The sequence below is a fragment of the Phacochoerus africanus genome, chromosome 3 (genome assembly GCF_016906955.1).
Source record: "Phacochoerus africanus isolate WHEZ1 chromosome 3, ROS_Pafr_v1, whole genome shotgun sequence".
In the NCBI taxonomy this organism is placed as follows: domain Eukaryota; kingdom Metazoa; phylum Chordata; class Mammalia; order Artiodactyla; family Suidae; genus Phacochoerus; species Phacochoerus africanus.
The window spans coordinates 27888530-28012172 of NC_062546.1; the positions used below are offsets into that span (position 1 = coordinate 27888530).

The following is a 123643-nucleotide window of genomic DNA, read 5'->3' on the forward strand; positions in this document are numbered from 1 at the left end:
GGGAACTCCCTGGCTTTTTCAGTATCTAGGCCCCTGCGCCTGTCTGTTCATCTGAGAAATGGAGAAAACAGCAGAGCATCTCCCTCGCGTGCTTGCTATGAAGTCCGAATGTGTTCATCTGTGTAAAACGTTTATCACAGCTCCGAGTGCCTAGTAAGCGCTCAATAAATGTTATCTGTTATTATTCTCCAGAGGGTCAGGAAGGCCCTTCTGCTATCCGGCTGAAGTCTCTCCTGCCTCAGGCCTCTTTCTTCTGAGTAGCAGGGACACAGGGATCTGGAGAGGTGGTCCAAGGTTCTGTCAGCACCCTCCACCTCAGGACACAAGGGCCTTAGAGGCCTGGGTTTGGGGGTCAGGCCCCGAGGAAGCCTGGGAGGAGGGGGCTGCTGTCTGGGTGCCCTGCAAGTTCCATTTCCCAGAGGAATGTGGTCCCAGACCAAAGAGTAGGATCTCAGGAAATGGTGTGAGACAGGCCCAGGGCAGCATGGAATGGACCAGGGGCGACCTGCCAGGAGGACCCCTGCCCCTGGCCTTGGAGTTAGGCAAAGGTGGGGTGTCCAGGTCTTACCAGTGGCTCCTGGGCTGTGGATCCCTCGCATTCCAACTTCCCCCTTCCTCAGCACCAAGCTCCAGGCAGCTCTGAAGGACATCTTGGGGGTGGGGGGTGGGGTGCGTGGATGAGTCCTGCCCCACATTGCCCCCGCCCTTCCCCTCAGGACCCAGACAGAGAAACACCTTTTTCACAGGTGTGGTGGTGGTGTCCCAGGATTTCAAGGTCACCTCCTACCTCTGCCCCTTCTAATTTTGTACGCTATACCTATGGAGTCTGATGGGGTCCCTCCTGGGACCTTAATTTACCATCTGAGAAATGGAGGAAGCGTAACTCTTTTAATTTTTAATTTTTTTTTGTCTTTTGTCTTTTTGTTGTTGTTGTTGCTATTTCTTGGGCCGCTCCCTCGGCATATGGAGGTTCCCAGGCTAGGGGTCGAATCGGAGCTGTAGCCACTGGCCTACACCAGAGCCACCGCAACGCGGGATCCGAGCCGCGTCTGCAACCTACACCACAGCTCACGGCAACACCGGATCGTTAACCCACTGAGCAAGGGCAGGGACCGAACCCGCAACCTCATGGTTCCTAGTCGGATTCGTTAACCACTGCGCCACGACGGGAACTCCTTTTTTTTGCTTTTTTAGGACCACACTTGAGGCACATGGAGGTTCCCAGGCTAGGGGTTCAGCAATGCTAGGTCTGAGCTGCGTCTGTGACCTACACCACAGCTCACAGCAATGCCAGATCCTTAACCCACTGTGCAAGGCCAGAGATGGAACGTGCATCCTTATGGTTATTAGTGGGATTTGTTACCACTGAGCCACAATGGGAACTCCATGAGGCCTAACTCTTAAGGCAGGGTCTGGACAGTTTGAGGCTGGGAGCCTGGGTTCTGGTTCCAACGGGTGGCTACGTTGGGAAAGCTCCCTCAGCTGTTTGCCCCCCAGGAAGGGAAGAAGCAAGTCCTAGGCTAGCTCTCTTCTCTGCAAGGCCATCTGCCAAGGTCTGCAGAAGGCTTGCCCCCCCACCCCTTCCCCCATAATTGGCTGCCTACGTGCCTGGAGAGTCTGCTCTGCTGAACCTGCTGGGGGAGGGAGGCAGGCGCACCCAACCCACCCTCTTCAGGGAAATCTCAGGGTCTGGCATCTCAGGGGAGTGAGGAGGGGATTTAAAGGAGGACAAGGACCAACCTGGCTCAGAGGGAGGAAGAAGGGCACTCGTCTAGGGAGAAGAAGGGGGGTCCCACTTCCGGAAAGAGAAAGGGCCCCATCTAGGGAGAGAGAGGGGCACCCAATAATTCAGGACAAAGAGAGGTATATGTGGAAAGTGGAAAGGGGCCCCACCTCTGGAAAGGAAGGGCTCCCCATCCGCGGTAAGTGGGTAAGAGAGCCCCACGTACGAGGAGAGGGAAGACGGCGCCCCACTTGCAAACACAGGAAAATTCCCCAGGAGTCCTCAACTCTGAGCTGCCAGTAGCCACACACATCCACACCTCCCCCCTCCAGCCCCGACCCTCTCCTCTCGCAGCGACCCCACACAGCCAGAGTCCCAGCAGCGTCCCCCAGCCGCCTGGGCTTGGGCGGCCAGGGCGCTCCCACCCACTCACCTCGCAGCTCCGCGGGAGCCAGAGCTCGACCTGGGTCTGCCAAGCAACTAACAGAGAACCGGCTGCAGAGGGACCAGAACGCTGGCGCCCGCCCCTGGGCCCGCCCTGCAGCCTTTCCAGGGGCCGCCCCCGCGTGGGAACGTCCTGCCTTGGAGGGGCCCGGCAGCGCCCAGCCTGCATCCCTGGGGGCTCCCAGCCATGGCCTGGGGAGAAGGACTGCAGTGACTATCTGCCTCAATTTCCCTGCCCACAGGGGTCCTGCCTCGGGAGACACACCCGCCCCCGTCCCCCAGCCCATGCCACCCTTGGGACCAGCTGGCTGGCCCAGCCCTCTGAGTCCAGTATTCCCAGAAACTAGATCTTCCTGCCTCCATTCCTTTGCTCACCGCTGTTTTTTCCACTTGGAATGCTCTCTTAGGGCCTTTGAGGACCCAAGTCTTGCCAACTTTCCAGCCCAGGGCCAGTGCCTCCTGCTTCAGGAAGCCTGCAAACATCAAGAATCTGGGAGCCGGCCTGTGGTGTACCACTGGCGCTCTGCCCCCCCATACCCAAAGAGGGCTGAAAAATGCCTCCCTCTAGGGTTCAAATCTTAGCGGTGTGATCCTCAACATATGGCCAAACCTCCCTGAGTTTCTGTTTTCTGTAAAAGGGAGCTATTGATAATTCCTACTTTACCCGGCTGTTGTAAAGAGTAAATAAGTCAGTGGAAAAGCATCAGGAGCATTTACTCAAGATTTTTAAAAATTAAGACCTATTACAACTGACATTGGTTGAGTGTCTATTGTTTTTATTTTTCTCTTGTGGTCGCCCTGTGTCTGTCCAGAAGTTGTGGCTGTGCCACAGCCGCGGCAATGCCAGATCCTTAGCCCGCTGCACTGGACTGGCGATCAAACCTGCGTCCCTACTGCTGCAGAAACATCAGTGATCCTGTTGCACCACAGTGGGAACTCCTGTCTATTGTTTAACAGGTTAAATGCTTGGGAATTTAGAGAAGAACCAAACCTAACACAGTCTCTGCCCTTACAGGGCTTACAATCCAGTTCCATGCAGAGAAAGTCCTGTGCAAACACCCAGAGGCAGGAAAACACAGATGTGTTCAAAGAACAGAGAGAGACCATCTTGGCCAGAGTCTAATGGGCAAAGGAGAAAGTTGGAGAGGGGCAAGAGCACCAAGCAGGGCCTCGCAAACCATAGTGTGGATCTTGGATTTTATTATTTTATTTTATTTTAGTCTTTTTAGGGCTCGACTCACAGCATATGGAGGTTCCCAGGCCACGGGTCAAATCAGAGCTGCAGCTGCCGGCCTATGCCACAGCCATAGCAACACCAGATCCAAGCCACATCTGCAACCTACACCACAGCTCACAGCAACGCCGGATCCTTAACCCACCGAGCAAGGCCAGGGATCGAACCTGCATCCTCATGAATCTAGTCAGATTTGTTTCTGCTGAGCCACGATGGGAACTCCGGATTTTATTTTAAAGATGGGGGGCCACCGAAGGTAAGTAGAGGAGTGATGTGGCTAAAAGAGCAGAGCACGAGTTCAGTAAATATGGCTTGGGATTGTCAGAATACTGATGGCAGACTGATGACTGAAGGCTGTGGGCCCTTCTGTAATCAGGGGCCAGAGGTTTCTAGGTCTCCAAGCTCTGGTTCCATGAGGTGTGCCGAGCACCCACCCATATATCAGGATTCCTATAGCCCAATGAGGCCATAGAGATCCACTCAAGCCAGTGTCTGGAGGAAAGGGTTTAGTTCTGGGTAGGGGAGGGGAGGAGCAGATAAGCCAAGAAGAGCAGAGCCTCAGGAGGAGGTGCTAGAGACCCTAGAGTGGGCCGTGTGCATGTCCATTCTGGGAGGTGAGAAGACAGTGTGGGAGTCTCCTGGATGTCCAAGAGGACGGCCATGCTTACTCCTGGGAGCTGCTCCTCCCGCTTCCCCACCATCAAGGGAATTCCAGATGTGAGAGAATTCCCCCGTCCTTCTTGGATGCTGTCCAGGGGGTTCTGAAGAGTAGCCCTGTGGACAGAGGACCCTCCTTCAGGCAATCTGGGGAGCGCACACCCTTTGTCAGAACTTTCCAGGGGCCGGTGGCAGTGAATGGCTGATGTACAGGCTCTACTGCTGCCACCCTAGTGACTAAGCAGTGCTATTTCTTTATTTTGCTTTTTTGTTTGTTTATTTGTGGGGCTTTTTTATTTTTTTATTTTTATTTTTTTTGTCTTTTTGCTATTTCTTTGGGCCGCTCCCGTGGCATATGGAGGTTCCCAGGCTAGGGGTCAAATCGGAGCTGTAGCCGCCGGCCCACACCAGAGCCACAGCAACGCAGGATCCGAGCCGCGTCTGCGACCTACACCACAGCTCACGGCAACGCCGGATCGTTAACCCACTGAGCAAGGGCAGGGACCGAACCCGCAACCTCATGGTTCCTAGTCGGATTCGTTAACCACTGCGCCACGATGGGAACTCCCTTATTTTGCTTTTTTAGAGCCACATCTGCGGCATATGGAGGTTCCCAGACTAGGGGTCAAATCGGAGCTGCAGCTGCCGGGCGAGCCGGGCGACACCACAGCCACAGCAATGCCAGATCTGAGCCGAATCTTCGACCTACATAACAGCTCACAGCAATGCCAGATCCTTAACCAACTGAGCAAGGTCAAGGATTGAACCTGAGTCCCCATAGATATTAATCAGGTTTGTAACCTATTGAGCCACAATGGGAATTTCTAGCAGTGTTTTTTTCTGAGCCTCAGTTTCCCCATCCCTCACAGGGCCTCCCAAGGGAAGATATCTGGAGAACTGGCCTGTCTGTTCTGCCCTGCCCCCTCCCATCCCTGCCTCTGTGGGAACTCCAGGCCCCAGATGTGGGGTGATGCTCTGACAAGGAACATCTGTTGAGGAAGCTGACCCCTGGGGTTGGGGATGATGGCAGCCCTCTGGCGGCTCAGGGTTGATATAGGGCAGCATCACTGCCTGGGGAGTGATGTCCAGCCTCTCGAGGTCTGGAACTTGGGAATAGTCAGACCCTTCCCTAAGGCAGGTCATTCAGGGGTCTCAGGGCCGAGGAGTTGGAATCTTCGAGTATATTAGTGGGCACGAGGGGGGTTCGGGATGGGGCATTATACACCACTCACGCAATGTGAACGCAGGCTCCGACTGTAGAAACAGCAGGGGTGGGAGGTGAGAGGGATCTGTTTCTTTCGCAGGCCCTGTGGCTCCAACCCTCCAGTAGAAACCCAAACAGAAAGAGGCAGCTCTCACTCAGTTGATCTGATCCAGGGAACCCCTGAGATTCTGCCCAGACACAAACACCTGCAACAGGATCTCAGCATCCTGCCGGTAAGACTCTTTCCCCACCCCACGCCGTTCAGGTTTCATGCAGGACCCACTTCCGTCCCCTCAGACCAGAGGAGATAACTGAGGAAGACATAGGCCTCATGAAGGACCCGAAGCCGAAAGTAGGTAGCAGTACTGGACAAAGCGTCGTGGACCCCTATCCCCCAGCTCTGGGAAGCCCCTGGAGCCATTTGAACTTGGGGTGGAGGCTTGGGGCAGGAGGGGCGGGGCCAATGAGTGAAGGGGCAGAACCAGAGATAGAGGGTAGTCGGAGTCTGGAACTGGGCGGGGGGAGAGGTAGAAATGGGCGGGGCTTATCCTTAGGGACCGAGACTGCGGGGGAAGAGCAGGGAAAACAAAGCTTTAAGGCTAGTCGGACAGAGGGAGGGGACCGTGAACAGAGAGGGCGTGGTCAGGACCGAGAAGCTCTGGTCTATCCTGCTGAACAGCTGAAATGCGGGCAAAGCCGCAGCTGTAATTCTGAACACCGAGGCCTGCAGCGCCAGCATAAAGGTGCCCAGGCGGCAACGCGGGCTCGGAGAACGTAGCCCAAAGACCCGCAGATCCATCAAGGGTCAGTCTAGAAAGTGCTTCTGCAACTGTGGACAGGTGGGCTGCTTCAAAACTGATGCCAAACCAGGACTGCCACGGGGACGGTCACTAATGACGGGTTTCCCGATCCTAGGAACGACCCGTAGCGTGGTCAGCCAGTGGACGCCCTCAACTAGATTTCACTGAGACAGGGCGGGATCGGTGGCCTGGAAGATGGAAACTTCTTTCCAGCAGGTCTGATATATCTACACCACCGCATCAGGGGCACAAAATGAACGAAGCCAGAGGTGTTCAGCCGGAAGAGGAATTCCCTGCAGAGAGGAATTCCCTCTAGCAGTCACTCATGGCCCCTGAGTCCTACCCACAAGTGGTCCTTATTCTAGGTCTCGCCACCTGCCTCTTACTACATCACCTACGTCCTGTGTCTCCTCCCTCCTTCACCGTCCTCGAGCTGCCAGTCATCCTTCCCCGGCCCCTGCGGACAGTCATTGAGTCCCCTTCCCACTGGGCTCTCCTAGCAGCCTAGCATCCGCCATCTCCAGCCCTACCTTAGTCCGGTTGGTTATAGCTGGCCACGCCCCGCTCTCCTAGCTGAGCCCGCCCACCGGCCCCGCCCCCACCCTGAGGCTCCTCCTCAAACGCTCTGCCCGCGGCCCGCCCCTTGCCCTGTCCCTCACTCCACAAGACACGCTAAACCCTCGCCCTGGCTCCAGCCTCACCCTTTCGGCCATCTGGGGTGCCGTCCCCTCCCTAGCCCTGACCTCAGGTCATCCTGCTCACCCCTGCACGCTCCAGCCGAGCCCCCACCCTGTCACCCAAGTCCAGCCCCCGCAGGCAGAGCTCCCTTCCCCCTAGATCCACCCAAAGTCCTGCCATTCCTCTCCCGCTCGCGCCACGTCCAGCCTCGCCGCAGCTGCCACGCAGACCCGCCCCCTCCGGTCAGCTCAGGTCAGTGAGGGTGAGGGTGACCTCACCACGTGGTCAGTGAGGGTGCCAGCCGGAACCCCCAAGTTGCTGGCGGCTGCGGAGGCAGGGGAGGCGAAGGCGTTCCCCTAGCGGGGCATGTCCGTGTGGCCAGCACGTCCTGACCACAAGAAGGGCACGGAGCGGCCAGACGGGTATCCGAACTCTCCTCAAGCCGAGCTGGGAGAAGGGAGCTGGGGGTGGGGGTTCTTCAGAACTTGCTGCATCAGATCCCCAGGGCCTGAGGCCTAGACTTCATCACCACCACCCCCGACCTGGGCAGAGGTATTCCAACGACATGTAAAGGACTCTCCGGGTTAATATCAGGGGCAGTGAAGATGAGCCCCTGGAAGGTCCATATCTAGGATTCAGCTCCATCCTCTGCTGGTTTCAGATCCTCTAGGAAGTAGCCTCAGTTTCCACATTTCTATAATGTCAATCACACCCAGGCACTGCTGGGGGCCAGGAGGGTGAATGCAGTGGTCAAGCCAGGATTCTATGAGAGGTGCCCACAATAGTGATGTATTCCAGGTCAGGGATTGAATTCACGCTGCAGTTGCAACCTGTGCCAGTGTGGCAACACCAAGTCCTTAACCCACTGGCCACAAGGGAACTTCCAAGACTCATTTATTCCCTTTCGCATGTTTCCATGCGAAGAAGGCTTTACTGGAGCAATACACCTCACTTCTCACTTGCAGACTTAAACTATAGTCTACAAACAAGCTTATCAATAATCATGGCCTTAGCGATATCTCCAGTTCCACATGTTCTTTTCACAATGTGATCTTGACATGCCTGCCATCAAAGGGTGGCAGCCATCTCCCCATTCCTTCAACCAGAGTGCACTTTTGTGACAGCCTTAAACATAGGACATTGTGGAGTTCCCTCGTGGCTCAGCAGATTAAGGGTCCAGCGTTGTCACTGCTGTGGCACAGGACACAGCTGTGGTGTGGGTTCCATCCCTGGCCCTGGGAATGTCTGCATTACACAGGCATGACCAAAACCAAAAACCAAAAACCAAAAAAACCCATAGGACATGGTAAAAGTGATGCTGTGACCTCCAAAGCAAGGGGCAGAAAATGCCAGAATTCTCTTGTGGCACAGGAGGTTAAGGATCTGGTGTTGTCCCTAAAAAAAAAAAAAAAAAAGGCGAGAAAATCTGGTATTGTCACTGTAGTGGCTTGAGGGCTTGAAAATCCAGTTCCATCCCTGGCCCTGGAACTTCCACATGCTGTGGGCATGGACCAAAGGAAAAAAAAAAATCAAAAAATGCCATGGACTTTCTTGGGATACTCTCTCTTAGAACCCAGCCACCATGCTGTGAGGAAGCCAAACTAGCCCATGGGGAGAACATATGGAGAGGTCATATGTAGGTGGTCTGGCTTCAACCCAGCCAAGGTGCCAGCCTCAACTTCTAACCATGTACCTGTCCAAGTGACCCCAGACTCTAGCTATCAAGTCCCCCTCAGCCATCGTCTTCCCAGCAAAGGCCCCAGATGTAATGGGACATCTCTGCGGTGCCCTTTCTAAATTCCTGACCCATAGAATCCATTAACATCTGACAGTTGTTTTACATGCTAAGTTTTCAGGTGGTTTGCTGGGCAGCAATAGCATCTGGAATGGTAACCAAATGTTATTTGGATTCAATATACCTGACTCCTCATTTCACTCAGTTGCTTCAGAACTTGGTCAAGAAAGAGGAAGTTAGGAGTTCCCTGGTGACCTGGCGATTAAGGATCTGGAGTTGTCATTGCTGTGGCTTGGGTCACTGCTGTGGCACAGGTTTGATCCCTGGCCCAGGGAAGTTCTTCATACTGCAGGCACAAAAAAAAAAAAAAGAGAGAGAGAGAAAGAGTGTTAGCCATTGACACCCCGCCATTGTCCCCCCAATTTCAGCTCAGTATTCACTTTCTCAGAGAGGCTTTCCTTGACCCCTGTAGAAAGCACCCCTTCTACCCAGTCCAAAACTACATGCATAGAAACCCACAGGCTCATTTGCCCTGAATGCTTTACACACCAATTGTGTTCACTCAGGTCCCTCTACTTCCAGGCTGGGATAAAGTGGGATCTAACTGTGCAATGGACTGAAGGTCTGTGTCTCCCCAAAATTCATATGCTGAACCTAATCCTCAATGTGATGGTATGTGGAGGTGGTGACTCTGGGAGATGATTAGGTCATGAGGGTGGAGTCCGAATGAATGAGGTTGGGATCCATGTAAAAGAAACCCCAGGGGAGTTCCCACTGTGGCCCTGTGGAAACTAATCCAACTAGTATCCATGAGGATGCTCGTTTGATCCTGGCTTCGCTCATTGGGTGGGTGATCTGGCATTGCCGTGAGCTGTGTGTAGCAGATGCGGCTTGCGGCTTGGGTCCAGCGTTGCTGTGGCTGTGGCACAGGCCAAGGGCTACAGCTCCGATTTGACCCCTAGCCTGGGAACTTCCATATGCTTCAGGTGCAGCCCTAAAAAGCAAAATGCAAAAAAGTAAAAAAGAAAAATAAAGATGCTGTTCCACTCTCCATGATTTCTGATGAGAAATCTGCTGTCATTCAAATGAATATTTGCCCTAAATGTAAAGTGTTTTTGTTTTTGGTTTTTTTTTCTGGATACTTGCAAGATTTTTTTTTCCTTATTGGTGGCCTTTGGCTGTTTGATTATGAGATGTCAAAGCATGGTTATCGTTAAGTTTATCCTCTTTGGCGTCCACTGGTTTTCTTGAATCTGTAATTTTTCTTGAATCTTAAATTTTTTACCTGATTTGGGAAAATTTCAGTCATTACTAAAAAAAAATTCCTGTCTGTATCTTTAAGCAATTCCAATGGCATGCAGGTTAAATCTTTTTATATTTACCCACATGTCCCTAAGTCTTTGTTCAGTTTTAAAAATATTTTTTCTCTCTCTCTTTAGATTGAATCACTTCTATTGATCCATCTTCAGATTTATTGAGTCTTTCTTTGTCACCTCACTTTTGCTACTGAGACCATTCTGTGACTTTTTAAGATCTGAGAGATTGTATTTCTTAAGTTCTAAAATTTTCATTTGGTCATTCAGTTCTTTTTTTTTTTTTTTTTTTCCCTCAGTATAATTCAGTGATTCTCTCTCTTTTGTGTGTGTGTGTGTGTGTGTGTGTGTGTGTGTGTGTGTGTGTCTTTTTGCCTTTTCTAAGGCCGCACTGGCGGCATATGGAGGATTCCAGGCTAGGGGTCTAATTGGAACTGTAGCCGCCAGCCTACACCACAGCCACAGCAACATGGGATCCGAGCCGTGTCTGCGAACTACACCACAGCTCACTGCAATGCTGGATCCTTAACCCACTGAGCAAGGCCAGGAATCAAACCCGTAACCTCATGGCTCCTAGTCGGATTTGTTGACCACTGAGCCACGACGGGAACGCCAAGTGATTATTTTTAAAATCATTTTTGGTTGAGCCTGCAGCATGTGGAAGTTCCAGGGCCAGGGACTGAACATTCTTGTGAGAAATGTAGATAACGTAAGCTCTACCCTCCTGGCAAGTTTTCAGGTATACATACAATACAACACAGTATTAAATACAGGCCCTGTGTTTGTCTTGTATTACTGAGGCTTTGTACCTTTTGACCAACACTGCATGTTTGTTCATTTGGCTTTTTGTTGTTGTTCTCTTGTATAGTTCCTATGTCTCTGCTGAGAACGTCTGTTTTTCCAGTCATTCTAAAGCATCCCTCTCCCCCTCCTGGTTTACTGTTATAATAGCTGCTTTGAAGTCTTTGTCTGAAAATCCAACGTCTGGGTCTTTTCACGGTTGGCATCTATGGACTGTCTCTTGCTTTGGAAAGTGGTTTGGATGTTCCTCACTGAGTAACTTTGTATTGTATCCTGGACATTTTCAGTATTATCTTGTGAGACCCTGGACTCTGTTAAAAGCCTCTGGAGTATTTATGTATTGACTAGTAGCAGGCAAACCTGGTTAGGTTCATACAGCATGTTCTGTGTCACCTTCTGTAGGCAGTAATTCTAATCTGTTTTAGTTTCATAGCTTTGCTATGCTGTTTAAGTCTACCTGGCGCAGGGGTCAGGGTGGGACTTGGGCAGTGGTTTACATGGTGGGTCAATATGCCGAGTCTTGTTCAAGCTTCTTGAGGGGTCTTCCACACAGGCTCAGCTTGGGGTTAAGCCCAGGACTTGAGTTGTTTCATATACAGAATTAGAGGGTTTCCTTTATCCATTTTCTCTTCTCTAGGATTTTGTCTCTGGCTCGGCGAGGGTGGGGAGTGGGGGAAGCATTTTCTGTTTGTTCTTCTGGTCAGAAATGTGAAGTTCTCTCGGAGTTTTTTGTTTGTTTGGTTTTGGCTAGGGGTCTAATCAGAGCTAAAGCTGCCAGCCTACACCACAGCCACAGCAATGCCAGATCCTTAACCCACTGAGCGGGGCCAGGGATCGAACCTGCAACCTGACGGTTCCTAGTCGGATTTGTTTCCGCAGCGCCACGATAGGAACTCCTCTCTCAGAGTTCTAACCTCCGGTACCATGGTAAGATTCCTTACCACTGGGCTTAGCCCCTCAAGTCAAAGCATCAAGAGAAAAGAGAACAATGAGGATTCATCCCCACACTACTTACATTACGGGTCTTTTTTCCAAGTTCTTTTCTCCTGGGGGTGGGTTTTCTCAAGCCTTTTTTCTCAATAGCTTTGAGAACTACAGAGCCGACTGGGGCTGCCCTGCAACAGGGCCAGGTAGGAGCAAAGATTAAGTAAAAATATTAACAAGGAATTTTCTCACACTCTCCAATCCCTAGGGGTCCGTTTTCCTCATTCTCTGACCAGGACGTTGGGCTTTTTGCTGTCCGTGTCAGCTGTGCACTTTCCTTGCTCAGAGTACCTTGGGTCCAAGCAAGGAGATACAGGGGAGAAACTGACCAGGAAACTCACCATTGCTTGCGGGGTGTTCTTCACATTTTGACTTTTCACTCCAACCTGCTAGTATGTACTTTGCAGTATTCTTAAGTGGTTGCTTTTTGTATTTGTCCAGAGTTTTGTTTTGTTCTGGGTTTTTTTTGGTTGTTTTTTTGCTTCCACCTTGGCATGTGGAAGTTCCCCGGCCAAGGATGGAACCCTTGCCACAGCAAAGACCCCAGCTACTGCAGTGACCACGCTGTGTCCTTAACCTGCTGCACCACAGGAGAACTCTTGTCCAGAGTTTTTATTTGTAACCAGTAGGAGGAAGGGGCTTACTCCAGTTTAGCCTTCATTCTCTCACTCTCTCTTTTTACTTTTTTTTTCCCTCTTGAGATAATTTTAGACTTACAGAAGTTGCAAAAATAGTACAGAGTTCCTGTATGTCCTTCCCTTTTGTCAACATCTTACATAACAATACCCCGTATCAGAACTAAGAAATTATATTTGGTTCATTATTATTGACTGTGACTATTAACTATTTATTGCTATTAGCAGAGATCATTTGGAGTTCATCAGTTTACCTATTAATGTCCTTGTTCTGTGCTGGGGTCTGATGTAGAAAGGATCCCACATCACTTTCGGTTGTCATGTTTCCTTTGTCCCCTCCAATCCGTGACAGTTCCTCTGTCCTTCCATCTTTTTCATGATTTCTTTTTTTTTTTTGTCTTTTTGCCTTTTCTAGGGCCGCTCCCACAGCATATGGAGGTTCCCAGGCTAGGGGTCTAATCGGATCTGTAGCCACCAGCCTATGCCAGAGCCACAGCAACGCGGGATTCGAGCCATGTCTGCAACCTACACCACAGCTCACGGCAACGCCGGATCCTTAACCCACTGAGCGAGGCCAGGGATCGAACCCGCAACCACATGGTTCCTAGTCGGATTTGTTAACCACTGCGCCACGACAGGAACTCCTCTTTTTCGTGATTTTGATATGCCAGCTCTTTTGTAGAATGTCCACCTCTTTGGGTTTGTCTGAGGTTTTCTCATGATCAAATTGAGGTTATGGATTTTTAGGGAAAATTCACAAAAGTGATGTATGCCATTCTCAGGGCCCTCTTCCCAGGACTCTGTGAGGTTATTTGTATAACTGGTGATGTCACCTTGATCACTTGTCTAGAGTGGTGTCTGCTGGATTTATATTAAAATTACTATTTTACTCTTTTTTTATTAAAGTATATTTGATTTATAATACTGTGCCGATTTCTGCTGTAAAGCAAAGTGACCCAGTCCTACATATACATACATTCTCTTTCTTATATTATCTTCCATCATGGTCTGTCCCAAGAGATCAAATATAGTTGACTGTCTTATACGTAGGACCTCATTGCTTATCCATTCTAAATGTAATAGTTTGGAGTTGCTGTTGTGGCACAGCGGAAATGCCTCCAACTAGGAACCACGAGGTGGCATGTTCGATCTCTGGCCTTGTTCAGTGGGTTAAGGATCCAGTATTCCCAAGAGCTGTGGTGTAGGTTACAGACGCGGCTCGGATCCCGAGTTGCTGTGGCTGTGGTGTAGGCCAGCAGCTGCAGCTCTGATTAGACCCCTAGCCTGGGAACCTCCATATGCCACAGGCGCGGCCCTAAAAAGCAAAATAAATAAATAAATAAAATACATGTAACAGCTTGCATCTACTAACCCCAAACTCCCAGTCCATCCCACTCCCTCCTCCCTCCCCCTTGGCAACCACAAGTCTGTTCTCTGTGTCGGTGAGTCTGTCTCTCTTTTGTAGATAGGTTCATTTGTGCCATATTTCAGATGCCACATAGAAGTGATATCATACGCTATTTGTCCTTCCGATCATTTTACTCCTTGTAATTATTAAATCTCTAAGGAGGACATTTTAAAACTGTGAAAATAGCCTATGTCCACTTAAAGTTTAACCCACTGAATTTAGCATCTTTCAGGGGGTCGTTACCTTTACAGTCAGAACTTAAAAAATTACAGTCTTAATGATGACCATGATGAATTGGATCCCAGAAGGGCAGTTGCCAGCCGTGTACCTGGAACTCATTTTTCCTCTTGGAACCTCAGCTTTCTTATTTATAAAGCGAGATAATTATGGATCTGACCTCACTGAGTTGAGGAGGTGTTGCAATGAGATATTGGCAGGAAAACACTCGACAGAGAGCTTGACACATAGTAGGTACCTTGGGATGGGGCTGTCATTGTCAGACACCTGAATTGCGGGGGAGAAGGCTGTGTGTGCAGGTTGGGAGATTGCAATGAGGGGCAAGGAGTTGCCCTTCAGGCACAGGGAAGGATGATCTTAGCAAAATCCCTGGAATTGTCTGATCAAGAAGCAATTGAGGGAGTTCCTGTTGTGGCTCAGTGGTTAACGAATCCGACTAGGAACCATGAGGTTGCAGGTTCGATCCCTGGCCTCGCTCAGTGGGTTAAGGATCTGGCGTTGCCGTGAGCTGTGGCGTAGGTCGCAGACACGGCTGGGATCCCACGTTGCTGTGGCTCAGGCGTAGGCCGGCAGCTACAGCTCCGATTAGACCCTTAGCCTGGGAACCTCCATATGCCGCAGAAGTGGCCCTAGAAAAGGCAAAAAGACAAAAAAAAAAGAAGCAATTGAGGAGTGCATATTGTTGCTCAGCAGAAATGAACCTGGCCCTCGTCCTGCTCAGTGGGTTAAAGATCTGGTATGGCCTTGAGCTGTGGTGTAGGTCACAGACTCGGCTCGGATCTGGCATTGTTGCTGTGGCTGTGGCGTAGGTTGGCAGCTGCAGCTCCAATTTCACCCCTAGCCCAGGAACTTCCATATGCTGCTCCTGCAGTCCTTAAAAAAAGAGAAGAAAGAAAAGAAGCAGCTGAAGAGGAGTTCCTACTGTGGTGCAGTAGGTTAAGAATCTGACTACTGCAAAGGCTTGGGTTGCTGTGGAGGCACAGGTTTGAGCTCTCTGCCTGGTGCAAGGGGTTAAAGGATCCATAGGTCACAGCTGTGACTCAGATAATATCCCTGATCTGGGAATATCCATATGGCATGGGTGAAGCCATTTTTAAAAAAATGAACAAGAAGCAGTTGAGGAGTTCCCTGTGGCTCAGTGGGTTAAGGCGGTGGCATTGTCACTGCAGCAGCTCCAGTTGCTGCTGTGTTGCAGGTCTGATCCCTGGCTTGGGAACTTCTGCATGCTGTGGGCAAGGCTAAAACAAACAAACAAACAAACAACAACAGCAAAACAAAAAACAAAAAAAAAAGCAGTTGGGGGGATTTGTTTCTGGGGATCAGGCAGAGAGCCTGGGAGAGTTCCCAAACTGGACCAGCTTTCTGGAGGAGGTGATTTCAGACAAAGGAAGCTTGGAAGACATCAGTGGAAGGAAGTTATGCATAAGCCTGGAGGCTGGAACGCAAAAGAGAGGTCGTGGTGGGTGGGCACTTACTGGAGAAGCCCTGGGCTTTGCTGACCAAAGCAACTCTCAGTACCCCCTTGCAGGGCTAGGAACGGGGCTGCCAGGGGATGTCGGGAGTTTGGGTGCCCCCCTTCTCAAGGCCAAGGTATCTGCAGGATTGTCCCAGAAACCCCACCCAGTAGGGTGAATGGAGCTGGATCCAAGTGTGGGATGCATACATCTGTTCATCCACTCTGTCATTCATTCAACAATTCTTTACTGAGCACCAATGGTATGGCCAGTCTTTGTGCTGGATGCTTGTCATACAGCCAAGAACAAAGCCCATGGAGTGCCCGTCCTGGAGAAAGGAGACACAATAAACAAGGAAACAAATGCAAAATACTGTTTTGGGTTTATATTGTCTGGTAACGACTAACCCAAAACTTTGTGTCTTCGAACAACAGCCATTTGATTCTATCGCAGAGATTTGTTGGGTTGGGAGTTTAGGCAGGGCTTGGTTGCCTGATTCTTCTGCTTCCTATGGCATTAACTGTGGTCATTCAGTGGGACTCAGCTGACCGATGGATAATCTGGGGAGTCCAACACAGCTTCACTGAGACCTGAATGACTGGATGGCTGAGCTCATCGGGAAGTGTCATCAGCAGTGCCAGCCTTGCCAGCAGGCCGGCCTCCACAGTGAGCGCCCCAGGAAAAGCAGGCAGAAGTTGAGTGGCCTTTCAGAGTCTGGCCTCAGAAGTCACGTGGCTCACTTGCTGTAAATTGTTGGGCAAAGCAGTCACAGAAGCCCATCCGGGTTCTCAGGGAAGGGAAATAGCCCCACCTTTCAATGGCAGGAAGAATTGTGGCCATTTAAAAAAAAGTTCCCGTTGTGGCTCGGGGGTTAGGAACACGACTAGTATCCATTAGGATGTGGGTTCGATCCCTGGCCTCGCTCAGTGGGTTAAGGATCCAGTGTTGCTGCAAGCTGCAGACATGGCTTGGATCCAGTGTTGCTGTGGCTGTGATGTAGGCTGGCAGCTGCAGTTCCGATTCGACCCCTGGCCTTCCATATGCTGCAAGTGCGGCCATAAAAAGAAAAAAAAAGAAAGAAAGAAAAAAAAAAGCCACAAGGATCAGTGGTTCTAAGTGCAACAGGTCCAGAGAGGTTAAGTACCTTACCTTAAAGGGCAATTACAGACGTGAATGGTTCTGGGAAGGAAACAAAAAACAGGGTGAGAGGCAGAGAATGGAGGCAGATGGTAAGGTCAAGATTTCAGGCAGCAGGCACAGCTCACGCACAGGCCTCCCAATCAGGAGAGAGTGACTGGAAGGTGACCAAGGTGACAGGAAGGCAGTGAGGAATGGGAATGGGAAGGAGTGGGAGGACGTAGGAAGAAGCCAGGCCTTACTGGGCCTTGTGAGCCGTGCTACAGAATTAGGATTGAATTCTAAGAGCAGCTGGAAAGCACGGGAGATTTCTAAGCAGTCCAGTGATAATGATCTGCCCTCATTTTAGAAAATCCCTCTGGGAATTCCCATCGTGGTGCAGTGGAAACGAATCCAACTAGGAACCAAGATTCGATCCCTGGTCTTGCTCAGCGGGTTAAGGATCCAGCGTCGCTGTGAGCTGTGGTGTAGGTTGCAGAGGCAGCTCGGATCTGGAGTTGCTGTGGCTGTGGCGTAGGCTGGAGGCTACAGCTCCGATTGGACCCCTAACCTGGGAACCTCCATATGCGGCGGGTGTGGCCCTAGAAAAGACAAAAGACAAAAAAAAATTTTTAATTAAATAAAAAAGAAAATATCCCCTCTGGGAGGAGTTTTCTTGTGGCGCAGCCTGTTAAGGATTCGGGATTGTCACTGCAGCAGCTGGGGTCACTGCTGTGGACTGGGTTCAATCCCTGGTGCAGGAACTTCCATATGCTGTGAATGCAGCAAGGCTAGAAGCAGGGAAAACAATGAGGAGGCTCCTGCAATGTCCAGGTGAGATGATGGAAACCAAGGGGATGGGCAGAAATGCTTGGATTTGGGGTACGTTTAGGAGTTAGAATTGTCAGGACTTGGAAATGGAGTGAGTGTATGTGTGAGAGAGAGAGAAAGAGATGGTTTTCAAGAAGCATCCTTGTTTCTACTTTGTCCAGAATTAGTTTTTTTTCTTTTCTTTTTTTTTTTTTTTTTTGCTCTTTAGGGCCACACCCGCAGCATATGGAAGTTCCCAGGCCAGGGGTCACATTGGCGCTACAGCTGCCAGCCACAGCCACAGCAGCACAGGATCTGAGACACATCTGCAACCTACATCACAGCGCACGGCAACGCCGGATCCTTAACCCACTGAGCAAGGCCAGGGATTGAACCCACATCCTCATGGATCCCAGTCAGGTTCATTACCCCTGAGCCATGATGGGAAGTCCTGCCTAGAATTCTAAAACCAGCCCAGAAGACAATTTTAAAGATAAAACAGTCTTGGAGTTCACTGGTGGCTCAGCAGGTAAAGGATCTGGTGTTGGCACCACTAACCCTAACTTCTACATGCTGAGGGTGGGGCCAAAAGAAAAAAAAAAAACAGATAAAATAATCTTGCTAATCCTCAAAATGGGAAGGAAATATGTTCTCATTGTCCACACCCAAAATTGCTTCCTGGGCTGCGACCTCAGCCCCAGAGGCCAAGGCTGGGGACTCTGGGCAAGCCGCTTAATCTCCCTGGGTTTTCTCTTTCTTATCTCTTCAATGAGTGTGTTGGGTTAAGCGGTAAGGGACCTCCGCATACTCTCTCCTCTGTTTAATCAAAACAGACTGCAGTCCAACCTAGGAACACGGAAACGGTGGGCCCTGCGATGCGGCCATCTGCTGCCTTCACACACATCATCACTGGAAGACATGGGCAAGGGCTTTCGGAGCAGCCCTGCTGATAAGCGTGAAAACCATGAAACGACCCAAAGGTCCATCAACCAGGGTTGGGTAAATAAGTCACATCGTAGAACACACAGTAAAATTGAGTGAACTAAGGCTATACACATCCATGTGGAGGACTCTCGTGTTATTTATGTATTTATTTATTTACTTATTTATTTTTTGCTTTTTAGGGCCACATCTACGGCATATGGAAGTTCCCAGGTTAGGGGTCGAATCGGAGCTACAGCTGCTGGCCTACACCACAGCTCACAGCAACACTGGATCCTTAACCCACTGAGCAAGGCCAGGGATTGAACCCGCATCCTCATGGATACTAGTCAGGTTCGTTAACCACTGAGCCACGACAGGAACTCCCTGTAACTTCAAAGTTTTAAAATGATTTCAAGGGAGTTCCCACCATGGCTCAGCAGTAACCAACCCCACTAGTATCCATGAGGATGTAGGTTCGATCCCTGGCCTCGCTCAGTGGGTTAAGGATCCAGTGTGGCTGTGGCTGTGGTGTAGGCCGGCAGCTGCAGCTCCCATTGGACCCTTAGCCTAGGAACTTCCACGTGCCCCAGGTACGGCCCTAAAAAGGAAAAAAAGTCAAGAATTTGCTGAAGATCACCTCCTCTTATGGATGAGGTAATGAAGCTCAAAGAGGAAGAAGGAAGAGGGGGAAAGAGTAACTAAGGCCTTGATCAGAGCAGGGGCTCAGGGTGGAGATTTCTAGATTCGTCGCCTGTTATGTACACCTACACATTCATGTATCAGACCCAGAAGTACTCTTCCCAAAAGCTCACAGTTCTGTCTGCAGTTCCCAGACAGTCCGCTAGAGGACGCGAAGTACCAGCCTTCGTCACACGCCGGGACCAGGCGAAGTTCCGGATTGTCCCAGGAGGGGGCGCCAGTGGTCCGAGGAAGACCGGAGCCGTCAGGGCGCTCAGGCTTGCTGTTGCGCTCAAGCCTGCTGATCCACCCGGCCGTCCCTGCCGCTCAGACATCCAGTCTCAAGCTGAAAAAACAGCCCCGTAGACGAGCTTCTGCTCCCTCTCCAGTAGCCTTGCCTCCAAGCTTGAGTCCTGCTGCACCCTCCCTGAACCTACAGGGGAGAATAGGTTTTGTGGAGCCTAGAGTTTTGCAATCTGGGCACATCTTGCAAATTTTACAAAAGTAGGCCCACAAAACAAACAAACAAACAAACAAACACCCCAGCAACAACAAAACCTCACTGCTAGGGCTCTTTCCAGATTAGAAGACTTGAAGTTTAAGCTTTTTAGGGTAACTTCACCTCTGATTATGCTTTTGTTTGTTTGTTTGTTTGTTTGTCTTTTGTCTTTTTTGTTGTTGTTGTTGTTGTTGTTGTTTTTGTTGCTATTTCTTGGGCCGCTCCCGCGGCATATGGAGGTTCCCAGGCTAGGGGTTGAATCGGAGCTGTAGCCACCGCCCTACGCCAGGGCCACAGCAACACGGGATCCAGCCGTGTCCGCAACCTACACCACAGCTCACGGCAACGCCGGATCGTTAACCCACTGAGCAAGGGCAGGGACTGAACCCGCAACCTCATGGTTCCTAGTCGGATTCGTTAACCACTGCGCCACGACGGGAACTCCGCTTTTGTATATTTATTATCTGTCTTTTTCCACTAAAAGAGGGCAGGGATTTTTATCTCAATTCTTAGCTCCTGCAATCAGCTCCTAACACAAGTAGAAACTTTATAATCAACCCTTGAATGATTCCTAGGTTATGGATGCCAACCCTAGGCAGTGGAAATCCGCATGTAATTTATAGTTGGCCCTCCATGGTTCTGCTTCTGTGGTAGATGCATTGGGTAGTACTGTAGTATTGACTACTGAAAAAACAATCTGCTTTTAAGTGGACCCCACGCAGTTCAAACCCATGTTGTTCAAGGGCCAACTGTATCATATCAGATGAATGAACCAGTTGGGGCTGGTACAGTTTTCCAGGTAGAGCTGACAAGAGCCTGGCCTAGGTGGGGCTTGAGGAGTGAATGGGAGGGGGATGGTGGCTATAATACCCATTTTTTTAAAAAGTGAAGTATAATTGATTTACAATATCATGATCGCTTCAGATATACGGCACAGTGATTCAGTTACACATATAACATGCATTTTAAAGCTGAGGGTGCTGAGGGCCAGGGAAGTGGCAAGTGCCAGTCAGAAATGGCACTGGGCCTAGAACCCGAGTCTGCTATCCCTTGCACAAGGCCCTGATGCAACCCTGCTGGCTCCTGGTGCCTCTCTTGGGGGCAGCTCTGGGGAAAGGATTTTGCAAGAGTCGCGGCAGGAAGCGCCAGCTAGGACGTGCCCCACCTCCCCTGCACCTCCAGGCCTTTTGATTTCCTCTCTTCCCTTCCCTTCCCTTTCCCGGAAGGCGGCAACCGGCCCCTGGCCCAGCCGTGACTCACCTCCTTTCCCTCTGGCAGCCAGGCTGGGCTCCCAGGCCTGCCTGTCACTGGAACTCTTTGTAGTGTGTGACCCTGGGCAGCAGGGAGCCCTCCCTGGCCACAGTCCCTGCAGCTCTACAGGGTAGCTGGTGTGAAGAAAGGTTTTACACCTTCCCCCCAGGCACTTCAAGGACTAGGTGACTCAAATCGGCAGGTGGGCAGGTGTAAGGTTGGTGTCTGCAAGTAAAGTCCCCTTGACCCTTGTGGAGGGAGGAGTGGGCATCCAGAGGTCAGGCCCTAGTGATTCCTCGGCCTCCAAACATGGTTACAGTCTGGAGAGGACATGACTGTGCTACATGTCCTCTTAGAAGCAAATCGCATGGGACCTGGTCCAGGACCTCTTAGAGAGCGACAGAGAGCCTGGGCCATTTCCATCTTTGAAGGCTCTAATTAAATTTTTTTTTAATTAAGAAATGCCAAGAGTTTCTCCTGTGGCGCAACAGAACTGGCAACATCTCTGCAGCACCAGGATGCAGGTTTGATCCCCAGCCCTAGCACAGTGGGTTAAAGGCTCCAGCATTGCTGAAGTACAGGCAATTCAGAACAGATTCTTGGTCAGGAAACTCCATATGCCACAGGGGCAGGGGAAAAAAAAAAAAAAGCCAAACCAAGAGTTACAAAAATTGTGATATGTATCATGTCTTGCATTTTTCCAGTGTACATATTTATTTATTTATTTTTGTCTTTTTTTGGGGGGGGGCCACACCTGCAGCATATGGAGGTTCCCAGGCTAGGGGTCTAATTGGAATTGTAGCTGCTGGCCTACGTCAGAGCCACAGTAACGCCAGATCTGAGCCGTGTCTGCAACCTACACTACAGCTCACGGCAACGCCAACAAGACGGGAGCTCCATCCAGTGTACATATTTAAAACAAAAATATATAAGCAAAAGTATATCATGACCCGGTGTGATTTCTATTAGAAGAAATAAGATGAAACAGGGATTCCCATCTTGGCTCAGCAGAAACGAATCTGACTAGTATCTGAGGATGCGGGTTCAATCCCTGGCCTCGATCAGTGGGTTAAGGATCTGGTGTTGCTGTGAGCTGTGGTGTAGGTCACAGACATGGCTCAGATCCCGCATTGCTGTGGTGTAGGCCAGTGGGTACAGCTCTGATTCGACGCCTATCCTTGGAACCTCCATATACCACAGATGGGAACGTGAAGTCCCTCAGAAGACTAATTTCCAGAAAATTTTAAGCCAGAATACCCAGGTGGCCTTAGGTGGGTCACCTCACCTTTCTGATGCCTCCCCTTTCTCATCTGAAATGTAGGAAGAACAATGGGTTCACACGCCCGATAGATCTCATGAGACAATCCCCTTAGCGAGGGCTCAGAACATTTTACATTTTACACCAAGTGACTACACTTGGCCAGTCACCAGCCCTGTGCATCTCTTCAACCGATCCTTGAGGCTGAGAGGTCCTGGAGCCCATTTTCCAGATGGGAAAACAGAGGCTCAGACAGATGAAGGGAGGAGCCTCAAGGCTGATGCAGAAGCTGTGCTCTATGAGGCTCCCTCCTAAAAATGTTAGCCTACTATTATTGTTGTTGCTGCTCCTGTTATTATTAAAATGAGTGTATCAGAGCACAGCCCTCACCGCTGTGGGGAGGATTAAGTAAATTAATTTTAAGGGTTTAGTATAGTACCTGGCACATAATAAGGGCTCTAGAAGTGTTTGTTAAAGAAAAGAAAAACTGGGAGTTCTGATGCCCTAGCAGGTTGAGGCTCCTGCGTTCTCACCGCTGTGGCTCCGGTTGCTGCTGTTCGGCGTAGGTTCAATCCCTGGCCCAGGAATTCCCACAGACTGCCTGTGTGGCAAAAAAAGAAAAAAAAACAAAACCAAAAAAAAACAAGAGAGAACCTGAAATAAACGCTGCAACTTTCATTTTAAAAAAAGAAAAAAAAAAGAAAAAAGAAAGAAAGAAAAGAAAAACTCCTTCAAGTCTGGGGGCCACAGCCCTGGGCAGGGTCCAATGCCCAAGGAACTTTGTCCCGGTTTTTCTCTGTTGCCTTCCCGCCCCCTCACCCCCAGCTCCGCCGCTCCCTGTCCTGGAGGGTTAAGGAGTTAATGATTTCCCAAGCCGGGCCGAAAGGAGCAGGGTTTTGCGCGCTACACAGACAGACAGACAGACAGACACACACACACCCCCCGAAAAGAGCAGGGTTTTGCGCGCGCGCGCACACACACACACGCACACACACACACACACACATACACCGGCTCTCACACCCCTGGCGGCCCTGGTCCCCCCCCCCCCCCCTCCGCGGGCCGGGCCTCTTATGCAAGCCGCCGGCGCCCGCCCGTTCCCAGGCCCGGCTGCAGCTGCAGGCGGAGGGGCAGGGCGGGGGCGGCGCGCTGTTTGTCTAGCGCGGCCGTGCCAAAGGCTGCGGGCCCCAGACAGCCAGGCGCCTCCGTACACCTGGGGATGCTCAGGTTAAATAGCTCCGCATTCCTCGGGCCCAGCTGATGGAAACGCTCCCAGGCCGCCGCAGAGCCGGCCTCCAGATGGGCTGGGCCCGGGCCAAAGGGGAAAAGAGGGAAACGTGGAAGGCAGAGGGTGCCTGAACGGCGGGGGAGGTGTCCCCCCTCCCCCGGCACAGCCCCTTCCTCTGCTGGAAAAGGGCCCTGCCGTGGGGGGAGGCCGCGCGGGGACACACCCACGTCCCGGTGGGTGGGCTGGCCTGCAGGGTGGGGGGGGGAGGACGCGGGAGGGAGTGGGTGCACACGTGTGTCTCTGAGGACACGGCAAGGACACACAGGCGACAATTAATAATGATAATTTATAGCTATCAACCACTACATGCTAAGTGCTGTACTTCATTTCTTCTCTACAACACAATTCTGTGAAGTTAACGCTATAGCACAGCAGCTGGGTGGCGTGTTGAGAGAGCAGAGGCAAAGGACATACTTTACCTCCAAATACTGGGCTCTTTGATAATGTCTGTAATGTGCTCGGGAAGAGGGGGTGGTACCTGGCTTAATGTTAGTGCTCAGCAGATGATAGTCCTTGTTATTATTATTATTCGGAATTCTGCCTTTAGCCCCATGGGGATCCACGAACTCCTTTACATCAAGGGTTGAGAGTACACTCAGGGTCATGGTGCTAGGTGCTATGTCTTTTATTCTATTTATTGACAAAACACATGAAGAGTCCTCCGAGTTCCCATCGTGGCTCGGTGGTTAACGAATCCGACAAGGAACCATGAGGTTGCGGGTTCGATCCCTGGCCTTGCTCAGTGGGTTAAGGATCCAGCTTTGCCGTGAGCTGTGGGTGTAGGTCGCAGACACAGCTCGGATCCCATGTTGCTGTGACTCTGGCATAGACCTCTAGCCTGGGAACCTCCATATGCTGCGGGAGTGGCCCTAGAAAAGGCAAAAAAGACAAAAAAAAAAAGAAGAGTGCTTACCCTCTCTGGGCCAAGTTCTTTGCCCTTTCTGGGGCTGTTTCTCCCTGTGTCCCCAGAGGGCTAACAATTGCCTGGAAAGTTGGTACTTGAAATTTTGAGGAAGGGTTTGCCTGAATAAAGCTTCTCCCACCCCCACCTCCTCACCCCCAGACCAGCAGAGACCCAGGAATGTCAGCCAATCTACAGAACACATTTAGAAGCCCACTGTGGTTCCGCAGCCCCCAGACACACAAGCCCATTCATCAAGCCAGACCTGTGAAGAGAGGCACACACTGCATTTCAGCAGAACACACAAGCCCAAACAGCTGGAGGTAGGACGCATGTGCTCACATTTGCCCTTTGCACACATCCCCCTGTGGATCCACATCCATACCCCCAGGCCTGCACACCAACAGATGACCCACCCCCACTGGGTAACTACCAGTTCACGCATGTCACACACACAGGCCCAGACACCCATACACACTCCCCCAGGAGTACGAACACATGTCCAGGCAGATAGGTCCTTGCCAATGACACCTTTTTCCTGCTTAGGAGCTGGGGACTGACTCGCCCACACCTCCTCAGGGCCCACACAGGAACCCTGGAGGAGAGGTCTGTGAGCTGCTGGCATAGCCAGTCCAGGGTGAGGGGGCCGAGTCCAGACCCAGAGCAGGTGGCCCAGCAGCTGTGCCCAGGCTGGCCCTGCCAACTTGCTCACCCACTTGGACAGGCCTGGAGCCCCAGGGCAGCCTGCTGGGATCCAGGGTTCAGCCCAAGGGGAAAGTACCTCCTACTGGGGAATGGGGCAAGAAGGGAGTCCTGACCCAGACAAGCCGAGGCTCTGGGCAAGTCCCTTTTCTCTGGGTCTCACTTCCCCCCTCTCAGCCAAGATGCAGGTGGTCCAGTGATCTGGCCCTCCAACATAATACTCTTCAACCCAGAGGGAGCCCCGGCAGGTTTATCTGTATTTTAACAACCTCCCCAGGTGACCCAGATGGTCCAATGACCACTTTGAGAAACCCTACAGGTCTAGAGGATTTAATTTTATGACACTGGGGAGCAGGGAAATAGCCAGGGATGGGGGTGGTGGTGGAAGAGAATAGACTTTAAAGACACCGGAAACACTCATTTCAGGTCGGTAAAAGCACAGTCCAGATGTGGCCTTCCAATCCCCTCCCCCCCAGCAGCAGCTATGAAAAGGGTCAAGGGTCACCCCCCAGCCCAGGCCCATCCCCTCGATCCAAGAAGTCATTGCAGCTTTACCAACATCTAAGGCATTTGTTTAATAATAACAACAACAACCAAAAAAATAAAACAAAACACCCCACAGAACTATTGTAAAACAATATTCTCAGTCGGTGATCATTGTAATATACAATACAAAGCAATTAATTTCCTCAGAAATCTGAGAAGCACCAAACGTGACCATTTTTTAAAATGTCTGCTTTTCAAAAAATAGAAACACATGGGGGGAACTCCCCCAAGTCTCTGGTGGCTGGTGAGTGAGAAGGGAGGGTCAGCCTGCCCTCATCAGTACCCCCAGCCCTGGGCTGGATCTAGCAAGCGCCCAACAGCCGTCGATCTGTCTTGTTCCTCCCCAGCTATGGCGAGGTGCTTGGAAGGACCAGAGAACACTGATTTCTCTCGCCCCCTGGAGGGCTGGGGTCCGCAGGTCCCCAAGGGCGGCGCTTCAGCGACACAAGATGCGATCGTCCGCTGGAACACATGCTGTCTGTGAAATGAAGAAAGAGAAAAGGTGAGACGGGCAGGTTGGAGGGGACAAGATTGCAAGCCCTCCTTCCCCGGGGGACACGAGGTGGCATATCCTTGGGCATCTTTGCACAACTGGGAGCCCGAAGGGATAGGGCGAACATAGGGTCAAGCCTTCCCTCCTTATTTGAGCCTCAGGTTCCCCACCTGTAGAAGAAACATGATCTCGGGCTCCAACTAGGATCTCACCTCTGCCGCCAGGGCGCTGATTTCGCCGTTGAGGGTGCTAAGCGGAGCCCGGGCGGGGAGTCCCCGGCCGCCTGGGGTCCCAACTTGGGATTCCGAGTTCAGCTCCAACTCCAGGTCCCAGATGTAGTCGATGACATGCTGGAGGATCTCCACCCTGCTCACCTTGCGGTTCTGGGGCAGAGTGGGCACCAGCTCCTTGAGGCGAGAATAGCAGCCGTTCATGTCGTAGAGGAGCACGTTCACCTGCTGTTCGTCGAGTAGGGGAGGCAGGCGTGCCCCGGGGCCACCCGCACAGCGCGAGATGGCCACGCTCTGCTCGGAGAGGCAGCGCACCACCTCGCCCGCGCCGCCCGCCGTCTTGCCGGCCTTCAGCGCGCAGCTGGGGCCCGCGGCGGCCGTGGCGCTGCCACTGGCGACCTTCATGATTCTTGCGTCGGGGTGAGAGATAAAGCGAAGCGGACAGAGGAGGCGGACTCCTGGGCTCTATGGCGAGATCGCAGCGGTAAAGAGACTGCCGTGAAAAGTGCGAGGCGAGCCCCGCCGCCCGATTTTTATAAAGTCGCCGCGGCCCATCCCCTGGGGGCGGGCTCAGATGTTCAAAAATAGCCAATGGGAGGTCTGGAGGCGAGGCCTAGCGCGCTTCTAGGTCCCGCCTCCTGCTCTACTAGAGCACCCTCGCCCGCGTGGAGAGGGGACCCGAGTCTCAAGAACAGAGTGGGTGGGAGGGCACGGGGCAGGGTGGCTAGAGGAGGCGAGGGATACCTTGAGCTCCTTAGGAAGAAGTCTAAATCGGTATTACCGATAACCAAAAGATTCCAAGAATCAATTTTCCCAGATACTTTTTCCTCACCTTTCCAGCCCCATTTTACAGATGAGGGAAACTGAGGATCCGATGGAGAAGCAGCTGGCCCTGGGTCGCCCAGAGAGCCCAGTACTAGAGGTTGGGCTACTGGACCCTACTGGAAGATTGCCTCTGAGACCCTGATCTCCTGAATATTTGAGCCGAAATTTAACTCGAGCCCTCCTTTACACTCTGCCCCCCACCCCCTCACCCTGGGTCGGTCTCCCTTTCCCAATTCCCAGAGAACATTGCTGGTTAATGTTCTTGGGACCAGGCGGCCTTACCCAGGCCCCTCGGGATGGGAGCAATTAATTCTGGAAAGTCTTTCTCCAGGATTGGGGGCTGGGCCTCTAGGACCTGAGCAAGACAGAAGGCGTCCAGAGTGGACTGACTTCCCTGATTCTCCCCTGAATTTGCAGCCCCCTGCAAAATTTCCCCAAATCTGCATCATTAAGCGATTTTAATTTTTTTCTCCCTTTTTGATTCCCCCCGCCCCCCCCTCAAGACCTCGGATCAGGGTCTCCCTCCCACGGCGCGCCAGCTGCGGAGCTCGAGTCTCCCCCCTACTCCCCGGGCTGGTCTGTGTCAGCGTCTGAACAAGCGGCTCAGACCGTTAGACGCCAGGCTCGTGACGTCACCCATTCATAAAACCCGGACGGGCTGTCAGGCTGGCGCCGCGCGGGCGGTCGCCATGGAGACGGCAAACCCGGCCCAGGCGCTCCTCCGCTACCCCCCACCCTCACCCCCGCCAGTCACCTGCGGACCTCGGGTGGGAGGCCTGGGAATGCTCTCCTCGCGGGTGCGGTCGCTGGGCAAGGGTCACCTTACCTCCCCGCCCCACACCTGGGGATTCCTCCCCCCGCCCCCCGCCCCCGGCCTCCAGCTCGCGGCGTGGCGGAGGCTTCTTCACCGCCCCCTCCCACCTCTAGTTCTCCGCTCCCGCCTGCGGAAAGAGTTCGGATTCTAACTCCGCTTCTGAGTGAATTTAGTTGAGTCTCTGGCCCTCTCTGAGCCCTAATATCTTCCAGGTATTTCGATAATTATGACAAAGGTGACGATATGTCGCGTTCTTACATGAGCCAGGCGCTGTGTGAAGAGTTTGCTTTCTCTATCTCCTGTAACCCTTCCCACGACTCTAAAGAGAGGAGCTGTTTGATTTCTTTATACAAAGGAAGAAACTGAGGCTCAAAAAGCTTCCCGGAAGCCAGAACCTGTTGTAATGGGTGCATTATTACAGCAAGGGCACTTTATTGTAATGCATTTCCTTCCTGCCTGGCTAAGCAGTCTGCCTCCTGAGCCCTGGCTAGGCCAGAGGCAGGGAAACTGAGACTTAGAAGAATCACCAAGGTCACACAGCATTAGCAGGGCTAAAATTCTGTGCTCATGTAGAAGATGTTATTATGGACCCTCCTCCTCCTGCAGTTAAATTACTAAGTATCAGCAGGTTTCCTTTTCCCATAGAAGTTTGCAGGAGGTGGCAATAAACCAGCCCCCCCTGTCTCCCCTTCTGGAAACCAAGAAAGCTGATCCTGAGATCAGCTTCAAAGAAGAGAGATCACTAATTAATTACCTGAACTCCTCATCCCCTTAACCAGCTCCCCACCCTACCCCCAAACTCCCTAGGCCATGTTTAGCAATATTTTAATGATTTGGAGAGAACATTTTGCCAAGCACAAGAATTGCTAAAGAATTGGATGGATAATGACCAACTAGAGGGAATTAAAATATTACTTCGTTACCTAGTATGTATTAATTGACCAGCAATTCTACCTGCTGTAATCAATTCCAGAGAACCCTACAGACATCCACCGACACAAAAGATGTCTGCTCAGCAAGTTTCACTGAGGTACTTGCAAGGGGAGAAGTTGAAACAACCTGAACGTCAACATGGTATAAACTAGGAATGGAACATCGCTGCCAGAGGCCTGGCTCTGCAGCAGGTGGGAAATGTGGCTCTGAGAGGTATCTAGTTCCTACTGTTACTGGAGAAAACAAGTGTTAGACTGGGGTCAAGATAGAACCCATGTGTATCTGGAAATGAATTTAAAACAAGAGAGGAGTTCTTTTGGTGGCACAGCAGCTTAAAGATTCGGCTTTGTCAATGCTGTGGCTCTGGTTGCAGCTGTGGTACAGGTTCAATCCCTGGCCCTGGAACTTTTTGCATGCCCCTGGCACAGCCAAACAAACAAGCAAAGAAAACACACACACACAATTTCCAAGACAACACTGTATGCTTTCTCTTATATGAAATTCTAAGAGACACAACTAGGAGTTCCCTTTGTGGCTCGGCTCGTTGGATTGTGAACCCCACAAGTATTCATGATGATGCGGGTTCAATCCCTGGCCTCGCTCAATGGGTTAAGGATCCTGCGTGACCATGAGCGTGAGCTGTGGTATAGATCACAGACGTGGCTCAGATCCCACGTGGCAGTGGCTGTGGCTGTGGTGTAGGCTGGCAGCTGTAGCTCTGATTAGACCCCTAGCCTGCCAACTTCCATATGCTGCAGGTATAGCCCTAAAAAGCAAAAAAAAAAAATTTTTTTAATTTTTAAAAAGAGGCACAACTAACCTAGGGGAAGAAATCAGAATAGTGGTTGCCTCCAGGAAATGGAAGGTGAGAGTTGCCAGGGAAGGGGGTGGGGGGGGGCCTTTCTGGAGGGATGGAAACGTTCTGTCATGATGAAGTGTGAATTATATACTTTTGTGGCTTTCATTGTATTTAAATTCCATCTCAGTTAAAAGATATTAAAGGAGTTCCCAATGTGGCACAGGGCATTAAGAATCCAACTCCAGTGCCTCAGGTTGTGGAGGTATGGGTTCAATCCCCGGGTTAAAGGATCTGGTGTTGCTGCAGCTGCTTTGTGGATTCAGTCAGTGGCTGGGGGAACTTCCCTATGCTGCGGGTATGGCCATAAAATAAAAAAACATTAGAAAGAAAAAAAGGAGGATAAACTGCAAATTGTTAATGTCATCACTGTGAAGAGGAGTGAGAAGGGAAGGGGAGCAACATGAAATTGGATGATCTTCAGAGAGGTATTTCATTTCTCTTTATTTATTTACTTTTTTCTTTTTAGGGCCGCACCAGCAGCATATGGAAGTTCCCAGGCTAGGGGTCAAATCGGAGCTGCAGCTGCTGGCCTACACCACAGCCACAGCAGCACAGGATCCAAGCTGTGTCTGTGACCTACACCACAGCCCACTGCAATGCAGAATCTTTAAACCGCTGAGCAAGGCCAGGGATGGAACCCACTTTGGCATGGATATTCGATGGGTTCTTAGCCCGCTGAGCCACAACAGGAACTCCTCATTTCTCTTTTAAACAGTGTTATTGAAGTGTAATTGACACACACAAACTGCATATAATTAAAGTGTCCCTGGGAGTTCCGATCGTGGCACAGCGGAAATGAATCCAACTAGGAACCATGAGATTGCCAGTTCCATCCCTGGCCTCGCTCAGTGGGTTAAGGATCCGGTGTTGCTGTGAGCTGTGGTGTAGGTCGCAGATACAGCTCGGATCCGGCATTGCTGTGGCTGTGGCAAAGGCCTGCAGTTGTAGCTCCAATTAGACCCCTAACCTTGGAACCTCCATATGCCGTGGGTTCAGCCCTAAAAAGCAAATAAATAAATAAATAAATAAATGAAGTGTCCCTGGTGGCTCCGAGGGTTAAGGATCCGGTGCTGTCACTGCTGTGGCTTGAGTCACTGCTGTAGTGTGGATTCGATCAGTGTGGATTCGATCAGTGTGGATTCGATCCCCAGGCCAGGAATTTCTACATGATGTGGGTGAGGTGAAAAAAAATGAAAAATTTATCCAATCTGGTAAGTTTTGACCTACATATGTACTCATGCACCATTACCACATTTAAGAAAATCATATACTTCATCATCCTTAAAAGTTTTCATCTGTCCTTTGGCATCCCTCTCCACCTCCCCTTCCACCCTGTGCCCTGGCACTCCATAGATCAGTTTGTATTTTCTAAATTTGACTCTATTAGAATAGTATCTATAGTCTATAATGTATACAGTATATCCTTTGTTTTTTTTCTTTTTCTGCAACATATGGAGCTGCCCATGCTAGGGATTGAATCAGCTGTAGCCACTGGCCTGTACCACAGCCACAGCAACGCCAGATCTGAGCCACATCTGCAACCTACACCACGGCTCATGGCAATGCCAGATCTTTAACCCACTGAGTGAGGTCAGGGATCAAACCTGCATCCTCATGGATACCAGTCAGATTTGTTTCCGCTGTGCCATGATGGGAACTCCAAGATATGCACTTCTTTTGCTCATTAAAAATTATTTTTGTGAGTTCCCTTCATGGCTCAGCGGTTAACGAACCCGACTAGGATCCATGAAGATTCGGATTGGATCCCCGGCCTCGATCAGTGGGTCGAGGATCCCACATTGCTGTGTCTGTGGTGTAGGCCAGCAGCTGTAGCTCCGAATTGACCTCTGGCCTGGGAACTTTCATATACCACAGGCGCAGCCCTAAAAAGCAAAGAAAAAAAATTTATTTGGAGGAGTTCCCTCATGGCTCGGTGAGTTAAGGATCTAGTGTTGTCACTGCTGTGGCTCCAGTTACAGCTATGGCATGAGTTTGATCTCTGAAATTCTGCATGTCAAGGGTGCAGCCAAAAAAAAATTTTTTTTTAGATAATTACAGACTCACATGCAGTAGTAAGAAATGATGCACCCCTTATATCCTTCACCCAGTTTCCCTAATGGTAGCATCTTGCATAACTACAGCAAAATATTACAGGATTTTACCTGATTTCTAATGAAATTCGGATTTCATCTGATTTCCAGGCACACACGTGTGTGTGTGTGTGTGTGTGTGTGTGTGTGTGTTTAGTTTTATGCAATTTTTTTTCTTTCCTTTCCATTTTTTTTTTTTTTTGGCTAAACCCATGGCATGTAGAAATTCCTGGGCCAGGGATCAAACTCGTGCCACAGCAGCAACCAGAAATGCTGCAGTGACAACACTGGATCCTTAACCCACTGCTCTGCAAGAGAACTAGTTCTTTGCAGTTTTACCACATGTGAAGATTCATGTACCACCAGCCGAGTGAAGACACAGGAGTTCTGTCACAAGGATCTCTAGTGCCACACTTTAATCTTTTGTTCATTTATTTATTTATTTATTTTTGTCATTTGTCTTTTTAGGGCTGCATTTTTTTTTTATGGCTGCACCCATGGCATATGGGGTCCAATCAGAGCTACAGCTGCCAGCCACAGCCACAGCCACAGCCACAGCCACGCCAGATCCAAACCACGTCTGTGACCTACACCGCAGCTCACAGCAATGCCGGATCCTCAACCCACTGAGCGAGGCCAGGGATGGAACCTGCACTTTCATGGTTCCTAGTAGAATTTGTTTCCCCTGCGCCACGACGAGAACTCCTGTCCATTGCTTTTAATTTGGTTGTTGTTCACTTATTATTGAGTTTGAGAGTTCATTCTATATTTTGAATACAAAGAATTTATCAGATATATGATCTATGACTGTTATCTCCAGTTTGTGTCTAGTCTAGTCCTGAGCTCCGAGGCCAGGGATGGGATCTGAGCCATAGTCTTGACCTGAGCCGCAGCTGTAGCAGTGCCAGAACCCACTATGCCAGGCAGGGATCAAACCTGTGTCCCAGCGCTCCCAAGATGCTGCCATTCACATTGTGCCACAGTAGGAGCTCCCTCCTTAATAGTATCTTTTGAAAAGCAGAAGAGTTTTAAATTTGATGAAGTCCAATTTATCAATTTTTAATTTTATGAATCATGGTTTTCTTGTCATATCTAAAAAATCTCTGCCCCACCCAAGAGGAGAAAGCTTTTCTCTTTTATTTTCCAGAAGCTTTATTGTTTTAAGGTCTATCTATGATCCATTACACATGGATATTTCTTGAATATATTTTTAAAGAGAAGTGTATTTGTTTTTGGCCACACCCTCAGCATGTGGAGGTTCCCGGGCCAGGGACTGAACATGTGCCCCAGCAGCAACCGAGGAATTCCTAGACAGAAGTGTATTCATATAATACTCTTTGTAATACAAAGCCAGCTCAAAATGTTTAGTATAACTCCCTCTGGCCCCACAGCTGATTAGGATGAAGCGGAATGTCAGAGACATTTTGCAGGAGTTTCCTTGTGGCTCAGTAGGTTAAGGAACCAGCATTGTCACTGCTGTGGCTCTGGTTACAGCTGTGGTGTGGGTTTGATCCCTGGGCCTGGGAACTTTCACATGGTACAGGACCAGCCAAAAAAAAAAAAAAAAAAGGACCTCCATTAGTTAACTGCAGTTACCATGCATGAGTGTCCACCTCCTCTGGTCCTGTGTGAGCCAGATCAAGACTGTTTATGAAAATTGCCTGATAGGCGCCTTAGCCACACAAAGCAAGGCTGAGTTCTACTTTGGAGGAAATCAGGGAGGCTTCCTAGAGGAGGTGACCTACCCTGTGGGCACTTTTTGTGGGAAAAGCACAAGGGGAAAAGGCCTGAATGAAGACACTTGGGGGCATGTAAGGCTTTGACAATGTGAGGAGAGACAGTTGGCTGTGGAATAGTGGAAAGGGCTGGGGCTTGGGGTCCAACAGCTCAGGATTTAAATCCTTGTTATACTGTGTGACCTAGAGCAAGACCCTTTACCTCTCTGAGCCTCTGCTTCCTCATGGGCAAAATGAGGTAAGAGCTCCTACCTCTTTAGGTTATTTAAAGGAGTCACTGAGATTAGGCTTGCAAAGCTTCTAGTGTGGTGTAGGCACATAGTAGGTCCCCACTAAACAGTAGATAGTAATAGCATCTGTTCATTCCTAGGCCAGGCCCCCGGGGACCCATTCGGTTGTAGTTTTGCTTCTGGGGCAGGGGGAGTTAGCGAGCCCCAAAGATGGTCTTTCACATCCCTCAAAATATTCCCTTCACTGTGTTCCCCTCAAACTTCCCAGATGAAATAACGCCACCCCCCCATAATACATACCCAGCCTAAGCCTGTGGGGAAACGCTGGCTTCATGTCACTCCAGAAAATGTTCAGTCCTCCCAGACACTGGTTTTTATCTCTTGCATTTTTAAGGCCTGACAAGGAGTTTAAATAAAGGCCAAAGACCGCCTGTTTATATTTTTGCCAAATGGGCATTTCTCTGGCCCTCTCCTTGGGAGTGTGAACTGAGAGAGCAGTTGCCTCCTGGTCCTACGACCAGGTCAGCTCAGGCAAACAGTCCCTTCTTTTGGGGGGCCAGGAGGTTTGGAGGACTCATTCCATGGACCCCCATGTTCCCGCGACTTGTCTTTCCGGAAGCCCTTACACACACCTGGCACCAGCTGAGCTTCAGGGCTGCTCCCGGGGGCTGGCAGCAGCTGCGTGATTATAATGCCCCATTTTACAGATGGGGATACTGGGGCCCAGAGAGGAGAAGGGACCAGCCCTTTCCCCCTTCAAATCCTGGCTTTCCCACAGACAAGCCGTGTCTCAGTTTCGTCAGGTGTAAACTGGACCTAAAACCTTACTTGTCTCTGCGGAGTGGCTGTGAGAATGAACTAAGCGATGCCATGAAGTGATGAACGGGAAAGCCTTTATTGTGATTATGTCTCTGTCACTGCTGTTCCCTTTCTCCAGATTTTTTGTTTTTTGTCTTTTTAGGGTCACACCTGCGGCATATGGCGATTCCCAGGCTAGGGGTCAAATCAGAGCTGCAGCTGCTGGCCTACACCACAGCCATAGCAACACGAGATCCGAGCCACGTCTGCAACCTACATCACAGCTCACGGCAACACTGGATCCTTAACCCACTGAGCGAGGCCAGGGCTCGAACCTATGTCCTCATGGATACTAGCTGGGTTCGTTAACCACTGAGCCACGATGGGAACTCTGACTACAGCCCCCTTTCTGCCTTTACCATCCCTCCTTTGGTTTCCGGTGCTCAAGGCAGACAGCTCCCATTTTCTAAGTGCTCCCTCTGGGTCATGGTTCCAAGTATGAAGCTAAGACAGGGAGCTCAGGAGGGCAGAGACCTGTCGCCTTCACTGCTGTAACCCAGGGCTGAGTGAGCGCAGTGCCTGGCCCACAGAAGGTGCTGAGTGAATGTTTGATGATGAGAGTAAACCAACCCACCACATGGGTGATAACATTATGTCCCCTTTACAGCCAAGGTCACTGAGGCCTGGGAAAGTTGAGTTAACTTCTTTCAGATCACTCAGCAGGGATCTGGTCCTGAACCTAGGCTGTCTGTGTCCTAAGGCAGTAGCTGGAAGGGGCTTGTGTGCATGTATGATGTCTACACTGCAGGGCACATCCTTGTGGATTCGTGCTCATGTCCAGCACATTCCCCACTGCCCCTACCTCCCGGGAGTCTTGGCCTTGTAGGCTCCAGGGCGGTCCTGCCTGTGCCACGTGACCCGCTCTGGCCCTGGCCCTGGCCCGGCAGCTGTTCCCCAGATGTGCCCACAGCGCTGTCTTCCAGCCGCCAGGCTGGCGCCTCTGGGCTGGGACTGCCGGAGCTGCGGGGGAGAGACCTTTGGCTCTGGCTGTCCCCGCCCCCCTGTAACGGGAGACTACAAGCGCCTCCTCCACACTCTACCCCCAGAACTGTGTGCTCAGCCAGCACGCCTCTCTGCCCAGCACGTGGAGCAGAAAATCCAAACTCTTCCCTGGCCTGCAGCCCCTGCCGACACCACCAACCCCACCAGCCGCATCTCCTCCCCCTCCGTTGCTCTCACCAGCCATGTGGCCTCTCCTGCTAAACTAGGGTGGTCCTACCTCAGGGCCTTTGCCCCTGCTGTTCCCTCTGCCTAGAACACTCCTCCAGATCTTTACAAGACTCCTCATTCTTCAAGCCAAGGGTAAAAAGACACCTCCTCAGAGGTCTTCTTCTTTGAAGCTCTTTGGCTATTCAGCTTCTTTCACGTCCTCCTGGTCTCCATTATTCAGAGAATATCAGACTCTCTGAAATGATCTTTATTTTCTTGGGAATTCCCATCCTCCCCTGCCCCCACAACCTCCCCATGCTGTGGCTTCTAGGGGGGCGGGAACCACAGCTCCTTCTGTCACTGCTGTGTCAGTAGAGCTGAGCACAGAGAAGGTAAGTGACTCACGCAAGGTCACACAGCATGGTACTTAGAATAGAGTACTATTTAGAGGAATCTCTGTGGAATTAATGAATTGTTACCTTATGGTCCTCAGTTACCTCATGTGCCAGATGGGGACAAAATTTGAACTTGACCCATAAGGTTATGACACTTCAGCACTTAGCACATGGAAAGCACTCAGAAAGGGAGCCAGAACACAGTTTTGTATCCTTTTGGGGGTCTCATTTTTTCATTCCCCAAACCAGGAGGAGCCCGTGCATGAGGGTGTGGGGGCTTCAAGCTATCCGTCCATCATAACTGTGCAGCCTCTGCCAAGTCCCTTTCCCATTCTGGACCCCAGCTTCCCCATCTGTGAAATTAGATCTGTCTTCGGCCCTTCATTCTGGGGGTTCTGTGCTGGACTCCTGGGTCATATGGGGAGAAGAGGGGTCCAGGCTTGAGTCCATCTTTTGCTTCCCATCTGTTTTCCAAAGAGGCCCCAGAACAATGGACAGGGAGACCGGAGCCTGCCAGTCGGGGCCCCTCCCTGGGTCCCCTGCAGATGGAGGTGGGGTGGAACCTTCCTGTGGCCTGACAAAGGACCACTGCTACTCTGGGGTCTCAGGGGCCAAAGGGAGGAGTGGAGTCAGGGCCCGGGGACCTCCAGTCTTAGGTCACTCAGCGCAGGCCCAAACTGCAGGGTGGCACGAACACACTGCTACACACACCCACCGAGTGACACAAAGGCACACACCTGCACGACCAACATAGCACATGTGTGCATACTGACACTATTGATGCCAATGTCTCAATACACACAACCAACAGAGCAGCCTGCCAAACTCACAACAGAGCAGCACACCATAAAGGCAATCAACACACTGGCCTCAGAGCGCACAACCCAAAGCCATATTCCCATAACTGACACAGCAACGAAAGTACAGAGACTGAGGAGGCAACACATCAAAACACCAAATTGTCACGCCAAACAGAACCATACTAAAGCAATACACCATGACACCACCCCCAAGAAGCACAACCCAGGAGTTCCCGTGGTGGCACAGCGGAAACGAATCCAACTAGCATCCATGAGGATGTAAGTTTGATCCCTGGCCTCACTCAGTGGGTTAAAGATCTGGCATTGCCATGTGCTGTGGTATAGGTTGCGGACTTGGCTCAGATCCGGCATTGCTGTGGCTGTGGCATAGGCCGACAGCTACAGCTCCAATTGGTCCCCTAGCCTGGGAACCTCCATAGGCCATGGGGTGTGGCCCTAAAAAGACAAAAAGACAAAAAGAAAAGAAGCAGCAGCACAACCCAGACAGATGCCTTACACTACGAGACACATTCACCAAACACAACAGACACACCCAGACCAGTACAGCTCACACCAAGATGCTGACACACAAGTGCCCACATTCTTAGAGAAAACAGCCAAATGTAAGTCAACCAGCCAGCTTCCCCTGTGCACCGGCTGGTTGACTCATCCTCAACCAGCACCCACCTTCCCCAGTTCAAAGACCCCTACTTCCTCCTACCATCCCAAAGTCCTTTTAGATGCAGACACCTCCCTCCAACACACACACACACACACACACACACACACACACACACACACACACTCAGAATCCTGTATAAGGCCCAAGGATACACAACCACTCAACCACACCCACACAGACCCCAGGAACTTCTGCCCAGGAATGCAGATCTGGGCTCTGCCCAGGGCAGAGGAATGGGAGCTGGTCTGAGCCTGAGAGCCAGAGATGCTGATGCTCCCAGCCTCCCTCAAGTCAGGTCCTCTGCAGAGTTCAGCGGAGGCCACTGTCCCTGCTGCAAGGCCCATGCTGGACCACGGAGGTAGGAGGGAGACTGGAACAAGAGGGCCTCTGGTAGGGGGCTTCAGTAGGTCCCCCACACGCCCACTGGGGATGCACAGAGGTCCGCTTCCTGGAAGCCGCAATGCCCTCCCCTGCCTGGTGCCCAGCCCGGCCCTCCTTTGACTCACCTGCCCCAGCACCTGGTGCCCCCTCCTGCCCTGGGGCCCGGAACCGGGAACCAGGCTAGGGTGTATCTCTCAGGGCCTGCCCAGGTTCCTTCCCACCCAGAAAAGCCTGGAGCAGTCCCACCCTCTCTGCTCACCCCAACCTTAAGTACGTTGTCACCAGGGGGTGGCACCTCCAGCTGCACCCTTGCTTCAGGTCATGGGTGGGGCTATACTCCTCAAATACTATGACTCAGGACGACTTTTCAAGTCTTTTTTTAAAAGGTCTTATTTTTTTCTGATGCAAAAACAGAACTGTTCTGGTTAAAAGGAAGTTGACATCTCAGAAATACTTAAGGAAGAAAGGGACCCTTTTCCTAGAGGACTGCAGGAAAAGAGCGCTGGGTTCACAACCCGGTTCACAGCTTTTAAGCTGTGGGTCTGTAAGTCACTTCTTTCCCTCCTGTCTTAGTTTCCCCATCTGTGGACCTGGGCATGTATTAGTTCCCATCCCTGTGAGGATTAAATGAGTTAAGTCACAGAAAGAGCTTAGAACAGTGCCTAGCAAAGTCAGCGCTCAATAGACACTACTTACGGTTATTACGTTATTATTATTCCTGTGACAATTCCACCTCTTCTAGAGTTAAAAAAGTGGTAAATGTTTCACCACTGAGTTACAGAACTTTGTGGGGTTTTTTTGTGTGTGTCTTTTTGCCTTTTCTAGGGCCACTCCCTTGGCATATGGAGGTTCCCAGGCCAGGGGTCGAATCGGAGCTGTAGCCGCCAGCCTATGCCAGAGCCACAGCAATGCCAGATCCAAGCCGCATCTACAACCTACACCACAGCTCACGGCAATGCCGGATCCTTAACCCACTGAGCAAGGCCAGGGATCCAACCTGAAACCTCATGGTTCCTAGTTGGATTCTTTTACCACTGCGCCACGACGGGAACTCCTGACTTACAGAGCTTTGGAATCCTGATATGCCAACCATCCATTTTGTAAACAAGTAGTCCTCACCAACTTTTTTTGTGCCACACACAGACATGAAAGGACAAGGTGCAGGTCAGCACTTTCAGGGCCACGTTCACTAGCCAGGTGGTCCACATGCTGCGGACGCGGATGCTACCAAGGGGGCACTTTGTAGGAACGAGAAAGAGGAGCCCCTCATTTTGAGGGGATGAAGCCTTCCAGAAGCGCTCTCTACTGTGCCTCAGTGCTCCTCACAGCCTGCGCAGTGGCCCTGCTCACAGGATCCCTGCCTGGGGGGCTCACAGTCTGGTGGGGCAGGCAGTGACCCCCCAGTTCCCAGTGCTGTGATGGGGAAGCAGAAGGGGCTGTGGCCGGCATGGGTTGGGAGATCGCTCAGGAAGCTAAGGGAGATCAGGGAGGGCTTCCTGTAGGTAGAGGCTGTATGTCAACTGAGATGGAAAAAAAAAAGGGAGGAAGAGTGAAGCAGAGGCTCCCAAGCCTGAGCATCTGCACATCTGGGATGTACACAGGAGACAACTGCCACCTGAAACTGCACAAACTTCAAAGACTGATCATGTAAATTGAGGAGGATGAGGGAAAAACAGAAAGTCGTCCACCGACTGCTGCTGGTGAGTATGTAAACTGGTATGATCGCTTGAGAGTTCACTCTGGCAATATTGAGTAAAAGTGAACAGGGGAACGCCCCATGACCCAGCACTTCACTCCCACGGACATACCCTGAAAGTCCTGCCCTCAAGATGCCAAAGACACCGGAGCAGGAAGAGGGTGGCTGTGTCGACAGATTGAAAACTACCCACCTGTCCAACAACAGCACAGGGAAATGAAATGGCAGTGGAGTGGCAGACAGCCGTTAATAGGAATGAACTAGACCTGTATGAATTCTGCTGGATACATGCAAAAACATGATGCTGCTTGGGGGAAAACGCAGAATGATTTTTTTTTTTTTGGCCACCCCACGACATGGAGTTCCAGGGCCAAGGACCAGATCTGAGCTGCAGTTGCCACCTAGGTAGCAGCTGCGGGCAACGCTGGATCCTTAACCCACTGAGCTAGGCAGGGGATCCAACCTGCGTCCCAGCGCTCCCGAGACGCTGCCGATGCCGTTGCGCCACAGCAGGAACTTTCAGAATGATTTTTTAAAGTGTAAATTAAACCAAAAAACAAACAAGAAACCCACAAACGATGTCAATAAATTTGTGTAATAAAACTGTAAGAAAACATGGTCTGGAAGAAACACGCCCAGGACTGATGTTAATTGGGAGGTGGAGAGGCTGGCACGTCGTCTTGGAGAAAAGGGCAGAGGCATTGGTTACCAGAGAACTAGCCCTACCTGCAAAGTTTTATTCTTTAAAGAAGATAGGAGGGGAGCGAACAAAGCAAACTGCCCAGTTGTTAGCTCTGGGTGGTGGGAGCAGGATACTGGGAACCCAAATCGCTATATTTCACCGTCATTTTTACCCCTCACGAAATAAAACGTTTAGGAAAGCAAGGAGGGAAAGGGCTATGCCCAGGCAGAAGGGCCAGCGCAGTTGCAGGGTGAAGGGCTGGAGTGGAGGGGTGCGCGGGGGCGCGGGGACCCGGGGCTGGCAGGAGAGGTGGGGGTGGGGCGGCGGGCAGGCTGGGGGCGGGGCGGGGGGGGGGGGCCTTAGTTCCAGGGCCCGGGCTGTGCCTTTGGGCCAAGCCGTCCGAGAGCGGCCCCGCACCCCGGGCTTTGTTCCGGGGAGTCACCCTTCTGAAAGGAAGCCCTGGGTGCTGTGCCCGCCCCTTGGGGCCGTCCGGCGGCCAGACCCAGCGCGCAGGGCAGATGGGCCGCCTGGCTTCCCGCGCTCGCCCCGTGGGAACCGATCGGGCGGGGGCGGGGGCGCCTGGAGCCGCCCCGGGGGAGCGGCGCACAGATGGGCGCGGGGCGCGGGCGGCAGCAGATGGGTGCGAGGCCGGCCTGGGGCCTGACGACAAAGGCTAAGGGCAGATGTTCGCGGCCAGATGTTCGCGGGAAGGGGGAGCCTGGGAAAAAACGGCTTGCTTTCCTGCCGCCCTCCCCACAAGGCTGGGGACGGGAGCCTCCAGGGGCAACTGGGAAAGGGGGAGCGGAGGACAGGGTCTAAGGGCTTCTCCAGTGGAAATATTTTATCTCTAGCAGCTCCCTCACCCCACCTCCACCCAAACCGTCCCTGCCTCTTTTTTTTTTTTTTTTTGTCTTTTGTCTTTTGTCTTTTTAGGCCCGCACCCGCCGCATATGGAGGTTCTCAGGCTAGGGGTCTAATCGGAGCTGTGGCTGCTAGCCACAGCCACAGCCACAGCAACCTGGGATCCAGAGCCCCGTCTGCGACCTACACCACAGCTCACGGCAACGCCAGATCCTTAACCCACTGAGCGAGGCCAGCGATCGAACCCGCAACCTTACGGTTCCTAGTTGGATTCTTTCCGTTGTGCCAGACGGGAACTCCCGCCTCTACCTCTTGCTGTAAAGTACAGTGAAATTCTTAAGAATCTAATCTGCATGCCCCTCCCCTATATGACCTCCTTCCCCACGCCTCCTGTATTAGTGGGGCATCTACCTGTGGAAGTTGTCTGCACACACCCCTGTCTGCATCACCATCACCACCACCATCGTCCTTATCATCATTAGCATCATCATCGCAGCAGCGGCAACACTAGCTGACATCTATGAAGCACTTAGCAGGGCTTTAAATCATTATCTCATTTACTTCTCACAGCCCCCTGAGCAGAGATGCTCTAAGCATCACCTGCAATTGAGGGATGATGAACACGGAGGTCCTGAATGATAAGCGACTTGGTGAAGGTCACAGAAGGATTGGAAAGGGTAGGGTTAGAGTCCCCGGTTCTCAAAGCCTGTGGGTACCCATATATCATGCTTCCTTTGGCCTCCTGTGCACTTAAGTGCTTTACAAACCTCATTTCTTCAGTCAACAGATATTTGTGGAGCACCCCTGGCTCTGCGCAGTGCTTGAATATTACAGTAAAGAGAACAGACAGAAGTCACCATCCTGGGGAGTTTATATGGGGGCAGGGGTACACAATGAGCAGGGTAAGTGCAGAATATATCATCTTCTCTGGCGATAAATATTATGGAAGAAAATGTCAGGAAAGGGGGGGAGAGGGAGGACTGGGGTTGGGGTGCGTTGCAAGCTTGGGGGCTGGGTTCAGCAAAGGCCCCTCTGGAAAGGTGATATCTCAGTAAAAAAATTTGCTCTCTGGAGTCCTGTTGTGGCACAGTTGGTTAAGGATCCTGTGTTGTCACTGCTGTGTCTCGGATTCGATCTCTGATGGTGAAACTTCTACATGCTGCAGACAAGACCAAAAAAAACGAGAGAGAACTTGATCCTTCCCTTCCTTCAGCTATTGAGGGCAAAACATACCAGGCAGGAGTCACAATCAGTGTAAATGTCCTCTGGCGGAAAGCTGCCTGGTATGTTCCAGAGGCCAATGTGACTTCGGCTGAGCGAGTGAGGAGAAGGCTGCTAGGAAGGGAAGGTCATGGAGACATGGGGGTTGGGGGCATAGCTGGATCAGAAGCCACGGGGAGGACTTTGGTGAGACAGGAGTCCTGGAAGGGTTTGGAGCAGAAGATTGTGGCCTGACTCATTAAGCAGGGTCTCAGCAGCTCTGATCCAACCATGCACGGCTGCTAGCGGCACTGTATTGGAGGCATGCACCTGCCCCTCTCTGGCCTGTGTGTCTCTGTGTGACAGCAGTTGGTTTTGATCAGTTTCCTTGAGGCTCTTGGGTGGGTTTCAAAGTTAGGTGAATTTGATATGTTTTTTGGGGGAGAAAAGATCCACAGCTTCTAACACAGTGCCAAAAGGGTCTGTGAGGAGTTCCCGTCGTGGCACAGTGGTTAACGAATCCGACTGGGAACCATGAGGTTGCGTGTTCGATCCTGCCCTTGCTCAGTGGGTTGACGATCCGGCGTTGCTGTGAGCTGTGGTGTAGGTTGCAGACGCGGCTCGGATCCCGCGTTGCTGTGGCTCTGGTGTAGGCCGGTGGCTACAGGTCCGATTCGACCCCTACCCTGGGAACCTCCATATGCCGCGGGAGCGGCCCAAAGAAATAGCAAAAAGACCAAAAAATAAATAAATAAATAAATAAATAAACAAAAGGGTCTGTGAGGATTATATAAAGTGTTCATATCAGTCTTGTTCATAAGAGTAATCAATTGGGAGTTCCCTGGTGGCTCAGCAGGTTAAGGATCTGGTGTGGCTACTGCTGTGGCGCAGGTCTCTTCTGAGGTGCAGGTTCGATCCCTGATCGGGGAACTTCCATATGCTGTGGGTGTGGCCAAAAAAATAAAAAATCAACCAAGTGGAAACAATCAAAATATCAAGGAGTTCCTGTTGTGGCTCAGTAGTAATGAACCCAACTAGTATCCATGAGGACTTGGGTTTGATCCCTGGCCCTGTTCAGCGGGTTAAGGATCTGGCATTGCTGTAAGCTGTGATGTAGGTTGAAGACACGGCTCAGATCCTGTGTTGCTGTGGTTGTGGCATAAGCTGGCAGCTGCAGCTCCCATTAGACCCTTAGCCTGGGAACCTCCATATGCCACAGGTGTGGCCCTAAAAAAGAAAAAAAAAATCCATCGAAAGGAGAATAGCTAAATAAACTATGAAATACCATGTGACTTTGGGAACTCATGAGACAGCACTTCCACTTTCAGGAATGTATACTAAAAATATACTCAAATGTGTGGAATGATATATGTCCAGGAAGAACAGCCAATTGGAAAAAATAACTAGGCAATTGGTTGAATAGCCTGTTCTCTTCATATAACGAAATCCTAAAGCAGTCAAGTCTCCAAGTACTTTGTTAGGTGGGAAAAAAACTTAACAAGTTGCAGGGCAGCGGGCATTGACCACTGCCCCTTGTATTTAAAAAGAAGAAGAAAGAAAATATACATATTTGCTTATAACTCACTAGGAAACTAATCACCGTGGCTGCCTCTGGGCCAGGGAAGTACTTTCTGTCCTTTTAGAATTGTGTCCCATGAACTTGTATTACCTATTCAAAAATGCAATCAAATTCAAATGTAAGGGGGAGGCGTCTGGGAGTTCCTGCCACGGTACAGAGGGTTGATGATCCAGCTTGTCTGTGGCATCGCCTGTTTGATCCTGAGCCGGGCAAGTATATTAAGGAATTGGTGTGGCTGCCATGGCATCGTTTGCAGATGTGGTTCGGATTCGATCCCTGGCCCGGGGACTTCCATGTGCGTCAGGTGCAGCCAAAAAGGGGGGAAAAGAGGGGGAGACGTCTGGACCCAGAAAAGTTTAAGGGAGAGTGTTTTTGTCTGTGGGGTTTCCCCCAGTTTGAGATTGTGCGGTTTGGAGACATCTGTGAGTGAGTCTGAGAAACTCACCTGGACCCATGACTGGGCCTGAGAATCACTCACGGTCACAGTCACCTGAGGTGGGACTTGGGGTGTGGGGTGGTTAATACCCTGCCTGTGGGCCAAGGGCTCTGAGACGGGAGCATTTCTAGAATTTACTTCTTTAACAGCTTTATTGAGAGCTTTATTCACACATTTTACAATTCACCCATTTAAAATGTGCAACTCAAGGGCTTTTAGTGTATTATGGGGTTCTGCAACCATCACCACAATTAATTTTATAACTTTTTTTTTTTTTTTTGCTTTTTAGGGCCGCACCTGCGGTATATGGAGGCTCCCAGGCTAGGGGTTGAATTGGAGCTGCAGCTGCTGGCCTTTGTCACAGCCACAGCAATGCAGGATCTGAGCTGCATCTGTGCCCTACACCACAGTTCATGGCAACCCTGGGTCCTTAACCCACTGAGCGAGGCCAGGGATTAAACCCGCAACCTCATGGTTCCTAGTCGGATTTGTTTCCGCTGCACCATGACAGGAACTCCAATTTTATAACATTTTCATTATCCCCAAAGAAATCCTGTATGTATTAGCAGTGGCTTCCTATTTCCAGCTCCCTCTCAGCCTCTGGCAGCCACTAATCCCCTTCCTATACATAGTCTCTGCCTATCGAGGCTACTTCCTAGAAATAGGAGCACACATTATGTGGTCTTTTGTGACTGGTGGCTTTCATGTAGCATCATGCTTTCGGAGTTTCTCTAAAACACACTTTTTTTTTTTTGGCCTTGCCTGTGCATAAGGAAGTTCCTGGGTTAAGGATCAAACCCACACCACAGCAGCAGCCTGAGCCACAAAAGTGACAATGCCAGATTCTTAACCCATTGTGCCACCAGGGAATCCCTAGAGCATACTTTTAAAATAGCCAGATGAGGAGTTCCCATCATGGCGCAGTGGAAATGAATCCGACTAGGAACCATGAGGTTGTGGGTTCGATACCTGGCCTTGCTCCGTGGGTTAAGGATCTGGTGTTACCGTGAGCTGTGGTGTAGGTTGCAGATGTGGCTCGGATCCCGAGTTGCTGTGGCTGTGGTGTAGGCCGGCAGCTGTAGCTCTGATTCGACCCCTAGCCTGGGAACCGCCATATGCCACAGGTGCGGCCCTAAAAAGCAAAATAAAATAAAATAGCCAGAGGAGTTCCCGCAGTGGCAAAAGGGGATCTGTGGTGTCTCTGCAGTGCCAGGATGCAGGTTTGATCCCCATCGAAGTGGGTTAAAGGATCTGGAGTTACCACAGCTGAAGCTCACTGGGGAACTCCGTGTGCTGCCAAAAAATAAAAAAGTAAAAAAAAGTAAAAATAAATAAATAAATAAAATAAAATACCCAGAGAGTCCAGCAGGCCATGTAGGTGTTTTCTCTGGGGTTGGCATGTGGGATCAGGTGGGGGACTCCGATTGAAGGTGGACCTTCTCCTTTTTTGTGCCCTGTGCTTGTACATGATTTTTTTCATAATGTACTCCTGGTATTCAACCTGTTTAAAATGGTAACATATCTTCATTATAGAGAATTTGGACACATAGATCAGCTCTAAACAAAAATCATCTTTAATCCTATCCTTAAACCCATAAATGCACAGAGAAAACTTCTGAATATTTAAGGGGGTGGAGCTGGATTTGGGCAGGGTGCAGGAGAGGCAGTTTCTGCCCTGGGGTGCAGCAGTGGCCAGGTGGGAGGGGTGTGGTGGTGGTTGTGGCCCAGGGATTTCCAAGATCCCACTTAAAGAGGTAATGATTTCAATTTTCTCTCCCTGCTGGAAAGCCCTCCCTCTCCCCTCACCTATCACAAGGTGGAATTATGCATTTATTTGGGGAATAATTTTTTTTTTTTTAGGGCCACACCTACTGCTGTGGCTTCTGCGGTGTAAGACTGGCAGCTGTAGCTCCTATTTGACTCCTAGCTGGGAACCTCCATATGCCGCGGGTGAGGCCCTAAAAAGCAAAGAAATAAATAAATAATCATTAAAAAAAAAAAAAAAGAATACAGCATTGTCACTGCTGTGTCTTTGGTTACAGGTGTGGCTTAGGTTCGGTCCCTGGCCTGGGAACTTCCACATGCTGTGGGTGTGGCCAAAAAACCCAGTGATGATTGTGATGGCAATGATGTAAAGTAGTGGTTAGGCCTGCGGGCTCTGGGGTGAGGCAAACTGGATTCACGGCTCTGTGTGTGGCTTTGGGAACCATGGCGCTTTTGGGGCATGATGTCCATCTTCCCTGGGACTCAGCGTCCTCTCCTACGAATGGGTCCTAGCTGTGTCCCCTGCAGGGCTGTGATGGAGAGGCACAGTGACCATGATGCAACCAGCCTGGGCCAGCGGAGCCCGCTCCCCATCTGCCTGCAGTTCACTCAGCACCAGGCCCATGGGACGCCTTCCAGCCGCCCTGTACTCAGGCGCCATCAGCTCCATTTTGCAGATGAGGAAACTGAGGGTGCAGACAGCGGAGGAGGGACTGCGGACAGGGGCTCTCTCACCATCTGACTCCCAGGTCCAGGGGGGCAGTGGGCTGGGGGCTGGGAGGACGGGGCTCTCCGCCACCTCCTCCCTCCCTTCCCTGGGAAAATCCAACAGGTGGTGGGGCCTCGGTGCTGGGGGCCATTGTGCAGGGAGTGGGGGGAGGGGGGCCAGGAGGGTCGAGGGCCCAGTGTGTGTCTGGGAGAAGATGGATGCCTTCATTACCATGTGAATCCTGGGAAACTGCCTCTTAGGCTGGGTGGTGGGTGGGCGCAGGCCGCAGGGGGCTGGGGGCGGGCTGGGTGTTCTCAGGCCTGGACCACACAGCGGCTGGGAAAGGGGGTCCGGCGTGGAATCCTGAGGGACTCATTAAAAGAACAGATAATGGGATTTCCCCTCTTGTTTAATTTCTTATTTTAGGACATCTCCATCCTGTGGGGCTTAAAAGAGACACAGATTGAAAACAAAAAGTTTTTTTAAAGGAAGAAAAAAAAAACAAACCCTTTTTCCCTCTCCTCTCAGTTGCAACTTTCCCACTGATTGCACTGCACATTTGGGCCAGAATGGTTAAAGTCAGAGCCTTCAAAAATCCAAGTCTCCGTGGAGGCGGTTCCCTGAATGGCTTTTTCACTCACGTAAAGCATGTCCTAGGTGGATCCAAGGTGACACTAGCAATAGTTGCTGGACAAACTGGGAGAAGCATGTCTCAGGCTTAAAAAACAAGGTGTCGTCAGTTTGACCGGAGTGGAATGGACTGGCCAGTGTTCAGACAGGAGGCTGATGGAGGAGAGAGAATAAGATCATCAGAATCACAACAAGCAACTATACGCCAATAAAATAAGATTTATTTATTTATCTTCTTTTAGGGCCGCACCTGCGGCATTTGAAAGTTCCCTGGCGAGGGGTCAAATCACAGTTGCAGCAGCCGAGTCCGGGACCCACAGCTCTCGACAAGGCCAGATCCTTAGCCCCCTGAGCATGGCCAGGGATGGAAACTGCATCCTCATGGATACTAATTGGGTTCGTTACTGCTGAGCCACAGTGGGAACTCCCAATAAAATAAGGTTTAAGAAAGAAAGAAAGAAAAAAATCACAACAGCAACCAGTGTTTGGGTGTCCCCAAATTACAGTTGAGGAAGCTGAGGCTTTGGAGTCAAGGTGTGAGGGGCGGAGGGGGCACAGACCACAGCGGGAGGGAGACATGGGACAGATACACCCTCCAACGCACACAGGTGGGCAGAGGCAGGTGCTCACTTTCACCAGTGAAGCCTTTCCAAAATCCCTCCCCCTGGCAAACCCGCCCCCAGTCACAGGCTCTCCCTCTCTCTTGCTCTGCTCTGTCACACACACACCAGTGCAGGCGCTGGCTCACAAGCATTCTCATAAGCAAACTCTCAAACACGCCAAGAGGGATCCAGATGCATAAACACAAGGTCGAAATCACCACCAAGTAGAAATACAAACAAAACACTGTCCCACGTAAGTTTCCACACCCTCACACTTACCCACGTGCTTCTACAAACTCAGATTTTCACAAGAACACACACTCCTCTCTCTCTCTCTCTCTCTCTGTCTCTCTCACACACACACATGCACGCATAGTTGCACAGAGAGTCTCTCAAGCAGAAAGGGGCTTGGCCCCTCCCCCCAAGTGCACACCTTGGCAGCTGGTTTTCCAGCCTCGGCCGGGGGTTTTCTCTCCTTCCCCCATCACCTGTGACGCGTGTGTCTCATGTGCCTCCACCTCCCCTCCCCACTCCAGGGGAGGACCCTGGGGTAGCCCGAGAGCAGGTGGGCCCCCAGCTCTTGGCAGCAAGGGGTGGGGGTGTGCCTGCCTAGAGGCAGAGGCCTGGGGAGAGGCCCTGAACACAGCGCCGAGGAGCTCAGCCTTCTGTGGGTCCCCTCGGTCACCTCCATCCCCCAGCCATCCCCGGGCTGGTCCCCAGAGGGCAAGGAGTGGGGCCCTCCACAGCTTCGAGGGCAGGGTGCAGGGGGTGGGGGAAGGGCCCATTGCAGACCCCAGCGGGCCTCCTCGGCCTCCCCGGGGTTTTGCCTTCACATGCAGATGGCCTGTTAGCCTCACCCGGTCTGCCTTAAAATGACAAAGAGGTTGGATGGTGTCTCCTCATTTCCCGAAATGAGGAGGGGAAAGATTGTTGTTGTTGCTGTTTGTCTTTTTAGGGCCACACCTGCGGCATATGGAGGTTCCCAGGCCAGGGGTCGAATCAGAGCTGTAGCCGCCGGCCTCCACCACAGCTGACAGCAATGCTGGATCCCTTAACTTGCCTCGCGGGGCCAGGGATCGAACCCACATCCTCATGGATCCTCGTTGGGTTGGTTACCGCTGAGCCGCAACAGGAACTCCTGAGAAGAGGAAGATTGTTAACTGTGGAAACAACCTAGAGTCAAAAGAGTTTGTGTTAAAAAATATGTATATGATAGAAAAAAAATGTGAAATCTGTGTCAAGCTGGTAACAGCAGGCATCTCCAGGTGGCAGGAAGATGCTGTTTTATTTTCTGGTTTTGAAACACATAATTCTAATTTTCTACAAGCTATGGGTGCAACTTTTGGATAATAAAAGGTTTTTATAAATGAGTATTTAATGGTATGAAGAATGCCCAGGTGGTGGTGGCCTCATGTGAGCTTAGAACTGGGAGGGCTCTTCAGTGCTGGGGGTGGGGGGCAGCTCCCTTCTCTGTGCCTTTATTTCCTCATCCGTAAGATGGAGACTCACCACATGGAGGATGCAGACACTTGGGATGGTGCTTGGCACACACTCAATGTTTGACAATGGGAGCTGCTGTGATTTTTCCATGAAGGTTTCGTTTCTTTATATATATATTTTTTGCGGGGCCCACACCTGCAGGATCTGGAAGTTCCCAGGAATAGGAGCTGTAGCCACCGATCTAAGCCAAAGCCACAGCCACAGCAACGGGGGATTGGAGCTGAGTCTGCTGCCTACACCACAGCTCATGGCAACACCTACTGAGCGAGGCCAGAGATCAGACCCACATCCTCATAGATACTAGTCAGGTTCTTAACCTGCGGAGCCATAGCTCTCTCACTCTTTTCCACTCTATTAGTCTCTTCCTTCTACTCAGACTGGCATCCCCTCCTGGAAATAGTAATGAAGGGTAAGTGAGCTTCCTTTCCTCACTCCTCTTTGCTTTTAATTTAGAGTTCAACAGATTTGTGTTCAAATCTCATCTTTGCCATTTTCTAGCTCTTTGTGACTCTGGGCAGGTTAACACACTGTGCCGGGCGGGGATGGAGCCTGAGTCCTGGTGCTGCAGAGACGCCGCCAATCCCTTTGCCACAGTGGAAACTCCTATTTTTATTTTCAATTGCATTTACTTATGAAAAACCCAAAATTTTAAAAATACAAAATATGCAAAAGATTACATATACAGTAAAAATTTCCTCCCAAGCCACTTAGATCCTTTGTATCTCTCTTGCCCTCAAATTTACCCCAATAGTATCTATTTTTTTTCACATCTTGTAGACTTTTCTGAAAATATTATCTATTTACATTCTCTGCTGCCTCGGTGGGTTATGGAGCCTGCATTGTCATTCCTGCGATGCAGGTCGGACTCCTGGCCTGGGAATTGCCTCATGCCATGGGTGCTGCCAAAAAAAAAAAAAAAAAGGCATCTATTGAGGACTTGCTGTATGTGCTGTATGTGGGTTATTCCACTTCATCCTCATTGCCGTCCATGAGGTAGATGAGAAACGGGCTCAGAGAGAAACTGCTTGCCTAAAGCCACGCAATTAGTAAGCAGTACCAACAACACACACAACTTGAGTGTGTCCATTTCTAAAACGCTATGTGTTAGGCCTCTAGGATTGTCTAGACAAGTCATTCAACAAATACTAGTGTCACTCTTTAGGTCACTGGGCTAGGTGCTAGGTTACAACGGTGGGGAGGAGAGCAAAGGCTGAGCCCTCTCAGAGTTTATATCTCAGCAGAGGTGGCCTGCAGCTGTTGCCCCACTTCTGGGTAGGAAAACCAAGGAACAGAAGGGGAAGAAACTGCCCTGAGGTCACACAGTGATAAAAGAACCGGGATACGCAGCTCCATTTTAGGTGGGGAAACTGGGGCACAGACAAGGGAAGCGACTCGTTCAAAGGAAGCCCCCTCGTAGGTAGCAGAGCCAGGATTCAAAGGCTCACAAGGTCTAGGCTGTCCCTGCGCCTGGCCCCTCCCCTCAGGGGCGTGTCCAGGCGGGCCCCCGGCTCGCGCCCGCCTTCCTGGCAGCTCTGGCGGCCTTTTCCTGCCTGTGTTGCTGGGCGGGCGGCCGGCCGGCCCATCTGGCAGCCCCCACGGGGCGGCGCGGGGAGGCGGCCCAGACTCGTTGGAGCCAGGCGCCGGCCCGGGCCCCCCTGCCCGCCTGGAGAGCCCAGGTGTGGCCGCGGCGGGGGTGGGGGTGGTGCCTTCCTTCCCGCTCGGCCCTTCCTGACGCACCCGGGCAGGATGCTGCCTCCTCCCCGTCCTCTGCCTCCCACGACCCTGCTTGGAACGTGGAGGAGGGAAGCCTGGCCGTGGGAGAGCAGGGTGGGCAGGGCGCCACAGACCTTGCCCCTGGTCTCTACTCCTTAGGAGACCCCAGCAAGGCAAGTCTTGCCCTTATTTTTTTTTGGGGGGGGGTGTCGGGGGTTTCGGTTTTCCTATTTGTGCAAGGACGGCTGAACTCCGACCTGTACCTCACAGGCTCTTGTCCTACCCCTCAAGGATCCCGGACAGGATTGTGGGAGCCCGAGGCATCTCTCCAGCCTGGTCTATCATTGAATTGAATTATAGCCATTTATAAACCCATTTCAAGTGTGACTTCCTGATGATCGCAAGTCAGCTGAAGAACTCGCGCTTGACCTGTGTTCCCTGCTGTGCCCATCCGCCTGACCGGTGCCCACTTCCTACCTGGTGCTGAAGCCCAGAAAGGGCATCTCAAGGCTGTCCCCCCAAAAGCTGCAGCCACCCTAGGGTGGGAGAGTCTTATTCATTTCACAGCTGAGGAAACAGGACAGAGGGAGCAGGCCTGCCTGTCACATTGTGGCGGCCAATCCTGCTGTCAGATGCTGTCCCTCTTTTTTTTTTGTCTTTTTTTTGCTATTTCTTGGGCGGTTCCTGCGGCATATGGAGGTTCCCAGGCTAGGGGTTGAATTGGAGCTGCAGCCACCGGCCCAAGCCAGAGCCACAGCAACGCTGGATCCGAGCTGCATCTGCAACCTACACCACAGCTCACAGCAATGCCGGATCGTTAACCCATTGAGCAAGGCCAGGGACCGAACCTGCAACCTCATGGTTCTTAGTCGGATTTGTTAACCACTGCGCCACGATGGGAACTCCTGCTGTCCCTCTTTAATGCTGCTCCAAGACAGGGAACCCGGCATTTAGTATCCTGCTTTATGTCAAACAGCACCTGTGGTAAACACCATGGTCCTGGAAGCCAGGGACCCTTGGTTCAACGCCGCCCCTGCGCCCCCACCCCAATGTCTCTATTTCAATTTCCTTTATCTGTAAAAAGGATAATACCTACCTCACAAAGTTGGTATAACGATTACTTTTTTTTTTTGTCTTTTTGCCATTTCTTGGGCCACTCCCGCGGATCCCAGGCTAAGGGTCTAATTGGAGCCGTAGTCACCAGCCTACACCAGAGCCACAGCAACGCAGGATCCGAGCCGCATCTGCGACCTACACCACAGCTCACGGCAACGCCGGATCGTTAACCCACTGAGCAAGGGCAGGGACCGAACCCGCAACCTCATGGTTCCTAGTCGGATTCGTTAACCACTGCGCCACGACAGGAACTCCACGATTACATATTTTTAAAATACATAGCATAATGCTAGACACATCACATACAAATGAAATAGTGGAATGGCTGTCCCCCTTCCCCTCCCATCTTCTGTAGTCAAGGGAGACTGAGAACACAGAGAAGGACGCCTAACACAGCAGGGGCAGAGCTTGGGGGTTTTGGAGCAGTTTCCCAAAAAGCCACTCCCACTCTGGGGTGAAGCTGGCACCAGGCCCACTGAGGGCCCTGCCCAACCACCCACCCCCGCCTCTCTGGCGTGCAGGCCCAATCCATGCCAGGCCCAGTGCCATTTTTCCATGGGACTCTGGCTGTGGCAGTTCACATCTGGAGTCTAGACTCGGAGGCTCTGCGGGCCGGGCCTACCGCCCGGGCTGGGCCACCACTGCCCGCTGTTTGCTCAGCTGAAGCTGGTTAATTGGAATTAGAGTGGCCTCTGCGGTGCAGGCTGGCCGGGCGGGCCCTGGGCGGCTGCTGCCGAGGTCTGTGGAACATCTGGCTGGGCTAGGACGGTCATTAGGTGGCAGGCGCCCGGCGCCACTGCCACCTCAGCCTCTGCCGGGGGTCGGCGGTGACTCAATAAGGTCTTTGTAGGCTCTGGGCCGCAGAACCAACCATGCTGTGTGCCTGGGCTGCCTGCCCCATCTGCTGCCCTCAGAGAGGCCTTGTTCCAGGACCACGGGGCCTCCCCTCTGAAGGCAGCTGGAGTTGTCGGCAGAGATCCGAGAAGCCCCTGAAAGGGACCCCCTTGGCTGGGAGAAGTTTTTGAGATTTCCTACCCTTCCTTTCCTTTCTACAATTCAAGGCCCAGAGAAGTTGCTAGCTGGCTCAAAGGTGCCCAGCATACCCGGCGGTGACTCAGACTCAGGGGTCTGCAGAATTGCAAAGTCCTTACAACCCTGGAACTCAATCGGGATTGCTCAAGGGCAAACCCATGTCTATGAGTAAGCTGCCTCCATGTTCTCATCTGCACCCTGGGGCTAATGCTAGCACCCACAGCCTAAGAGTACGGGAATTAAGTGAAATCCTGTATTGAGGTGCTTGGTACATGTGACAGTTCAATACCTAGTGAGGTGATGACAGTGTACTTCCCATCCTCTCCTCCTCCGTGTCCTTTAGCTATCTCCAAACTGTCTGCAAGCCACTGTCACTTTCAGACTTCACACCTGAGGCATGGGCCAGAGAGAGCTCTGGGTTGAATGCTGAAGGCCTGAGTCTCAGTCCAGTGGCCACCAGCTCCCACCTCAGTTTCTCCACCCAGTGACCCCACACCAAGCAGGTGGAGGAGGGCTGTGCCGCCCCTTGCCTGGTTCACTGGGGGTTCCCCTGCAAGCCATGACTGCTGTCTTTAGTGAACCTTGGGGAAACTCTGGCTCTGTGATGTCCAGCTCTCGGGCTTGGATGGCCTCTCAGAAACACTGGACCCAATCCTCTCCTGGGGCCCAGGAGGTGGCTCCTAGAATCTGGATGCTCTGGTCTTGCAGAAGTCATTCTAGGAAGAACCTCAGGAATGGGGTAGAGTGGGAGCAGTGGGACCCTGATCTCCAGGGCGATCTAGAATCTGAGTGCTCTTGAGCTGAAGTTGTGTGGCTATGGGAACCAGGGAAGCTGAGGCCTGCCAGCCTAGGAATAAAGTCTAAACTCTTCCCTGGGGCTCAGTAGCCCTGCCTGTTTCCCTGGCTTTATGGATACCGGTCCCTTTTGGTAGCACAGCCTCCTCCTTCCAAACCTTCCCCCCAATAGGTGACATGTCCAATACCCATCCCAACACCCTCGCTGCACCCAAGCACTGGGAGGAATGTAGTGAGGAAAACTGGCTGGCTGGGGAGGGGGCTCGTGGGCCTCCTCTGCTGGTCGGAGGGCACCCCCAGGGTGCTGAGCTGGCATAATGGCCAGGAGCCAAGTGGACACCGAGAAGCTCGGGAGGGGGCCAGAGTCAGGGCCTTGGCGCAGGCTGCCACAGTCCACAGTCCCCAGGAAGGGGATTAGAGGAAGCCTCCAGGTGGTGAGAGGGTCAGCAAACCCACTGCAAGATACTGGGTGAGAACCTTCCAGAAGCGCAGCAGCCTGCCCAGGCAATGGGATAAGTTTTTAATGTGAGGCAAAGTCAGTCCACAATACAAAAGTCTAAAAATCAGACCCACTTTTCCCACCTGGTGTCTGGGGGGTGGGGGCAGGTGGGGGCCCCCGTTGCCGTCAGGGGAGGGGAGGAGCAGAGGAAGGCCGAGAAGGGGGAGAGGGAACCAGACCCCGGAGGCCGTACTGGAGGCAGCCTGCCGGCCCTGCCTCTCTCCCGGAGCCTCCCGCCCCCCTGCGGCAGGACCTGCCGTGCGGGCCTGTGTGGGGCCACCGGCCGGTGGGTCTGGCCCTCAGAGGGTCAGGCGGCAGCCACATCATTTCTCCTTCTTCTCCAGCCCCTTCGACGTTGAGGCCTCTGTTCCCTCTTTGGGTTCTGTCACTGCTACTGGATCCTTAGAATTTGACTCCTCATAACTGACCAAAAAACAAAACAACAATGAGGACACATTTAGAGGAGGGAGGAGCAGGATCTTTGTGCCCCACCTCCCCACCACCCCTGGCAAACCCCCGGGCGCACATCCTCGGCCCGGCCCTGCCGCGCGCCCTCCTCAGAGAGGCTGCTTGCTCTGCTTTCTCTGTGCCCACTGGTGCCAAGAGGCAGCCAGGGCAGCAGCAAACAGAGGAGGCTGGGCTTGTGCAGACCAATTTTAAGCTTCTTGAACCTTCTGCTGGAGAAGAGTGGGGGAAAAAAGGGGTAGCCAGGATGAGGCTATGGGAGATGGGCACAAGGCAGGAGTCAAACAGCTCAGCCCCAAGGGTGTGTGTGGGTGGGTGGGGGGCTGCTCTGCCGGCAAGTGGCAAGGTGCCACTCTTGAAGGCGGACACCCTGGCTTAGCTCTTACTATGGGCTCCACTTATTGACCAAGTGAGCTCATGCCAAGAACAATACCCACATTCCCCCACCAGATCAACCCTGTGAGGGACGTGTGCGCCCACCTGCAGATGAACTGAGAAACTCTGAAAGAAGAAAGTGACTGGCCCAAGGTTACGCATATGCAGGGCGGTACCAGCATCTACCGCGGGATGACAGCCAACACCCACTCGCATGTGAGCCCCACAGAGCTGGTGAGGACGCTGAGGTTCTGCAGCCCTGCTCCCCAACCCCATGCCTGGGCGCGGTGACTGCCCGGTGGGGATGGAGGAGCTGCCTCCTGCCGCCTGCCCCTGGCAACGCTCCCTGCCCCGTACGCTGGAGCTGGGGTGTCTGCCCTACCTTGGGCCCCGGGGCAGTGGGGGGAAGTGGGCAGGTGGGCACCTGCTGGGCATTACATGGCGCTGGGACTCTGCGGGCGCCGGCGGCGAGGGCCAGCTAGCTTCTGCTGCATGGAGTCGGCCAGGCTGGCTGGGGAGCCCGAGACTGTGGGGAAGTGGGTGAGCCTCGGGGTGTGAGGCAGGATTTCCGCCGAGGACTCGTAGCTGTGTGAGAGACAGACAGAGAGACAGAAAAAGGAGATGGAGAGGAAAAGACTAAGGGAGGACAGACTTCTCTTCCAAGGAGCAGGGAGAAGAACTGGGTCCTACTTTTATCTGTCTCTGCACTTTCAGACTCCGTGGAGAGAAGCCAGTGTTACTCGGAGAGTAAAAAGGAAAAGATGCACCCACACAAGAGGATCCTCCGCAAAAGGACAAGGATGCCCTAGATGCACGTGTGCTGCTGCGGCAACATCTCTCAGAGACACCCCTGTGCCCGAGCTGCAAGGTGTGGGATGTCCCCGAACGTCACCATCTGCGCAAGAATGTGTATACACGTGTGTGCTCGGAGTGCAAGGCCATCCGAATGTCTAGCGGCAGAGCTGGCCTCTGGGGGCTGCCGGCGTGTGAGGGGTGGTCTCCTTCATGCTACAGAATTTTGAACCTAGTGAAAGCGTTACTAATATAAAAGGAGGACGTGAGGAAGAGCAGGGAGGAGCCAACAAAGGGAAAAGGGAAACCAGGGAGAAGGCGGAGCTTTAGGGAGAGAGATGGACGGAGCGAAGACAGAGGTTGTATGTCAACCGAAGAACCTTCTGGGCGGTGAGAGGCAGAAAATGCCCACATTCGTGACGGGAAACCAAGCCCCCAAAGGGGAAGGTGGGCACCTTCTGTCTTGGCTGGGGCTGGGGGCCGAGGCTGGATGAGAGCCGAGGGCTCAGGCCCCAGCGCTGCCCCTGGAGCTGCCCTGGAGTTCACCCCAGCCTTGCCTCAGAGTCCGCAGGGCTCTGCCAGGCCAGCAGCGCCAGGTGGGCAGGTTGGGAGCCTGGGGCGACTAGGCAGGGCAGGGAGGGCAGAGGCAGGTGCGGGGGAGGGTGAGTCACAGGCTCCCCTACAGGCAGCCAGGTGCACAGAAGGCTCTGGCAGGCGCTCGAGGGACAACCTGGAGGCCAGGCAGGTGGAGCTGGGTGGAAGGCCCCCGAGTGGGCAGCATCAGTTGCAGCTGGCAGCTATTTCTGGGTCCCTGGAGGGTGGGGCTGGTGCTGCCCGGGAGCGGACACCTGTCAGAGTCACGCAGGCCTTGGGGTCGGGGTGGGGCTGCCCATGGGCATGGCAGGTGCGCGTATGGCCACGGGGAAGGGGAATGTGTATGACGGAGACAGAGAAACCAGCTCGCTGTGGGTGAAGCCACAGACGGGACTGACACTTGTCTTCTAATCTGAGGCATTTCCATCTCACTAGGGTCCCTTCTATTACTCACATGTGAAAGCTGAGGCCCGGGGATGGGAAGGCTGTGCCTGAAGTCGGGTGGCGGCAGAGCTGGGTGAGAGCCCAGTGGGCATCAGGATGGTGGTGGGCAAGCTACACCAGCCAGTCCCTCCTCAAGACTCCGCTGGCATCTGGAGGTTGTAGGGGGGCTGCCTCAAGAGCCTTGAGGCCTCACCCTCCCCTGCCTCCCGGTCCAGAGAAAGGTTCCGCTGGTGCCCACAGGCTTGGCGCCCATGTGCTGGTGGAAAGGGTGAGGGGTGTGGCTGGTGGCAGGGACGAGTGTTCCCCTGGAGATGTGACCAGCAGCCCTGGCAGGTGCACATGTGCCATGCAAACATCTGCCCCCAGCCCTCTTACCTGAACATCTCTGTCACTTCTCCCTTGGCCAGGGCCACCAGGACAGGAAAGCCGATGCAGGCGGGGACCAGGTACAGGAGGGCAGGCTGTGAGAAGACACAGACTGGTGAGGTGATGCCCTGAGAACACCCACTCCGGGCCACGCCCATCAACCCAACCCTCCCCTGAGTGGGACTGAGGGTCACTGACTGCCCAGATTCAAAAAACAAGTCAGTGGCTTGAATCCGGACTCCCACATCAGGGCTGTTCCTCCCTAGGAGGGAATGCAAGAAGCCCAAAGAAACTCAAGCATGCAGGGCTTTACGGGTGCCCAGGAGTCTGGGTGGCAGTAACCCAACTATCCAGACATCAGGGTCAAACAAGCAACATCCTGACTTGGTTCTATTCCCAGAGACCCTGCTTCCCTAGGTCTGGGGCTGGATATCTGCATTAAAACAAAAAAGCAGGAGTTCCCGTTGTGGCACAGTGGTTAACGAATCTGACCAGGAATCCTGGGGTTGTGGGTTCGATCCCTGGCCTTGCTCGGTGGGTTAAGGATCCGGCGTTGCTGTGAGCTGTGGTGTAGGTCGCAGACGTGGCTTGGATCCCGCATTGCTGTGGCTCTGGCGTAGGCCAGCATCTACAGCTCCGATTAGACCCCTAGCCTAGGAACCTCCATATGCTGCAGAAGCGGCCCTAGAAAAGTCAAAAAAAAAAAAAAAAAAAAAAAAAGCTCTGGGAGGAGTTCCTTGGTAGTCTGGTGATTAAGATTTGGTGTTTTCACCACTGCAGCCTGGGTTCAATCCCTGGTCTGGGAACTGAGATTCCACATCAAGCCATTGCACAGTCCCCTCACCATAAAAAGCTCCAGGAGATGCTCTTGTGATGACAGCAACGATGACAACTGGCTGCTATGAATGGGGCACTCGCTGTGACCTGGGCTGAGGTCACTCAGCTAGTCACTGGCTCTCCCAGGATTCCCACCCAGATCGTCTGGGTCCAGAGCCTATGAGGAGACTCCTGGTGCAACTGGGACTGGAGGACAGGACAATTACACTAACAGGTCCTCTTCCAGAGCACCTACTGTGTGCACTGAGCCTAGGTGTCCCGGTGTGCTGCCATCCCCACTGGAGGGACCCTGTCGTCGTGCACAGGAAGAAGGCTGATGCTTCTGGAGGAGAGGGGGCGGCCCAGGCCTTGGAGGCCTAAACGATAAACTGGGATTGAACTTGGGCATCTCAGACTTTTCTAAAGCCACACTCCTCCTTGCAGTGTCCGAAAGCTGGACATCACTCCACTGTTCAACTCTCCATGGCTCCCAATGCTGCTGGTGGCCTGGGGTCCCTATGAGATGTGACCCCTGCTGCCTTCTCCAACCTCACCTGCCCTATCCTACTTTGGCCCCAGTGGTCTGTCTCATTTTGGTCCTCCTTGTCACCTCTAGCTGTAGGACCTCTGCCTGTGTTGTTTCTGGAAGGCTCGTCCCACCTGTGCCTACTTTTCCTCCTCCTTCAGATGTCAGCTCAGCTGTTACTTCCATGGAGAAGCCTTTGCCTGCTCAGAGCGAGGCCCTCTTGCTGCGCATACTCAGGGCTCCCTGTGCTTCACAGCATCCTCTGGCAACTTGGAATGAATCGCCCTCTGCCATTACAGACTGGAGTTTCTCTCCTGCTAGGCTGTCAACTCCATGAGGGCAGGCTCCTGAGCCGTTTTGTTCACTCCAGCATTCCTGGCACTCAGAAGAGGGCCGCGTAAACACTAAGCCAATGGCTTCCTCACAGGTGCTCACAGAATGAAGAGGGTGTCCTGGAGATGATTAGCCCCTGGCCAGAGAACAAGGCTCCATAGCCCCTGGGCCTGACCATCTGACCATTTCTGCCATGAGTGGGTTTGCAGGGTGCATTTATGCTTAGGGAAGCATTTGGACCTGAGTTTTATAGATGATGCAACTGAGGTTCAGACAGGGGGAAATGACTTGTCTGAGATCACACAGGGTGTGTAAGTGGCTGAGTTGGGATTTGAACCTGGGCAGCTGAGCTTCTTCCCCTTGTGTCAGGTCTTTGCTATGAGATAGGCTTTGGGCCAGAAGTGACAGAAATCACAGTGACAAAAGTCTGCACCAACACTTGTGAGAGGCAGCCAAAGCAGTACTCAGGGGAAAACCTATAACCCTAAGTGCATTCATTTGAAAGACTTGCAAACCTAAAAGCATTTGAGAAAATTGAAATAAACAACATAAGCTTTCAATCAGGAAGCTAGAAAAAAAAATAAACACCCCCGAAATAGAAAGAAAATGAAGGCAAAAACAAAAATTAATGAGATAAAAATGAATACAAACCTAAATTTAATTTCTGAAAAATACATCCCCTTCTATCCACTTTTATAGATCAGAGGAGGGCAAATGGCCTGCTCTAAATGACATAGTTAGGAAGTTCCTGTTGTGGCTTGGTGGAAAGGAATCTGACCTGTATCATGAGGACACAGGTTCGATCACTGGCCTTGCTCAGTGGGTTAGGGATCCGGTGTTGCTGTGAGCTGTGGTGTAGGTTGAAGATGTGGCTTGGATCTGGTGCTGTGGCTGTGTCATAGGCCAGTGGCTACAGCTCTGATTCAACCCCTAGCCTGGGAACTTCCATATGCCCCATGTGTGGCCCTGACCAAAAAAAAAAAAAAAAAAAAAAAATTACACAGTTGATCAGGATGCAGACCCAGGTTCCTCCTCTGTCTCTAAGGCCAGGGTGGGGGAAACAAAAGGCTTTCCAGAAGGAGGGCGTGTAGAAGGTTGGCTCCATTAGGGCCTGCCTTACTTAAGAGCTGGCAACAACTGAGGGGCTCCTTTGGGAAGAAGGGTGTTTGCTTGGTATCAGAGAGATACAAGCCTATCCTTTTCCTTCCTCTCAAGGTGCCAAGGACCCTTTCCAAAGAAAGCCAGTGCTAAGGAGAGGCTGGGATGTACAGCTTGAGGCAGTGAGCGGGGAGTCAGGACTCCTGGCTCTACACCCTGCCTATCTGTGAGACCACAGATAAACCACTCCCTCTCCATCAGGACAATGACATCTAAATATCATTAAAGGCCTTTCTAGGAGGTTTCTAGTCCTGGCTTAGAGTGCGTTTTTGTGACAGGCCACATAGGCACAGGTGACCCCTCCCTAGGGAACTGTTGCCTACGTCCTGGAAAGGGAGAGGAACCTCAAAGAACAGGTTCCTCCTGTGTCCTGATATGCTTCCCAAGAAGATTTTCAGGGAGATGCCACGTGGGGCACTGGGGAGAAGGGCTGCTCTGCTGCTGGCGAGAAGCACAGGCCTGCGGCCAGGACCCTAGGGCTCACGAGGGCCCAGCTGACTTGCTGTGTAACCAAGGGAAGGCTCCTTTTTTCTCTCCTGCTTCTGCCCCGTCGGTGTGGGGCTCCTGGTGGCTTGTTCTGGGAGTCCAGCTCAGGTAGAGGGCAAGGCTGCCACCCGGTGGCCGCCCGGGGAATGGCTCTGGGTTTGGAATCCAGGCTGACCGCTGGAGGAGAGACCTCCAAGCTGGGGCCCACCTGTGCCCTCCTTGGCAAGGGCATGGCCCTCTCAGCTTGCACAGCCATTTGGAGCAGAACTGAATGAGAGGTGCTTCCCCATGGGTTCTTGGTTTCTCTACCTATGGGGCCATAGGACCTTGAGTCTTTTGTAAAAAATCAGTATCAGTTTCACAGATATTGTAGATATGAAAATATTGTAAAGACTGAATGCATTAATGAGCAAAATCTGCACAGTGCCTGCAACAGAATAACTGGTCAACAGCTCTTGTGATTACTTCAAAGGTGGCTCCTCTGTGGCTGGTGCCCTGGGGAGGGAGAAGGAGGAGGGGAAACAGCATACCAACTGGGCCAGGCATGGTTCTGGGCACTTTGCTTATACTAACTTATTTCACCCTCAAACAACCCCAAGGTGGCTACTATTACTTATCCTCATTTTCTGTTTTCATGAGTCAATGAGGAATCCTGCGTGTAACTTCAGCAACTTGCCTGGAGCCCTGCAGGAGCAGACCTGCAGAGCAGAGGGTTCCCTTGGCCACCACTCCACACCGCCTTTGCCATGGCTGGGGGGTTCAGAGTCTCAGCTTGGTCTTTACATGACACAGATTTGAATCCTGGCTCCACCACATACATTCCAAGTAGCACCTGAACTCCAGTTTCCTCATCTCTCCCCAGGATCTGGTGAATTACTGAGCAGAACCTGCCTGGCACGTGGGAAGTCCTGTCTGCTCACTCTCCCCTCCCTACCTCCTCCTCTCCAAGCCACACTGGCAGCTCCCAGCCCCCATCTTGGTGGGAGAAGGAGGCAGAACCTGGCCTGCCTGAAGAGTGGTGGAAGGGGACCCTGACACCCTAACACTTACCTCGTGGAAAGGCAATGGACTGAGACACCCAACCCACCCAATCTCATTCTTCTGTCTGCCCCCACTATGAGAAGCCACGGCCTCTCTTTCAGCTGCATGACAGCTGGGGCCACGCCTGACTCTGAGGACAGTCTCGCCCTCCTGATGAAGGCGACAGGCAGGGCTGGGATCAGCCTTCCTCCTCCTTCTCACCGCCGGTGTGCATGCGCTGCCTGAAGCGGTGCAGTCACCTCGCAACTGCCACTGGTGAAAGGCCAAGACGATAGCAGACGTGCTTGCTTTCCTCTGCACCCTGGACTGTTGGCATGTGTGACACAGCAGTCCCTGTCACATGCACTGAAGGCAGTCCCAATGTACTGGGGAGGGTTCTGCTCACCTGGGCGTGCTTGAAGATGTGCATGATGAAGATGGTCAGGCCCAGGCCGAAGATGTAGGCTGCAAAGCTGGTGTAGAAGTAGGTGTGGGTGTTCTTCTTTAAGCTTCAGGGATGGCCAGCGCGGGGAGAAAAGAGGAGGGTTAGATGGCGGCACTGCAGCGGCAACACCCTTTCAGAGGAGAGGAGCCAAGGAAGACCCGGAGGCGGAGCGGGGTGGCTGAGAGCTCTGGGCGGGGGTGTGTGGAGGTGGGCGTGCACTCTGGTACTGCCCAGTTAAGTGTCTTTGGACAAGTCACCTTTCTTCTCTCAGCCTCAGTTTACTCATCTGCAAAATGGGAAAACCATGAGCCATCTCCCTGGTGGCTGTTGTATGTCAAATGTTATAGCCTAGAACAGTGGCTGTAAGGCTTAGGCCAACAGAAAGTCACCTGGAAAGCATGTCAAAATAACACAGAGTTCTAGGTCCAATGTCCAGGGAATCAGATCTAAGAGGTCTGGGAATCCGCATTTTGAGTCTGATACAGATGGATCGCGCGTCAAGGAACACTGATACCGAAACTGTAAAGCTGTTACTTGTGAGTGCAGTGGAGCTGCCAGTTCAGTAACCTGTTGTGAATACTAAATAGATGCTGCCTACATGGATACAATGCCAGTGGCTTACTGGGCGGTTCATCCAAAACCAGCTTCAGAAGAGCTGACCCACATGCAACCTGGCATTGCCATCACCTGACTGCCCTTTACACGGGCAGCTCAGAACCTCTGTGCGTGCCCAGCAGCACTTGGGATGAATGGGTGCTTCTGAGCCTGGAGCTGCAGTACACGGAGAGCTGTGCTGTTGTGCAGCCTGGAGTGCAATGGACTCCCTTCGGGAACGTTGCACACATTCCGAAACCAGCTCTGAAGGACTTGCTTATCCTGCAAGTCCAGGTTGAGAATGAGATTCTCCCTCTGAGGGTACCGGCAGCTGACTGTGTGTCTCCATAGCAAATGGCCCAGAGACTCTTGTGGGTTTCTCTTTGTATCACCTCTGAAAGGCCAGGAATAGAGTGGCTGGCATAGATGTGCTGCTACTTAAAACTGGCCAAGCCCCTTCCAAACGGCGTCTGTCAGCCTGGGTGCTTGCGAGGTCCACAATGGTACTACCCAAATAAATCAGATCTAGGCCAGTGAAGTTTCACACGCAACTGGATTTCAGTGATCCTGGCACTGAATTTCTCACCACCACTGTCAACACTCTTACTATTTCTGTAACTACTTGGCACAGCGAGATTAAGAAGAAATCACAAACCAGCTCAAAATTAAGCGCACATACAGTAACCCCTCCAATGGGAAGACTGAGCGCCACCTACTGGTGGCAGGTCCAGCTGTAACTTGGTGTGACCTTTTCTGAGTTTCAAGTGATGGCTCAAGTTGGCCCACTTCCCTCTTCTTTGTGTTCACTTTCTACAATGGACTGAAAAATGTCTGAGTAAGGAGACGGTGGGAACAGCCAGAGCAGCTGGGACATGGTGACCTGACCCCAGGCTGATAAAAAGCGATAAAGATGATGGCTGCGCCTGCAGCTGGCTTTCCCGGAGAGCCGCAGAGGTCAGCTTGTGCTCACACTCCTTCCACATCTCTGTCATCCCGAGGTAAAAGCTGCTATTTACCGCTATGTTAAGGATGAGAAACCTTAGCTCAGAAAGGTCCGTTACTTCCCAGGGCCACAAAGTGAGAAAGCCTATGGGTCCCACCAGGACCTGGGTTTAAAGCTCTCGGCCTGTGAGTCATACCCCCGCCAGGCTCTTTGAAAAATTAGAACCTCAAAATGCAAAATGAAGGTAAAATCCGAATTTCTTCCCACTGCTGTAGGGGTGGAGGGTCTGGTCCCCAAGTTACCTCCTTTGGGCTCCCGAATGCTGAAGAACTCCAGAGAACCTCCCTGCCCTGGGAAGGCCCCTCATTCGTGGAACCTGAGGGTTAGGAGTCCTAGGCAGCTTACCTGATGTCAAAACGCAGCAGCAAGGCGATAAAGATTCCTGTGAGGAGAAAGGTAGGGTGAGACAGGGGCAGGGAAGGAGCAAGGTAGTGAACTAATATGCAACTGGGCCCCCAGTCTGGTTGTTCTCAGTCAGGGAACAAATACGGAGGATCAAGGACATGGCTATTCCACTGCCGGCGGAAATCCAGTTTCTCTACCCTCAGGCTACCTGGAACAATCTGAAGGTTTCAGAGCATGGCTTTGGCCTGGGACCAAACCGACCTGGTACCTTGCAGCACCACAGTCACAATGGGTCCGTCCAGTCCAACGTTTATAGGGTGCCTAAGTACCAGGCACTGTAGGCAACACAGGGGGAAGCAAAGTCACTGCTCTCAGAGCCCAGCCAAGGAGTGTGTGTGGGGGGGCACACGGAGGGAACATGGAACACAAAACAATGCAGGGCTATAACTGTGAAAGGGCGCTTTCTATGTCCTGGAAGACCCAGCAGGGGATGAGACCCAGGCTGGGGGAGGTGGGGAGGAAGGAGGTCTTCTCCGAGCAAGTGACACCTGCCAGGAAGAGGGAACAGCATGTGCAAAGGCCCTGAGGAAAGAGGGCTCAGGAGGTGTGGCAGTGTCAAGGAGCCAGCAAGGCTGCAGGCCAAGGGATGCTGGGGATGGACCAGCCACGCAGGACCCCAAGGGTACGAGAGTTGGGACTTTATCCTGGGAGCGAGGGGACACAGTGGAAGCGTCTACTGGGAAAAACAACCTGAACAGGTTTTTTTTTTTTTTTTTGTCTTTTTAGGGCCGCACCCGCTGCATATGAAGTTCCCAGACTAAGGACTGAATCAGAGCTGTAGCTGCTAGACTACGCCACAGCCACAGCAGTGAGAGATCTAAGCTGCGTCCGGGACCTATACCACAGCTCATGACAACACCAGATTCTTAACCCACTGAGTGAGGCCAGGGATTGAACCTGTGTCCTCATGGATACTAGCCAGGTTCATGTCTGCTGAGCCACGATGGAAACTCCTGAATAGATTCTGAAAAAGACCCTAGTGGAGGCTGCTCAGTTGGAGGGACAATGAATAAGAGCAGGCCGACCATGAGGAGCTTCAGCAGGATCTCAGGAGAAGATGGTGACCTCTGTCCACTCACTGCACTCCTATTTATACTTTGTGTTTTGTTTTCTTTTTCGGCCTTAGCCATAGCATATGGAAGGAAGTTCCTGGGCCAGGGATCGAATCCAAGCGACCACAGCTTGTGGCAATGCTGGATCCCTAACCTACTAAGCCACGCAGGTATTTCACTCTTATTTGCGCTTTGAAACCCAGCCCAGACACCCCAGAAACCAGCCCAGACACCCAAGAAACCTGAGTTCCGGCCTCTGCGTGTGGCACACATAGCCATCTATCTGTGACATCCATGTGTCTGTCTCTCTGACTTGTCTCTGGGCTCAGACCGAGCAGGGCTGAACCTCAATCTAGCTGGGAGCAGGCTCTCAAAACACAAAACATCCTGTGCTGATCAGAAGCGACTGGCGAGGTGATTAATTTCAAAGAGGAAATGAATGAGTCCTCACTGAAGATGGGGCGCAGGAGCTGGTGGGTGGAGAGAGCAGACAAATGTCTTTCTGGAAACTAAGCCAGGAACTCAGTGGCCCCTGGTGGCTGAATTCTACAACTGTTCTTCAACTAATCCAGGGGTAAAAACAGCTTTTACTCATCATACTGCATCTGGTCCTCAAAGTGACATCACCGAGGCTCCAAAAGGGTACAGTAACTCACACAGTTGTGACTGCACAAAGTTTTAAATGCATAAAGGGAGATGCAGATATGCAGGCCTCAAGCCCAAGACTATGACCAACAAGGACACTGGGTATGTTGGAGGGTGCCTGTCACAGGAGGAATGTCGCTCTGCAGGGTGAGCTGAAAGCTTTATGGGACTGTTTCTTCAGTCTGATGGAGCTGCCTCTAGGGGAGCAAGCTTCCCTGCCTCACAGCACTGCCGACTATGAACACCTGGCTTCAAGACCATGGCCCCACGGCCTTAGGCAAGTCTCTACAGCTCAGTTTCCTCATCAGTAAAACAGAAATACCCTCTACCTCACTGGGATGCTAGGAGCAGCAAAGACAGTGTACACAAAACATGGAGAAGAGTGCTGGGCAAACAACAGGTGCTCGGCGAATGACAGCCCTGTGATCATCATCATACTGCTGTTATTCCTGCCATCAAAGCCTTTCTGACTGTATAATCTTACTTGCGGTCAGACAGAGCTGGTCTGAGGCCTGGCCCTGTTGCCTCCTAGGCTGCGAATTTATGTGAACCCTTTCACTTCTGAGCCTCAGTTTCCTCACTGGTATGAGAAAAAGACTGCTCAACTTGGAACTGGGCAGCTTAAACGGGTCAATTGTACAGTATGTGAACTCTAACTCAATAAACAGTTTTTAAAAGCAGCAGCAGCAGAAGAAAGCTTCTGCTTTACCATCACATGTATTTGCATGATGACAAGTGCCAGTCCCATCCCAGGTTACTGGCAGAACTGCTATAACAAAATAAGTTGACTTTTAATTTGTTCCAAACTCTCCTCTTTTAAGCAGACACCGGGGGTGCTTCTAACCCTCTGATTCAGAGCCTCTGGGACTAGGGAAGTAAGTATGCCATTTGGATGTTCTGTCCCCTGTCACCAGGCCCACATCTTGCAGACACAAGCAGCCAAGCCTCAGCCATTTCAGCTGCCCTCAGAGAGGCAGCTGAGCTTCGCCCACGGTCTCCTGCAGGCCCCAGGGTGGATGCTGTGCTCAGGCCGGCACGCGGGGCACCTGTTTATGCGCAGGTGCACTGACGAGCACCCACAGGCAGACGATAGGCTCAAAGGCGAGCTCAGGGAGACGACAGGTGTGTGCCGCCTGTCCCTCAGCTAATACTGCAGACACAGGAGCCACAGCCAAGGTGCCCTGTGTCCATACCACAGTGTGTGCTCTCCCTGGAGCCCTCCCAGCACTGGGGAGAGGAGGACCAAGGGGACTGCGGCAGTTCTACACCTGTGTCAGCTGCAAACACTGGGAAGGGGTGTGTGTACTTGAAAGTGTGTGTGTGGGGGGGCAGGTTCCTTTAAGATGTCACGGGAATGTGCTTTTTTAGTGTATTTCAGTCTGTCATACACATTTACTTCTGTAATTCTTGAGTAGCATCTGTTCACCCAGCCAGAAGCTCTGAGAGGGCACTTGGCTCACTGTGGTCCCTCTGAGCCCCACTCAGGGCCTGGCACAGGACCGGCACTTCACAGTGTGTGCTGAGAGAACCCCCTTCACCAAACCCCAGGCTGGTCCGGGTGGGGGTCGGGGGTCTCCCGGCCTCTTTTTCTCCTTCCCTCTCCCAGGGGAGTGAGCCCGTTTCACAGACTCCTCCTCCTCCAGGGAGTCCACCTCCACTCCTTGCACTGTGGCCCCCACCCCAGCTGAGTCACCTGGAATGACGATGTCTCCGAGTCCCAGCATGGCGAAGTTGTCCGCCTCCAGGCCCTTCTCCAGCAGATCCTGGGGAAACACCACTGTAGGGGGAGGCAGGGATGCGAGGAGTTGGGGAGAGCCCGGTTCACTCTGACTGCTGGCCCTCCAACTCTGGCTTATGGAACTCACACACTTGCATTTCTGGGCTGGGGGACGGGAATGCGGAGGCAAGAGGATGCTGATGGGTGAGGGGCAATGTTTCCGTCCGGTTAGAGCAGGGAGAAGTCTAGGATCATCTAGGCCAAAGCCTTAATGCCTTTATTGAGCTGTAACTCACGTATCATACCACTCCAATGCCCTATTATAGCTAGAGCTTTTTGGTTAAATGGGGTTGACCATAAAGCCTGGGATATAAAAGATCAAAGAGCCCACACGGTGCTGACGTCTCACTACAGCAGGGGTATGGACAGCCCGTGGCCCTTGTTCTGAAGCAGGGGGAGCTTGGGCTCTAGGCTCTTTCTGTATCTGCTGAGGGAAAAGTGGCCATGTACCTACAAATTCCTTGCTGGAAGCCCCTGACTCAGAAACCCTGCTGGGAGCCTCATTTGGATAAAGAGATTGAAGGAGTGCCTCCCTCTGTGTCCAGTTATGGCAAGAGGCGGTTGTAACTGGATTTTGTCCACAGGGCCTTGGAGCAGAAGAGCAGCCACGTGAGAGCTTCGGAGTCGGACTGTGTGGGTCTGAATCCTGGCTCTGCTGACTTTGCACAGGTTACTTAACCACTCTGTGCCTTAGTCTTCACACTTGTGAATACATTCTTAACTGCTACACTGTGCCTTCATCACCAACCCAGGCTGGATTCTGGGTGGGGCAGCCTTCCTGGGTGATGGATCAATGTGGTGTAAGGCTAAGACAATCAGGACAATCGGGTCCCCGAATTCCTGACTTGCCTGGCAGCCAGGTGGTCCCATGACCTAGCCGGGCCAATGGCATGTAAGCAGAGGTATGCTGGGGTTTCTGGGCAAGCTTGCACTTCCCTAACGAACTGCACAGAAGCCCTTCCCTGCCCACGTCTTCCTGCCTTGAATGTAGTCACAATGATGTACACCTCTCCTAATTCGGTCCTCCCAATCCTGGTACCATTCAACTCTGTGCAGCAGAGGTGGAGACCAGGGCCCAGCTTCCCTCAGGCCACACAGCTAGCAAGAGTCAGAGCTGGATCCAAATCCAGGTCTCCTGACTTCAGCGCATGTGCAGGCAGCCACTCTGCTATACCATCCCTAGCACTAGAGGGCAACAGGTTTTCTCCCCAAGCCAGAGAACCAAATTCCAAGCACCAGAAACCAGGTATGACTGTCCTTTCCCTGCTGGAAGCCTTCCAATGGCTAATCCCCTGCCTTCTGGGCAGCATCTGGGCTCCATGACATACTATCCTTGGCTTTCCCAAATCTGGCCTCTCTCCTGCTGTTCCCCCAAACTTAGCCACACTCCCTCCCCAATTCTCTGCTCCCTTCATGTATTCTCCTGCTTGAGCCTTTGACTGAAGCTGAGCTCTTTCTCTCTCTCTCTGTCTTTTTAGGATGGCACCCATAGCATATGGAAGTTTCCAGGTTAGGAGTTGAGTCGAAGCTGTAGATACTAGCCTATGCCACAGCTACAGCAATGTGGGATCTGAGCCTCATCTGTGACCTACACTGCAGCTCATGGCAATGCCGGATCCTTAACCCACTGAGTGAGGCCAGGGATTGAACTCGTGTCTTCATGGATACTAGTTGAGTTTGTTACTGCTGAGCCTTGATGGGAACTCCCATGAACTCACTCTCTCAAATGCTCACACTACCCCTGCATGCTTAGTAAACACACAATCATCCTTCGTGACCCAGGAAAGTTTTCCTGACACCTTGGCTGGTTCATCCATCACAGCCTGGGGGGCTCAGCTGCTGCTCTGGCTTGCCCAGCATCTGTCCTCCGGCTCTGCAGAACCAGCCTCACCTTACACTCTTGGTTCCAAGGGGCTGCCAGTTCAGACAGTCTGCCCACAGGCACAGGAGAGGGCAGTGGCCTGGGCCTACCCGTCACTCTCAGGGGGAATGTCTAGCTCACAGGCCAGGCCAGCCAGGCCCCACGGGCTTATCCACGCCCAAGCTGGGAGAAACCTGCTCTCCTCGGGTCACCGAGCTGGAACAGCAGCATCTAGGCGTGTGGCCGTGAGACTCTCTCAGCCCAGGGAGAGACGTGTGTGCAGCAGTGGAGCCAGGCCATGAGGAGGACGGCTATTTTCTGACTCTCGGGGCTGACTTCACCCTGCTCCTTGTGTGCTGCTCACTGCAGTGTCTTTATGACACGATCCCTTCTTCTTCCTTCCACCATGCCTGACCGATTCCATTCTGCTCTTTTGGGTCTTGTGGCCCCAGGAGGTGATTCTTGATTAGTCTATGGTTTAAACTCCAGGGTCATCATGCTTTCCCATCCCACACTGAGGAATGGTTTGGACTTGGGCCTGTGACCCAATTCTGGCCAATAAAACATGAGGGAGACTGCACAGAGAATCTGGGGAAAAAGACCCCTCTTTGATGAAAGAGAAATGTAAAGTTCCCCCTTCCTATCTGTGGACATGCTGAGAATGGTGGGATGGAGGGCTGAGGTGACCTTGGCTCTTGGCGACTCCACTGAGGGTCATAAACCCACCTCTAGATGCTCTACCCCTGGCCGTGCTACAGTATGAAGTAACGGCACTTCCTTATTGTTTACAGAGGCTTGCAGGTGGGCTTTCTAATGTTTATAAACAATGGAAACACTGAAGAACAAAACAGGGCATTGTGAAAGGCATGGGGCCAACAGCACCTGACAGTTATGGGCTAAAGGGACCTAGCAAGGGGGCTCTAGGTCTTGCATGGGGGTCTTCTCCTTTGGAGGCCCCTGCCTGCCCCATCGCAGGCCGTGTTAGGCAGCCCTCTCTGTGCTCGTCCCCATTCCAGCCCATCCCACAGCGCGCTGCACTGGGAACCCAGCTGCCAAATCAAAAAGTAAAAGGAAACCAGGCCGGAGACATAGGGTGCCTGGAGGACGAGCTAAGGGAGGGCATCGACTGGAACAGCGACCACGAGGGGACAGGCCGGGCCACTGGCGGGTGAGGGGGGCAGATGGGCTCCCCATGGCGAGGTGGTCACTTACATTTTATTGGTGCCTCAAAGGACTTGGCCACTGTCACCATCACATTGGTGCCAAACACCTAGAAGGAGAAGAGAGGAGTCTGGAGGGAGGCGAGAACCTGGAGGGAGGGTGGGAAGGAATGGCCATCCCTGAGCTTCTCAATGTGCTAATGCCTGAGGTGGGCGGGAGAGGGGCAGGGGGGCTCCAGAGCAGATGGGAAGCTGAGGTTAGTGGCCACCCATGCTGGCATATGGACACCTCATGCAGCTCCTGGTTCTGGGCAGCAATAAGGGGCAATTTGAAAGAGTCACAAAAGGGCCTCTGATGGCCCCAGCCAGGCAACCTATGTTAGTTCAGGGTTCTGTCCCCACCTAGGAGATAAAGTCCTCCAGCTCCACCCACTTAAGGGGAGAAGAGGCTGCCTGAGGCCAGGAAGGGGTGCCTCTCGGCTGTGTGTGGCAGGTCCCTCAGCCCAGGGCTGCTGCACAGACGGTGAACACTGTCAGCAGCAGCCTCTGTCCTCAAGGATCAGCGCCTTCTCCTCAGTGTCCCCATCTGCCTTAACCGCCCCCACCTCAACTTCTCTGAGGCTCAACTTGATTGCTGGGAGCTGTGGGCTAAGCCCCCGGCAGGGCCACTTAAGGAAGAGAAGAGGGGACTGGGGGGCACTGGGACAGGGTGGGCTCTCAGCAAGGACTTGTTCTGGGATCTTCCTTCTGGGCCTCGCAGCTGCCCTGCATCAGATGACCGCCGTGTGGGCCAGAAGACAGGGCAGAAGGCAGGGGGCCTGGCAGCCAGCCATCCTTTGCCTCCCTGCCTGACTCACCCAGAAGACATCGTAGATGAAGAGCCCACCCAGCAGGATGCAGCCGGTGCTGACGTTGTTCAGGTGCAGGAGCTCCACCCCGTTAAGGGAGAAGGCCAGGCCGAAGAGGTTGTTGGCAATCCAGTGCTGGGAAAGCGGGGAGTGAGATCAGCTCGCCCTGCCCCCGCCCTGCCCCCGCCCCTCCACCCCCAGGGCCCCGAGCCCTGGCCTCTTACCTTCCTCAGCAGGTACCAGACACCAACGATGCTGCTCAGGCCCAGGCACACCAGGTCCTTGGTGTCAAACTCATAATTGATGATCTCTGGGCAGAGAGGCCGGGTAAGTCCACTCCCCGGGGGCGGGGCTGCCCCTCCCACCTGTCAGCCCCTGGACGGAGGAGGGCATGGCTGTGGGCTCTGTCACAGGCCCACAGGCTGGGGGTGCTCACTGGAGCCACCCCCAGCCCCTCCAACTTCCTAGAAGGGGAAAAGGAGGCCCAGGGAGAACCCAGGCCTGGCATGGGGTCCGTGGGAGGTGGTCCGTGGTGCTGGAAGCACAGGCTCTGCACTTGCAGCTGGGTGACCTCAGGGCATGCAGTTCCCTGTCTGAGCTTCAGTTTGCTCATCTGTAAAAGGGGACCATGGCACCTCCCTGACAGGACAGCTGTGGGGTGCAAGTGAGATGGTCCACACATAGAGCTCAGCGCGGAGCCTGCATGAAGTAGGTGCTCGATCAATGCCGGCTGCACTGAGCTCTGGTCCTAAGCAAGATCCCAGTTCATCCAGGAATCTTCCTACTCTGCCACCAAAGGAATCAAGGTTGCTGGCAGCCCTAAGTCACCAGCAGTGGAGGGAGAGAGGGAGGCTCGGAGGCTGCTCAGGTGGGGGGCCCTGTGGCCGACAGCTGATGTTGGAGCCCTTCTCCATCACCTCCAATGCCCTAATAAGGAAGCCCAGAGAGGTGGTGAACTTGCACAGGGTCACAGAGCACGGCCCTTCCTTTCTGATTCCACAATGTAGCAGACTGTTGGTTGGCCCAGTTTTTATTCTTTCTGTGGCAACAGCACCCTGGTGATTTTTAACTGGACATGAGGCCAACTGGCTTACGACCACATCTCCCAGCTTCCCCTGTAGCTAAACGGGCCCGTGGCTCAGCTGCCTCTCCTTCCCTTGCGGGGGCCTATGGAACGATGGTGCCCCGTCCTGGGCCGAGGGCCCCTGAGCTCGGCAGAGCACAACACAGATGAGAAGACTCAACAACCTCTGTTGGGCACAGAAGCCTAGAGATGCACAAAGGAATCATAAAATCGCTGCTTTCCAGGGACAAGGTAGAGTGTGCCGGGCACACCCACAAGCACGACATTCACAAGCTCAAACTTTGACATGAGAGAGTCTGTCCATGCGGCGAAGCCATTGCTAATCCTGCTACAGCAGTCGAACCCACACCCTAACTAACCCCCATGCCCCAGACTTTCTCCAATTCCCTGTGGGTTTCATTATTTTAAAAGCCAGGGAACCTCTTTTTCAACCCTTAGGTAGGGATGTAATCACACTAAAAATAGACAAGATAAAAAGAGCCACTACAGCCAACTGTCTACTGAGTGTTTACTATGAGCCAGGCAGTGTGCCAAATGCTTTCCACTCATTACTCACTCGCTGTCCTAACAACATGCCCGTAAGGGAGGGACTAGATTATAATGTTCATTTCACAGATGAACCCCCACCCCCAAACCCCTCAAACTCCCCAAGGTCAGAGAGGTAAAGGTGTGCACCCAGCGCAGAGCTGGGATGTGAACCCAGGGCGCACCCTCTCCATCACTCACTGTACTGGGAGACAAGGGGGAAGGGGGTGCAAGATGCCCAGGGTGCCCCGGAGGCAGGGGAAAGCAGGCAGCACTGACCTTCCTTGCTCTCCCCGGAGCCCTGCGTGAAGAGCAGCTGGTACTGCCGATTTGGGAAGTTAGCTGGAAAAAACTTATTCATGAAGGGGCTGGAAGGAAAGACAAAATTGCAGGTTGGCAAACAGAGCCCCTACGGGCTACCACAGAACACCCTCCACCCCAGCGCCCAGGCATCCATTTACAAGCTGTGATCTCCCAATACCCTTACAGCTGACAGGTAGGTGTTACTGTGCCCACTATTCAGACATGGAAACAGAGGCCCTCGGAGGGCAAGTGAGTGCCCAGGGTCACACAGGGAGTCACTATCTGAGCTGAGGCTCCAACCTAGGTCTCTGGACTCCTAGCGGTTCCATATTGCCTCTTAGTTAACACTCAAGAAACACAAAGCAGAGGCAGACTTCCACATAAAGCAGAGTTCTTAGGAAAGCAATGGACTCCAAGGTTTGGTTGAGGTACCATCTGTATGAGAGTCCCTTGTCGAGAATGCATGTGAGAAAAACGTAAAAAAAAAAAAAAAAAGAATGTGTGTGTGTGTGTATATATGTATATACACACACACACACACATAAATATGGACTGGATCACTATGCTGTACAGCAGAAATTGACACAACACTGTAAATTAAGTACACTCTGATTAAAAAAAATCATATTCAGGCTCAAGCCTGCTTGGGGCAAATCCTCACTCTTCCAGGAGACCCACTGGGCAGACAGCAGAGCTGAAGAGGTGCCAGCCAAGAGCCTAGGGCAAAAGCTGATGACTGGGCCCCACACCACAGCGCTTAGGCGGCTGGCAGGGCAGTGGCCAGAAGTCGGATGGTCCTAGTCAACTACTTCCTCCTGCCAGCTCCCTCCCCGGCCTTAAGAAGCTGACCTGGCCTGGGCCAGAACACAGCAGAGGATGCACCAAACACGGCCAGGCCCGCAGAGGGAAATGCGATCTGCAGCCCCTTTTCCGGGCTGGTGGTAGAGGTGGATGGGTGAGGAGGCATGAATTTTGCTTTTGACTCTAGGATCAAACAGGTAATCCCTTGCCCCAATTTCCCAGAAATTCTGTCCCAATTTCTTAGTTTCTGTTTATTCTGAATGCCATCCAAACATGTGAAACGTGGCAAATCAAAGCTATAGTGTTGTCAGTTCCTTTGCATTTTGAGGTTGTTAAAGGGACTTTTCACTAAAATAGCCATCCAATTGCTCTTCCATGGGTCGCCTGTTAAACTGTTACTACGTTTGCTAAACCTTATAAAAATCCAGCACGCTCCTCTCTTTAGCAGTTAGCAGACCCAAAGCGAACCCGAGCTGACTATAAGGTATACTGTATTCTGCTTGAGGGGATTAACTATTTCCTTTAATTATCAGTTTCCCAGAAACTGAGCTATGTTGACATGAGGCAATTCCTTCTGGGTGATTCTGTTTCCTTAAATATTATATAAACAGTGACAACACAAAGCATGAATGGTATAATTGAATTATTGTCACTTTTATCTGAATAATAAGCCTGCTGTCAGCTTTGTAGATTCAAATAAAAGGAATTAAATATGGAAAAAAGAAAAGAAGGCATATTCCTGGACTCCCTGCCAAACCCATGAAGTCAGATGACTTGATGGTCACCCGACGCCATGACTTGTCAGGCCTGAGATTTTTAGACACAGCTGGAGCTGATCAGTTAGATGAATCACAGCCCCATGGGTGGGAGCAACCTCACATTCACTCCTTCCAGGCCTCTGTTGTTGTTCAGGATGGGCCTGGCCTCCTCTCTGGAAGCATTCGTTCTGACTACTCAGCATGATCTACTTCCTGGCCAGGCCGGGAGCAAAGTCTTTTTTTTCTAGATCACCTTCGGAGCAAGAACAGAGAACCAGGACTCTGAGCCCCGCCTGGATGAGCCCTTTCAGTGGCTCAGCCTCCTCAGCTGTATGTGGGGATAATACCACCTAACTTAAAGGGCTGCTGTGAAGACGGGAGGGAAGGTGGGGAGAAGGTAAGTCCAGCACTGGCCCCTCAACAGGGGTCCTAAGGACCATGAGCTTTCACCATTGCTGGTGCTTAGATGGTAGTTAGTCTGGATTTGAGGTAGCAGAATCCAGAAAGGTGCTCCCCACTGCAGGAGCCTGGAGGCAGGCCCAGGACTACCCGGGGTATGGCAGTTAAGGCCACAAAGTGTGAGCTCTACCAGACCTGGGGCTGGGAGGAAGAACCATCTGTGGGCCTCCGTTTCTCCACGTGTCAAAGAGCCAACCCCCTCTAGTCTGCAGGGCTGTGGCATGAATGACAAGAGGGCTTTGTGATTATGGAGAGACATGGTGGGCACAGGGATGGAACTGGGTGGGAGTGGGTTTCTACAAATAGGCTCTGAGCAGGAGGGAGGCAGCAGTTGGCATCGATGAGCCTGGAAACTACCTTCAGCTTAGTCTGCTGAATCACTTAGGGAGTCTAAAGCCAGAGGGTGTATGCAGAGGCGGAGAGAAGGCCTGAGGCACTGAGCCCTTCATTCCAGCCTGGCTACTGCCTTAGGAGCTCAACCAGCAAAGTGCAGTGGATAAGAGCATGGACTCTGTACCAGGCTTCCTGGGTTCAAATCCTGACCCTGCCACTGAGCTGTGTGACCTTGGGAAAGTCACTTAACTATTCTGTGCAACTGTTTCCTCATTTGGAACGCTCCAACAATATCCTTAGCATATATTAAGAAGATAAAAGGAACACTTGGCACCTTGTAAGTTTAACTGGAACAAGTCTCCAGACTGATGTCTTTGTTATCGGGAGGAAAGAGTGAAGCAACCTGGCCTATGTGAGCCTGCCTTGAGGGCAGAGGTCTTGTCCCATCACCTTCACCCCACTGATGCCAGCCTGGGGCCTGGGAGACAGTTGGTAAATGCTTACTAAACACCTTGAATGTGGGCTTTTATAGCAGGCAGACTCTTTCCGGCCCTCGATGGCTCATGCCAAACCTAAAGGTCACTGCTTCCTGTTGGGAAACCACATCCTGATACCCTTCTTCCCTGGGGGTGTAAGGCAAGGGCCAGTGAACCTGGTGGTACAGCCTCTCCCTCCCGGGTGGCAGATTCTGGCCTTATGGACCTTTCCCTATAAAGGTCAGCTGGGTGGGAAATGAGCTCGGAGGTGATAAAAATAAGCTGAGGTTCCCTTGGCAGGAAGGATATCGGCACGGGCTTGAGTCTTGGTGACCGTGCAAGGTGAAGGCAGGCTGCGGCCCTGCCTTCTGCAAACATCCCAGGCTGCGGTTTTGTCCCAGGGAAGCTGGAGGTGGCTAGGGGAAGGGAAGGAATTCCATGAGATCTCTGTGGGGCTCCATGGCCCCGGGCTCGGCGGCTATGGCCTCTCTTCTGTTGATCTTCCGAGACCACCGGCTCACTGGGACAGGGTGCCTCGCCCCTACCCCAACCCCTTCAGCTTTCTCTTCCCCTTCACTTTTGCTCAAACTCGAAGGAATACCTGGCCGTGGAGTCAGACAGACCTGGGCTCAAAAGCTCACTCTGCTCCTACCAACTGTGAATCCCTCTGAGCCTCCATTTCCTGTCTGGAACCCTGAGACCTTGTTGCCTGGAGCCTGGGGAAGGGCTGACTCTAAGTCTGTGGATATTAACAACTTGTTGAAATTCTAACAACCCTGTAGACTTCTTTGAGAAAACATTTAAGAAAACTCATTTAAAAAAAGTACATTTAACTCTTGGATTGACTCTCTGAATGGCATAATTAAATTCTGCCCTCTGCCTTTTCTGCTCAAATTATTTTCATCTGACTCAGCTGCTTTCCACGTAAATTTTACAGTAAGGATTTCTTTCATCTTGGTTTCTGGTCCATATCAGTTTTCTCAGAGGCGACCTCTGACCCCGTATGGTGAGTATCCCTATGCCTATGGCCATCCATTATTTTTATAAGGTTTAATTTTCCCAGGTCAAACAAACTGTGTGCTCTAAATTTTACTAAGAAAACGTTTCTTCTGTTAATTTTCAGTCACTTACAAATTTTAGCACGTGAGGTTTTAATTGCTTTGGTTCTATTTTCTGTTGATAATTTCTATCAGTAAAAATTATGAATTGGTTAAAAGACAACTGTTTATTGGCTAATCCATTAGAAATACGGTCAATGTTCCTCAGTTACTGTTCTAAAAATTATTAGTATTATTATTATTTTTGCTTTTTAGGGCCTTACCCGAGGAAGTTCTCAGGCTAGGGGTCGAATCGGAGCTGTACCTGCTGGCCTATACCACAGCCACAGCAAAGCTGGATCTGACCTGCGTCTGCGACCTACACCACAGCTCATGGCAATGCCAGATCCTTGACCCACTAAGCAAGGCCAGGGACTGAATCCAGATCCTCACGGACTCTAGTCGGCTTCGTTTCTGCTGCACTACAATAGGAAACTCCTGTTCTAAAAATTAAAAAAGGTCTCTGGTGTCAAAATGACACAGGTTCAAAATACCCTGCCTGGGCAGCTGGGTGGTGATCTCTTGTAGAATTGTTGATACAAAATGAAATAGTCAACTCCTCAGCACATGGTCAAAAATACCCTGGGTTCAAAATATATTCACTTTGGGCTGGTGGCTGGCCTGTGGGGAGAGCCGGGCCTCAAGGGTCTCGGAGATGCTGGGGGGGATGGGCTAGAACTGGGGGGATCCTAACCAGCAGGGGAAGTGACTCTGCAGAAAAGGAGAGGTTTGTTCCTATCTTGCTGGGTCCAAGTTGGGTTCTCTGGGTTTCTACTTATTAGGATGGGAGCTGGACCAGAATGCTCCCAGGGTGGCTAGAACAAGGTCTCGTGGGTGAAGGGTAGATGCAGCTGAAGACATCACTGAACTCAGTCAACAGACCAGGGCTGGAGTCCTGGCTGTGTGAACTTGGGCCAGCCACACTCTTGGTGTGCTCGTCACAGAGGTGGCTCACCAGATCCTTTCCACGCTCCCCCACGGAGCTACATGCCCTGCCTCCACTTCATAGTGGAGAAACATGCTCAGAGAGCTCAAGTAACCTGCACAAATTATCAAGCCAGCAGAGCCGGGCCTTGGTTCCAGGGCCCACGCTCTTGACTCCCAGTGTCCTGCCCAGAGGAATGAGGCCAAACTCGCCCTGGCTCTCAACGTCTTCCGTGTGGGTCCTGCTCTCGCTCTGACTGCCCTGGGAAGCTCCTGGCTGCATCTCCAATGTGCACAGACCTTCCAGCTGCAGCTGGGACTCTCCCTCCTACACTCTTCCAGGTTTCCTACCCATCAGAGCGGAGTTCAAGTTGTGTTCTTGCCTTCTGGAATCTTTTCCCGGTCTACTGGCCACCTCCCTCCATTGTTCTTGGCCCAAGGGGCCTGGTGGAAAGAGCGACGGGTGGGCTGGGGGCACAAAGCCTGTCTGGCAAGCAGCCCCACCCAGGGCCCACTGGCCTGGATCCTTCATCTCCAGGGAACTGACACAGCATGTGATCATCTGAGCAGGGTAGCAATGGAAAGAGGATGGGCTCTGTGGCCACAAAGACCTAGGTTTGAATCTTGGCTCTGCTTCTTATCAGCTGTGGGGTGCTAGCAAGTATCTTAACCTCTCTGAGCTTCAGTTTCTCAAGGAAACACAGGATTAAACGCTACAGATAACACTAATAATACCAATGGTTAACAGTTAATGACCACACTGTGTGCCAGATACTGTGCTAAAAGTTTTCCACATGACTTATAAGGAAGGAAATATCGCTTTCCTTCACACTCAGGCGAGGAATTGAGGCCAGAGAGATTAAGTAACTTGCTTAAAGCCACAGGGCTATTAAGTGGCAGAGTCTGGATTCAAAGTCAGGTAGTCGAATTCCAAGGCCTGCACTGCTTATGTCTCTGGGTCCTGCCTCACTCTCCAAGACCACGTGTGAGAAGCCCAACTTAGTGCATGGGGCAGCAGGGACAATGCCTGCAGGTGGCACTGGCACCGCTCATCTCAGGACTGTGACAACTACCATGACACTACTGTTCACATAACCTTCCCGACAACTGTGGTGGGAAACACCCATTGGACACTCTTATCATTCCTGGTAGAGAAACTGTGGCCCAGAGAAGCTATGGTTCCTGTTCTAGGTCACCCTGTGTGAGAGGGGAAAGACTCCCTTGGGTTGTACAGCCAGGATTCAAACCTGGCTCTGAATGGTGCCAAAGGTCATGTTCTCCTCCGAGACCCTGCACCGGCTCCTGAGAAAGCTGCTTCAAATGTTGCAGAGATGCCTTCTGACCTGATGGTGTGGGACAGGGCCAGGATTCCCAGCACGAAGAAATACATGGACAGCAAGAGGTTGATGTACTCCTGGGAGAATATCTGAGGCAGAAATATAAAGAGAAATAGGAAGTCAGGGGGGCCGGTGGCTACGAAGAAATCAAAGTCCCCGCTTTTCTTCTGGAGGTGGTCTCACCCTCTGGAGCTCGGGAGTAGTGTCAGGAAGGCTCACAAATGGTCCTAGGGGCCTTCTAGTTGTGTGGCAATGGGAAGGAGGGAAGGAACCCCAAGCCCTCAGAGGCACCTCCCGAGGAGCCTGGAGGTTTGCACCCGGTGGCTCCATTATTTGGAGACAGCCAGTATTATGTGTGTGCCCGGGGTCCTGCGTGGGAATCACGGGGTAGGGCAGTCCGAAGTTCAGAGTCCCAAGGGAGTCACCTGACCTCAGAACACACTCTTCCAAGCTTCCTTCTTTCTGCTCAAAAATCTAGGGGGCCCCCTAGAGTGGCCACCAAGACTCGGAGCACGCCAGTTACGAGTCATCTGTGCCTGGCTTCACTTTCTCCACATCTCTGCCCTGCCGGCTGCCCCACCCGCAGTGCTGCAAGTTTGGACAGCAGGCCCTGACAGCTGTGTCTTGGTCCTGGGCCCGTCAGGTGAACCTGAGAAACATTCTCTCACAGCGCTCTAAAGCCAGTGGTCACGTGCTGCCGATGCTGGACTCTGGGAAGGCTGTGCCGCATGGCTCCACGGTCCCTGCACCATCTTCTAGTTTGTCACTGGGAAGCTCTAACTGGGAGGTGGTGATGTGCTGTGGTGTGGGGCCCAGGGCCACTGGCCACTCTCAGGTAGGGTTATTCTCAGATCTGTTTCAAGCCTGTCTGATCACTTCGATCCCCTGCTACCCCCTCAGCAGCTCCCCTCTGCCCTCGCAAGCTCAAGGCCCATACCCTCCCCTTGGCCTCTCATGGCCCGTGTGGTGACCACCGTGCATCTTCTCAGCTGAGGCTCATGCTACGCTCCTTCTCGTTTTATGTGCTGGTGGCCACGGTGGCCTTGCTGTGCCACATTCTCACCCTGGGCAGCCTGTGCACATGTCCCTGTGATGCCAGGGACCCTCTCCTCTTCACACCCACGTTTCTGAGTGGCTTTTTTCAACTTGACTCCCTGCCCACATCCCAGTCCCTTGTTCGTTCAGCTCATGTTTACTGTCTACCAGGCGCGGCTGCATCGTGCACAGCACTGGAACTGAGGAATAAGGCAGAAAAGTCCCTGCTCGCATGGAGTTCATGCGCCAGTGAGGGAGAGTCTCAAAAAAGATGAACACGCAGCACGCTGTCAGGCGGAGATGGGTGCTAAGAAGTCAAGCAAAGCAGGGCGAGGAGGGGTGGGGGAGCTCCGTGTCAGAAGGGTGGCCTGGGAAAGCCTCCCGATGGGATGACACCCGCTTCATTCAGGAGCAGGGCCCTTAGTGAAGCCAGGAAGCAGTTGTGAGGATGTCTGGGGGAAGGGCCTTTGAGGTGGATGGAAGGGCAAGGGCAAAGGTCCTGAGGTGGGTACGTGCTTATGTGTGCGTGGAACAGCGAGGGCCTGTGGGCCTGCAGCTGAGGGAGGAAGGAGTGTCAGGAGATGAGGCTGGGAAGGTGGGAGGGAGACTGTGCAGTGATGTCAAAAAGGCATGAGATTTGTCTGGGTGAGACAGGCTGGTACTGCAGGGCTAAGGACAAGGCTGTGACCTGATCTGAGGGCCCAAGAGGACCCCTCTGCTGCCGTGTGAAGGCTGCTGTCAAGCAGACAGCCCAGTGAGGGGACACTGCATCCACAATGGGCTGGGGGAGAAGGGATGTGATGAGCAGGGGTCAGGTTCCAGGTGTGTCCTGGAGCTGGAGATGCAGGCAGTGCCCAGGGCTGGCTGAGTGTGGAAACGAGGGAGGAACATGCCCAGGGTTTTCGGCTGAGCAGCGAGGGGATGAGGTGCTGCTATCTGAGGGGGGGCTTGCGCAGGAACAGACACTTCTGTGCTTCCCTGGCGCTACAGACCTCGCCTTCCCAGCACTTCCTAGGACTGCAACTTCCTATCTATGTGAGCGCCTGATCAGGGTCTGTCTTGCAACAAGAAGCTCCTGGAGGGCCGGGGTGGGCCAGCTGTTTTTCTCACTGTGGTGTCCCCCGCAGCCAGCACAGGACCTGGTGAGAAGTGGGCTCTTGATACATGTTTGTAGAATGACTGAATGGATGAACACAATCCGTGGCCGTGGTGTGAATGCTCTGAGCAGCCTAGGCGCACGGATGGTGTTTTAGTTGTCAGGATGTGCCACGCTCTCACATGGCTTTCTTTCACCATGGGCCCTGGGGACACGCTTCTCTCTGGCCATACCTTTGAGCTTTTGGTCAGCCTGACTGTGTGGACAGTGGATTGTGTACCACGTCTTGCTTTCCTTGGCTGCTAGAAGGTCAGAGGTGCTTCTGGTGGGAACACAAGTGTTTAGCGCCTGGGGTCTGGGTACGGTCCAAAGCTTCACTGTTTTTTCCAAGTTTTTTTTCCTCCTTTACCCCTGTCTCTTCCTTCATTTTTCTTTGCTGTTGGATTTCATCTTTATAAGCTGTCTCAAAGCAATGAGGTTTAAATGTGGTGGGAGAAGGCAAATTTTATGATTTCCAGTGTCCCAACCAGGAGAGGAGGAGAAGGGCTGAGTGAGAGCCACTGATAAGCCAACCGCCCAACCAGTGGCCAGTCTTGAGTTTGGTAGGAACCTGGTGGCTGGTGCTATCCAGGCAGCCGCCTTTCACAATCTCGATGTGGACACTCTGGTGACTTGGGGAGCAGGCAGGCTATGTCCTCTGGCACAAGGCAGGCTGGGGCTTACCTGCTTGGAGAGGAGAACAGGCTGAGCAACAGGCATCCGGGGCCTTAAATAAATACGTTCACGCCCTCTGCTGCCCGCAATTCCTTTCTGGGGAATCTAGCCTAAGGAAAGAATCCTAAATACTAAAAATGTTAGAGGATCCTGAGGCAAGGGCCTTAGTATTCCTGGTAGCTAGCACAGCAGACACTTGAGAAGTATCTGCTGGAAACCAAGTCAGAGACAATGGGTTAGATGTACCCAGAGCCACAGAGAGATCTCAAAAGTACAGGGGAGAGGAAAAGGAACACAGTTCTATTTAAGAAAACTAGACTCTCACTAAACAGACACACAGATACACCAACACTATATATTTTATAAGGAGACACACACATCCGAGGACACAAATCAAACACATTAAGGCATGTACCTCTGGCAGAGAGGGAAATGAAGGTGGGAAATGGAGGTGGGCATCAGGGTGAAGGGAGGTAAAAAAAAACGAGGGGGGCCTGGCATGAGCTGGTGATGGTATGCTATGAACCAAAGCATTTGATAAAATCAACTCTTCTCCTGAGGTCCAGGAAAAAAAAGAAAAAAATCAGTGAATAGCTAATACTTGCAAGAGTAAAAATCAGGAGAGTTCCTGTTGTGGCTCAGAGGGTTAAGAACCCGACATAGTGCCTGTCAGGATGTGGGTTCAATCTCTGGCCTGGCTTAATGGGTTAAGGATCTGGCATTGCCGCAAGCTATGGTGTGGGCCGCAGATGGGGTTTGGATCACATGTTGCTGTGGCTGTTGCACAGACCAGCAGCTGCAGCTCCCATTTGACCCCTAGCCTGGAAACCTCCATAAGCCGCAGGTGAGGCCGTAAAAAGGAAAAAAATCAGAACAATGTTTTCTTTAAAGTGAGGGGGATGCAGTAAGCCAGTCACAGTGTATCTGCTTGTGGGGATATTCTGAAATCATTAAAAAGAATAGTTCTGGGAGTTCCCGTCATGGTGCAGCGGAAATGAATCTGACTAGGAACCACGAGGTTTCAGGTTCAATCCCTGGCCTCACTCAGTGGGTTAAGGATCCAGCGTTGCCGTGAGCTGTGGTGTAGGCCAGTGGTTACAGCTCTGATTGGAACCCCAGCCTGGGAACCTCCATATGCTGAGGGTGTGGCCCTAAAAAGACAAACAAACAAACAAAAAGAATAGTTCTGATCCAATAATGAACGAATGACAGAACAAGAAACAGGCATTAATGTTTCTGGCTCACTCAGACTGGTAAAAATAGAGAACTTGGATGCTACTCAGTGTAGGTGGGAATACAAGGAAGCCAGCACACTTGCAACTGTTAAAGGGAATGTAAATTGGTATAATCTTTTTGGAGGGATTTGGCAATATCTGCTCTGATTACAAATGGAGATGCTGTTTGAGCTGGTGATCCTACTGCAGATACACTTGAAAAAATGTGATTGTGCCAAGATCTGTACCTAAAGATGTTCATGGCAGAAGCGCTGTGACTACACACTACTGAATGCCCGTCAGGGTACAAATATAAATCTCCCTGGTAACAACTATATATATATATATATTTATTTTTTGGCTGCACCTATGACATGTGGAAATTCCCAGACCAGGGATAACCTGTGCCACAGCAGTGACTTGAGCCACTGCAGTGACAATGCTGGGTCTTAACCCGCTGTGCCACAAGAGAACTCCAGAACCATATGTTTTGCTATATTTGTTTTAAAATTTTTACATAACGTAGATCTATGCATAATAGAATGATTCATAAGAATCTAAATTGGGGAGAGGATTATAGCTCATTTGCACCTTCCCTTAGATTGAAAAAAAAAAAAACAACACAACTATGTACATGTATTTAAAAAAAATAAAACAACTATGTACATGTATTTTTAAAATGTAAATTAGAAGTTATCCTTGAGGAATTTTCAATGGCCAAGAAAAAAGTGCCTGTGATGTATTATTAAAAAAATTCCAGTTAAAAAATGATTATAATTAGGTTAAAAATATGCTTACAAAAAGTTTGAAAGGAGATATGCTAAAATGTTAATAGTGATTAATTACCTCAGTGTATTTCCCCCCTCTAAGTTTTCTGTATATACTTTTATAACTAGTACATGTTATATATATATATATATATAGTGTGTGTGTGTGTGTGTGTGTGTGTGTGTCTTTTCTAGGGCCGCACCCTCGGCATATGGAGGTTCCTAGGCTAAGGGTCTAATTGGAGCTGTAGCTGCCAGCCTACGCCACAGCCACAGCAACGTGGGATCTGAGCCGCGCCTGCGACCTACACCGCAGCTCACGGCACTGAGCCATGATGGAACTCCCTATGTTTTAAAAAAGTTTTAGAGCTTGCAATAACATGAAAAAATGCTTATGATGTTATTAATGTGAGTGAACAAAGCAGCTACAGGACTGAATACAGCACGTGGTCACAGCTACGGAGGAGCCATGCACAGGGAAAAGCAGAGGAAGGACACACCTCAAAAGGGACTCTTTGACTGTCTCTGGCAGGGGGGTTTTGGATGGCTGCTGTTTTCCCCTTTTTACTTTTCTGTGTTTTCCAGGTTTTCAACACTGAGCCTGTGTAACTTTTATTGGGAAAATAAACCTCGATAAATTAAAAAAAAAAAGGCAATTAGTATGATAGAGGTATGTCCGAGAGACACAAGCTATACCCCACCCCGACACAATGAAACCAAACTGGTGTCACAACAGCAAAACAAAAAGCTCCACGGAGAAGGGAAATGAAGACTGGTGGGAAGGAGTCCCCGACACCAACTGCGGGGGGGGGGGGGGGGGGGGGGGGGGGGACTCTGGGTAGGGGTCTAGGCTCAAAGTATTATTTTTCCTGATCTTCATATTTTCTATAAATGAACATGCATGTCTCCTGTGATGGGAAAAATGAAACATAACAAAATAAAGTTATTTAAACCAAATGACACATGGGTGACAAAGGACTTACTTTGAAAAAGAGGTAGAGCCCCAAGAGCGTGCAGCTGGCGATGATGGGGAAGCGGGCGGCATCCCGGCTGGTGATGGTCTCGGGCATGTCCGAGGCGTTCTACACGAGAGAAGAGAGGCACCTGCTGAGCAGGGGGAGTGCGTCTTGCCTCCAAGGGCTGGAAGCTGGTGGCAGTTTGGTGCCCCAACAGCTTGTTCGTCTCCTTCCCCTTCTGCCCGGTCACTGAGGTGCCTCAGCGGTCCCCCATGTTTTCTTGAGGCAAGGTTTTGTTAGTGCCGTTCCCTTGACCAGGGCTGCTGCCCACCCACCCCTGGGCTGGCAGGATGCTCAGTTCCCGCTGTTTTGCTATTGAGGAGATCCAGACCTCGACAGAAGCAGTCCAGGCAGGACCCAGTACACGCACAGTGTATGTGGATAGAAGGGCAGAGGCAGTGGCTACGTGATAACTGAAAGAGGACACTGGTGACAGTAGTATGGTCCTAGACCTTACAAAGACTATTTCCAGTTAGTTTTCTTATGGATTAGCTAAGAGGTAAGTACGGTCAATGTTTTATCCAGTAGGCAGTGACTATTACGAGTGGAAATAAACCAGCAATAAACAAAACTAGCAATGGCTAAAATCTATCGTAGGAAGGTGCCAACTGCAAGGAGAAGCAAACCATGACAAAACTCAAACTCAAAGAATCTGACTGGAAAACTGAATCTGGTCAGAGTGAAAGCCACAGAGAAATCCACAATGGCAGATGCTACAGCTGGCAAAAAGGCAAGCTGGGTAAAGAGCTAAGGGAGGGTAAATATTTACATGAAAAAGAACTGAATGCAATCAAAATCACTTCAGTATTATCAAAAGGGAAAAAAATTGGAACTGGAGTAACAGTACAACATAAGAAATTAAATCAGCTTCACAGAACTCATGCCAAAAGACTGTCTAATGAAAACCCATCAATAACAGTATAACTCTGGTTTAAATTTATATTAAAAAACACCAGTCAAAAGCTTTCAGGGCAGTTCCCTTGTGGCCAGCAAGTTAAGGATCTGGTGTTGTCACTGCAGTGACTTGGGACACTGCTATGGTACAGGTCTGATCCTTGGCCTGGGAACTTCCACATGCTGTGGGTATGGCCAAAAAAAAAAAAAAAAGGAAGAAAAAGAAAAAAAAGCTTTCAGGACCATGATGCTCTCAATACTTGCTCTGTGGTAGGCAAAATCCTCAGTCCTCAAGGACCCAGCAAATGTTACTACATACTGATGCATCTAATGCACAGCCGTGGCAGTCATCCAAGGTAACACTCTCTTAAGGGCTTGCTGGGTGACTGAGAATTGTTTGCTCTCTGGGCCTCAGTTCACTCATCAACCAGGATGACAATCTCGAGCTTTACTTATCTCTGAAAGGGCCAAGAGGCTTAAACTAAAGCACGGGATGCCAAAGAGGCCGGCAAACTGGAAAGTACCGTGACTGGGAAGCTGTGATTATCAGGGAGAGGCGAGGTGGGAGGCCCTTAACCAAACCCCAACTTACACACGGCGAGGCAGCCCAGGCCCAAGACCAAAAGGGAGACCCTGCCCTCTGGAGGGCCCAGGCAGCTTTGCTGGGAGTGGGAATGGGGTGGGTGAGCAACACCGACCTGGAGAGGCAGGGTCGGCTTCCTTCCTGCTTCTCTCCTAGCCCTTGGTTTCTGCTTTCAGCAGCACTGTGCTGTGCGGCTTGGCAAACTTCTCGCTTGCTCCGTGTACCTCTGCAAAGTCAATATATGTCCCAGGTAGCAGCAGGATGGGCTCAAAAAACCCCCCTAGCTGCTGACCTCAGAGTTCACAGGTAGGTAGCCAAGACCATGACAGGTACTCAGAATATCACGATATAGTGTGAGCCCTGACAAAGACACGCACACCGCCTTGACACAAGGCATGAGTGCCAATGGTAGGTGGGGTGGGGGGGCTCTGATGTCAGCAAGCCCAGTTGCACCCCCGGCAGTTTCTTCCCAACTGCAGGACTTTGGGAAAGTTATTTTCTCTCTCAAAGCCTTGACTTTCTCAGAGGTAAGACAGGTTGTCAGGATTCGATGATTACTGCATTGGAAATACTTAGTGTTGTGCCCTGAGCACAAGGTCTGGTATGTAGCAGGAGCCAGATAAATGCTAGGTGAGGTTTTTTTGGTGTATAAAGAAGGGAAGCGCTTACCAGGCAGAGGGACCTGCAGATGCAGAGCACGTGGTGTGAAAGCGTTCACGGACTCTGGCTTTACCTACAAACCAGTGTTACGGCTCATTTCCACATACTCATTTAAATTCAGCCCAGGATCCCAGGTGGGAAGAGCCTGAATATTATTTGATGGCAGACCAAGGGTGGACAGATGCCCTGCCATACAGAGGAATCTGGCCTCTCTGTGGGTGATGTTCAGAAATATCCCAGGCTGCACTGTTGAATCTGGATGGGAGGCTTGAAGTCTGACTGACAATGACAGAGAAGAGGATAACACTTACTGAGAGCTTTCTGGGTGCCAAGCACTGTTCTAGCCACTTTACAAGACTTTATCCTCAGAATAACCCCAGGAAGCAGGTACTTTTAATAGGTCTACTTCACAGATAGGAAACCGAGGCTCAGGGAGGTGATGTAACTTGCTTTAAGGTCACACAGCTTGCAAATGACAGAGCCAGGATTCACACTGAGGCAGTCAGGTTCCAGAGCCTAAACTCTCAGTTCTTACCTTCTAAATACCCTCTACCTTTCCTATCTAGAAATTTCTTCTGGGAGTTCCCGTCATGGCTCAGTGGTTAATGAATCCAACTAGGAACCCTGAGGTTGTGGGTTTGATCCCTGGCCTCGCTCAGTGGGTTAAGGATCCGGCGTTGCCGTGAGCTGTGGTGTAGGTCTCAGACGAGGCTCGGATCCCGTGTTGCTGTGGCCCTGGCATAGGACAGCGGCTACAGCTCTGATTCGACCCCTAGCCTGGGAACCTCCATGTGCCGAGGGTGTGGCCCTAGAAAAGACAAAAAAAAAAAAAGACAACAAAAAAGGAAATTTCTTCTGGAAAGCAGTGACAAGATGCTCAGGGAGCCTGTGACGTCTCTGAGGAAAGGAATCCTGAAGGCAACAGAATCTTGGTAGTTACATGCTGGAAGCAAAAGCAGCGGGGGAAACAGCTGACAGCTTCAAGTCACTGGCTCGGCCCCAGCTCTGCAAGTTCTACTTTCAGGTCACCCCCTAAAAAGGATCTGGGACTCGTGGACCATGCTGTTCCTGCTGCTCTAGCTGGAAAGCCCAGGGTCTCCTCTCCTCACTACCACGGGCATTCACCTGGGCATTTCCTGAACTTCCTGCCCCAGTTTTCACCAGCACCACCTCACCTGCCTCCTTCCCACCTGTCACCTCCTCTGCCAGGAGCTCTTCCTGAAACATGATCATCTCACACATCAGCTCAGAAGCCTCCAGGGAATGGACTACCCAGCGGCCATTAAACTAGAATTGAGGTCACTGCAGGTGGGAGTTGAAACTGGTGCAACCTCTGTAGTGGATAATTCGGTAAAAATCTATACATCAAACACGCACAGAGCCTTTGACCCAGCAAACCAACTCCAAGGGATTTATCCTACAAATACACAGAAAAGCATCAAGTAACAAATATACAAGGAGATGAAGTTGGCCTGCGATAGCAGAAGACTGACACTACCCCACCGGCCAGCGGAGGATCCTAAACCAGGGGTCCTCATCCTTGAGCGCGTATCCGAACTGGTCTGTGAACAGGTTTGCGGTGCTAACAAGTTCCCAGGTGAAGCTGCTGCCGCTGCTCCAGGGATTATATTTTGAAAATCATGGCTGTGGGGCACAGGTGAACACAGTACGGCTGTTAAGAACACAACCGCTCCAGTGTGCTGACCTAGTCTCCAACAGAGAAGTGGTGAAAAAGGCAAGGGGCAAAAGAGTGTTTATATAACTGCATACAAGAGTGTATATATAACAATAACAATGCTATTTATACAGCAAAAATGGGGGGGAGTATACGCTTATTTATTTGTAAAGGCACAGAAGCTCTCGATAGATATCCAATAAATAGGTATAGTGGCTGCCTCTTGGGGAGGGCAGCTGGGGTAGGAGGGAGACTTCACTCTACTCCTTTGGAATGTGGCACCATGGGTGTGAGTTACCCACCTTCTCTGCCATAAAACAAGGATGTACATTTACATGTACTGACATAGAAAAATGACCAAGACACATATATATTTTTTGGCCATGTCTGAAGCATGCAGAAGTTACTGGGCCAGGGATAGAACCCATGCCACAGCAGCGACAACACCAGATCCTTAACGTGCTATGCCACCAGGGAACTCCAAGACACATTGTTAAAGAAAAAAATTAAGTGTCAGAACAACATGTACTGCAGTCTCATTTTTATAAAAACAAATTTATGTATACACACACACACACACACAGAGGAACATACATGTTGGTATATACATCGAAAAAGGTCTGGAAGATCACACACCAAGGAGCTAACTGGGTTACTTCCAAGGAAGTGGTGCTTTTCCCTTCCAGTTCTGCACTGCTTGAGTTTTTACAAAGGCACATATGCAGTAACTATGAAGATTAACGGCTGTGTCGCTTTCAGGATTCTATAGCTCGGAAAGGCTGCAGGCTCCCAGAGCATCTTCTTGTTGAAGCATCTGTATTGGGCACACATCAAACTGCTCACTGCCTCCCTGACACACCCGTGGTCCCACACCTCCCTCACCTGTCCTGCCTCTGGACTCTCACCCACCCTGGCTAGATCCTTTAGCAGGCACATCAGAATTCAGTTCAGTTGGCTGGTCACACAGCTGTCTCTCCTTGGTGACCGAGCTCTGTGAGGGCAGGGCTTGGACCTTCTTGGCCCAGCCCCCCTGGTACCCAGGCCAGGAGCCCAGTCCAGCTGGCTGAGGGGCTCCTCTGAGTTACAGCCAAAGGCCTCTGAAGCACTCTGATGAGCAGCTCTTGCTTGGGCTGGGATTTGCCCGCTTCTGTGAACACAGGTCCCCGACAGGGATGGGCACTGCTCTCAGACTGCTCCACCCGTGGCTACTTCTTCCCAACACTCCTGGACACTCCACCTTCTCCTGCCATGATTTCACAACTCGCCCTGCCTCTCATGGACAACTTGGCCCTAGGGAGCCTTCTGTCCTCGCATGCCCTCTCTCAGCTGGCTGTGGGGGTCTAATACTAGTGGGAAATCAAACCCCTTGGGCCCCCAAGCTAACTTTTCTTTCTCCTTGCCAAATGATCAGAGAAACATGACTCAGGGTAGAAAAAGGGAGTAGTTTGGCCAGCCTCCCCTCCAGGGCAAAATGCCATTTGTGTGGGTCTTTAGAGGCACCTGCATCAGGAAGCAAGCCCCTGACCAGGACCAGGGACACGTGGTTCTGCCTAATTGGCAGAGAAGTCATTTCTGTGATTCTCAGTTTCCTCTGTACAATGGGGATAATAAAACTGGCTGTCTGACTCACTCGATAGCTAGAGAATCAGAGGGTAAGGGCTCTGTAAACTTTAGAATATCTTAGTTCCCGGTGGTGGGAGGCTACTGAAGGTCAGGCTGTCTGCAACTCCACACACAAGTCTTCCAGTCCCCTGTCCTGCAGGAGATGCTGGAGAGAGGTACTGAGATGCTACAGAGACTTGAAAGCTCTCTCCTATCCCTACCCTCTGCTCCAGCCATCCCAGGCCTTCCCTCACCTCCTAAACCTGCTTCCCTGGCTTCCTCTGCGTAGCAGGTCTTCTGGCTGAAATCCTGCTTCTAAATCAATGTTCAAGCCCACCTCCAGCACATAGCCGCCTTTCCCTGCTCCAGGTATGCTCAACCTTTTCCCCCGAACCCTATAGCACTACCTGTACCACGATCACAGATCTAGTTATTTCTCCCTCATCCAGACACCCGAACTCCTTGGTGACAGGGCTCTGGCCCACTCATCCTTGAAGTACCCCTCCATCCTGGAAAATGGTGCGGCTTCAGGAAATTCTATTGTCTGGAGGTGTTTTCTGAAGAGATTAGTGGTCCACGTGCAGAAGGTACCAAGGAGAATGCCTCAGAAAGACTGGAGAGACCTTCACATCAAGTGCTCAGCTCCCACCTTGCTGCCTTTCACCTCCTTTGTTTTGGGCTATTTCAGAACTACCCCTGCACCAAGTGTCTGCCCAAAAAGTACAGCAGAGAGGCTGAAAATGCCTGACCTCTGCTTAGAAGAGGCTGAACAGTAAGGCAAATGGGGCCACCTAAGCCCTGCCTGACCAATCCCCTTTGCATCTGACCACAGAGGGAACCAGCAGCAAGTCCTCTGATCTTGGGAAAGGGAGGCGGCAGCCCTTAGCCACTGCTCCAGTTGGGTAATGTTTCGAGAACCCAGGCTTGAGCAGTTTCAAAAGCGGTAGGTACTTTGTGGATCTGCCCTCTTTGGGTTAAGCTGGTTTCCGCTTAGGTTCAATTTCAGGTTTGGGGTGGGGGAGGAGCAGCAGGGAGCTGCAGATCAGGAGGTGGTGGTGGAGGACGATGGGAGAGACTGCCAGGAAGTGAGAAGCCACTGGTGCAATGGGGTAGAAAGGGCTTAATATAGGGAAGAAGGGTGGGAGAAGTCAGAAGGTGGACAGTCCTGGGGTTCTCTTCGGTATCCAAAGGGACCAATGGTGAAGATGCTGAAGGTCAGGGATGGGGTCTGGCCCAGTCTCACAACAGAGGCAACAGCAGCTCAGTTACTCAGCAGGTAAGCCCAATTTGGTGGAGGGACTACTGTTTTAATGGGAATGAGGAGAAAAGCTCCTTTGAGGTATGGTCAGGGTCTGGGCTGGGCACAGAGGTAGGAGTTAAGAATAGGGTCTGGACTCAGGCTAGGACAGGTCTGATATTGGTTGGTAGTTAGGAAGAGGAAGCCAGCAAACTAAGGGGAATATGCCTGGTTAAAAAGAGAGGCTCCCAGGTACCAGGTTCTGAGAAGCTGGCTGATTGGAACTGGTTCCAGAAAGTGATGCAAAAAACCAGGACCTAAGCTGGGCCTATATTTCTGTGCTAATTTTTTGGAGGTGGGGTAAGGGCCTGATCTGAAGCTTCTAGGAAAGCATGGTACAGGTCAGAGATTCCAACTGGACAGGTGTCAGAGTCTAAGGATGAGTCTGGATGTGAGAATTTGCCCTGGGGTAGGCAGAGGAATGACAGGAGACTGTACCATTCAGGATGTGTCAGGACTAGTGCTCCAGATGGGGACGGACCTAGAACTTGGGATGAGGTGACTGTTCCAGATGGGATGAGCAGCCAAAGCGGAGGGTAGGGCTGGTCTGGCTAGGTCCAGCAGTCTCAGAACAATTAGTGACCAAATCATAGTGTGAGGGTCTGCCGATGGTGCTTCCAGCACGATGCAGAGGGAAAGATGCGTCAAAGCACCAATGAGGGGGTACCACTCTCTATTTAAGGAAGGTGTCAGTACGCGGTTCGTGGATCGGTGCCTAGATCCTGGTGCACCTAAGGCCCCAGGGACGTGGGGCTAGGGGGAGATGGGGAAACGGTGGTGAGCAATGCTGGGGTGAGGGTCAGTGTCTGGGGAGAGGAGGTGTCTGTCCCGGCTAGGGTGGGAGGAGGTAGGGTCCGTGACAGCCGTGTCCGGGTGGGAGGTGGACAGTGCCCGGTTTTGCCGCTGACCCTACCTTGCCGCGAGCGCAGCGCACTGAGCGCAGGGCGCCGAAGAAGATGGGCAGCAGCGCCATGAGCAGGAGGCTGCCGTAGGCCAGCGCGATGCCCTCAGGTGTAGAAGGCGGCCGCGTCGTGCCATTGGTTGGGCCGCCTGCCTCGGCACTGTCATTATGCGGGTCGCTGAGGGCCGAGTCCATGGCGAGGCTGCCTTCGAGGTCCGACTCCAGCACCCGCGGACGGCCGCGGCAGAGACGCAGACGGGAAGACGGACGCTGTAGGGAAAGCCACGTTCCCCTAAAGAAATAGGAAGTGACGTGCCTTCCGCGCCGGCCCGCGCCGCGCACGCGCGCGCGCTCACGTCTCCCCGCCCGCGCGCCCTCTAGCGGTGGCGGAGGACCAGGCGGCCAGTTGCTAAGCAACATGGTGGTTGGGGGAAGGAGCCCTGAACTACAGCAGTGGGTGGGCGGACATTCATCCCGCCGGAGGCTGGAGGAACCTGTGCCCCAGTCCCAGTCGACCTCTTTAATCTCAGGCTGTCCCACTCCCCGCAGATCCTAATAACTAAGAATTCGTTCGCTCATGCATGCATCCATCCAATATTTAATCATTTCCTCATTCCTTAAGTATTTAAGTATCCCGTTATATGCAGGCACTGTCTAGGCTCAGGAGACACAGAAGGGAACAGTAGAGACAAAAGTCCATCCCTGCTCTCAGGAAGTTTGGATTTTTAGTGTGGTGGGAGGGGGTGTTGGGAGAACAATAAATAAAACGGATAAAGTCAAGTCTAGAGGATGTTGGTATGTACTTTTATGCTACATAGCATTTTAATGGAGATAATTTAGACAGACCTACCTTTCTAGGAACCTAGTGCAATTTTGTACATGGGTTGGGCCAGGACCTGACAGCCAGTTCCAGAGGACAAAGTTCAGGTGGTTGGCACTGTAGATGGCCAGCCCCATGTCGCTCCCAGTGTATGTACGTCCAGGAGTGAGGAGAGGGTGTGAGCGTCTCACAAGTCTGGGGCTCCTGGCTCTGCTACTGATGCCCTAGATTAAGCGCTGGAGAAAGTATATGGCACCCTGCAGGCACCTAGCACTGGAGAAACTTTGGGCCAAGTAGTGGAAAATAAATGTGCTTTCCAGGAACCCAGGAAGTGGGCCAGTCTGGAACACGAAGGGAAGATTCATTCTCCTCCGGTGTCCCTCTACTGAAAAGGCTTAACATATATCAGCTGGCAGAGGAGAAATATTTACAAGGTCCAGCTCCATTATTTCAGAGGCAGCAAGGAGAGTGGATTTAGAGCAGAGAGGCAATAAGTTGATAAGTGACACAGACAGTATAAAATCACATGGCCTGGTTCAAGCTGGGTAGGTGGTGTGGTGAGGTTAGAGTATAAGGTTCACGGTGAGAGGAGACAAAGGCAAGAAGTTTGCCTTTAAAAGTTTCATGATAGAGTTGTCTGTCTAGTTAATGCCAGATAGGGCACTAGTACCTTTATGCGTGTTTTCTTTGATCTCAGCAACACTACTAAGATATGATTTGTCCTATTTTGCAGATGAGGAAACAACCTCACAGAGGTAAACTAGCCAGCCAGGTCATATGATCCAGCAGAGGAAGAGGAGAGATTTGAATTCAGGTCTGCAGAAAGCCAAAGCTTCTATTCTTTCTAATATTTCAGCTACACTGAAGACTAAGGAGTTTGGGCCAAAGTAATTTAGTTCTGGGAAGATGGGATGCAATTTCAGGCTCTGTTTTTCAGTAAGCTGGGCATGACCTGAGTGGATGGGTGAAGGCAGTGTGCCTGATGAATTCATCCATCAATAATTCAGGCCAGAGGATTTGCCCAGCAGCTGGGCCTCATGGCTCTGAGCCTCTCATCTGAGAGCATACAATTGGAAATCAGAGACACTCCCGCTTCACGCTAGGCTGAGCGCTTGATTTAGTTTGGCCTGGGGCAGATCAGGCCATCTCTCTTTACACTTGTGGGAGACTGTGAATATGACCCAGGGAACCGAGGGGTCGACTCAAGTTCAGAAAGGCCCTTATCAAGGCTTCTGGAAGGTTGGCTTTCTGGCTTGGAGCCAACCTGTCTTGCTATTCTCCATAGACAGGGCTGAGGGGAGGGCTGAGGGGAGGGCTGAGGGGTGCCCCAAGGCTTTATCTTTGAAGCCTCCTGTGTGGTATTACTTTCCTGGAGGAGATCTGAGTTGAGGTCAAGAATGGAGCCTGGAGTTCCCATCGTGGCGCAGTGGTTAACGAATCCGACTAGGAACCATGAGGTTGTGGGTTCGGTCCCTGCCCTCGCTCCATGGGTTAACGATCCGGCGTTGCCGTGAGCTGTGGTGTAGGTTGCTGTGGCTCTGGCGTAGGCTGGCAGCTACAGCTCCGATTAGACCCCTAGCCTGGGAACCTCCATATGCTGCAGCATCGGCCCAAGAAATAGCAAAAAAGACAAAAAAAGAAAGAATGGAGCCTGTTTAGAACCTGGGGTAGTTAAATTACTAAATACTTGTTCCAAAGAAAGATGCAGACCTCGATCCACCCCTTTTCACTTATGACTGTATTCAGTCACTGTGAGTGGATTTTAGATTTCCCAATTTTTTCGTTTGGGCTGCATCCACTGCATGTGTGGAAGTTCCTGGGCCGGCAACTGAACTCATGTCACAGCAGTCACTCAAGCCACTGCAGTGACCCACTGAGCCTGAAGAAAACTCCCAGTTTTTTTTCTTACATGTGCCCTACCCCACACACTATTGCATCTTAAATAATTCTGAAAATCATAAATAAAGATCATAATGGATGCTAAAACTATGTATTGGGAGAAAAGGTTTTTTTTTTTTTTTTGCTGTTTCTTTGGGCCGCTCCTGCGGCATATGGAGGTTCCCAGGCTAGGGGTCCAATCGGAGCTGTAGCTGCCAGCCTACGCTGGAGCCACAGCAACGCGGGATCCGAGCCGCGTCTGCAACCTACACCACAGCTCACAGCAACGCCGGATTGTTAACCCACTGAGCAAGGGCAGGGATCGAACCTGCAACTTCATGGTTCCTAGTCGGATTCGTTCACCACTGCGCCACGATGGGAACTCCGGAGAAAAGTTTTTTGAGAAACATTATATTCACAGCCTTAAAGTTTTTACCCCATAGATTATTTGTTAATTATAAAAGGAACAACTTCCCTTTATAATGCAGTGATCTGGTGGACCTTCCCTTAACCAAGCAATCAAACTTAGCATCACCAAATGGGATGGGACAAAATGACTCGATGTGATGCAATGTGTGGACATTTCACTGGTGGAGTCATCTTGCCAAACTTGTATAACCTGCATCTACTCATGAGAAAACATCAGAAAAATCCAGGACAACTAGCCTGAGCACTTCACAAATGTCTGGGAAAAATGAAAGAGGAAAAAAAAATCCATGATCTATGTTGTAGATGAAAGGAGACTGAAGAGAGGTGAAGAGCAAATGCCATGTGTTGGCCTTGATTGGATCCTGGATCACAACATTTTTAAAAAGGCTATAAAGAAATTTCAGACAAACAGGGAAATTTGAATATGGATTATTGGGGTGTGATAATGGTTTTGTGGTTCTGTAAGATCTTGCCATTCAGAGATGATCCCCAGACTAGTAGCAACAGCCTGTAAGCAATGCAGATTCTCAGGTCCTACCCAGACCTGTTGGAACTCCAGGTGATCCCCATGCACATTTTTTCTTTTTTGCCACGACTGAGGCATGTGGCGTCCTCAGGCCAGGGACTGAACCTGCGCTGCAGCAGCAATCTGAGCCGCTGCAATGGCACTGCTGGATCCTTAACCTGCTGTGCCACCAGGGAACTCTGAAGTGCACATTTAGTTTGAGAAATGCTGGTGTAGGAGATCCTTTGTATTTGTAGGATGTATATTCCTGCCTCAGGAGCCCGGGTGACCCCATGAACATTATTTTACATAATAATTTGATATTAAGTAGGATATATGGAACTATTACCTATATTCTTAAAAATCTCAAATTTATTTTTTATCAGAGTATAGTTGAGGTACAATGTTGTGCCAATTTCTGCTCTACAGCAAAGTGACCCAGACACGCACGCACGCACGCACGCACGCACGCGCACACACACACACGTATACACACACAGACACATACTCCTTTTCCGAATCTTCCATTATTGTCTATCCTAAGAGACCGGATATAATTTCCCTTGCTATGCAGTAGGACCTCATTGCTTATCCTTTCTAACTGCAATAGTTTGCATCTATTAATTCCAAACTCCCAGTTCATCCCACTCCCTTCCCCCTGGTAACCACAAGTCTGTTCTCTGTATCTGTCAGTCTCTTTCTGTTTCATAGGTAGGGTTCCTTGGTGCCATATTTTAGATTCCACATATGTGATGTTATATGATATTTTTCTTTCTCTTTCTGACTTGCTGCAAATGACATTATTTCATTGTTTATGGCTGAGTGGTATTCCATCACATATATGTACCGCATCTTCTTAATCCATTCATCTGTTAATGGACATTTAGGTTGTTTCTGTGTCTTAGCTATTGTGAATAGTGCTGCTATGAACATATCAGATTGTATCTCTTTTTGAGTTATAGTTTTGTCTGGATATATGCCCAGGAGTGGGATTGCTGGATCATGTAGTAGTTCCACATTTAGTTTTCTGAGGAATCGCCATACTGTTTTCCATAGTGGTTGCACCAATTTACATTCTCACCAGTGGTGGCGGGGGTGGGGGGGTGTTCCCTTTTCTCTACACCCTCTCCAGCATTTGTTTTTTGTAGACTTAGTAATGGTGGCCATTCTGACCAGCATGATGTGGCACTTCATTTTAGTTTCAATTTGCATATCTCTAATAATTAGTGATGTTGAGCATCTTTTCATGTGCCTACTGGATATCTGTATGTCTTCTTTGTAGAAACGTCTATTTAGGTCTTCTGCCCTTTTCTCGATTGGTTGCTTGCTTTTTTTTTGCTGTTGAGTTGTATGAGTTGTGTGTATATTTTGGAGATTAAGCCTTTGTTGGTTTCGTTGTTTCCAACTATTTTCTCCCATTCCATAAGTTGTCTTTTGTGTGTGTGTGTGTGTGTGTGTGTGTGTGTGTGTGTGTGGTTTCCTTTTCTGCTCAAAAGCAAAAAAAGTTTGATAAGGTCCCATTTGGTTTTTTGTTTTTTTGTTTCTATTGCCTTGGGAGACTGACTTAAGAAAGCATTTGTATGGTTTATGTCAGAGAATATTTTGTCTATGTTCTCTTTTAGGAATTTTATGGTGTCACATCTAATGTTTAAGTCTTTAAGCCATTTTGAGTTTATTTTTGTGCATGGTGTGAGGGTGTGTTCTAGTTTCACTGTTTTACATGCAGATGTGCTTTTCCCAGCACCACTTGCTGAAGAGACAGTCTTTCCCCCCATTTTATATCCTTGCCTACTTTGCTGAAGCTTAATTAACTGTAGGTGTCTGGGTTTATTTCTGGTCTCTCTTCTGTTCCATTGGTCCGTAGGTCTGTTTTGTACCAATACCACACTGTCTTGATTGCTATAGCTTTGTCTGAAGTCTGGGAGAGTTATGCTTCCTGCTTTTTTTTCCCCCCTCAGGAAATTCTAGGTCTTTTATGGTTCCATATACATTGTTTGGATTGTTTGTTCTGTGAAAAATGTCATGGGTAATTTGATAGGGATCACATTAAATCTTTAGATTGCTTTGGGTAGTATGATCATTTTAACCATATTAATTCTTCCAATCCAGGAGCATGGGATATCTTTCCATTTCTTTGATCCTCTTTACTTTCCTTCACCAATGTTTTGTGGTTCTCAGTATATAAGTCTTTCATCTCCTTGGTCAGGTTTATTCCTAGGTATTTTTTTTTTTTTGGTACGATTTTAAAAGGTTTTTAAAAATATTCCTTTTTTGCTTTTTTTTTTTAGGGCTGCACCCGCTGCATATGGATGTTCCCAGGCTAGGGAGCCAATTGGAGCTACAGCTGCCGGCCTACACCACAGCCACAGCAAGGTGGGATATGAGCCATGTCTGCAACCTACACCACAGCTCACAGCAACACCGGATCCCCAACCCATTGAGCAAGGCCAGGGATTGAACCCACAACCTCATGGTTCCTAGTTGAATTCATTTCCACTGCGCCATGATGGGAACTCCTAAAGTATTCCTTTTCTACTATTTCATTGTTACAATACAAAAATGCAACCAATATCTGATGTTCATCTTATATCCTGCTACTTTGCTGAACTTATTTATTCGGTCTCATAGTTTTTGTGTGGAGCCCTTAGGGGTTTCTACATATGGTATCATGTCATCTGCATATAGTGACTATATGGCAATTGAACACATTTCCAAAAGTGATGGAACAGGAATGTATGCACTCTATTTGCAGAATGCACACACCTTTGTGTAAAGTGGATGTACACAGCATTCCAGCACTGCCGAAACCCTCAGCCAAGAGAGCATTTTTCCCCTTGTTGATTATGATTCTGGGATCACAACTGTCATTTTGAAACATCCCAAGTCACAAATTTTTTTTAAAATTTCTGTGAACAAACTTGAAATTGCATTTTCTTTGATCTGACCATCAATAACTGTCGCAAAGATCTGAAGTGTTTCAAGGAAAGTGTTCCTATGTAGATGTTGTCGTTTTACCTCATTTGGGGCATCGGATTAACCCTGTTAATTCTATATCGAAGAAAATAAACTTACTTGCACTAAATGAAAAAAAAATGAAAAAAAATCCTCTTTTCCAATTTGGATACCTTTTCTTTCCTTTTTTTTTGGCTGATGGCTGTAGCTAGGACTTCCAATGCTTTGTTGAATCAAAGTGGTGAGAGTGGGCATCCTTGTCTTGTTCCAGATTTTAGCCCGAAGGCATTCAGCTTTTCTCTGTTGAGTATTATATTGGCTGTAGGTTTGTCAGAAATGGCTTTTATCATGTTGAAGTATGTTACCTCTATACCTACTTTGGCAGGAGTTTTTAAGCCTGAATGGATATTGCATTTTATCGGATGCTTTTTCTCCATCGAATGAGATGATTATGTGGTTTTTGACTTTTCTTTGTTAAAGCATGTAGGATATGGATTGATTTGCATATGTTGAACCGTCCTTGTGGTGACCCCATATTCTTGATCCTTGGGAGAGAATGGGCAGGAAAGCAGTAAAACTCTGCATAAATATTTACTCTTCTCATTATCTGCTGAGGCCACAGGGCCTTTAGATATATGTGCTCAATAAATATTTGTATGTGAATGAATCAATATATTGTTCCCTCCACTTAACCTTCTTTACCTTACCCCACAACCCTGGTTAACTATTACACCCCCCCCCCCAAAGCTGGAGTCAAATATCATTTCCTCAGAGAACCTCAGGGAATTCCTGTGTTTCTAGCAGCGCGGAGCCAGGAGTAAGCACCATAGGGGTTTTACTAAGATAAAAGAAACAAAAAGAAACGCTTTCAGTGCCCCTCTATCTCCTTCTATTAGGGCTGGAGTCCTCACTTGGGATCTTTTTTGAGATGAAAACCACTCATGTGTCTTGTGTTTTCAGCTCTACAATCCTCGAGGAATCTCACACGGGTGTCTTGGGGAGTATGTCTGAGGATTTTCCTGCAGTGCTTTTTTTTTTCCTTTTTCTCTTTTTTTTTTCTGGTGGTAGCAGGAAATTAGAGCAAACCTAGGTGTGTGCCCCTAGGTTAAAAAATAGACAAAAATGTGCTGGGTATATATCATGGGATAATAGGCAGCAATAAGAAGCATCGAGCCAAGCTCCTGCTCGATTGGTTCATATCCTGATATGGGCAGGACAGTCATGGCTTCCGCCCTTTGCCCTGGCTGGTTATTTTTATTATTATTATTTTGTCTATTTAGGGCCATACCCATGGCATATGGAGGTTCCCAGGCTAGGGGTCGAATCAGAGTTGTAAGCCGCCGGCCTACACTACAGCCATAGCAACACCAGATCTGAGCCTGCTGTGACCTACACTGCAGCTCAAGGCAATGCCGGATCCTTAACCCACTGAGCAAGGCCAGGGCTTGAACCTGCGTCCTCATGCATACCAGTCGGGTTCGTTATCGATGAGCCACATCGGGAACCCCCCCTGGCTTGTTATTAATAGAACCTTCAAACTTACACCGGTTTGGATGATAATGTGTGGTCGCTGTCATAGGACAGCGAGGTGAGGATTCTTGTTTGCGTCTCTTTGGTGGGGAGCATCCTTGGGGGAAGAGAACCAGGGAAGGTGGGGAGATAAAAGGCCAAGTGAGGAGGGGTTTCAGCCAGAGGCTTGATCCAGCCCGACCCTGAGGGGACCTCTGGGGCACAAACGGCGCCACGGACTTGTTGTCCCCTCGAGGCCTCTCGTACCCCTGTATCTGTCAGTCAGGGAGGGAGGGGGAGTCCCCTGGCTGGTTGGCTGCTGGTTGACAATTCTCAGGAGTAGGTGGCAGCTCTGAGTATTTTTTTAGCCAATGCTCACAATGGTTGGGGGTCGGGCTGCTATGGTAAAGGGGACCCGGGCGGGACACCAATTGTATCCCTTCCTACCCCCTTACACTCATCCATGTGTATAGATCTTTAAAAGGTAGAGCAGAACATTAGGAAAAGTGTGCAATATGATTTACGTAAATTAAAAAGTACATACCCCATGGAGTAGACCCAAATAGAAAAGAATATATATAAAGAATGTACTGGGGGTCCCCTTGTGGCTCAGTGGGTTAAGAACCCAACGCTCTCTCTCTGAGGATAGGGGTTCAATCTCTGGCCTTGCTCAGTGGGTTAAATATTCAGCGTTGCCACAAGCTGCAGCATAGGTTGCAGATGTGGCTCAGATCCAGTGTTGCCAGGGTTATGGTGCAGGCCAGGAGCTGCAGCTCCAGTTCGACCCCTAGCCTGGGAACTTCCATGTGCCACAGATGTGTCCATAAAAAAAGAAGAAGAAGAAGAAGAAGAAGAAGAAGAAGAAGAAGAAGAAGAAGAAGAAGAAGAAGAAGAAAAGAATGTATACATACTATACATACATATATATGTATGTATAACTGGATCATTTTTCTGCACAGCAGAAATGGACACAACATTGTAAATCAACTATATTTTAATTTCAAAAGTTACGTATCCCACAGCAGCATTGCAAAGCTAACAAGGATGTTTACACATTAAAGAATACACATCAAGTACACTAGCATGGTTGCCTAGAGAGGGGTGGGAATGAGGGTGGGAACTGGTAATTAAACAAAAAAATATGTCCCTAAGTAAAGTGAAACAGGGGCTTTGCAGCAAAGGGTGATGACGGTCTACCATCCCTCTGCTTCTGGCTCAAAGGAAATAAAAGATCTTCGCTTTTTTTTTTTTTGTCTTTTTGCCTTTTCTAGGGCCGCTCCCGCGGCATATGGAGGTTCCCAGGCTAGGGGTCCAATCGGAGCTGTAGCTGCCGGCCTACACCCACAGCCACACGGGATCCGAGCCGCGTCTGCAACCTACACCACAGCTCAAGGCAACACCGGATCCTTAACCCACTGAGCAAGGGCAGGGACCAAACCCGCAACCTCATGGTTCCTAGTTGGATTCGTTAACCACTGCACCACGACGGGAAGGCCAAGATTTTTTTTTTTAACCTCTTTCTAACTGAAATTTTCTTTCTTTCTTTTTTTTTTTATTACTCAATGAATTTATTACATTTAGTGTTGCACAATGGTCATCACAATCCAATTTTGTAAAAGATCTTTGAAGATGGAAAGGAAAACCCATCCTGTTGAGTTCCTTTTCTTCCTGGCTGGGGGGGTGGGTGGTGGGCATGGAGGTTGGGTTTGCACCGGGAAAGGCAGTGCTGCTCTGGAGGCAAGTCCGGGTGCCGTGGCTGGCGAGGGCTGGAGGGCCAGCTGGATGCACCTGAGGCAAAGGCAGGAACGTTCAGGCTCTGCAACTCCAAGGAAGAGGTGACCAACCAACCCCTGGACAGGAAGGGGGGCACAGAGCCGGGCCTTAGGTTACTCCTCAAATCCGGGGTGTCTACACTGCCAGGATCCTCTCTCTGCTTTTCTCTGCTTAGTGTCTTTATTCTCTTTAACAGCAAACCTGTGTCTGAGCTCCAATGGCAGCTTGCATGAGCTGAGCTCTCATGCCACGATTTGCTTCAGGAACCTGGAGGCTCCTGAGTTCACGGGTCTCTTTGGCTCCACGTGGCCAGGGTGTTCAGCTCCGTTGTCACACGTCCTCTTGGGTGGGCAGTGAGGCTTCCATGACATGGTCTGAGTCTAGGGTCCCTGAGGATTTCTGTAATCTGGGGCTGTGCCGGAGGATGTTGCAATGATAGATTGTTAGTCATTGCATGTGAGCACTACAGCGTTGACGGGGGAAAATATTATTGTCTTGGTCTTGGTACTTTTCCTGGGGAGGGAACTGTATGTAAGGCTAGTGTGGGGAGATAACCTTGACAATCTGCTCAAGCGGAATGTGAGTTTCCAAGAGCCCTCACTGGCAGGGGCCAAAGACCCAGAGATGGCACATCTGCTTTGCATTAGAAGTGATGAGGCATTTGTGGGAGGAAGAGGATGCGACAGACCGAAATGAAGGGGAGGATGGAGGAAGAAGAGCCAGTGCGATGGTGAGGCCGAGACACCATGGAAAGAGGGAAAAATTCCCAGGGGCGGGTGGGCAAGTGTCTTTGGAAGGTTCTGATGGGAGTGTCTCTGAGCTCCCAAATCTTCGTACGATTTCCCATGCCCGCACAGTGCCCTGGGTGGATGGGGCTGCATGTATATCTGGGATTTCTCTACTTGGTTCAACACTGACTGGTATGAGGAGCTATAAACTGAGGAGAAAGGATTTTGGAGTCAGAGTATAACCACAGGCACTCTGCAAAGAAAGAAAAAAAAAGTGAGCAAACAGACCAGAGAACAGATGGTGATGTCTTTAGCCAGGGTGTGGCTGGTGGAGATGGAAAGAAGTGGATGTGATTAGATATATTTAGGAAATTGCTGCCTTTTTTTTTTTTAAATGGCTGCACCTGTGGCATATGGACGTTCCTGGGCTAGGGTTTGAATTGGAGCTGTGGGTGCCAGCCTACACCAAGCAGGAGCAACACCAGTCTGAGCTGCATCTGCAGCCTATGCCACAGCTGGCAGCAATGCCAGTTCCTTAACCCACTGAGTGAGGCCAGGGATTGAACCGTCATCCTCACAGAGATGGTTCCTAACCTGCTGAGCCACAATGGGAACTCCAAGGAAATTTCTGATTTAGGATTTTATGCAGAAACTAGAATCACCAGGACTTCTTGATGGGAATGAGGGAGGAGGAACTGAGTCCTGGGTGTCTGAATTGAGCTACTGGAGAATAGAGATTCTAGCTGTGATGGGCGAAAGATTAGTGCCAGCAAGGTATCCTCTCTTTCAACTGAGAATTCTCCTCTGGGAGGCAGCTGCTCCCCTTGCTCTAGTGCCCTCTTTGGCCAGCAGAGGGCAGCCTAAGCCAGTTAACACACAGTTCAGGCGCCATGGAAAGTCCAAGATGGGCCTTTGGGACACTGGCTATGGGAAGGCCACTGCCTGGCTGAAGTAGAAGCGGTAGGTCTGTTCTGAGGCTTAAATCCAGCCTTTGATTTTGAGGCTGATTCAGACATGGAAATCCGGGGCTGTCCGGGCTCAAGGTTGCGGCCCAATTCAGGCCACATCACCTCTCCCAGGTTGGTTTGTTTTTTGTTTTGGCCACGCCTGAGACATGAAGAGGTTCCTGGGCCAGGGACTGAACCTGAGCCACAGAAGTGACAATGCCAGCTCCTTAGCCAGCTGAACCACCAGGGAACTCAATCCCAGGCTATTTTAACAGCTTCCTAATGGTCTCCTGCAGTCACCTCTACCTCTCACCTCTTTGGTTGAAACCATTTAGGGCCTGGCCCTTGCCATTGCCCTTAAGGTAATCTCAGGCTCCTCACCGTGGCCTTTGAGGCCCTTTGAGGCCCTTTGAGGCAGCATGAGCTGCCCCTGCCTACGTGTCCAGCTCATCCATTCTGCTCTCCTCTTTTGCATCAGACACTTGTCTGCCTCAGGCCCTTTGCATCTGTTGTCTGCTCCTTGTTTGATCTTCTCTCTCTCCAGTTGTTTGCTCAGCTAGTTCCTTCTCATGGATTTCAGCTTATATGTCACCTTCCCTGATCACCTTTCCTATTATTTCTCAGCTACTTAAAAAAAAAAAAGTCCTCAGAGTTTTTGGAGCAGTGGGTTAAGGAGCCGGTGTTGTCCCTGCAGGGGCTTTGGTCGCTACTGTGGTGAGAGTTGGGGCCCTGGCTCAGGAATTTCCACATGCTGAAGGCACAGCGATAAAAAAAAAAATCCTCATAACACATAGCCCTTCAATTGCAATGTACTATATACCAGGAAAGTTGGATATGTTAATTTGTACCCCACCCCCATTTTCTCCTCCCCTTGCTGTATCTCCTGCTAGGGGGGGTTTGGTCATGGGGTTCACAGCAGCAGCTGCCTCCAAGATGCCTATCTTTCTGGTTTTATTTTCTGTGTGTTTAAATATCATAGAGCAGATATCACAAACTGCCAGTTTCCTAGACCCAGTCCTGCTCACAGATGGGTTTTTATGACCTTCGCTAAAGTTCAACTAAGTTGAAAACTAGAGCAATTGCAAAATAAAACTTTGGATATTTGGCTTCTCTTGAATATTGAAAAGAGCTGGCCGTCTAAGCCTTGAATTGGCACATGATGGACGCTAATATTTATGGACTCCCTGCTAATGTCAGGCACTGTTCCAAGTGCTTTCTCACATGAAGTCGTTGTATAGGACGTATGAGGATTATTCTTTGTCATGGTTAAGGAAACAGGCTCAGGATGGTTAAGTGATTCGCCTAAGAACTCACAAGTGGTAAAGAGCAGCAACAGCATTTTTTTTTTTTTGGTCTTTTTTGTGATTTCTTGGGCCACTCCTGCGGCATATGGAGGTTCCCAGGCTAGGGGTCCAATCGGAGCTGTTGCTGCCAGCCTACGCCAGAGCCACAGCAACGCGGGATCCGAGCCGCATCTGCAACCTACACCACAGCTCACGGCAACGCCGGATCGTTAACCCACTGAGCAAGGGCAGGGACCGAACCCGCAACCTCATGGTTCCTAGTCGGATTTGTTAACCACTGCGCCACGATGGGATCTCCAAGCAACAGCATTTGAACTCAGGCATCATAGCGCTCGAAAGTGGGCTCCTAACCCCTGGACCACACAACAGTTGGGTGAGCTGAGCCGTGCTGTCTCCTTTAGGTGGGGCATGGGCTTTCTGGTCACCAAGTCTCCCACTGTTTTTTTTGGTTCCCTGTTTGGGCGCCAGAGACTCTGAGTGTGCAAACCTTTGGTGTAAAGAGAGTGCTCATAACTTCTGAGGTCAAGGAGAGGGGCGAGAAAGCAGCTCCTGGAGGCCTTGAGGTGAAGGGAGGTCAGTGGAGTCCGGGGTCAGGGGTCAGGATCCTCCCGCTTCTTGGCAGGGCCGGAGGAGGCGGGCAGACGGCGGGAGGGAACAGTGTGCAGGGAAGGCTGGACCCAGGCCCGGTGATCCCTGCCTCCCTTGCTTGGCTTGGAGGCAGGGGCTGCTGGACCTCAGGGGACCTCGAGGCCCTGTGGTTAGAGGCCCTCCATGGTCTGGTGCCAGGGAGAGGCCCCCGGCGGGCAGCAGCCTCCAGTCAGGATGAAACCTGCATTTTCCTCCGCGCGGGAGGAGAGTGGAACGGGAGCAGAATTTAATTTGGGTTTTGAAAAAACAAGGACATGAGTATTTCTTGCCCATCTGAGTTTGTGGGTTAAGATTTACATCTGCTGCAACGATAATTTATAATAATAATAATAATAATTATTTGCTATTTTAGGGCCGCACCCATGGCATATGGAGATTCCCAGTCTAGGGGTCGAATCAGAGCAGCAGCTGCTGTCTTACACCACAGTCACAGCAACACAGGATCTGAGCCTCGTCTGCGACCTACACCACAGCCCACGGCAACGCCGGATCCTTAACCCAATGACCAAGGCCAGGGATGGAACCCGCATCCTCGTGCATCCTAGTCGGGTTCATTAATTGCTGAACCACAAAGGGAACTCTGATAATTTATAATTATTTTCTGTTTTTATGAAGTTTTCTGTTTTTTGTTTTGTTTTTTTTTGTCCTTTTAGTTATTTCTTGGGCTGCTCCCGTGGCATATGGAGGTTCCCAGGCTAGGGGTCTAATCGGAGCTATAGCCACCGGCCTACGCCAGAGCCACAGCAACGCGGGATCCGAGCCGCGTCTGCGACCTACACCACAGCTCACGGCAACGCCGGATCATTAACCCACTGAGCAAGGGCAGGGACCGAACCCGCAACCTCATGGTTCCTAGTCGGATTCGTTAACCACTGCGCCACGACGGGAACTCCAAGTTTTCTGTTTTTGGTCCCTCTCCCCTGTTAGACTTTGAGCCCCTGAGGACCGAATGGTGTATTGCTTACTGGCGTTCATCCTGCACTTCTAGAGGGGGGCAGGCCCATAGCAGACATTTCATAATCATGGTAATTATAACACACACTCACGTAACACACACACACATGTTCCCACGCACTGTGCCTAGCATTTGCATCTATGTATTTTTTAATCTTTTTTCTTCTTCCTTTTTCAGCTGCACCTATGACATGTGGAAGTTCCCAGGCCAGGGATGAAATCCAAGCGGCATCTGTGACCTTTGCGACAGCTGCGGCAATGCCAGATCCTTAACCTGCTGCACCGGGCCAGGGTCAAACCGACAGTGCCACAGAGCAAGCCGTGTCATTGACCCACTGCGGTGCCACAGCGGGAACACCAACAAATATGTACTAATTAACTCATTTGAGCCTCCCACCACCCCATCTATGGGCAGGCATCTTCAGTGCCCTCATTTCCCACCAGAGGACGCTGAAGTACAGAGAGACCAAATAATTCGTCCAAGGTCACGCAGCTCGGCTTGTGTGGAACAGATGTAGGTTGAATGAACGGATGAGGGATGCCCTGCATGCGCCTTGCTCTCTCTGCCCCCGGGGCTGTCCCTCATCCGACATAGCTGTATCCTACGGATGAACTGCCATGGATCAGACCCAGGCAGAGGACGGTCTCAGAGACTTCAGTGAGTCCCTGAGGGCTGTGCGGCCATGTCCTCACCCCTGGGACTGGTGACTGATCCTTTTCAATCACCTCTGACCTCTCCTTGGAGGCTCCTCTCTTCATTCCCAGCAATATACCCTACACTTCGACATGCGAGCTCCTGTTTTTTTTTTTTTTTTTGAACTACTTTTAAGTTCCTAGACTCTTCTCGGCCTCACTACTTTTTCTCAAGCTCTTCCCTCTGTGGGGACCATTTTTCCAATCCCGAGATTCCCTTATTTCAAAAGGAGATAACGGGAAGCGGGGCCAGCTCTTTAAACCACACCACCCCTTGTCTGGTGATACTCAGTGCCAGGCTGCATCTGGTCTCAGCAGCCTTCAGCTCGTGGGGAAGGAGGCGATGGGAGAACAGTACGCTCATTTCCATCTCCCTCGTGGGGACACTGAGTCCCAGGGAAGCGAAGGGGCTTGATTCAAGCCAAACAGGGCATCGGAATCAGAGTGGGGCTCGAATCCAGGCAGCTGGCCTCCCAGCCCAGACCTCTTGCCACTGATGAGGCCACTCTGTCTGGCATCACACAAGGCCTGACCACCCAACAAGAGCATCTCAATTCGGAGCTAACAGTGCCTGAATTTCCACCACTGGAGATCATTTCCTTTGGGGGGGGGGTGTAGGGTGTTGAAGGCTTTTCAGTCTTCAGGGAGCCCCAGCTAATGATGAAAACCTATGCTAAGCCTGTTCCCAAGAGGATGGGCTGGCTGACAGGCAGCCAAGGGTGAGATGCCGTGGGAAGGAGATCCTGACTGAGGGCGGGAGGAATGTGGGAAGCACCAGGGCCGGCAAAAAAAACGGGGGCGGGGGTGGGGGCGTCAGCCACGGCAAGGGGGAGGCAGCTGGGAGCCTTGGGCTGGGGACTCAGGAAGCTTGGCTTCACCACCAACGTGCTGTGTAATGCTGGGCAAGTTTCTTTCCTACTCGGAATGCTGATCTGGGTCAGTGCTATGGAATAAATTGCTTCTGGGTTATCTTAAAGCTCTTGGTGTCAGGAAGATGGGGTTCTGGGTGGTGGTGGCCATGACAACTATCTCTGTGCCGATAGTGACCAAGGAGACTTGCCAAGACGTTCATTACCAGGTACAAGAGCCAAGTGATTGGTTATCAGTTCTGCCTTGAGACGGATTCCTCCCTGTCACCTCCTTCTATCACCAGCTAACGTTCAGGATTTATGGGATCAGACCAGTTGACACCCAGGGAGGTGTCAGGAGTCAGGGACCTGTGTTCTAGTGCCCTCCCTTGTGATGACAGACTGTGTGACCTTGGGCAAGTCTGCCTCCCTTTGGGCCGGAGCTTCCTCATCCGGAAAAGGAAGAGTTTGTACAAGGCCCTTTCACCTCTAAATTTCTAACAATCTGCCTTTAAACAAGAGACAAAGTTGTTGTTTCCGGGGATGATATGAAAAGGGGTAATGACGGTATCACTGTCACTTGCTAACATACCCACTTGGGCCCTACTGTGTGGATATGTTATATCCATGGCTCTGCTTAGAGCCCTTCAGTGGCTCTAAGTGGGGAGGTCTTTGTGGTCCTGGAGTAGGGTCTGGAGTGGCCAGTCCTTGGTGGGTTTTGGGGCGCATTCAGAACAGGGGTTCTTTTATTTTATTTTATTTTATTTTATTTTTTGTCTTTTTTTTTTGCCATTTCTTGGGCCGCTCTCGTGGCATATGGAGGTTCTCAGGCTAGGGGTCCAATCGGAGCTGTAGCCACCAGTCTATGCCAGAGCCACAGCAACACAGGATCCGAGCCGTGTCTGCAACCTGCACCACAGCTCTCGGCAACAGCTGGATCCTTAACCCACTGAGCAAGGCCAGGGATTGAACCCGCAACCTCTTGGTTCCTAGTTGGATTCGTTAACCACTGTGCCATGACGGGAACTCCAGAACAGGGGTTCTTAACAACTAGTAGGAAAGTATCTAAATATTTTGACAACTAGGGTGGCCATACTTTGTATCCTGGCTGAACACCAGCCTTGATGGGATCTATAATCATGGAATCACAGACACTGTGAGTAGCGAAGGGAGATTTTTCCAGGCAGAGGGGCCGCCCTGATGAAGCCAATGGTTTTCAAGCCCAGCCCTGGCCAAGATCTCCGAGAGTAGGACCAATCCCTCTTCCTGGCCACTGCATCTCCCTGAGTCAGCTGTGTACAGTCCCCAGAGAGTTGAATTTGCCAGTGTCTCAGTTCCAGGATGGCTGATGCCCAGAGTAGCGGGCAGGGCACTGCAGGAGCTGGCAGAGCAGGGGGGCCCAAGGAGGAAGCAGGAAGCTCGGGGACGCCTGCTCCTCCTCTCCCGGGAGACCAGGCCTTGGGCCGATGCCAGACCCTTGGCCTCCCGGATCTGCTCCCCACCCCCTGCATTCCCCTCTCCCTGCCTCTCCCAGCAGGACTTTGCAAACAGCCTCTCTGATGGGGATGGACGTGGCGGCCGCCTCCTCCCTGCACACTTTCCATTCCCAGCCCTGAGCCTCAGCCAGGGTTCCTCAGGAAAATTGGCTGAAAGAGACATTTTCCATGCTCTTGACTGCTCTGCTGGGTGGCTGTCCCTGCCTCCACTCTTGTCTCTTCTGCAGCTGGTCACCCAGACGCAGAAGTGGGGGTGGGGGGGGATGATATTTGGTTAACTGGTTGCTTGCCGCTCACTCACCATTTAATTTAATTTATTTTATTTTTTTGTCTTTTTAGGACTGCACGCATGGCACATGGAGGTTCCCAGGCTAGGTGTTGAATCGGAGCTACAGCTGCCGGCCTACCCCATGGGATCCAAGCCGCATCTATGATCCACAGCCACAGCATCATGGGATCCAAGCCTCATCTGCGACCCACACCACAGCTCAGGGCAACGCCGGATCCTCAACCCACTGAGTGAGGCCAGGGATTGAACCTGCGTCCTCATGGATGGTAGTTGGGTTTGTTTCCGTTAAGCCATGATGGGAACTCTCCATTTAATTCTACATGTCATTTATCTCCCTGGGCCTTGGTTTGCGCATCTGCGAAATGAGCTAGCTATCCTGGGAAGCAGGCTTAGGAGTTAGACATTCCTGATTTAATCCTTAGTTCTGCAGCTTAGTAACTGTGTGACTTTGGACAAGATACTTAACTTCTTGTCTCTTCAGCTTCCCTCATCTGTTAGATGGTGTTGTCTCTTACTGTTGTAAAAATTAATGAGATAGCTTTGGCAACTGGAAGAGAGAACACCCTTCTACCCCAGGCCAATAATGAGAAGCGGAGTAGCCTAGGCTAAGAATTTAATCCATGGGGTGTTAGTAGCTGCAAACTATTACATTTAGAATGGATAAACAACACAGTCCTGCTGTATAGCACAGGGAATTATATCCAGTCTCCTGGGAAACACCATGATGGAAAAGAATATAAAAAAAGAATGTGTGTGTGGTGTGTGTGTGTGTGTGTGTATGACTAAGTCATTTTGCTATATAGCAGAAATTGGCACAACATTGTAAATCAACTATACTTTAATTAAAAAACAAACAAAAATTTAATCTAGTCTTTGGAAGCTGTAATTTCAAAGCTGCACTGGGGCAGCAAATAGGTACAGTCACTGAGAGAAATATTGCTCAACTTTGGTACAATCAGAGAAATGTTAAGGTAACAAGGAGACACCTTTTCACCCAACCTTCCCTCTTCCTGTCTCGGAGAGACTGTCAAATGAGCAAAGACTGGTCTTTTGGGTTCCTAAACCCAGTTCCAACGTGTGTGCATGTGCGTGTTGTGTGTGTGTGTGTAGGTTTCCCTACACCAATAAGCAATTCTCAGACACCCTGCTGGTGTCCACTCTGACACTATTCACCCAGAGACAGCATCAGATGCCGCACGTAAAGGGCTCAGTTCCACAAGACGGCCCTCTATTCCAGATGTCAACTGCTAGTCTGGGTTGCTACCTGTATTTTTGGCCTTAGGTGCGTTCCACAAGTCACTTTCATTAACATCAGTCCAGTTGGGGTGGAAAGAGGCTTGTCGTGAATAACAGGATGCTCGTTTCACCTTTATGGCTCTCAAGCTAGTTTTTAGAAACTGAGGACCGGAGACCAATATTAAGACAAAAGACGCTCCCATTGCTTTTCACACATATACCAAGGGTTTGGGGAGCTGTGAAGCAAGACCTGTGGGTGAAGACCAACTATGTATGAGGAATATATTTTGGTTGTCGGAATAACCACGTATATATATTTCTTATCAATTACAGTATTGCAACTGGTAACATCTCATGTGGGTCATGATGTGGGGAACGGGGCACTGTTGACATGAATATAAACAGAAAGAGCCCTTTGGGAGGGCAAGGTGGGCCAGTCTGTCAGAATGCGAAATGTCCATGGCTTTTGACCCAATAAATATGAATATGCTAATTTCTCCTCTAAGTGCAAGAATATTCACTGCCACACCCAAAGGGCAAAACAATTACTCTAATCTAAATTCACTCACCTTTGATGTGGGAAATATGTACATGCATGTGCATATTTTGCAGAATATAAATCTGTAGAATATTTTGCAGCAACGAAAAAGAACAAGTGAAAGAAAAACAGGACAGACTGAAAGGAGAATTAGACACATCACAATTATAATTGGAGATTTCAACACTCCTTTCTCACGAATTGATAGAACACGTAGGCATAAAATCACTAAGGATATGGAAGACTTGAATGGCATTTTCAATCCCCTTGACCTAGTTGACATGCTTAGAACACTACACGCAACAATGGCAGAATGCCGATTATTTTGAAGTGCCCGTGAAACACGGATCATAATAGACCTTACATATAAAACAAGTCTCAAATGTACAGTTGGATTAAATTAGATTGTTTATTTTTATTTATTTAATTTTTAAATTATAGTTGATTTACAACTTTCTAAATTAGATTAATTTAGATGAACAAAAAGGACATATCAAAACCCCTCAAATATTTGGAAATCAAACACTATATTTCTGGGAGTTCCCATTGTGGTTCAGGGGGTTAAGAACCAGACATAGTGTCCGTGAGGACGTGGGTTCAATCCCTGGCCTTGCTCAGTGGGTTAAGAATCTGGTGTTGCTGCAAGCTGCAGCATAGGTCAAAGATGTGGCTAGGATCTGGTATTGCTGTGGCTGTAGCATAGGCCAGCAGCTGCAGCTCCAATTTGACCCCTAGCCTGGGGACGTATGCAGCAGGTGCAGCCCTAAAAAGGAAAAGAAAACATATATGTATTTATAAATAACCTATGGAAAGAAGAACTCACAGGGGAAATTGGAAAATATTTTGAACTGAATGGTAATGAAAATACAATATACCAAAATGAGCGGGCTGCATCTAGAGCAGTTCTTAGCGGAAAATTTCTAGCTTGATATAAATTATATAGCTTTTTTCTAATATAGCTTTCCATGCTTATATTATAAAAGAAGGGTCTCAAACAAATGACCTAAATTTCTTTTATTTTTTCTTTTTCTTTCTTTCCTTCTTTTTTTTTTTTTTTGGTCTTTTGTCTTTTTAGGGCTGCTCCCTCGGCATACGGAGGTTCCCAGGCTAGGGGTCGACTTGGAGCTGTAGCCACCAGCCCATGCCACAGCCACAGCAACATGGAATCAGAGCCCGCGTCTGCAACCTACACCACAGTTCACGGCAATGTCGGATCCTTAACCCACTGAGCGAGGCCAGGGATCAAACCCGCAACCTCATGGTTCCTATTTGGATTCATTAACCACCGCACCACGACGGGAACTCCCAATGACCTAAATTTCTAACTTAAGAAGCTAGTAAAAGAAGAACAAAATAAATCTCAAAAGAACAAAAGAAATTTATATGTCCTGGCATGGGTAGAAAGCCAGGATAAACTAAGTGAAAAAAAAGCAAATCATACCTAATATATACAGTATCATGGCAGCCACAATCCCTTCTACCTTTCCTTAAAACATTGAATCTCTGATTTTTGAGCTGGCACATGGCTGTTCAGAATAAAGTATTCTACACTCCTTTGCAATTAAGTGTGGTGATGTGACTAAAGTCTGGCCAATGAGATGCAGGCAGAGGGGCCCCTCACCACGTCCTGCTGGCTGGAAGGTGGCTGTGACTACCCCAGCTTGAGCAGCAAATGGACTGGCAGCCATGGAACCACAAGATAGAAGGAGCCAGGGTCTCTGCTCCATGTAATGCCATGCCAGCCTGGGACTTTCTGCTTCTGGATTTCTTTCTCATGATGGAGACAAATACTTCTATCTTGTTTCTTTCACTCCTATTTTGGGTTTCATCCCCTGCAACATTTTAGTCTCTCTCTCATAACTTTCATCTCTAAACAACTGAACACATATAACAATGACCCCATTTATGTGGGAGAAAAAAAAGCAAACAAAACTATGCACCAGATGGATGATTTTGACTCTGGCACAGAAATCCCCAAGATAATTTGCTTCACTGTTAAAGACATATTATCTTCCATGACAAGAAGACCAGACGTGGTGCAGCTTCAGGGTTGGCTAACTCAGTGGCTTGGCTTCATTGTCAAGGACTCAGGGATTTATCTTTGACATTCTCTGACTAGGTCCCACCACGACTGCAAGATGGTGGCTATAGTTCCAGGCGACACATTCAGACACTTCAGTGACTGGGAGAAAAGGGACCGTCCCTTTCTGCGACAGCTCTTTTTTTGTTTGCTTGCTTGCTTTTCAGCTCTTTCTTAAAAGCAAAGAAACTTTTTTCTTTCTTTCTTTCTTTCTTTTTTTGTCTTTTTGCCATTTCTTGGGCCACTCTCGCGGCATATGGAGGTTCCCAGGCTAGGGGTCGAATCGGAGCTGTAGCCCCCGGCCTATGCCAGAGCCACAGCAACGCGGGATCCGAGCCGCGTCTGCAACCTACACCACAGCTCATGGCAACACCGGATCGTTAACCCACTGAGCAAGGGCAGGGACCGAACCCGCAACCTCATGGTTTCTAGTCGGATTCGTTAACCACTACGCCACGACGGGAACTCCAGAAACTTTTTTCTTAAAAGCAAAGAAACTTTTTCTAGACCTCGCCCAGCCAGCCTCACCCCTCATTGGTTATAGCTGGGTTGTCGGTCCATCTTTAAAACAACCTCTAGCTTAGAGCAATCAGGATTCATTCTTGATCCCATGAAAAAGAGAACCATAGCGTGAAACTGCAGCTCTGACAGTGTGGAAGAAAAGAGAGATAGCCAAATGCCTGCCACAATGCGTATGTAAGTGGGCTGAAAAATCTGGAAGAATATACCCCAAGCTGCTAATGTCGGGTAACTTGGAGGGGAGGTGAAGGATGGGGGGCATAAATGAAAAGAGTTTTGGGAGCTCCCATCGTGGCTCATTGGGTTAAGAACTGAAGCTGACTCCATGATGTGGGTTTGACTCCTGGCCTTGCACAGTGGGTTAGGGATCTAGTGTTGCCGCAAGGTGTGGTGTAGGTTGCAGACATGGCTTGGATCTGGTTTTGCTGTGGCTGTGGTGTAGGCCAGCAGCTGCAGCTCCTATTTAACCCCTTCCTGGGAACTTCCATATGCTGCAGGTTCGGCCATAGAAAAGAAAAAAAAAAATAAAAATGGATGAACCATTGTTGATCCAAGCCAGGTGTGGCGATCTCATTCCTTTTTGCCAGATAGTGACTTTCTCAGCCTCCCTTGCAGCTAGAGGTGGCCTCGAGATTCAGTCTGGCCAGTGAGATATGAAAGAAAACTGCTGAAAGAATAACTTCCTCGTTCATACCAAGAAAACCTCTTTTTGACCCTTCCCCTTCCATTCTTGCCTGTAAGACTGGAGTAAGGATATGATGCTTGGAGTTGTTGCAGCCATGTTGCAACCATAAAGGAAATGCCTAGAGAATTATGAGGATGCAGACCCAGTGTTCTGACATTTTAAGGCTGATGAATCAACCGCAGAATTGCCTATTTCTGGACATCTTGTTAGAAAATATCCTTATAAGGATTTCTATCATGTGTAGCCGGGGGCAGCCTGACAGATAAATGCATTTTTTGCTTTTCCCATATATTTTCTGTTGTTCTAGTTTATTGTTATAATTAATGTGTATTATTTCTGTAATTTAAAGTTCATTTTAGAAAATGTACCACTTGGCTTTGGGCATCTTTGGGATCTCAATAGGCCCGAAGAGGCACTCTCAGAAGAGGGATAGGGAGGAGCTGAACAAAAAGAACAAGCTGTTCTTTACAATTACGTTCTAACTGCACGGTCTGAGGGGTGCCCTTGCAGACTACAGGATGGCTGAGAAGACATTTCACCGTCATTATCTGGGTTTAGACCAGAGGTTACAAACCTTCAGCTTCTGGTCAAAATTTAGCGGGTGGACATGTTTTTCTTCTCCTGTCCTGGGCTTAAAAAATTGCAATTCGCTATGATTACTTAAGTATTGGGATATTTCACATGACTATCTGGCTTGGTGGCTTCCTTAGAAAACCCAAAATATCTGGCCAACACTGACTTCCAGTTTGTCACAGACTTTGCTGCTCCCTAACCTCAGTCACCCAGTCTACGTTACTGGTTTATATTGCCTGTCTGATTCTGTGAGCATTTGCATGAGGAACCCGTGGTTTAGAATCGGTGTGCAAGTGTGCACGTATATGTAAGATTTAACGATTGCTTCCTAGACAATTGACTATGTGAAAAGGCACGTGAACTTATTCACATGGGTGGGCAGACCTTAAAGAAAACTGAGTGTGGCATGGCCCTCCTTACTCTGGACTCCTCTGTAGGACCAGAAGAGCTAAGAGCACCCTTAACTGTCCTGCTGGGGCACCTGGGGTCTTTTTTTTTTTTTTTTTTAACAGCCAAAGTGGCATCATATGGAAGTTCCCTGGCAAGGCACAGAATTGGAGCTGCAGCTGCAGGCCTACCACAATGCTGGATTCAAGCTGCATCTGCGACCTACACCGCAGCTCGTGGCACTTCTGGATCCTTAACCCCCTGAGCAAGGTCTGGGATTGACCCCGCAACCTCACAGACACTATGTTGGGTTTTTAACCTAGTGAGCCACAGCAGAACTCTGCACTCTTAATCCAGCTCCAATAACTCAGACTTCTGATGATTACTCCTGGGGGTGGGGGGATAATGCTGAGGCAAGACCTACATCTCTGGGTGGGGAGTGGGGTTTTTCTAAAAGGTGGATGGAGATTTGCCCAGCATGGGTTTGAAGAGGCTGGTGCTCCCGGAGAGAAGCCTGGGCTTGAGGAAGGGAGCCCCCAACACCCACTAAGAAAGAACCCCTTTAGGGTTTTTTTTAATTGTGGGTATTTATGTATAGTGAAAATACTGATGACTTTTGCCCTCTTATTTGTGCTTTTCTGTTTTAAGTTTTCTCCAATGAACATGTATTACTTTCACAGTTAGGAGGGGAAAAAAACTTTATTTTCTAAAAGTACAAAAAGGGGAGCTTCTGTTGTGGTGCAGCGGAAACGAATCCAACTAGGAACCATGAGGTTTCGGGTTCGATCCCTGGCTTTGCTCATTGGGTTAAGGATCCAGTGTTGCTGTGAGCTGTGGTGTAGGTCACAGATGCAGCTGGGATCTGGTGTAGCTGTGGCTGTGGTGTAGGCTGGCAGCTACAGCTCCAATTGGACCCCTAGCCTGGGAACCTCCATATGCCATGGGTGTGGCCCTAAAAAGGACAAAAGACCAAAAAAAAAAAAGTACCAAAAAAGATGAGCATGGAAGACAAAATCAAGTCCAGAGGATCACAGTGGAATCCCAACTTCCCATTTACTGGATATATGAATTTGCTTAACTAAGAACTCCACTTGCCTTATAGAAAAAGGTGGAATAATAATACGACTGTGAGAATTAAGTGAGACGATGCATGTAAAGCAGTTGGCCGTAACTAAAGTCTAGCCGATACTATTATTATCATTCGTTCAGCCCTCAGTGAGCCTGGGGAATGTTTGTGCTCTTAATAGTACTTCGGAGCACCTATGCAGAGCAAAAATTCCTTCCCTTGCATCCCCCCTCCCCCGCTTGGCTCACCATGTGCACCTCCAGTGCCATGGATCTCCCTTCTTCCCAAAGCTTCCCCTTCACACATTGCCTCTCCTACTAATGAGTGGTTCTGATTCTACGTCAGAAATAGCCTTGATTTGAGGTCCCAAGATTCAAGTCCAAGTCCTAGCTCAGTGCCTCAGGAGCTGTGTGGCATTAGACAAGTCACTTTCCGTCTCTGGGCTTGGGAGCCTCATCTGCGAAGTATCTTGAAGAATCTTCCACTCTAGAATTGCCTTGTCTCCTTGGCTTGTTAGAATGTAGGAGGTTGGATGTAGGCTTATACGAAGATCTGTTCGGATGCTAGATGGGAAACAGTCCTACACAGGTGAGGATTACGCCTCCAAAAACTATCTCATCTGTTTTGTCTTGTTTCAGCCCTCGGGACAAGGAAATGCTGCCTCTGACATGACTGAGAAAATCACTTCTGTAGAATTCCCACCAAAAATTCTAAAGCTGGGGGGTTCCTGCTGTGGTGTAATGGGCTAAGAACCCGACTGCAGTTGCTTGGGTCACTGCAGAGGTGAGGGTTTGAGCCCCAGCCTGGCGTGGTGGGTTAAAGGATCCAGTGTTGCAGCAGCTGCAGCTCAGATTTAGTCCCTGGCCCAGGAACTTCCCTATGCCATGATGAGGCTATTTAAATATAAATAAATAAATATGTAAAAAAAAATTTTTTTAAAGAGCTAAAGCTGGAATCAATCATAAGGAAACATCAGACAAACCCAAACTGAGGGACATTCATCAAAACAACCAGCCTAGGAGCTCCCATTGTGGCACAACGGAAACAAATCTGACTAGTATCCATGAGGATGAGGGTTTGACCCCCCTCCTCGCTCAGTGGGTTGGGGATCCAGCATTGCCATGAGCTGTGGTGTAGGTCGCAGAAGCAGCTCCGATCTGGCTTTGCGGTGGCTGTGGCGTAGGCTGGCAGCATAGTTCAGATTCAAACCCTAGCCTGGGAACTTCCACATGCCACGGGTGCAGCCCTAAAAAAGCAAAAAAAAAAAAAAAACAGCCTGGATGCTTCAAAAACATCAGTGTAATGAAAGACCGAAGAAATGCTCAAGATTCAAAGAGATCAGAGAAGCACGACAACTGAATGGAATGTGTGACCCAAGGATTTTCTTTAAAGAAGAGACAGTAGAATTTTGTTAATGTTAACATCCTTATTTTTATCATTGTACTGTGGTTATATGAGAAAATGCCTTTGGGAGTTCCCTGGTGGTACAGTGGGTTAAGGATCCAGTGTTGTCACTGCTATGGCCCGGGCTGCTGCTGGGTTCGATCCCTGGCCCAGGAAGTTTCACAGAAAACTTCAGACCAGGAAGATAAGGCGAAAAAAAAGAGATAGAGTAGAAAAGAAATAAAGAAAGAAAAATAGTCTCGATATAGCGAGATCGAGAGATCAAATCCCACTAGAGACAGCATAGAAGACATAAACGAGACACGAATAGATAAAAACCACGGCGGAGAGTTTGTCCTTTTTGTTTAAAATCCTGAATCCTTTATTATAAGGGTATTATGTCTGCTATGTATATTACTATATTCTATATATTATGTATGTGTGTGTGTTATGAGGAGGAAATGAAATGGTTGTGGTAATATTAATATTTGGGGAAGCTGCTTGTAAATGATGATCTTCCAAAAAACCAAAAAATTGGGGGGGAAATTTTGGCACTATTTTTTCATAATTTTGAAAAGCTGAAAATCCATGAGAAGGCCAATGGGTTGTTTTCTTGCTCAGTAGTGGTAATAGCGACTGCAACAGCTTTCGTTGGCTGAGTACTTATAAAGGGCCAGGTGATCCTCTGACCCCACAGCTACCCACAAAGAGCTGTCATTTCGCCCATCTTGCGGAGAAGGATCCTGGCATCAGACGGGGGAAGGACTTGCCCCAGTCACACAGCCTGTGGCCTGCACGTGGCGAGTATGCACTTGAGTCTGTCTCACGCCTCACTTCTAGAAATCATCACCAGCGTCTCTGCAAGAAGGTCACAACTCCCTTGCATTCTGTCCAGGAGCAGGAGAGAAAACACAGCTTCTTTTTCTTTGTAAACAACTGAGCGGGAGGGGTCTAAGCGCAGACCTAAATTTAGCTCAACCCGTTAATTCAACAATTTAAGCAGTCCTTTGAGGTTTCTCAAGTTCGAGGGACTTGGTCTCTTTGGTCCAACGCTTCCTCTCACTGCTCCTCCCAGATACAGCGGCTGGGGTCAGGGAATAGGATTTGGGGCTTTTGTTTTTTGGGTTTGTTTTTTTGGGGTTAGGTTTTTTGAGGGGGTTTTGTTTGTTTTTGGTTTTTGTATTTTTGCTTTTTAGGGCTGCACGTGCAGTGTATGGAAGTTCTCAGGCTAGGGGTCAAAATTGGAGCCACAGCTGTCGGCCTACACCCCAGCCACAGCAATATGGGATCCAGCCGAGTCTGCAACCTACAGCACACTCATGGCAACACAACTTCTTAACCCCCTGAGCAAGGCCAGGGATGGAACTCACATCCTTATGGATCTTGTTGGGTTCTTAACCCGCTGAACACAACGGGAACTCCCAGATTTCTTTTGATGTGAGAAATACAAACACCTACCCGTTGTTTCCTATTTTTTTCAGCCAAAAAAAAAGACTTGGTACGGGCGATCAGATATATGTCTGTCTACCTACCTCCTGGACCATGCTCACGTCTCCCTTGCTGTCTCTACAGGTCCTTGCCCCCCAGGGAGATGCATTTTTTTCTTCTATCACCCTCCCCCTTATGTGAAAACTTGGCTTTCATAAATCCTCGTGGTCCTATCCACCTGGGCAGTCTTTGAAATACTAAATAGGAGATAAAGGAACACAAAAAATCCTCTCACTCTCAACTGGCCCTGCCTTTTGGCCCAAATGCACTATTTCATTCTGATGCCAGAATTTATTATGAACTCTATTATTACTAATTATTACTATTATTAACTGTTGCTATCATTACTATTCATTCATTATTAACGCTACCTCCTCTTTTTGCATGCCTCCTATAAACCCCTAATCTCCTGATATTATTATAATTATCCCCATTTTTTTGGATAGAAATGGCTTAGGGAATTTGGGTGATTTTTCCAGAGTTGGATAGAGTTAAAGCGTTCAGGCTGGACTGGAACCAGTTACAACGGTCATTCATGCCCACTCTCCTCGAGCCTCTCACTTCTCTCCATTCACCCATCCCTCCAGCCCTCCCACTCTAACTTCCCTCACCCCCCTCCAGCCCAGCCCCCAGGGGTGCAAGGCAGTGACAGAGGAGACAGCTGACAGCTCGTGTTTTATTGGAGAGTAAGGGGCGCCAGCCCCAGAACCAGCTAAACATTTTCTCTTGCCATCTTGATCCATAGGCGAGCAGCACAGGGAGGCATCCGGGCACAGTTCGATGTAGGCTTCATGCCTCGTGCAGTAAGGCCGGCAGGCCCCTTGGCCCTTCCAACACCGTTGTAAATTCACTCCTCCTGTGCAGGGGAAGACCCCGGGTCACAGAACCACCCAAGGGTTGCAGGTTAGATCACAGATTTAACCACAGATCATGGTCACAAGTTATATCACTAACCACATGTTAAGCCATTTGTTAGACTCTGGTCTTGAACAGCCCTCAGGTCATAATCAGGCCACAGAACAAGAACTCTGGCCACAGGTCAAGGTTTAGACTAGAGGTAACAGGCTAGACCACTAGTCATAGAGAAGACAGCCAGTTATAGTTAAGACCACAGATCAGTCCAGTTAGCCCACATGTCACAGGTTAGACCACTGTTACAATTTCTAACTATGGGCCACGGAAAGGTAAAGCTTTGGGTAAGTAGGTCCTGTACTCCCTCCAAGGGTCTTTGATCACAGCATGCGGTAGGGCAGCTGTGTCATTTATTCATTCACAAACATGGGTCACTGGGGAGGACCACAAGGGACAAGATAGCCATGGTTCATGCCTTAAGGAGCTTCCAGCTGACAGGGAAGTAGCTTAAAAACCCAGGCAAATAAATACCATAAGCAGACTTGAGGTTAAGCATCCTAAAGTAAGTGATCAGGGCGCGCTACGATGTATGAGGGCAGGTGTGAAGTAGGAATGAGCAGGACCACTTAGGCCTGTTAACAGCAATATTTCCAGGTATTAACGTGACCAAGCAACTCAGAGGAACTGGGGCTAAGTGGGAGGTGGAGGGAAACTTCCCTACCTCCTTCCTGCATTAACAGGATCCCAAGGAATCTTCACCCGCTGCTTTGGGCTACCCATACATGTTATTCAACCATGTCAAGTCAGAATCTTAGAATAATACAGAACTGGCATCAATCTCTATGAGGCAAAGAATCCACTGAAAAGGCGTGTAGAGCATACTTAAGGGTGTTGGTGAGAACTCAGCTCAGATTCCCCTGAGTCCAAAATCCCGGCTCTGCCATCTCGCAGCTGAGTAACCTTGGCCTCCGATTCTTTTCTGCACAACTCTCTTTCAGAGGGCAGTTACAGAGACTGAATCACTTTAGCACAGTGCCAATACTCAACAAATGGAAAATGAGGTTATGAATGGGAGCTTAGAGAGTTGGAGCAGCCAGGGCTCATTCTAGGTCCACCCCTCTCTTTTTTTCAGATAAAGAAGGGAAGGGACTCACCCAACTTCTCCTACCCAGTAAGTGGTGGGTCTGGAACCGAACCCGAGATCTTGATGCCCAGGTGAGGAGCAGTTCCTGTAACAAACTGCTCTTAACACACCAACACATGGTAACCATCCAACAACCCTGAGATACGAGTTATTTTTGCTCCTTTATGATCTGTGGTGGTCCCCTCCTCAGATTTGAACTTTGCTCCCCCTCTGCCCCACTTTTTTTTTTTTTTTTTTTACTTTTCAGGGCCGCACCCATGGTATATAGACATTCCCAGGCGAGGGTCAATCTGAGCTACAGCCACCAGCCTCACCCACAGCCACAGCAATGCGATCTGAGCTCATCTGCGCCCACACCACAGCTCACAGCAACGCTGGATCCCGACCCACCGAGTGAGGCCAGGGATTGAACCCACCCCTCGTGGATACTAGTCAGATTTGTTTCTGCCGCCCCACCACAACGGAACCCCCCTCCCCTTTTTTTCTTGGGCTCCCACTCACTCCGGCCTGCTGGCCTCCTCACTGCTCCTCGACACATCTTGTCACCTCCTGCCTCCCTTCTGCCTGCATGATCTCCTCTTATTCTCACTGTCCCCAGATCCCGCTCAAACTCACCTCACATAAATATCTGCTT

The 123643-nt window shown here is 50.6% G+C and overlaps 3 protein-coding genes across 6 annotated transcripts in view; all 3 read right to left on the reverse strand.

Annotated features, from left to right (window-relative positions):
- Positions 1-2237, reverse strand: part of LOC125122708 (cytochrome c oxidase subunit 4 isoform 2, mitochondrial) — a 5665-nt gene extending 3428 nt beyond the window's left edge. The window contains exons 1-2 of one of the 2 annotated variants that reach the window (XM_047771393.1): positions 2157-2237; positions 569-650 (exon numbers count right to left, since the gene is read on the reverse strand). In XM_047771393.1, the coding sequence (XP_047627349.1) occupies positions 569-650 (82 nt within the window). In that variant the 5' untranslated portion in view covers positions 2157-2237. Of the gene's footprint in view, positions 1-568; positions 651-2156 lie in introns of those variants that run through there. The other variant, XM_047771394.1, reaches the window with a different exon arrangement.
- Positions 2238-25284: 23047 nt separating this feature from the next.
- Positions 25285-26522, reverse strand: ID1 (inhibitor of DNA binding 1). Its single transcript, XM_047771395.1, has 2 exons — positions 25986-26522; positions 25285-25758 (listed from the first exon to the last, which is right to left on the reverse strand). Exons 1-2 carry the CDS (start codon positions 26406-26408, stop codon positions 25717-25719), a joined length of 465 nt encoding a protein of 154 aa, XP_047627351.1. The 5' UTR covers positions 26409-26522; the 3' UTR covers positions 25285-25716.
- A 28051-nt stretch (positions 26523-54573) lies between these two features.
- HM13 (histocompatibility minor 13) lies at positions 54574-93604 on the reverse strand. Of its 3 annotated transcripts, none has more exons than XM_047771397.1 (13): positions 93298-93604; positions 85641-85739; positions 79838-79920; positions 73623-73711; positions 71959-72044; positions 71744-71869; positions 70939-70996; positions 67782-67865; positions 64332-64368; positions 62351-62453; positions 57615-57700; positions 55848-55994; positions 54574-54992 (listed from the first exon to the last, which is right to left on the reverse strand). In XM_047771397.1, the coding sequence occupies exons 1-13, from the start codon at positions 93478-93480 to the stop codon at positions 54893-54895; spliced, it is 1281 nt and encodes a 426-aa protein (XP_047627353.1). In that variant the 5' UTR covers positions 93481-93604; the 3' UTR covers positions 54574-54892. The 3 variants fall into 3 exon arrangements, 2 of the variants coding, with proteins under 2 accessions (XP_047627353.1, XP_047627352.1); XR_007133881.1 differs by having other exon boundaries at positions 54942-54992; positions 55792-55994; XM_047771396.1 differs by lacking the exon at positions 55848-55994 and having other exon boundaries at positions 93298-93603.
- Positions 93605-123643: the final 30039 nt, after the last annotated feature.

Coding starts and splice junctions, on each gene's coding strand:
- ID1 (XM_047771395.1), bottom strand. CDS start 26,408: ATGAAGGTCGCCAGTGGCAGCGCCACGGCCGCCGCGGGCCCCAGCTGC. Junction 25,759..25,985: donor TCAGCGCCCTGGCGGCAGAG/GTGAGATCCTAG, acceptor TTCATTTCACAG/ACAGCATGTGTTCCAGCGGA.
- HM13 (XM_047771397.1), bottom strand. CDS start 93,480: ATGGACTCGGCCCTCAGCGACCCGCATAATGACAGTGCCGAGGCAGGC. Junction 79,921..85,640: donor GGCTCTACCTCTTTTTCAAA/GTAAGTCCTTTG, acceptor TTTCTGCCTCAG/ATATTCTCCCAGGAGTACAT. Junction 64,369..67,781: donor CGGAGACATCGTCATTCCAG/GTGACTCAGCTG, acceptor TTCTCCTCACAG/GAATCTTTATCGCCTTGCTG.